Raw genomic sequence first — 121,896 nt, forward strand, 5'->3', positions numbered from 1 at the left:
TGAATATTTTTAATGTTAAAATGTACGTGAAAACGTGTATTTCAGAATCTAAACAAAATCCATATTTGAGAGAACACTATAATGAGCATAATGACAGCAAGATGTTGTCTGAATCATGTACGGTTCACAGGTCATAGGGTCTTACAGGAGGCATACAAAGGGTCTAAAATTGCAAATTTCATCACGATTTTCCATCATGTTTGTGATACAAATGTAAAAAGCATGTTAAACATCCTTCCTCCCAGTGAAGTTCCTATGTAAGAATTGCCAGAAAAATCTGAGATACCAAATATTTTTCGCTCCCACTAATGTGTAATCACCCGGTAATGGTGATGGCAGAGTGCAGCAACTTAGCGGTTTTTGCCAGAATCAGGGAAGCCAGTCTGGTCTGGTATGTGTTTGGTTTAATGGAGGTGGAGAAGTAGGGGATGGAGTGAGTATGGTGTGGAGAGCTAGTGAGTAATGGGGCTCTCCTTGGGGAGACCAACTTCCAGGCCTACGACTACAGTCCGGGGAGCCCCACCTGGCACAGCTACCATAAATGCCCCTGTTTTTATGCCATGAATCGAACAAACACTTTTGGTTTCATATTGGTTGTGGGAACAAAGCCATACATTTCCATACCGGTAAAACTGATAATTTTTTACAATTAAAATGTTGCCTGTTCTGGGAACATACATTTTAGGTTGCAGGGAGGTTCTGAGAACATTTTCCTCTGGTTCCTTTAAAGTGTTTCTGGTAGGTTTTATAAATGCTCTGAGAATGGAAAGTAAAGGTCATTTTGAGATTTTTTTTAAAGTTCTTAAAACCTTCACTGCATGTTTCAAAAACACTTTCAATAACACTGCTAGCTTATTTTGGGTTAACTTTTTTTCCGCTCCTAGCACAGATAGGACACATGGAAATTAATTTCATTAGGCATTAATCAAGCAAACACCATTTTGTTTTGCTGTGACACGATCAATGAGATTGAAACCTGTGATCGATATTCTGATCTCAATCCTTGGAATTAATCTACTGCGCCACCAGGATGTAGCATGCCATGTTTTTTCTACCCATACGAAACTGTTCATTTTCGTCTATTCAATTTCAAAGAAAACAAGCACTCAACCTCTTAGAGCCTCCTCCCTACTTTTTTTCAATTTCCGCCTGAATACATACCCAAATCTAACTGCCTGTAGCTCTGGCCCAGAAGCAAGGATATGCATATTCTTGGTACCATTTGAAAGAAAACAGTCATCATGCCAGGTAGTCCTGACGCATGGTCCTAGGGCTCAGGTCCTCCGAGAGAGAGAAAGAGAGAATTAGAGAGAGCATACTTAAATTCACACAGGACACCGGATAAGACAGAAGTACTCCAGATATAACAAACTGACCCTAGCCCCCCGACACATAAACTACTGCAGCATAAATACTAGAGGCTGAGACAAGAGGGGTCAGGAGACACTATGGCCCCATCCGATGAGACACCCGGACAGGGCCAAACAGGAAGGATATAACCCCACTCACTTTGCCAAAGCTCTACACATTGTTGTGCTGCTGATACCATAGCAGTCTCTTTCTGCTGTAAAGCAGAGGGTCACCAAGCATAAACTCAGCCCAATCTGCCTGACCCAGCTCCAGTTGCCGGAAGAGGACGACAGCGGAGAGTCCTTGGGAAGCAGAAATTACTCATATTAGCTAAATGTAGTAATGAATAAATTGGCTAAATGTATTTAAATTGACGATTCTGTGAACTTTCTTGTGCAAGTTTTAGATTGACACAATACCTGTTAGCAAAGGTGTCAGCTAATGTGATAACGTGTCAGATAACGTGCAGGAGCTGGCAGGGATTTGTTGTCTTGCATGATGTCTACATTGATAATAGTTAGCATTATTTATTTAGAGTAAATAGAGGTGAATATATTGATAAAGGTCACCTTGTCCGAGAGAGATTTACATGGTTATCAAAACATCAAGACAAGGTAAGCCTACACGAAACACAGCCCTTATTTTAAGTGTTTCAGAAATTGATTGCTGGAAAAACCCTTGGAACCATTTCCTTCTTTGACCGCTAGGTTTTATGGGTATTATGACATCTATATCTATAATGTGGGGCTCTACAGAACCATGGCTGGTGCATCTTCCTCCTGACAGAGCCCCCGCTCCCCGTCTCACCCCAAAAACTAAGTTTCCCCACAAATGTAAGTTGTGCACTAAAGGTATTTGTACAGATGCTGGTGTTTAACATGTTTTTCTGTATTGCTTGTTTTTTCTCTTATTGACAAGTTATGTTTGTGGGTAATTTACCGGGGGTATTTTGCATGTTTTTTGGGGAGGGGGCATTGGCTTATTTTATCATTCATTCATGTTAAGGTAGTGGGTAATTTATTGCTTTGCCCTTGTGGATTTTGTCTTATTCCCCCTTCTCTTATTTCCCCTTTGCACAATATTCTTAATACACCTTTTGGTTGACACACAGGTGTTCTTATTTGCACCCTGTGTTTTATATTGCTTGATTTTTTTTCTTGGTACATTTCTTTTCATTTACATAAGTACATTTTGTACTCGTGGCAGAAAAATACTTTTGGAGGATGGCCTGGTGTCATGAAGGGAATCGAAGAAGCCACTTTTCTCCAGGAAAAACATCAGAGACAGACTGATATTCTGCAAAAGTTACGGGATTTGGATCGCTGAGTACTGGGGTAAAATCATTTTCTCTGATGAATCCCGTTTCCCATTGTTTGGGGCATCCGGGAAAAATGATTGTCTGGAGAAGACAAAGTGAGCGTTACCATCAGTCCTGTGTCATGCCAACAATAAAGAATGCTGAGACCATTCATGTGTGGGGTTGCTTCTCAGCTAAGGGCTCACTCACAATTTTGCCTAAGAACACAGCCATGAATAAAGAATGGTACCAACACATCCTCCGAGAGCAACTTCTCCCAACCATCCAGGAACAGTTTGGTGACAGACAATGCCTTTTCCAGCATGATGGAGCACCTTGCCATAATGCAAAAGTGGCTCAGGGAACAATACATTGATATTTTGGGTCCATGGCCAGGAAACTCCCCAGACCTTAATCCCATTGAGAACTTGTGGTCAATCCTTAACTTTTTATTAAATCAATTTCTGTAGAACTGAATATTCAAAAGGTCTAGGGTTCTTGCAGATCCACGGATTATGTGACGTTCAGAATGAGACTGATGAGGTAATATTGAATAATTGACTGTTGATGTTAGAGATATCTGCATATCTTTAGAGTTTAAGTTGGGAGATAGTAACTCGTTAAAACAACTTTTCCCATGGTGCCCCAAATTCCTAATGAGTTAATTGTTACATGATTCATTTAATCGAGCAACAACTAAAGATAGTTAGTTGATGAAATAAATAACAGTGATCAGATCAATTATAGTCAGGTCATGACAGTGCACACACATGTTCTTTTCATCTGGGTGATGACCGTGTCATTGTAGGATACCTGCTAAAAATAACTTGTAAGCAAACCAAGTTTTGAAAATATATATATTTTTTTGGTTTTGCTATTTGGATTTTTCTGTTTTTCTTATTTACAATGAACAAATAACAATAAGGCACTTTCATCCTTGTGTTGATTTTGTTTGTCACATATTTTTTACGTGGCACCCCCCTTCCCCCAACAAAATGATGTTTCCAACGTCTTTAGTCTGAGAGAGGCCTAACAGTGGAAGTATTCAGACAATGAGAGAAATGTTGGTTCCTATCCATTTACAAATCACAATAAAGACTACTATATAAAGACAGACTTCATTCATGTTTTTGTTTGTCATATATTTTTAATGCTAGTACAGACTACAGGGTTTAGCATGGTTCTGTTACATGTAACAACAGAATGACTGTCCGACACTAAGGACAGACCGCCAAGACATCTACAGTCTTCGCCAAACATTTTGAGAATGACACAAATATTAATTTCCACAAAGTTTGCTGCTTCACTGTCTTTAGATATTTTTTGTCAGATGTTACTATGGAATACTGAAGTCTAATTACAAACATTTCATAAGTATTAAAGGCTTTAATTGACAATTACATGAAGTTGATGCAAAGAGTCAATATTTGCAGTGTTGACCCTTCATTTTCAAGTCCTCTGCAATCCGCCCTGGCATGCTTCAATTAAATTCTGGGCCACATCCTGACTGATGGCAGCCCATTCTTGCATAATAAATGCTTGAAGTTTGTCAGAATTTGTGGGGTTTTGTTTGTCCACCCACCTCTTAAGGCTGCATCCCTTCTTCTCAATTTCCACCTGAAGACATACCCTAATCTAACTGCCTGTAGCTCAGGCCCAGAGGCAAGGATATGCATATTCTTGGTATCATTTGAATGGGAACATTCTAAAGTTTGTGGAAATGTTAATTGAATGTAGGAGAATATAACACAATAGATCTGGTACAAGAAAAGAGAAATAAACAGCATACGTTTTCTGTTTTTTTATTGTTGTAGCATCATCTTTCACATGTACTAGAATAGCCATACAGTCAATAGGATGCTGGAGATAATTTCGATGGATAACGAAAGAGGGCAACTGTAGTTGTGCAGTTTCAGACTGATAACTTCAGGAATGGGTGAGCTACATGACATTTAGCCGAATTGGTGAAATTATATATAACTATATACAACAGTGCAAATAACTATGTACAACATATCAAAAAGCAATTATAACACACAAAAACAATTATAAAATGTTTTTAAAAATATTTGAATTAAAAAAAAAAAAATCAGGTGTAGACCCTTTGGAAGACCTTCGGTCCTCTACACAATATTTTGCTGCTGGTGCCATGTCCCATAGTAGTCTCTATCTGCTGTAAAGCAGAGGCAAACTGAACAAGTGGTGCAGGTGATGGGGGACTTCATGTGACACAGAACACAACGACGCCTCCATGCTGTGCCCTTTTGGCCCTGAGGCACATTCATGCCTGCAGTTATGAGTTTTGGCATATGAACACCACTGGAGGCAGGAGTAGAGGGGGTAGAGGGGCCAGAGGTAGAGGGGCAGAGGTAGAGGGGGCAGAATGTGATGCAGTGAACTTCCTGCTATAGCCAGCAAGCTCCCGGATGAGCAGCTCCCTGAAGGCTAGCTGTGAGAAGAGGGGCTGTCCACAGCTCTTCGCCATTTCCTTCTGCAGGATGAAGGAATTCACCACAGAAATGTCAATGAAATGGTAAAACAATGTCCTGTACTATTTCTTTGTCTTATGGAGAATATTGTAGTACCCTATCAGTACGTCTGATAGGTCTACACCTCCCATGCCCTTGTTGTAGTCCTTGATAGCTGCAGGAATGGGGACATTTTCGGTGGTCCATGCCCCAGTAGCGTCCTTCACACGCCTGATGACGTGATCGCCACTGAAGGACTTGTGGAGCACATCACCGCCTCTCTGGTATCCATCCACTTCACAAACAGCAGGCCATCTTCACGGATCCATCGCATGGTACCCCGCTCAGCCCGCTTAAGCATGTTGTTCACCTTTGTCTTCAGAAAGCCCTGTTAGTTCGAATGGTGCCACAAGCCCACATCTTCCTCAGGCCTGCAAACAGGGTAGGGCTTGTGTAAAAGTTGTCCACAAAAAGTTTGTAGCCCTTTAACAGCAGTTGAAAATCCAATATCTCCATGACGGAATCGTAACTGAGTCCCTTACCTGTTGGAAAACTGCTTTTCCCCTCATAACCAAAACAAGTGCATGTGTATGCACACACAGAATCATCCAAAACAAACAGTTTGTAACCCCATTTTGTTGGTTTGTTACGCATGTATTGTTTTAGGCCCATTCTGGCCTTTGAGGCTACCATCCTCTCATCTATGGACAAGTTCTGGGCGGGCTGAAAATGAGTCTTGCAGGACCCCGCCATGCTGGGGTAGAGAGGTTTGACTTTGCAGAGCCTGTCAAACCTTGTGATGCCTCTCCTCCTGTCATTCTCCTCATCAACTTCTGGGTCACTGATGTGAAGCGCCCGTGAGATATTTAGAAACCTTGTAGAGGACATGACAGTGGGGGGGAAAGGTAGTTGATAGAGTGGGGATGTTTTCCAGTAAACCTTTAGGGTTTTTAACTTCACCTGCCCCATGTAAATGACCAGTGAAAGGTAGCAGAAAAGGTCTGACATGGAAATGGGCTTCCATGCCTCTTTCTTTCCTGTTGCTTCCTAGCCCTATACTTGTTTGTATTACACACCAGGGAATCAACAACTGACGGGGTGAAAAACAGTTGAAAAAGTTGCATGGGGCTGTATTTCGAGGTCATGTCCTGCTGAGGTCCTGGTGGCCTTTTTGGGCCGAATATTGAAGGACGTGTCTCCTCATCCTCCTCCAGCACAGAGTGCCATTGTCCCTCTACCTCTCTGACAGCAGGTTCCACACTTCCCTTCCTCCGGTTCTTTGTTTGTGTCTTCACACCTCTAGATGGCCAGGCGGGGGTAGGTGTGGAGCAGGAGACAGCGGGGTCCGGCTGGATGAACCCGCTTCAGTGGGGGATGGGCACCTTGGCACCGGGGGCTCCCAGTCGGAGTCGCTATCACTGTGAAAGAAAACATTACAAAAATATATTTGTTATGTATGAGCCTTTAATCATCACGTAAAATAAAAAGATATGTATTGTATAGAGCAGAGGGAACAGTCACTAACGTGAAGTGCTGTTCCATTCAACTCCGGTTGTGGGCCTGCCCTCCCCATAACAGCACCCAATGGCTATTTCATATGGAAATGGAGTGGAGCAGCAGGCGCAGTGGCCATGTGTGTTTTTGCTGTTTTACTCCATTCCATTTTAATAAAACATTTAAAATATATATATCTGACATGGAATATATATATATACACATACATACACACACACACACACACACACACACACACACACACACACACACACACACACACACACACACACACACACACACACACACACACACACACACACACACAAACAAACAAACAAAAACAAACAAACAAACAAACAAACACAAACAAACACAAACAAACAAACAAACAAACAAACAAACAAACAAACAAACAAACAAACAAACAAACAACACACACACACACACAGGTTATGGGTCATACATATACGCTCACTCAAAGATTCTTCAAACAACAAATCTGTCTCACTTTCTCGATCAATTTCTTCTATAATCTGGTGCAAATCTGTATACTTAGACTTGGACTTCGCTTTGGCTGATTTATACGCCATTATGTCTTCAATGAAATCGTTGAAAAAACACTTTCCAAAATACTGCTGTGCGTAACGCGCCTGACTGCAACAAGTCTGATGGTCAATGGCGAATGAAGTTTGTTACGTGTGCGTTTACAAACAAGGGATGATGGTCCAACCCATAACCATCACATACAGGCGTTTACCTCAGCTCATTGGCTATTTACCAAGCTAGATTTCAAGAAGATCAGTGGTCATTGGGCAGAAATACAGTCAATCAACGAAACTTCGCTAATATTATTGGTGCGCAATGAGGTCATTGCTCGTTGTCTTCAAATCAGTTATTTTCGGTCAATACGCCCCGCACAAAGAACAATCAACTATGGCTGTGTTACAAACATCAAGAGGATTGCAATGAAACCAACCATGACTAGCAAAACGATTGTTTAGTGTGTGTAATTATGTCGAATTCTTCATCAAAAGTTGATAGAGATGGAATTTACGACACAAGCGGTTTACAAAATGTTTCGTGTTAGGCTATAAAAATGGATTTTATCAAAGACAACGGCACTTCATTTGATCACTGGGACCCTCAGGAGGAGAAATAAGAGCAAGATCATAAATCATAATTTTACCTTCATATGTGAACGTATCAAAACTGTCATGGAGGAAAAAGTTTGTTGTTGTTGATCGCTCTTCTCAAACAAAAGCATGGTATTTGTTCTCTGTAATAGCTATTGTAAATCGGAAAACGCAGTTTGATTACCAAGATTCAAATCTTTTGAAAGATGTAAGACACTTGAAATTTCAAGAATGTTTAATATTACGACGTTGTATTTTTAATTTGTCGCTCTGAAATTTCCCCGGATGTTGATCCCGTTAACGGGATCACAGCCATAAGACGTTAACCTCTCTAGGGTAGGGGGTAGCATTTGGAATTTTAGATGAAAAGCATTCCCAAATTAAACGGCCTGTTACTCGGGCCAAACAAAACTGAGGTTTTTAGATATAAAGACACTTTATCGAACAAAAGGAACCTTTATTGAGTAAAGGAATGTCTTCTGAGTGCCACCATAGGAAGATCATCAAAGGTAAGGGATTCATTTTATCTCTTTATCTGAGTTTTGTAACGCTTCAGCTTGGCTGGTTACTGTTTGTAATAATTTGTCACCTGGGCTATGTTCTGGGCTAGGTATGTTCTGGGCTAGGTATGCTTTCGCCGAAAGCATTTTATAAATCTGACACCGTGGTTGGATTAACAAAAATGTAAGCTTTAACCTCTTCAACCTATGGGGGCGCTATGTCATTATTGGATAAAAAAACGTGCCCGTTTTAAGCGCAATATTTTGTCATGAAAAGATGCTCGACTATGCATATAATTGGCAGCTTTGGAAAGAAAACACTCTGACGTTTCCAAAACTGCAAAGATATTATCTGTGAGTGCCCCAGAACTGATGCAACAGGTGAAACCAAGATGAAACTTCAAACAGGAAATGAGCAGGATTTTTGAAGTTCTGTTTTTCATTGTCTCCTTATATGGCTGTGAAAGCGCCACGAATTAGCCTGCCCTTTCTATCGTTTCTCCAAGTTGTCTGCAGCATTGTGACGTATTTGTAGGCATATCATTGGAAGAATGGCCATAAGAGACTACATTTACCAGGGGTCCGCCCGGTGTCCTTTGTTGAAATTGTTGCGTAATCTCCAAGCTGCTCGCATTCATCCATGTGATTGAGACAGAGAGGAGACTTCCAGGAATGATATATCATGAAGAGATATGTGAAAAACACCTTGGGGATTGATTCTAAACAACGTTTACCATGTTTCAGTCGATATTATGGAGTTAATGTGGAAGAAAGATTGGCGTTTGGATGAATGAATTTTCTTTTTTTTTTTTGGTAGCCAAACATGACGCAGAAAACGGACCGATTTCTCCTGCGCAACTAATCTTTCAGGAAAACTGAACATTTGCTAACTGAGAGTCTCCTCATTGAAAACATCCGAAGTTCTTCAAAGGTAAATGATTTCTTGAATGTTTTTGCTGGTTTTTGTGAAAATGTTGCCTGCTAATGAGTAAGTTAACAGAAGAAAGGAAGACAAAATAAGGACAAAAGAAGGACAGAAGAAAAAGGAAAAGAAAGAGGACAACAAAGTGAAACAGTCAGCACTTCTATTGCAACTTCGTATTTCGTCGTCCTAACGTAGTCTACACTGCTATCTGCCCAGCAGCTAGCCAGCTAGCAAACGTCCACCGTCTACCGAATAGCAGCACTGTAGAAACTATTACACTCAACTGAACGACTTGATTAGTGTAGTGTTAGCTAGCTACATAGTTGTCTTTGCTGTCTTCGTATCCAAGATAATTGTGTAGTTTAGAGCGTGTAGTCTTAGAGTGATTATCTTAATTTACCGAGGTTAGCTAGCCAGCTATTTGTCGTCCTTAACGTAGGAGACACTGCTAGCTAGCCAACAGCTAGCCAACGTCTACTGAATAGAACTTCCTCACTAAACAACCCGGTCGCATTCCGCTTCGCTCCACAGGTAGTATCACATTTTTCATTTCATTTCATTACAGCACAACGGTTTGATTTGTTTGATCGTAGCTAGCTACATAGCTAGCTACATAGCCGTCTGTGTATCAAAGATAATTGTGTAGTCTAGAGCGATTTTCTAGGTTAGCTAGCCAGCTATTGTCGTTCTTTTAACGCAACGTAACGTAATCAACACTGCTAGCTAGCCAGCTAGCCCCCGAATAGCAGCACTGTAGAAACTACTACACTCAACGGAACGACTTGATTAGTGTAGTGTCAACAACGCAGCCACTGTCAGCTAGCCTACAAAGTCAACAACGCAGCCACTGCCAGCTAGCCTACTTCAGCAGTACTGTATCATTTTTAATAATTTTAGTCAATAAGATTTTTGCTACGTAAGCTTAACTTTCTGAACATTCGAGACGTGTAGTCCACTTGTCATTCCAATCTCCTTGCATTAGCGTAGCCTCTTCTGTAGCCTGTCAACTATGTGTCTGTCTATCCCTGTTCTCTCCTCTCTGCACAGACCATACAAACGCTCCACACCGCGTGGCCGCTGCCACCCTAATCTGGTGGTCCCAGCGTGCACGACCCACGTGGAGTTCCAGGTCTCCGGTAGCCTCTGGAACTGCCGATCTGCAGCCAACAAGGCAGAGTTCATCTCAGCCTATGCCTCCCTCCAGTCCCTCGACTTCTTGGCACTGACAGAAACATGGATCACCACAGATAACACTGCTACTCCTACTGCTCTCTCTTCGTCCGCCCACGTGTTCTCGCACACCCCGAGAGCTTCTGGTCAGCGGGGTGGTGGCATAGGGATCCTTATCTCTCCCATGTGGTCATTCTCTCTTTCTCCCCTTACCCATCTGTCTATCGCCTCCTTTGAATTTCATGCTGTCACAGTTACCAGCCCTTTCAAGCTTAACATCCTTATCATTTATCGCCCTCCAGGTCCCCTCGGAGAGTTCATCAATGAGCTTGATGCCTTGATAAGCTCCTTTCCTGAGGACGGCTCACCTCTCACAGTTCTGGGCGACTTTAACCTCCCCACGTCTACCTTTGACTCATTCCTCTCTGCCTCCTTCTTTCCACTCCTCTCCTCTTTTGACCTCACCCTCTCACCTTCCCCCTACTCACAAGGCAGGCAATGCGCTCGACCTCATCTTTACTAGATGCTGTTCTTCCACTAACCTCATTGCAACTCCCCTCCAAGTCTCCGACCACTACCTTGTATCCTTTTCCCTCTCGCTCTCATCCAACACTTCCCACACTGCCCCTACTCGGATGGTATCGCGCCGTCCCAACCTTCGCTCTCTCTCCCCCGCTACTCTCTCCTCTTCCATCCTATCATCTCTTCCCTCTGCTCAAACCTTCTCCAACCTATCTCCTGATTCTGCCTCCTCAACCCTCCTCTCCTCCCTTTCTGCATCCTTTGACTCTCTATGTCCCCTATCTTTCAGGCCGGCTCGGTCCTCCCTCCTCCCGCTCCGTGGCTTGACGACTCAATGCGAGCTCACAGAACAGGGCTCCGGAAGGCCGAGCGGAAATGGAGGAAAACTCGCCTCCCTGCGGACCTGGCATCCTTTCACTCCCTCCTCTCTACATTTTCCTCCTCTGTCTCTGCTGCTAAAGCCACTTTCTACCACTCTAAATTCCAAGCATCTGCCTCTAACCCTAGGAAGCTCTTTGCCACATTCTCCTCCCTCCTGAATCCTCCTCCCCCTCCCCCCTCCTCCCTCTCTGCAGATGACTTCGTCAACCATTTTGAAAAGAAGATCGACGACATCCGATCCTTGTTTGCTAAGTCAAACAACACCGCTGGTTCTGCTCACACTGCCCTACCCTGTGCTCTGACCTCTTTCTCCCCTCTCTCTCCAGATGAAATCTCGCGTCTTGTGACGGCCGGCCGCCCAACAACCTGCCCGCTCGACCCTATCCCCTCCTCTCTTCTCCAGACCATTTCCGGAGACCTTCTCCCTTACCTCACCTCGCTCATCAACTTATCCCTGACCGCTGGCTACGTCCCTTCCGTCTTCAAGAGAGCGAGAGTTGCACCCCTTCTGAAAAAACCTACACTCGATCCCTCCGATGTCAACAACTACAGACCAGTATCCCTTCTTTCTTTTCTCTCCAAAACTCTTGAACGTGCCGTCCTTGGTCAGCTCTCCCGCTATCTCTCTCAGAATGACCTTCTTGATCCAAATCAGTCAGGTTTCAAGACTAGTCATTCAACTGAGACTGCTCTTCTCTGTATCACGGAGGCGCTCCGCACCGCTAAAGCTAACTCTCTCTCCTCTGCTCTCATCCTTCTAGACCTATCGGCTGCCTTTGATACTGTGAACCATCAGATCCTCCTCTCCACCCTCTCCGAGTTGGGCATCTCCGGCGCGGCCCACGCTTGGATTGCGTCCTACCTGACAGGTCGCTCCTACCAGGTGGCGTGGCGAGAATCTGTCTCCTCACCACGCGCTCTCACCACTGGTGTCCCCCAGGTCTCTGTTCTAGGCCCTCTCCTATTCTCGCTATACACCAAGTCACTTGGCTCTGTCATAACCTCACATGGTCTCTCCTATCATTGCTATGCAGACGACACACATTTAATCTTCTCCTTTCCCCCTTCTGATGACCAGGTGGCGAATCGCATCTCTGCATGTCTGGCAGACATATCAGTGTGGATGACGGATCACCACCTCAAGCTGAACTTCGGCAAGACGGAGCTGCTCTTCCTCCCGGGAAGGACTGCCCGTTCCATGATCTCGCCATCACGGTTGACAACTCCATTGTGTCCTCCTCCCAGAGCGCTAAGAACCTTGGCGTGATCCTGGACAACAAACTGTCGTTCTCAACTAACATCAAGGCGGTGGCCCGTTCCTGTAGGTTCATGCTCTACAACATCCGCAGAGTACGACCCTGCCTCACACAGGAAGCGGCGCAGGTCCTAATCCAGGCACTTGTCATCTCCCGTCTGGATTACTGCAACTCGCTGTTGGCTGGGCTCCCTGCCTGTGCCATTAAACCCCTACAACTCATCCAGAACGCCGCAGCCCGTCTAGTGTTCAACCTTCCCAAGTTCTCTCACGTCACCCCGCTCCTCCGCTCTCTCCACTGGCTTCCAGTTGAAGCTCGCATCCGCTACAAGACCATGGTGCTTGCCTACGGAGCTGTGAGGGGAACGGCACCTCAGTACCTCCAGGCTCTGATCAGGCCCTACACCCAAATAAGGGCACTGCGTTCATCCACCTCTGGCCTGCTCGCCTCCCTACCACTGAGGAAGTACAGTTCCCGCTCAGCCCAGTCAAAACTGTTCGCTGCTCTGGCTCCCCAATGGTGGAACAAACTCCCTCACGACGCCAGGATAGCGGAGTCAATCACCACCTTCCGGAGACACCTGAAACCCCACCTCTTTAAGGAATACCTAGGATAGGATAAAGTAATCCTTCTCACCCCCCCCCCCCCTTAAAATATTAGATGCACTATTGTAAAGTGGTTGTTCCACTGGATGTCATAAGGTGAATGCACCAATTTGTAAGTCGCTCTGGATAAGAGCGTCTGCTAAATGACTTAAATGTAAATGTAAATGTCTAATGCTAACGCAAAATGCTAATGCTAATGCTAAATGCTAACGCTAAATGCTAAATGCTAGTTTGTATGGTTGAGAAGCATATTTTTGAAAATCTGAGATGACAGTGTTGTTAACAAAAGGCTAAGCTTGAGAGCTAGAATATTGATTTCATTTCATTTGCTATTTTCATGAATAGTTAACGTTGCATTATGGTAATGGACTTGAGGCTGTAGTCATGATCCCGGATCCGGGTTGGCTCGACGCAAGAAGTTAAACCTATTTAAAATATGTTTTTTTTCTGAATTTTTATAATGAACATTTCTTTATTTGAATTTGGCGCTCTGCAATCTCACTGGATGTTGTCCAGATGGGACGCTAGCGTTACACATACCCTAGAGAGTTTAAACATTTATTTATTAACTAACTAAATAGCCCGCTTGACCCTATCCCCTCCCCTCTTCTCCAGACCATTTCCGGAGACCTTCTCCCTTACCTCACCTCGCTCATCAACTCATCCCTGACCGCTGGCTACGTCCCTTCCGTCTTCAAGAGAGCGAGAGTTGCACCCCTTCTGAAAAAACCTACACTCGATCCCTCCGATGTCAACAATTACAGACCAGTATCCCTTCTTTCTTTTCTCTCCAAAACTCTTGAACGTGCCGTCCTTGGCCAGCTCTCCCGCTATCTTTATATGCCATTTATCTCTCTGAATGACCTTCTTGATCCAAATCAGTCAGGTTTCAAGACTAGTCATTCAACTGAGACTGCTCTCCTCTGTATCAAAGAGGCGCTCCGCACTGCTAAAGCTAACTCTCTCTCCTCTGCTCTCATCCTTCTAGATCTATCGGCTGCCTTCGATACTGTGAACCATCAGATCCTCCTCTCCACCCTCTCCGAGTTGGGCATCTCCGGCGCGGCCCACGCTTGGATTGCTTCCTACCTGACAGGTCGCTCCTACCAGGTGGCGTGGCGAGAATCTGTCTCCTCACCACGCGCTCTCACCACTGGTGTCCCCAGGGCTCTGTTCTAGGCCCTCTCCTATTCTCGCTATACACCAAGTCACTTGGCTCTGTCATAACCTCACATGGTCTCTCCTATCATTGCTATGCAGACGACACACAACTAATCTTCTCCTTTCCCCCTTCTGATGACCAGGTGGCGAATCGCATCTCTGCATGTCTGGCAGACATATCAGTGTGGATGACGGATCACCACCTCAAGCTGAACCTCGGCAAGACGGAGCTGCTCTTCCTCCCGGGGAAGGACTGCCCGTTCCATGATCTCGCCATCACGGTTGACAACTCCATTGTGTCCTCCTCCCAGAGCGCTAAGAACCTTGGTGTGATCCTGGACAACACCCTGTCGTTCTCAACCAACATCAAGGCGGTGGCCCGTTCCTGTAGGTTCATGCTCTACAACATCCACAGAGTACGACCCTGCCTCACACAGGAAGCGGCGCAGGTCCTAATCCAGGCACTTGTCATCTCCCGTCTGGATTACTGCAACTCGCTGTTGGCTGGGCTCCCTGCCTGTGCCATTAAACCCCTTCAACTCATCCAGAACGCCGCAGCTCGTCTGGTGTTCAACCTTCCCAAGTTCTCTCACGTCACCCCACTCCTCCGTTCTCTCCACTGGCTTCCAGTTGAAGCTCGCATCCGCTACAAGACCATGGTGCTTGCCTACGGAGCTGTGAGGGGAACGGCACCTCAGTACCTCCAGGCTCTGATCAGGCCCTACACCCAAACAAGGGCACTGTGTTCATCCACCTCTGGCCTGCTCGCCTCCCTACCACTGAGGAAGTACAGCTCCCGCTCAGCCCAGTCAAAACTGTCCGCTGCTCTGGCCCCCCAATGGTGGAACAAACTCCCTCACGACGCCAGGACAGCGGAGTCAATCACCACCTTCCGGAGACACCTGAAACCCCACCTCTTTAAGGAATACCTAGGATAGGATAAGTATTCCCTCTCACCCCCCCTTTAAGATTTAGATGCACTATTGTAAAGTGACTGTTCCACTGGATGTCATAAGGTGAATGCACCAATTTGTAAGTCGCTCTGGATAAGAGCGTCTGCTAAATGACTTAAATGTAAATGTAAATGTATAACACGGAATACCATACACACTCACATGAAATAAAAGTCACTAGTTGACTGACTTGATTTGACAGCTGGAAAGGGAGCTGGGGAAAGATTCAGAGTGGGAGAGACAAAGAGAGTCAACTTATCGTACATACATTTGGAAACTACGCTCACGGAAATACGAATACTTAGCACCCTAACCACTGCTCATTCGGATTAGAAATTAAAAATATATTTACGAGTAGATGAATTTCTCTGTCACCTCTCTGTTGAAACCAATCGATACGTCTATTGGTAGTGGCTCGATGTAAGGCTCTGGTTGTCCACCAGAGGTCACAATGTCCTTCTTAGTTGTAGAACTTCTCTGGTCTTGGAGTTAATCTAGATACTTCAGATGCACCAGTGATAGTCTAAGATGGGGTTTCTTCCTTCCAACCCCATGTCTTGAGACAAAGTTCTAGGACCACTTGTGTAATTATTTAGTTAGTTAATCACTGGTGCATCTGAAATATCAGAGTGCTTAAAAGCGAGTCATTTTACTCACTCTGGCCGAAGGGGGCCTTCCATCATGCTGGCATGAACTCTGAGCTCACTGGGGCGTGGCTACTGACTGGGCACAAGTTTAGATTTCTAAAAATATAATTGAGAAGGCTAAGATCACATTGCTATGTGAACCTAATACATAGGACACAAACACTTTCAGAGTTACTATTACCTTGATATACCATCCCTAATGACATCACAAAATAATAAACAATGTGACAGGATTATTCTTTAGAACCCCCCCCCGACCATTATTAACATTTGGACGTCTAAAATTAATGTTCCAATGTTCACTCTTTTGATGTTAGAGTTTTTATGCGGGCCACACTCTCTGTAGACAAAGTATTCCTTTGGTGGATACTGAAAGGCAGAGAGGAAGTGTTAAGGTGTCAAGACCGGCACAGCCCACCTACCCCTCTTCTGTGGGAGAGAGGAGGTCTTCAAACATTTGTCTAGCTGATGGGGCTTTTGATCCACTGTCAGTGTAACAGTACTATTCTTGCGTTGTGTACAATCAGTCATCGACACGGAACTCCAACATGTAGCCCCAGTCATGTAGATTTATTCTGATAGGAACGACACAAAATTGCACGTCATGCAATGCTCGTCTCACCATCCAACTCTGCACTCACGCACGCTGGTTTGGTGCTTGTTCACTGGGCTAGTTACCAAAATAATACAATTACAATATATAATATCTTTAACAATGTACCTGATAGGAACGACACAAAATTGCACGTCATGCAATGCTCGTCTCACCATCCAACTCTGCACTCACGCACTGTACAAAAACCGTTGCATCTTATGTGTGATGTTCGAATAACATTTACAAACAATTTGATATAAATTGTACATTTAAATCATCACTTAAAAATATAAAAATCACTTTTGATGTACAGTGCTTTGCAACCAACAACTTACCGCTGGTTTGGTGCTTGTTCACTGGGACGATTCTAACTGGAACATCCCCCCTCGTAAGCAAGCTACGCAAACCAGCCAATAAGATGCCATGTTGAGTATGTGAAGGCAAGACAAACTCAAACCAAAAATCCATTGGCTTAACAATAAAGTGGCAACGGGAATCACCAATATAACCCTGTTACATCAGGAGAGTCATGACAGTGCACATGTTTTCTAAACCACACTCCAACATTTACTGCAGGGTGCCGTGCGTGACAGCAGCATCCTGGAAAGACACCCGACCAGCTGGTGTGAGGAAGTAGTCCTTGAGGTTGTTGCACATGTCTATAGCAACTCTAGTTGCACTGTCTACTGACATTTTTATTGTATTTTAAGAAGCCGGTGTCCTCTTGTACCACCTGTTTCCACGACGCAGGTCCTCAGTGGGTGCGGAGTAGTCAACAAATGTGTGGTGGGTGTACAAAGTTGATGACTGTTGTAAGTGTCTGTGGTGCATAGGTAGTTGTCGAGGGCTACGCAGGCCTTCACAATGGTCTCAGCTTTCTCTGGGGCAATCTCAAGGTCTCGTCCCAGGATCCTCCATCGCACAGCAAGGATGCCAAAGCAGTTAGTTCTCTGAAATTCTTCTGGCTCTTGAGTGACATTAGTTGTAAATCTTCTTGGCATCAAAGGCCAGAAGAAGCTTTGAAAATTAACATTTCATTAGTATTGAACAGGAACATGAAGGCTATCAAATGTGTACTGTAATAACATGTGTAGTCTATATTTTCTCCTCCTACTGGGATGCCAGAGCACTTTTTTGTGAGACATATCATTACAACTGCTATTCACATTGGTATACTTTTCACATACGATTACAAGTCACATGCATTTACAGTATCTTATGGTCGCATCATGTTGACCTTCAGAGGGAACTTGCTTCACAAGAAAATTCCCTCATCTCCCACCCTCCCAAATGCGCCCATGTCGACCATGGTCATCAAGTCATTAAATCTGCCAGCTGACATCCAAAATTATTGAAAATGTATTTCATCATCAATGCTTTGATTAGGTTGGACAAGAGACATGTATTCTCCATCATCCCAACTTGTAGTGTTAAGTAGACAAACATGCCATTTTCTCCCTCATTTGTTTTTCAAGTTCAAGCTCTTCCAATTTGGAGACAGACATGTTTGCTTTGGCTTCTGTAGCTAGTTAAATCCTTAAAGTAGTGTTAAAGACACAGAATACCAGAATGTAGCTAGCTAGCTAGTATTTGCAAACAGGCAAGAACAAACCGGATCCAGATTTTCAAAAGTGTCGACCCCTCTTGTTTGGTAAGCTACTCTAGCACCCCAAGCCCCCTAGTGGATATATACACTCCACAAGGTGGACTTCCTCTCTGGGTGAAACGGAAGGAAAAGTATCCACTGACCCAAAAACTCCACTACGAACATGCACATCCATAAATCTATGCATGCAAACAGTGTAGCAGCCTTAACCCTAATTGTAACCTTAACCCTAAACCTAAAATAGCCTTTTCCCTTGTGGGGACCAACGAAATGTACCCAAAAATACACACAATTTATTCACAGTTAGAGTTAGGCTGAAGGGCTCCCGAGTGGCACAGCGGTCTAAGGCACTGCATCCTCAGTGCTAGAGGCATCACTACAGACCCTGGTTTGATTCCAGGCTGTATCACAAACATCTGTGTTTTTGTGTCCCATAGGGCGGTGCACAATTGGCCCAGTGTCGTCCGTATTAACACTTGGCCGGGGTAGACTGTCATTTTATTTAATAGTTTGTTTTTAACTCACTTGCCTAGTTAAATAAAGGTTAAATAAATGGGCAGTCCTGTAAGAGAGGGGGTGTGCGTGCATATCTGTGTCTGTGTGAGGCCCCGACTTGATCCACTCCTTATCTTTATACTGCATCTGAACTTCTGACTGTCTGGCCGAGAGCTCACTGAACTGACCTTTAGCAGCTCTCTACTATATGGTCTGGTCTCTACTATATGTCATAAACGAAGGGAATTTTCCTTTTAAATTTAATGACAGCTTATCACCAGGGGATCAGTTAAGATCAGATGCAGATGGTTGTGCTGGAGGTGGCAGGCAGGGGTATGACTGGATGGTATTGTAAGACACTTGAGAAAACACCAATGTCAGGCTTAATGTGGGAGAGAGGTTAATGGGAGAGAAAGTGAGAGAAGGGAGAGAAAGCGAGAGGCACTCCACATTGTTTGGTTCTTATGGTTAGTGGACTTGTGGTCGGCTGATGACAGTAGCCTGGCTTTCGCAACTACTACAGAAATATGGAAAACGATCTGGCCCACTCAGAGGGGGGTCTCGGCTCCCTAGATTGCGCCGTTAGCCTGGCTCTGCTAATTATGTATGTCGTTCCTAGTTGCGGTGACCAAGGCTGGGGACCAGAAACTGTCAGGATCTTACCTGGGACGGCAGCTTTCCCTTGCCCACCAGCACTCTCCCTGGCTCGCCCCCAACCGGCCCACACGGCTTGCCTGACCGCTGTTTTGACAAGTGCTTCAGACATTGCCCGAATGTCACCGAGAACCCCACCGGCCTGCCAAAAATGCTAACTAAACATAACAATAATTAAGAAGAGAATGGGGAGAAAGGAGAGGCTGAAACGCAAACAGAAGCAGAGTTGGAGGCAGCAGTGGTGGTGGTCATTGTGGGGAGGCTTAGAAGCAGGCCTGATTGACTGAGGGGAAAGTGAGACCAAGGGGGGGACGGGGCCAGATTGGAATTTCAGGGGGATGCCATGGAGCTGTGCTGGGAATGGTGGGAATGGTGGGACATTTAATGGTTTCATTGCCTGGGTCTCCAAGACATTCTGTATAATGACTAAAATTCTCTCTCTCGTTACCCACAGGTTTAATATTCCTTAAAGATAGATCTTTTTTAAGTCACAGCTAATGCAAATTCCTAAGCCTTATTGAGGAACACATTTACAATTGCTCAATAAGACCCACAATTGATATATAGATTTTTTTTTAAATAATCCTTTGTGAAGCCAATTCTGCTCATTTAGTGCAATGCATACAAAATCAGCGCTTTGCTTCTGAAGTCCTCCAGCTGGATACATAACACAGGAGATGTCTTGGGTCATCTTTTAATTTACAACAGCCTTAATTTTCTTGGAGCTTGCTGAATTTTGCAAATCCAAGGAGGGAGTTATCACATTTAGATTTAGTTTGTTTTCTTATATCTAAAACATGTGGGGAGAGGAAGAGTCAACAAGGGTGTCTGGGGCCGCGTTGGAACGGTAAACATGTGTAGTCACCAGATAATGACAAGCTGATTGTGCACTTTCGCACATGAGGAATACACTATGGAGCACGACAACATATCCAACTGTCGACTGTAACATTGTGGCAATAACAAGGAAGCCAAGGTTGGCTTAAAGTATGTAGATTAATTGACTGCTAACCTACAAAGCATTGCATGGGCTTGCTCCTACCTTTCTTTCTGATTTGGTCCTGCCGTACATACCTACACGTACGCTATGGTCACAAGACGCAGGCCTCCTTACTGTCCCTAGAATTTCTAAGCAAACAGATGGAGGCTTTCTCCATTTTTATGGAATGGTCTGCCTACCCATGTGAGACACAGACTCAGTCTCAACCTTTAAATCTTTATTGAAGACTCATTTCTTCAGTAGGTCCTATGATTGAGTGTAGTCTGGCCCAGAAGTGTGAAGATGAACGCAAAGGCACTGGAGCAACGAACCACCCTTGCTGTTTCTGCCTGGCTGGTTCTCCTCTCTCCACTGGGATTCTCTGCCTCTAACCCTATTACAGGGGCTGAGCCACTGGCTTACTGGTGCTCTTCCTTGCCGCCCTAGGAGGGGTGCGTCACTTGAGTGGGTTGAGTCACTTACGTGATCTTCCTGTCCGGGTTGGCGGCCCCCCTTGGGTTGTGCCGTGGCGGAGGTCTTTGTGGGCTAAACTCTGCCTTGTCTTAGGATGGTAAGTTGGTGGTTGAAGATATCCCTCTAGTGGTGTGGGGGCTGTGCTTTGGCAAAGTGGGTGGGGTTATATCCTACCTGTTTGGCCCTGTCAGGGGGTATCGTAGGATGGGGCCACAGTGTCTTCTGACCCCTCATGTCTCAGCCTCCAGTATATATGACATAGTAGTTTATGTATCGGGGGCTAGGGTCAGTCTGTTATATCTGGAGTGTTTCTCCTGTCTTATCCGGTGTCCTGTGTGAATTTAAGTATGCTCCCTCTAATTCTCTCTCTTTCTTTATTTCTTTCTTTATTTTTTTCTTTCTCTCTCTCGGAGGACCTGAGCCCTAGGACCATGCCTCAGGACTACCTGGCCTGATGACTCCGTGCTATCCCCAGTCCACCTGGCTGTGCTGCTGCTCCAGTTTCAACTGTTCTGCCTGCGGCTATGGAACCTGTTCACCGGACATCCTACCTGTCCCAGACCTGCTGTTTTCAACTCTCTAGAGACAACAGGAGCGGTATAGATACTCTGAATGATCAGCTATGAAAAGCCAACTGACATTTACTCCTGAGGTGCTGACCTGTTGCACCCTCAACAACCACTGTGATTATTATTATTTGACCCTGCTGGTCATCTATGAACATTTGAACATCTTTGCCTTGTTCTGTTATAATCTCCACCCGGCACAGCCAGAAGAGGACTGGCCATCCCTCATAGCCTGGTTCCTCTCTAGGTTTCTTCCTAGGTTCTGGCCTTTCTAGGGAGTTTTTTCTAGCCACCATGCTTCTACACCTGCATTGCTTGCTGTTTGGGGTTTTAGGCTGGGTTTCTTTACAGCACTTTGTGACATCAGCTGATGTAGGAAGGATTGTGAAGATAGGAGAGGATTGTGTTTGAAAAAATACAAAGATATTTTTCAAAGAACAATTTAATAACTACTGACTTTCAGCATGCATTTGTGACCGCTTTTAGGAAACTAGGCGTATGTCGCAAGTCGCTTCTTCACAGGAGAGCCATTTGAACAAAACTTTTTTGAGGTTGATCAAAATGCATTTTTGGGCAGAAATGCCTTCTCAAACATGTGAACTTTCATGTGCTTTAATAACAAACTTGTATGCCATCTGTAAATACAAATAAATTGTTAAATTACGAGCCTAGTTGGTTTAACCAAAGAAAAAGCAGCAACCTTCCCGCTAGCCGTGATTGACTGAGATAATGAGTGGGCTGGACATGCTGAGAGATGAGTTTGGATTGGTCTGCCATATAGCATGCCTCTGTCTATTTGAGCTGGTCAGTATGTCTATGTAATCCTGCCTAACGTGGCTTTTTTTAAATGTATCGTGTATTAAAACTGCACAAGTGCTGTTCTCCACTTTCTGGAGGACTGAGTTTGGAAATCAGTGGAATTCCAGTATGATAGCTTCCGGATAACATCTTCAAACTGAACTAGCTAGATAACATTGAACCTGGTTGGTTAGCCACCTGCAGATACAATCAGGGTAGTAAAGTAATGAGTTGTGATTACGGTTCGTTGTTTACCAAGCTAGCTGTCTGGCTCACTAGTTAACATTACATGTATGACATTATGTGTAACAGACAATCTTACAACACAGTTGCAGCCACCAATGGCAGCCACCATAACAGCCTAACCAGCTCCACTAGGGTGAGTAATGTTCAGTGAGCTGTTCCCTTGTCACGTTCTGACCTTAGTTCTTTTGTTATGTCTTTGTTTTAGTATGGTCAGGGCGTGAGTTGGGTGGGTTGTCTATGTTCCTTTTTCTATGATTTGGGATTTCTGTGTTTGGCCTGGTATGGTTCTCAATCAGAGGCAGCTGTCATTCGTTGTCCCTGATTGAGAACCATACTTAGGTAGCCTGGTTTCACTTTTGAGTTTGGGTTATTGTTTCCTGTGTCTGTGTTTGTACCACACGGAACTGTTTCGATATTTATTTTGTAGTGTTCAGTTTTCTATATTAAAATGGACACCTACCACGCTGCACATTGGTCTGACCTCTCTTACTCCTCGTCAGAAGAAGAGGACCATTGTTACATCTCTCTCACTTCTGAGCTTTACTGCTGTCATTCGGATCAACCCTTAAAGACATGGGTAGTAGAGCGCCTTGCAAAAGTATTCATACCCTTTGGTGTTTTTCCTACCTGTAATTTAAAAAAATGTGTTATTTCATGTAATGGACATACACAAAATGGTCCAAATTGGTAAAGTGAAATGGAAAAAAAATACCTTGTTTCAAAAAAATCAATAATAATACAACCGGAAAATTGGAGCATGCATATGTATTCACCCCATTTGCTACGAAAGGCCCTAAATACGATCTGGTGCAACCAATTACCTTCAGAAGTCACATAATTAGTTAAATAAAGTCTACCTGTGTGTAATCTAAGTGTCACACCTGTTCTGAAAGGCCCCAGAGTCTGCAACACCACCAAGCAAGCGGCACCATGAAGATCAGGCTCTCCAAACAGGTCAGCGACAAAGTTGTGGAGAAGTACAGATCAGGGTTGGGTTATAAAAAAATATCAGAAACTTGAATATCCCACGGAGCACCATTAAATCCGTTATTAAAAAATGGAAGGAATATGGCACCACAACAAACCTGCCAAGAGAGGGCCGCCCACCAAAACTCACGAACCAGGCAAGGAGAGCATTAATCTAAGAGGCAACAAAGACACCAAAGATAACCCTGAAGGATCCGCAAAGCTCCAAAGCGGAAATTGGAGTATCTGTTCATAGGACCACTTTAAGCCGTACACTCCACAGAGCAGGGCTTTACGGAAGAGTGACCAGTAAAAAGCCATTGCTTAAAGAACAAAATAAGCAAATATGTTTGGTGTACGCCAAAAAGCATGTGGGAGACTCCCAAAACATATGGAAGAAGGTACTCTGGTCAGATGAGACTAAAATTGAGCTTTTTGGCCAGCAAGGAAAACGCTACGTTTGGTGCAAACCCAACACCTCTCATTACACCGAGAGCACCATCCCCACAGTGAAGCATGGTGGTGGCAGCATCTTGCTGTGGGGATGTTTTTCATCGGCAAGGACTGGGAAACTGGTCATATTTGAAGGAATGATGGATGGAGCTAAATACAGGGAAATTCTTGAGGGAAACCTGTTTCAGTCTTCCAGAGATTTGAGACTGGGACGGAGGTTCACCTTCCAGCAGGACAATGACCCTAAGCATACTGCTAAAGCAACACTCGAGTGGTTTAAGGGGAAACATTTACATGTCTTGGAATGGCCTAGTCAAAGCCCAGACCTCAATCCAATTGACAATCTGTGGTATGACTTAAATATTGCTGTATACCAGCGTAACCCATCCGACTTGAAGGAGCAGTTTTGCTTTGAAGAATGGGCACGCTTATAGAGACATACACTGAGAGACTTGCGGTAATTGCTGTAATTGCGACTTTACAAATTATTGGCTTTGGGGGGTGAATAGTTATGCACGTTCAAGTCTTCCGTTTTTTTTGTCTTATTTCTTGGTTGTGTCACAATTAAAAAATATTTTGCACCTTCAAAGTGTTAGCCATGTTATGAGAGCTCCCCCCTACTTTGTGCATTTCGCCTGAAGACATACCCAAATCTAACAGCCTGTAGCTCAGGCACAGAACCAAGGATATGCATATATCCATTTGAAAGAAAACACTCTGAAGTTTGTGTAAATGTGAATTGAATATTGGAGAATATAACACAATAGATCTGGTTTAGATAAAACAATGGAAAAAAACATGTTTTTATTTTTATTTCATCATTAAAATGAACAAGATAAAACAAACATTCAGATAGGATGATGGGGACAATTTCAGTGACAAATATAAGAGGGCAACAGTACTTATGCAAAGTTTCAGAATGATAACTTCCAAAATGAGTGTGCTACATGACATGAAGTCACCCAGGTGTCCCACACAAGTAGCCAAAATGTACCCAATTTGTACCCACATTGGTGAGGGTATACATTTTGAAAGAAATAACTATATACAAAATACCAAAATGGTATTCTAACACACCCCCCCCCAAATAAAAAATTGAGAAAAATAAATTAACCAAAAAAAAATTGTGAAAAAAATAATTATTGATAAAAAAAATTTATATGTACACATTTACAAAATAACATGGGTAACTATTTACACACTTTCAATATTTGGAAGACCCTCAGTCCTCTATCAAATCAAATCTATTTATATAGCCCCAGTCTAAAATCCCAAACAGCAAGCAATGCAGGTGTAGAAGCATGGTGGCTAGGAAAAACTCCCTAGAAAGGAAAAAACCTAGGAAGAAACCTAGAGAGGAACCAGGCTATGAGGGGTGGCCAGTCCTCTTCTGGCTGTGCCGGTTGGAGATCACAGTGGTTGTAGAGGGTGCAACAGGACAGCACCTCAAGAGTAAAAATGAACAGTTTAGGGTTCCATCGCCGCAGGCAGAACAGTTTAAACTGGAACAGCAGCAAGGCTGGGTGGACTGGGGACAGCAAGGAGTCAACATGGCAGGTAGTCCTGAAGCATGGTCCAAGGGCTCAGGTCCTCCGAGAGAAAGAAGGTGAGAAAGAGAGAGCAGACTTAAATTCACACAAGACACCGGATAAGACAGGAAAAGTACTCCAGATATAACATACTGACCCTAGCCCCCACCCACTTTATTATGTCCATAATATCGACAGAAACATGGTAAACGTTTTTTATAAACAACCCTCAAGGTGTTTTTCAAATATCTATTTAATATATCAACCGAGCGAGAGGAAAAATGACTACCTCTGTCTTTTACGCTAGAATCACTCTGAGAGCCCTGAGCTGGGCACTTACGCAATGTAGTCGTTCACGGTCATTCTTCAACATAAAGGTGTGAAACTACAAAATGCTTTAGACACCGTAGGGAATACGTAGAACAGGAAATTTGTTGATATCCCTTTCAATGGCCAATAGGGGTGCATAGGAACATAACGGTTTCAAAATAAGAGGCACTTCCTGATTGGATTTTCCTCAGGGTTTCGCCTGCAATATCAGTTCTGTTATACTCACAGACAATATTTTGACAGTTTTGGAAACTTTCGGGTGTTTTCTATCCTAAGCTGTCAATTATATTCATATTCTAGCATCTGGTCCTGAGAAATAGGCGGTTTACTTTGGGAATGTAATTTTTCCAAAAATAAAAATAGTGCCCCCTAGTTTCAAGAGGTTAAACGAAGTACCAATGTACAAACACACACATCACTGATTACATTATCAATGGTAGTTATGATAGGTGAATTGCAGGAGAGACACGTGATAGTACCTTGAGCAACCTGATTCAAGTGTCCTCCACTACTCTGAAACGGGACTGGCTCAGCCTTATTTTGCTGTTGGCATGTTGTTTTGGTTTATCTAACGCTATCGAATGCTAGTTAGCTAGCAGTGATCTTAGCTAGCCAGTTTGAGTTGAAACATTATTGAAACCAAGCTAGCTACATTCTATCTAATCTGAAATGCCAATGAATAGGCTACAGTTGCCATGATCTGGCATGATAGCCAATCGAGATCCCTCCACCATGCAGTTGAAGAAGCTGTTGTTAGCAAGATAGCTAATATTCCTCTGACATTACATCACACATTCGGGAGAAGCTTTGTATTTAGCTATTCACAGTATCATGGCTAGCCTGGCTAGCTAGCATTATTAAATAATACACTGCACAAAAATGTAAACACAGCATGTGAAGTGTTGGTCCGATGTTTCATTAGCTGAAATACAATATCCCAGTAATGTTCCATCAAACAAGAAAATGTATATCTGTCAAATGTTGTGCACATATTTGTTTACATCCCTGTTAGTGAGCATTTATCCTTTGCCAATATAATCCATCCACCTGACAGGTGTGGCATAATTAAGAAACTGATTAAACAGCATGATCATTACACAGGTGAACCTTGTGCTAGGGACAATAAAAGGCCACTATAAAATGTGCAGTTTTGTCACACAACACAATGCCACAGATGTATCAAGTTTTGAGGGAGGGTGCAATTGGTATGCTGACTGCAGGAATGTCCACCAGAGCGGTTGCCAGATAATTTAATGTTAATTTCTCTACACTACGCTGCCTCCAACATCATTTTAGAGAAGTTGTCAGTACGTCTAACCGGCCTCACAACTGCAGACCACGTGTAACCACGCCAGCCCAGGACCTCCACATCCGGCTTTTTCACCTGCGGGATCGTCTGGGACCAGCCACCCGGACAGCTGATGAAACTGTGGGTTTCCACAACCGAAGAATTTCTTAACAAACTGTCCGAAACAGTTCTTTCAATGTCCTGCATACTCACCAGACATGCAACCCATTGACCATGTTTGGGATGCTCTGGATCGATGTGTACGACAGCGTGTTCCAGTTCCTGTCAATATCCTGTCAATAACTTCACACAACCATTGAAGAGGAGTGGGACAACATTCCACAGGCCATAATAAACAGCCTGTTCAACTCTATGTGAAGGAGATGTGTCATGCTGCATGAGGCAAATCGTGGTCACACCATATACTGACTGGTTTTCTGATCCATGCCCCTAATTTTCTTTAATGTATCTGTGACCAACAGATACATATCTGTATTCCACGTCATGTGAAATTAATACCATGTGTTAATGGAAAAAGGGGGACATGTATGTTGACATAATTGCGATCCCAACCTCTCATGTAAATTCAGACGAACTCACTTCCAAAACTCAGTTTCATATTTACACTATTGTAGTCAAATTTGACAGTAGAATAAATGTTTCTGAATCAAATCGATGTCACATAGGTCGTTTTCAAATAGAGAAGGTACTTTTTAGATTCAGTCGCCCTTTAACAGCAATCATTATGAGAGAATATATGATTGATAAAAACATCACAGTTGGAAATGGGCTGAGGGGAAATCTGCAAAGGCTGACTGGAGATCTGCAGAATTATTGAAATTACACTTTAAATAAAAATGTATTGAATTGAAACAGAAGGGTTCAGAAAAAAAGTGTAATGTTGGCAACATCCTTGAGCAGGCTTAACTACTTGAACCATCCTTTCAAATTCAAATTTCTCATTTGAGTAAAAATGGTTTCTTTCCCTCCACTCTCTTCATTTTTGGGACTTTTCTTTTAATGGATCTCACTTGTCTAGCCAGAAGAGATACATACTTTTGGCTGTGGCCTTCATAGAAAAATATATTGTTTTTTTCTCACTAAAAAACAACCCTTCTAGATGAGTGTTATTACTCCTTTGTCTGTTCCTATTCAATGATTCCTAAATCCCCCCTCTGTTCCAACTCCTGCAGTCCCAGTTCACTTTGGCAGGAGAGAACAGGCATCTGTCCAAAACGTCAACCCGTCCGTCTGACCTCACCATGCCCCCCCACTTAATACACACACACGCAATCAACTCATACTCACATTAGGGATATTGTAATGATCTTGGCCTGACTAGTGGAAGCTGGCTTAGTGTGGAATGGCCCCATTTGATAGTCTATGAACGTTCCAATAAATCACAGACACCAAGGACCAAGTACTCTTGCTTACCCACATATGAAAAGCATCGCCACGTTGCTCCAGTACCTCTCCAACTCTCTCTATCTTGCTTTCTCTCTCTCTATCCTTCCTCTCTCTATCCCCCCCCCTCTTTCTACCGCACCCTACCTCCCTCTATTTTCTCTCTCTAATTGGAGACAGTGTCCGGTCTGGAGAGCTTCACTCTATTTCATCTCTTTCTCCTGTCTGACAGAAAATCTACCAACACATCTGTCTCATTCAAGAGTCAGCAACTTTAGACGGTTCACCAGGGGGGAAATTCCAACATCAAGCTTTTTCTGATGATGTTCTTGCTTTTATTTGTTTTTATCAGGTTACAAAGAAGTGTTACCTAAACAGCCCTTAAACACTCTGTGGCCTATATACCAGAAAAGGAGGTTGAAATTACTATTTCTTTCTGAAAGATCGTATCTTATCCAGGCCATATTTGAGAACAGAGTGGCTCCGCTGGCTAGTTTGAGAGGTTGGGTGATGTTAACCTGTTGCGACTCTAGGGGCAGTATTTTCATTTTTGGATAAAAAAGTTCCCCTTTTTAAACAAGATATTTTGTAACGAAAAGATGCTCGACTATGCATACAATTGACAGCTGAAGAATAGCCGTAAGGGAATAGCCGTAAGGGACCACATTGAGCAAGTGGTCACATGACGGCTCCAGCAGAAAATCTTGCGTAAAGTACACAAGTAGCCATTTTTCCAATCGCTTCTTATGAGAAACCAATTGTCCCGACGGATATTTTATCGAATAGATATGTGAAAAACATCTTGAGGTTTGATTCTAAACAACGTTTGCCATGTTTCTGTCGATATTAAGGAGCTAATTTGGAAAAAAGTTTGGCGTTGTAGTGACTGCATTTTCCGGTCGATTTCTCAGCCAAACGTGAAGAACATATTTCGCCTACAAAAATAATATTTTGGAAAAAAAGGAACATTTGCTATCTAACTGAGTGAAAACATCCAAAGTTCTTCAAAGGTAAATGATTTAATTTGATTGCTTTACTTATTTTCGTGAAAATGTTGCCTGCTGGTAGCAGAGCCTAGCATAGCATTATGCCATGATAAACGTACACAAATGCTTGTCTAGCGTTGGCTGTAAAGCATATTTTGAAAATCTGAGATGACAGTGTGATTAACAAAAGGCTAAGCTGTGTCTCAATATATTTAATTTGTGATTTTCATGAATAGGAAGATTTTCTAGGAAGATTTATGTCCGCTGCGTTATGCTAATTCGTTTGAGGTTATGATTACGCTCCCGGATCCGGGTTTGAGAGTAACAAGAAGTTATTAACATCCCAATCTCATTTAGTAACACAAGCAGGTGATCTGTGTGCCATGCTTAATTAATGAGCCTGTTTGTGTGGTAACAATGAGTAGGTGAAGAAAGGAGGCCTTATTTTCCCTCACGCCACAATGAGCAGAAAACTGAGAAAATTATACTTTAAGGCTCAAGTGCATCACACCTTTACAATATGTGGTACCGAGAATTGAACTATTGACTCTTTCATGAACCCTGGCACGTTGATATCCATTTAGCTGAAAGGGTCAATCTTTTGAACAAAGAGCTAGTTCTAATTCTACTTAATAAGATAGCTCAAAGAAACTGGGTGGCAAACTTTGATCTGTGGTATCCTGGAAGGTCTACCCCGGGGGTTTGTGATAGAGGGAGGGTACGTGCCATGATGTTGGCTCCCTCTGCTGGGAGAATACGGGCTCGGCACCCCAACGCTGATGCCCCAAGTAGAGGTAATGAGTGGAGAGTGCCAACCAGCAGTGCAGGCCACATAAAGTGAGCACCTCGAGGGAAGACAGAGAGACAGACATGGAGCCGAATCTGAGAAGAAGGACTGAGCTAAGTTATATTGTTGTTATGTTTATTTTGTTGGAGGTGGAGGCACCAGACGGACCAGCTGACACAGGAATCCTCAAGGGCCAGCTCGGGATGGTCCAGTTAGAAGACCCCAACCTCCAGAATGTGAGAGGCCAGGTTATCGTGGTGGAGGGCACACTATTACCCGGGGTAAGTGAGTGGCGCTACCCCCTCATCGCCATCAAGCATAATTGATTGTATCAGGTAGTAAAGCACAATGGGGAGACAAAGACTTACTTCTCATACCCACCCAGTATGTTAGGACTGTCTTGCAGCTCGCCCACACCCACCTGCTCGGGACACACCTGGGATGGAGAAAACCATGGAGCGGATTAGGAATCGGTTCCACTGGCCCGGAGTCAAGCGCGCCATGGAGGACTACTGTCGTACCTGCCCAGAGTGCCAGATCACAGCTCAGAGGACACATTATAGGAACCATTTGGTTCCCTTGCCGATTATAGGGGTGCCGTTTGAGCGGATGGCAATGGATCTGGTGGGTCCGTTGGTGAAGACCGCGAGGGGGCACCAATACATCCTGGTAATCGTGGATTATTCCACCTGGTATCTGGAGGAGATCCCATTACACATGGCGGCAGCGAAAGGTATCACACGGGAGCCAATTATTCAGCCGGGAGGGTATTCCTTGGGAAATCGTGATGGACTAGGGCACCGCATTCATGTCTCGTGTAATAAAAGATGTCTGCAATCTTTTACGAATCAAACAGGTGAGGACCAGTGTGTACCATCCACAAAAGGATGGGCTAGTCGAACACTTCAAGAAGACCCTAAAGCAGATGCCATCAGAAGAAGGGCATCGGGAGAGATAGGAGGAACTGGGACCAGTTGCTGCCCCACCTGATGTTCTCGGTGCACAAGGTACCCCAAGTGTCTACTGGGTTCTCCCCCTTTGAGCTCCTGTATTACTGTTGGCCCCACAGACTGCTGGACCTAGTCAAGGAGATCTGGAAGGAGCAACTGACCTCCCTTCGCAGCATGTTCAAACCCGTGGAGGAGATGAGGGAGATGATGACAGCTATTTGGCCAGTGGTACGGAGCACATGGCCCAGGTGCAAGACGCCCTGGGGCGCGTATACAACCGGTGGGCCCAACCTTGAGAGTTCCACCCAGGTAAGAAGATCTTAGTGTTGATCCCCACTACAGAGAGCAAATTCCTGGCTATGTGGTATGGGCCCTAAGACATTGTCGAGCGCAAGGCAATGTTAATTATAAGGTCCGCTAACTTGGGCAGAGAAAACATCTCCAGCTTTATCATGTGACCCTACTAAAGAAGAGAGGTGCTTTGCGCAACGTGGACCTGGCCACAGCAGAACCCACCCTCTGTTGAAGTTTCCATGGGGATATACCTCAGTGCAACCCAACGACAAGCGCTCCGAGAGTTGGCCCAGCCGAATACAGCCATGTTCTCGGGGAGCACGGATCTCGTGGAACATCATATCCACAGACGTCTGGGAGAAAAAGTGCGTAAACAGCCATACCAGATACCAGAAGCCCGGAGGTCGAAGGTCCAGAGGGAAATTATGACAATGCTAGAGATGGGGGTACTGGAGGAGTCCCATAGTTAGTGGTCTAGCCCAATAGTGCTGGCACTGAAACCGGACAAACCCGTCCGCTTCTGCAACGACTTCCAGGGCCTGAATGAGGTCAGTGAATTCGATGCCTACCCCATGCCCCCAGGTGGACCGCTTGGGGAAGGCAAGATACATCAGCACCCTGGACCTGACAAAGGGGTACTGGCAGGTGCCGCTGGCAGCGGCCTCCTGGGAGAAGACGGCCTTCTCCACCCCAGAGGGGCTGTACCACTACCGGGTTCTTCCTTTTGGGCTGCACGGGGCCCCAGCAACCTTTCAGCGACTCATGGACTGTGTCCCGTGCTCGCGCTGTGATCACGCTGCTTATTTGGATGACATAATCGTACATGGTGACAGTTGGGAGTCTCATCTCTGTAGGTTACAGGCGCTAAGGGATACGGGGCTGACCGCAAACCCCCACAAGTGCAAGCTGGGCTATACCGAGGAGGACTACCTGGGCAATTGAAACGGGCGGGGAAATTTGAAACCCCAAGAACCAAGAGGTAGGTGAAGTTGTTCCTGGGGTTAGCAGACTACTACAGTCGATTTGTACCTAACTTTTCCGCAATAGCTTCTCCCCTCAAATACATAATGAAGGCATGCCTACCCCAGATGGTGCGAAGGACAGAGTACACAGAGGCGGCATTCCAGGCCCTGAAGGACTCATTATGTTCGCACCCAGTACTCGTCTCCCCAGACTTCTTAAAAAAACCTCCTGGTCCAGACAGACGTGTCCGACACGGGTAGGGGCCATCTTGTTCCAAGAGCAGGAAGGCGAGGAACACCCCATCATGTATGTCAGCAGGAAGCTCCTCCCGAGGGAGAAGAAATATCGAATTGTTGAGTTGCCTCGCCATGAATTATTACCTCCTCGGGAGGAAGTTCACCCTGATCACTGACCATGCCCCTCTTGTGTGAATGGCAAGAGGTAAGGACACAAATTACCACTGGTTCCGATTTTCTTTCTCTGTCATCCACAGGTCAGGGGCCCAGCACGGCAATGCGGACGCCCTCTACGGGAGGGATGCAAACCTAGTCCTGACCGCGCCTCCCTCTCGGTTGCTTAGAAAAGTTGTGTTTTCTGACTAGAACCTCCCTGTCTCTGTGTTCATCTCTGCAACCCAACACAACCCAACACATCTCTCAACCAACACAGCACAGTTTACCACAGATCTTATATCACATCAAGGTGTGTATACTTCCATCGCTGCCCTGCCCAGCCACCTCTTTTAGGGGACGGTTAAGTGCATTGCTACCTGAGACCTTAAAAGTACAGCCGCCCCATTTCCAGAAGGTCAGGGGTATTGATAGTACTTCTTGAGTATGTTGTGTTAGGGTGGGAAGGGTTGCGGCTTTGTGCTCCAATTAATGGGGAATTTACACTTGGTTACATCTGGAACATACACTTTCTTTTAGGTAACTTGCAGTCACTGAAAGGTTGATAGGGCCAGAATATGTATTCCTCTGTTTGCCGTTACCTGATTAATTTAGCTGTCGTGGTCATACAATGAGATTGTGGAACATGCAGAACTGTCAAAAATTCCTCTGTCCTTGACACTCGAGTTCCCGTGAGGCTCTGTGATACAATGAATCCAGGGCTGTCCAATCGATGAGCGACTACTTTCTAAGCACCTTGCAGAGTTTATTAAAAGCTTGCTTCGCCTTCACCCGTTCAGAACAGATAGAGAAAAGGTGTCATGGTTCTCTAACATGCAGAGTGGAGGAGAAGGAGCTGCCTCGTTTATGTTAAATTTCAATTAATTAATGTTGTCTTGGCTACCTCCCTCAATAAGCATGCAGTTCAGACGGGAGGTTTGGGATACATTACATTTAAGTCATTTACCAGACGCTCTTATCCAGAGCGACTTACAAATTGGATACTTTTGTTCCAGATATAAAACTGTGCACAGCCCTGGCCAATGAAGTCCAGGCTCTCTGAAACCAACTGATAATAGCTAGAGGAAGATGCTAGACTGCATCAACTGCCTGCTAATGTAGGTCATCTTGTTGTTTTCATACTTATTAACACCCCCTTGAGTTGCAAAGAGCATCCTCTTGTAGAGTATATTGTTGAGTGGTGGGCAAACAGCTAAACCAGTTTAATCAAATCAAATCAAATCAACTTTATTTATATAGCCCTTCGTACATCAGCTGATATCTCTAAGTGCTTTACAGAAACCCAGCTTAAAACCCCAAACAGCAAGCAATGCAGGTGTAGAAGCACGGTGGCTAGGAAAAACTCCCTAGAAAGGCCAAAACCTAGGAAGAAACCAAGAGAGGAACCAGGCTATGTGGGGTGACCAGTCCTCTTCTGGCTGTGCCGGGTGGAGATTATAACAGAACATGGCCAAGATTTTCAAATGTTCATAAATGACCAGCATGGTCCAATAATAATAAGGCAGAACAGTTGAAACTGGAGCAGCAGTACGGTCAGGTGGACTGGGGACAGCAAGGAGTCATCATGTCAGGTAGTCCTGGGGCATGGTCCTAGGGCTCAGGTCCTCCAAGAGAGAGAAAGAAAGAGAGAATTAGAGAGAGCATATGTGGGGTGGCCAGTCCTCTTCTGGCTGTGCAGGGTGGAGATTATAACAGAACATGGCCAAGATGTTCAAATATGACCAGCATGATCGAATAATAATAAGGCAGAACAGTTGAAACTGGAGCAGCAGCACGGCCAGGTGGACTGGGGACCGCAAGGAGTCATCATGTCAGGTAGTCCTGGGGCATGGTCCTAGGTCCTCCGAGAGAGAGAAAGAAAGAGAGAAGGAGAGAATTAGAGAACGCACACTTAGATTCACACAGGACACAGAATAGGAGAAGTACTCCAGATATAACAAACTGACCCTAGCCCTCCGACACATAAACTACTGCAGCACAAATACTGGAGGCTGAGACAGGAGGGGTCAGGAGACACTGTGGCCTCATCCGAGGACACCCCCGGACAGGGCCAAACAGGAAGGATATAACCACACCCACTGTGCCAAAGCACAGACCCCACACCACTAGAGGGATATCTTCAACTACCAACTTACCATCCTGAGACAAGGCTGAGTATAACCCACAAAGATCTCCGCCATGGCACAACCCAAGGGGGGCGCCAACCCAGACAGGATGACCACATCAGTGACACACCCCTTCCAGGGATGGCATGAGAGAGCCCCAGCAAGCCAGTGACTCAGCCCCTGTAATAGGGTTAGAGGCAGAGAATCCCAGTGGAAAGAGGGGAACCGGCAGACAGCAAGGGCGGTTCGTTGCTCCAGAGCCTTTCCATTCACCTTCCCACTCCTGGGCCAGACTACACTCAATCATATGACCCACTGAAGAGTTGAGTCTTCAGTAAAGACTTAAAGGTTGAGACCGAGTTTGCGTCTCTGACATGGGCAGACCGTTCCATAAAAATGGAGCTCTATTGGGGAAAGCCCTTCCTCCAGCTGTTTGCTTAGAAATTCTAGGGACAATTAGGAGGCCTGCGTCTTGTGACCGTAGCGTACGTGTAGGTATGTACGGCAGGACCAAATCAGAGAGATAGGTAGGAGCAAGCCCATGTAATGCTTTGTAGGTTAGCAGTAAAACCTTGAAATCAGCCCTTGCTTTGACAGGAAGCCAGTGTAGAGAGGCTAGCACTGGAGTAATATGATCAAATATTTTGGTTCTAGTCAGGATTCCAACAGCCGTATTTAGCATTAACTGAGGTTTAATTAGTGCTTTATACAGGTAGCCGGAATGTGCTCCAGTTTCAACTGAAATAGCTGTATTTCCAAGATGGCGTAGCAGTCGAACGTGTGTTTAGTCTTGTCCCGTCCTGTCTAGTGTAAATATAGTTTTATTCGTTTTTCGTTCTGTATATATTTCGTACATATTTTAATCTCACTTTCCAACTAGAGCTGAATATACTCTCCTGCAACCCGCATCACCCAATGTGGTACGGATCTGCTTTTTCTATACTTTACTTTAGAACCGGAACCCCCATCAGAAGCTAGCCAGCTAACTAGCTACTAGCTAGTACTCAGTTAGCCATTGCTAGCGGTCTTCAAAGCTAACTAGGACACCAGCGCGACATCAACCCAGAGCACATCAGACTGCTTTTCTCCGGATTCCTACCGCAAGCTCTGAACCTTTACACCGGATCATCGCAACTAGCTAGCTGCAATCCGAGTGGCTACTCCTGGCTAACGTCTCTGTCCCAAAACAAGCACCAATTAGCCTTGAGCTAGCCTCGAGCTAAGCCCATCTCCCGACTAGCCGAAGAGGCCCAACAATACCTCTTTTGCCAATTGGCCTGGACCCTTTACTGCCGACACGGAGCCCCGCCGATCCATCACGACTGGTCCGCCGACATAATCGTCCGAGGTGGTTTCAACAGGCTTTTCCGTTGCGACATCGCCAAAGATCCATCTGCCGGCCAAGGCCCGCAAGCTTTCTGAAACGCTGTGTCTCCAGCTCACCTAGCGCACTAGAGCACCTGTAGCATACTCCTGGGCTACAATTACCCGGGCCCACGACCGGTCTGTCGATGTCACCGCATGAAGAGGAATAAACAGACTCACCCCATCGCGACGTCCCCCCAAAGGTTAACTCTCTAGCCCTCGCTATCTCCCTGCTTGCTAATTCGGCCTGCTAACGGCTAGCTTGTCTAGCCCGGGCCTACGAACTGTTAGCTTGTTAGCACAGGCCTGCTAACCATCTGAATCACTGCATCCCAAACTCTCTGAACCCATTTACTTTCTATCTCTTTTTGATTTTGATTTTGTTTATACCTTCCGGAAACTTGCCTCACCCACTGTGGTACGGAATCGCTGTTACTTTTAATTTTAATTTTATTTTTATGACACACTCAAGAACCTCCAGACGCTAACCAGCTAACTAGCTACAAGCTATTTAGTCATTGTTAGTTTAAAAAAATTAAAAAATAAAAAAAAACCTGGATAACACTCGCCAGCCCAGCCCCCCCTGCCCCATCCACCGCTGCCCCCTGGACACTGATTTCTTGGCTACATAGCTGACGCACACTGGACTGCCCATTAATCACGGTACTCCACTCTGCTTGTTTGTTTTATCTGTCGGCCCTGTTGCCTAGTCAACGCCATTTTACCTGCTGTTTGTTGTGCTAGCTGATTAGCCTTGCCCACTGTTTTTAGCTAGCTTTCTCAATTCAACACCTGTGACTACTGTATGCCTCGCTGTATGTCTCTCCCAAATGTCAATATGCCTTGTATACTGTTGTTCAGGTTAGTTATCATTGTTTTAGTTCACAATGGAGCCCCTAGATCCACTCTGCATACCCCTGTTACCTCCCTTATCCCACCCCCCACACATGCGGTGACCTCACCCATTACAACCAGCATTTCCAGAGATACAACCTCTCTCATCATCACCCAGTGCCTGGGCTTACCTCCGCTGTACCCGCACCCCACCATACCCCTGTCTGCGCATTATGCCCTGAATATATTCTACCATGCCCAGAAACCTGCTCCTCTTATCCTCTGCCCCCAACGCTCTAGGCGACCAGTTTTGATAGCCTTTAGCCGTACCCTCATACTACTCCTTCTCTGTTCCGCGGGTGATGTGGAGGTAAACCCAGGCCCCGCATGTCCCCAGGTACCCTCATTTGTTGACTTCTGTGATCGAAAAAGTCTTGGTTTTATGCATGTCAACATCAGAAGCCTCCTCCCTAAGTTTGTTTTACTCACTGCATTAGCACACTCTGCTAACCCTGATGTCCTTGCCGTGTCTGAATCCTGGCTCAGGAAGGCCACCAAAAATTCAGAGATTTCCATACCCAACTATAACATCTTCTGTCAAGATAGAACTGCTAAAGGGGGAGGAGTTGTAGTCTACTGCAGAGATAGCCTGCAAAGTAATGTCATACTTTCCAGGTCCATACCCAAACAGTTTGAACTACTAATTTTGAAAATTACTCTCTCCAGAAACAAGTCTCTCACTGTTGCCGCCTGCTACCGACCCCCCTCAGCTCCCAGCTGTGCCCTGGACACCATTTGTGAATTGATCGCCCCCCATCTAGCTTCAGAGTTCGTTCTGTTAGGTGACCTAAACTGGGATATGCTTAACACCCCGACAGTCCTACAATCTAAGCTAGATGCCCTCAATCTCACTCAAATCATCAAGGAACCCACCAGGTACAACCCTAACTCTGTAAACAAGGGCACCCTCATAGACGTCATCCTGACCAACTGGCCCTCCAAATATACCTCTGCTGTCTTCAACCAGGATCTCAGCGATCACTGCCTCATCGCCTGTATCCGCCACGGAGCCGCAGTCAAACGACCACCCCTCATCACTGTCAAACGCTCCCTAAAACACTTCTGTGAGCAGGCCTTTCTAATCGACATGGCCCGGGTATCCTGGAAGGACATTGACCTCATCCCGTCAGTTGAGGATGCATGGTCATTCTTTAAAAGTAACTTCCTCACCATTTTAGATAAGCATGCTCCGTTCAAAAAATGCAGAACCAAGAACAGATACAGCCCTTGGTTCACTCCAGACCTGACTGCCCTCGACCAGCACAAAAACATCCTGTGGCGGACTGCAATAGCATCGAATAGCCCCCGTGATATGCAACTGTTCAGGGAAGTCAGGAACCAATATACGCAGTCAGTCAGGAAAGCTAAGGCCAGCTTCTTCAGGCAGAAGTTTGCATCCTGTAGCTCCAACTCCAAAAAGTTCTGGGACACTGCGAAGTCCATGGAGAACAAGAGCACCTCCTCCCAGCTGCCCACTGCTCTGAGGCTAGGAAACACGGTCTCCACCGATAAATCCATGATTATCGAAAACTTCAATAAACACTTCTCAACGGCTGGCCATGCCTTCCGCCTGGCTACTCCAACCTCGGCCAACAGCTCCGCCCCCGTAGCTCCTCACCCAAGCCTCTCCAGGTTCTCCTTTACCCAAATCCAGATAGTAGATGTTCTGAAAGAGCTGCAAAACCTGGACCCGTACAAATCAGCTGGGCTTGACAATCTGGACCCGCTATTTCTGAAACTATCTGCCGCCATTGTCGCAACCCCTATTACCAGCCTGTTCAACCTCTCTTTCATATCGTCTGAGATCCCCAAGGATTGGAAAGCTGCCGCAGTCATCCCCCTCTTCAAAGGGGGAGACACCCTGGACCCAAACTGTTACAGACCTATATCCATCCTGCCCTGCCTATCTAAGGTCTTCGAAAGCCAAGTCAACAAACAGGTCACTGACCATCTCGAATCCCACCGTACCTTCTCCGCTGTGCAATCTGGTTTCCGAGCCGGTCACGGGTGCACCTCAGCCACACTCAAGGTACTAAACGATATCATAACCGCCATCGATAAAAGACAGTACTGTGCAGCCGTCTTCATCGACCTCGCCAAGGCTTTCGACTCTGTCAATCACCATATTCTTATCGGCAGACTCTACAGCCTCGGTTTTTCGGATGACTGCCTTGCCTGGTTCACCAATTACTTTGCAGACAGAGTTCAGTGTGTCAAATCGGAGGGCATGCTGTCCGGTCCTCTGGCAGTCTCTATGGGGGTGCCACAGGGTTCAATTCTCGGGCCGACTCTTTTCTCTGTGTATATCAATGATGTTGCTCTTGCTGCGGGCGATTCCCCGATCCACCTCTACGCAGACGACACCATTCTATATACTTTCGGCCCGTCATTGGACACTGTGCTATCTAACCTCCAAACGAGCGTCAATGCCATACAGCACTCCTTCCGTGGCCTCCAACTGCTCTTAAATGTGAGTAAAACCAAATGCATGCTTTTCAACCGATCGCTGCCTGCACCCGCATGCCCGACTAGCATCACCACCCTGGATGGTTCCGACCTTGAATATGTGGACATCTATAAGTACCTAGGTGTCTGGCTAGACTGCAAACTCTCCTTCCAGACCCACATCAAACATCTCCAATCGAAAATCAAATCAAGAGTCGGCTTTCTATTCCGCAACAAAGCCTCCTTCACTCACGCTGCCAAGCTTACCCTAGTTAAACTGACTATCCTACCGATCCTCGACTTCGGCGATGTCATCTACAAAATGGCTTCCAACACTCTACTCAGCAAACTGGATGCAGTCTATCACAGTGCCATCCGTTTTGTCACTAAAGCACCTTATACCACCCACCACTGCGACTTGTATGCTCTAGTCGGCTGGCCCTCACTACATATTCGTCGCCAGACCCACTGACTCCAGGTCATCTACAAGTCCATGCTAGGTAAAGCTCCGCCTTATCTCAGTTCACTGGTCACGATGGCAACACCCATCCGTAGCACGCGCTCCAGCAGGTGTATCTCACTGATCATCCCTAAAGCCAACACATCATTTGGCCGCCTTTCGTTCCAGTACTCTGCTGCCTGTGACTGGAACGAATTGCAAAAATCGCTGAAGTTGGAGACTTTTATCTCCCTCACCAACTTCAAACATCAGCTATCCGAGCAGCTAACCGATCGCTGCAGCTGTACATAGTCTATAGGAAAATAGCCCACCCATTTTCACCTACCTCATTCCCATACTGTTTTTTATACTGTTTTTATTTATTTATTTTTCTGCTCTTTTGCACACCAATATCTCTACCTGTACATGACCTGATCATTTATCACTCCAGTGTTAATCTGCAAAACTGTATTATTCGCCTACCTCCTCATGCCTTTTGCACACATTGTATATAGACTGCCCATTTTTTTCTACTGTGTTATTGACTTGTTAATTGTTTATTCCATGTGTAACTCTGTGTTGTCTGTTCACACTGCTATGCTTTTATCTTGGCCAGGTCGCAGTTGCAAATGAGAACTTGTTCTCAACTAGCCTACCTGGTTAAATAAAGGTGAAATAAAAAAAATAAAAAAATGTAGAGCATTGCAGTAGTCTAACCTAGAAGTGACAAAAGCATGGATTAATTTTTCTGCATCATTTTTGGACAAAAAGTTTCTGATTTTTGCAATGTTACGTTGATGGAAAAAAGCTGTCCTTGAAATGGTATTGATATGTTCTTCAAAAGAGAGATCAGGGTCCAGAGTAACGCCGAGGTCCTTCACAGTTTTATTTGAGAAGACTGTACAACCATTAAGATTAATTGTCAGATTCAATAAAAGATCTCTTTGTTTCTTGGGACCTAGAACAAGCATCTCTGTTTTAAAAGTAGAAAGTTTGCAGCCATCCACTTCCTTTTGTCTGAAACACATGTTTCTAGCAAGGGCAATTTTGGGGCTTCATCATGTTTCATTGAAATGTACAGCTGTGTGTCATCCGCATAGCAGTGAAAGTTAACATTATGTTTTCGAATAACATCCCCAAGAGGTAAAATATGTAGTGAAAACAATAGTGATCCTAAAATGGAACCTTGAGGAACACCGAAATTTACAGTTGATTTGTCAGAGGATAAACCATTCACAGAGACAAACTGATATCTTTCCGACAGATAAGATCTAAACCAGGCCAGAACTTGTCCGTGTAGACCAATTTGGGTTTCCAATCTCTCCAAAAGAATGTGGTGATCGATGGTATCAAAAGCAGCACTAAGGTCTAGGAGCACGAGGACAGATGCCATTCAAATGTCATTTACCACCTTCACAAGTGCCGTCTCAGTGCTATGATGGGGTCTAAAACCAGACTGAAGCATTTTGTGTACATTGTTTTTCTTCAGGAAGGCAGTGAGTTGCTGCGCAACAGCCTTTTCTAACATTTTTGAGCGGAATGGAAGATTTGATATAGGCCGATAGTTTTTTTATATTTTCTGGGTCAAGGTTTGGCTTTTTCAAGAGAGGCTTTATTACTGCCACTTTTAGTGAGTTTGGTACACATCCGGTGGATAGAGAGCCGTTTATTATGTTCAACATATCTGGGCCAAGTGTGGAAGCTGTAGGCAACGTGTGGAAGCTGTAGGCACTGCAACCTCGGCCTCATTTAATTCGATTCACTTTGAACAATTCCTTGAAGTCGCGGATGGATATTTATTTCCTTTTTCAGTGATCAGATATACATGCACTTTTCGATGAAACGCACGTTCTGTTATAGTCACAGCCGTGATTTAACCAGTTTTATAAACGTCTGAGTGTTTTCTATCCACACATACTAATCATATGCATATACTATATTCCTGGCCTGAGTAGCAGGGCGCTGAAATGTTGCGCGATTTTTAACAGAATGTTCGAAAAAGTAGAGGGTCGACTTAACAGGTTAACTGACTTTTGTCCTCTGGCGTCCTTGGGTAGATAGAGGGAATCTGGAAGGACATCAAGGAATCTTTGTGTTGTCTGTGAATTTATAGCACGACTTTTGATGTTCCTTGGTTGGGGTCTGAGCAGATTATTTGTTGCAATTGCAAACGTAATAAAATGGTGGTCCGATAGTCCAGGATTATGAGGAAAAACATTAAGATCCACAACATTTATTCCATGGGACAAAACTAGGTCCAGGGTATGACTGTGACAGTGAGTGGGTCCAGAGACATGTTGGACAAAACCCACTGAGTCGATGATGGCTCCGAAAGCCTTTTGGAGTGGGTGTGTGGACTTTTCCATGTGAATATTAAAGTCACCAAAGATTAGAATATTATCTGCTATGACTACAAGGTCCGATAGGAATTCAGGGAACTCAGTGAGGAACACTGTATATGGCCCAGGAGGCCTGTAAACAGTAGCTATAAAAAGTGATTGAGTAGGCTGCATAGATTTCATGACTAGAAGCTCAAAAGACGAAAACGTCATTTTTTCTTTTGTAAATTTAAATTTGCTATCGTAAATGTTAGCAACACCTCCGCCTTTGCGGGATGCACGGGGGAAATGGTCACTAGTGTAGCCAGGAGGTGAGGCCTCATTTAACACAGTAAATTCATCAGGCTTAAGCCATGTTTCTTTCAGGCCAATCACATCAAGATTATGATCAGTGATTAGTTCATTGACTATAATTGCCTTTGAAGTAAGGGATCTAACATTAAGTAGCCCTATTTTGAGATGTGAGGTATCATGATCTCTTTCAATAATGACAGGAATGGAGGTGGTCTTTATCCTAGTGAGATTGCTAAGGCGAACACCGCCATGTTTAGTTTTGCCCAACCTAGGTCGAGGCACAGACACGGTCTCAATGGTGATCGCTGAGCTGACTACACTGACTGTGCTAGTGGCAGACTCCACTATGCTGGCAGGCTGGCTAACAGCCTGCTCCCTGGCCTGCACCCTCACTCAGCTTACTCATTTCTTTACTTAAATTTGAAACGATATAACAATTATAACAATTATGTTCTGTTGGATGGTGTCAAACAATCATTTAAGGTTACCCAATTTGACTGAGTGGTATATTTTTCATCACAGAACCACAATTTCCGCCTAAAATGACATACCCAAATCTAACTGCCTGTAGCTCAGGACCTGAAGCAAGGATATGCATATTCTTGATTCCATTTGAAAGGAAACACTTGTGGATATGTAAAATTGATGTAGGAGAATATAACACATTCGGTCCAGTAAAAGATCATACGAAGAAATAAACATGTGTTTTAATTTACAATTTTCACCGTTGAAATGCAAGAGAAAGGCCATAGTATCATATAGGAGTTCAGTTGTAATTTAGATTTTGGCCAGCATATGGCAGCAGTGTGTGTGCAAAGTTTCAGACTGATCCAATAAACGTTACAATACTACACTATATTTTGTATCAAGTCTGCCAGGAGAATGCCCAAATGTGCCAAATTGGTCAGTTGATACGTTTTCCAGTACATAACTATAGAGAACATATACATGTAAGAATACATTTAAGATGTACTTTTAGTTACATCCAGGAATGTCGTACATGATAGATAAGTACCTTCCCTGCAGAAAAAAACACTAACACACATCTAGATGGCCGGGCAGGGTGAGTGTGGGGCCAGAGACATCAGGGGCTCAAACTGTAGAACCCAGTTCAGACATTTGAATATAAAAATGTATTTTATCAAACAAAACTATGCTGCATTTTATCTCTGGGACCATCAGGATGACAAATCAGAGCAAGGTTACTGAATGTAAGTACATTATTTACCTTCAGAGGTGAATGTATCAGACCAGTTGCCATGATTAAAGTGTTTGGTTGTTATGCACTCTCCTCAAACAATAGCATGGTATTTTTACACTGTAATAGCGACTATGAATTGGACACTGCAGTTAGGTTACGCAGATTTAAGCTTTCTGCCCATATAACACATGTCTATGTCCTGGAAAGTTGGCTGTTACTTACAACATCGTCTAATCGTATTAGCGCACGTTAGCATCCACCATCCCGGTTTAGGGACACTGATTGTTATGCTGGTGAATGAGGACCCAAAAGCGACTTAACGGAAACAGAGTCTTTATTCACGTCTTAAACAAAAGCGATAATCCTAATGCAAAAACAGAAAAACTGAAATCCACTCGTCAGTAGAGAGGAATGACTGGAGACGCGACCACAGACTGCAAGTCGCTTCGGGAAGGCACCGGCCGTAGCTGACTTTGACACCTGCTCACACGCAGCATCTGAAGAAGGTAAAACACGACAGGGTGGAACAAGGACACAGAACAGCGAACATCAAGCAAGGATCTGACAAGGACAGAAGCGGAAAACAGAGGGAGAAATAGGGACTCTAATCAGAGGGCAAAATAGGGGACAGGTGTGAAAAGAGTAAATGAGGTAGTTAGGAGAATGAGGAACAGCTGGGAGCAGGAACGGAACGATAGAGAGAGAGAGAGAGAGAGGGAGAGAGGGAGGGGGAGAGAGAGGAATAGAAAGAGGGAAAGAACCTAATAAGACCAGCAGAGGGAAACGAATAGAAGGGAAGCACAGAGACAAGACATGATAATAAATGACAAAACATGACAGTACCCCCCCACTCACCGAGCGCCTCCTGGCGCACTCAAGGAGGAACCCTGGCGGCAACGGAGGAAATCATCAATCAATGACCGGTCCAGCACGTCCCGAGATGGAACCCAACTCCTCTCCTCAGGACCGTAACCCTCCCAATCCACTAAGTACTGGTGACCACGTCCCCGAGAACGCATGTCCATGATCTTCCGTACCTTGTAAATAGGTGCGCCCTCGACAAGGACGGGGGGGAGGGAAGACGAACGGGGGCGCGAAGAAAAGGCTTGACACAGGAGACATGGAAGACAGGGTGGACGCGACGAAGATGTCGCGGAAGAAGCAGTCGCACAGCGACAGGATTGATGACCTGAGAGACACGGAACGGACCAATGAACCGCGGAGTCAACTTGCGAGAAGCTGTCGTAAGGGGAAGGTTACGAGTGGAAAGCCACACTCTCTGACCGCGACAATACCTAGGACTCTTAATCCTACGTTTATTGGCGGCTCTCACAGTCTGCGCCCTGTAACGGCAAAGTGCAGACCTGACCCTCCTCCAGGTGCGCTCACAACGTTGGACAAAAGCCTGAGCGGAGGGAACGCTGGACTCGGCGAGCTGGGACGAGAACAGAGGAGGTTGGTACCCAAGACTACTCTGAAACGGAGATAGCCCGGTAGCAGACGAAGGAAGCGAGTTGTGAGCGTATTCTGCCCAGGGGAGCTGTTCTGCCCAAGACGCAGGGTTTCTAAAAGAAAGGCTGCGTAATATGCGACCAATCGTCTGATTGGCCCTTTCTGCTTGACCGTTAGACTGGAGATGAAAACCGGAAGAGAGACTGACGGAAGCACCAATCAAACGACAGAACTCCCTCCAAAACTGTGACGTGAATTGCGGACCTCTATCTGAAACGGCGTCTAACGGGAGGCCATGAATTCTGAACACATTCTCAATGATGATTTGTGCCGTCTCCTTAGCGGAAGGAAGCTTAGCGAGGGGAATAAAATGTGCCGCCTTAGAGAACCTATCGACAACCGTAAGAATCACAGTCTTCCCCGCAGACGAAGGCAGACCGGTAATAAAGTCTAAGGCGATGTGAGACCATGGTCGAGAAGGAATGGGAAGCGGTCTGAGACGACCGGCAGGAGGAGAGTTACCTGACTTAGTCTGCGCGCAGTCCGAACAAGCAGCCACGAAACGGCGCGTGTCACGCTCCTGAGTAGGCCACCAAAACCGCTGGCGAATAGAAGCAAGCGTGCCCCGAACGCCGGGGTGGCCAGCTAACTTGGCAGAGTGAGCCCACTGAAGAACAGCCAGACGAGTAGAGACAGGAACGAAAAGAAGGTTACTAGGACAAGCGCGCGGCGACGCAGTGTGAGTGAGTGCTTGCTTTACCTGTCTCTCAATTCCCCAGACAGTCAACCCGACAACACGCCCTTCAGGGAGAATCCCCTCGGGGTCGGTAGAAGCCACAGAAGAACTAAAGAGACGGGATAAGGCATCAGGCTTGGTGTTCTTATTACCCGGGCGATAAGAAATCACGAACTCGAAACGAGCGAAAAACAACGCCCAACGAGCTTGACGTGCATTAAGTCGTTTAGCAGAACGGATGTACTCAAGGTTCTTATGGTCAGTCCAAACGACAAAAGGAACGGTCGCCCCCTCCAACCACTGTCGCCATTCGCCTAGGGCTAAGCGGATGGCGAGCAGTTCGCGGTTACCCACATCATAGTTGCGTTCCGATGGCGACAGGCGATGAGAAAAATAAGCGCAAGGATGGACCTTATCGTCAGAATGGAAGCGCTGGGATAGAATGGCTCCCACGCCCACCTCTGAAGCGTCAACCTCGACAATGAATTGTTTAGTGACGTCAGGAGTAACAAGGATAGGAGCGGATGTAAAACGCTTCTTGAGGAGATCAAAAGCTCCCTGGGCAGAACCGGACCACTTAAAGCACGTCTTGACAGAAGTAAGAGCTGTGAGAGGGGCAGCAACTTGACCGAAATTACGAATGAAACGCCGATAGAAATTAGAGAAACCTAGAAAGCGCTGCAACTCGACACGTGACTTTGGAACGGGCCAATCACTGACAGCCTGGACCTTAGCGGGATCCATCTGAATGCCTTCAGCGGAAATAACAGAACCGAGAAATGTGACAGAGGAGACATGAAAGGCGCACTTCTCAGCCTTCACATAGAGACAATTCTCTAAAAGGCGCTGGAGTACACGTCGAACGTGCTGAACATGAATCTCGAGTGACGGTGAAAAAATCAGGATATCGTCAAGGTAGACGAAAACAAAGATGTTCAGCATGTCTCTCAGTACATCATTAACTAATGCCTGAAAGACAGCTGGAGCATTAGCGAGACCGAACGGCAGAACCCGGTATTCAAAATGCCCTAACGGAGTGTTAAACGCCGTTTTCCACTCGTCCCCCTCTCTGATGCGCACGAGATGGTAAGCGTTACGAAGGTCCAACTTAGTAAAGAACCTGGCTCCCTGCAGAATTTCGAAGGCTGACGACATAAGGGGAAGCGGATAACGATTCTTAACCGTAATGTCATTTAGCCCTCGATAATCCACGCAGGGGCGCAGAGTACCGTCCTTCTTCTTAACAAAAAAAACCCCGCTCCGGCGGGAGAGGAAGAAGGCACCACGGTACCGGCGTCGAGAGAAACAGACAAATAATCCTCGAGAGCCTTACGTTCGGGAGCCGACAGAGAGTATAGTCTACCCCGAGGGGGAGTGGTCCCCGGAAGGAGATCAATACAACAATCATACGACCGGTGAGGAGGAAGGGAGTTGGCTCTGGACCGACTGAAGACCGTGCGCAGATCATGATATTCCTCCGGCACTCCTGTCAAATCACCAGGTTCCTCCTGAGAAGAGGGGACAGAAGAAACAGGAGGGATAGCAGACATTAAACACTTCACATGACAAGAAACGTTCCAGGATAGGATAGAATTACTAGACCAATTAATAGAAGGATTATGACATACTAGCCAGGGATGACCCAAAACAACAGGTGTAAAAGGTGAACGAAAAATCAAAAAGGAAATGGTCTCACTGTGGTTACCAGATACTGTGAGGGTTAAAGGTAGTGTCTCACATCTGATACTGGGGAGAAGACTACCATCTAAGGCGAACATGGGCGTGGGCTTCCCTAACTGTCTGAGAGGAATGTCATGTTTCCGAGCCCATGCTTCGTCCATAAAACAACCCTCAGCCCCCGAGTCTATCAAGGCACTGCAGGAAGCAGCCGAACCGGTCCAGCGTAGATGGACCGACAAGGTAGTACAGGATCTTGATGGAGAGACCTGAGTAGTAGCGCTCACCAGTAGCCCTCCGCTTACTGATGAGCTCTGGCTTTTACTGGACATGAAATGACAAAATGTCCAGCAGAACCGCAATAGAGGCAAAGGTTGGTGATCCTCCGTTCCCTCTCCTTAGTCGAGATGCGAATACCTCCCAGCTGCATGGGCTCAGTCTCTGAGCCGGAGGGAGGAGATGGTTGAGATGCGGAGAGGGGGAACACCGTTAACGCGAGCTCTCTTCCACGAGCTCGGTGACGAAGATCTACCCGTCGTTCTATGCGGATGGCCAGTGCAATCAAAGAGTCCACGCTGGAAGGAACCTCCCGGGAGAGAATCTCATCTTTAACCTCAGCGTGGAGTCCCTCCAGAAAACGAGCGAGCAACGCCGGCTCGTTCCAGTCACTGGAGGCAGCAAGAGTGCGAAACTCTATAGAGTAATCCGTTATGGATCGATCACATTGACAAAGGGAAGCCAGGGCCCTAGAAGCCTCCTTACCAAAAACTGAACGATCAAAAACCCGTATCATCTCCTCTTTAAAGTTCAGATAATTGTTAGAACACTCAGCTCTTGCCTCCCAGATAGCTGTGCCCCACTCCCGAGCCCGACCAGTAAGGAGTGAAATGACGTAAGCAATCCGAGCTCTCTCTCTTGAGTATGTGTTGGGTTGGAGAGAGAACACAATATCACACTGGGTGAGAAAGGAGCGGCACTCAGTGGGCTGCCCAGAGTAACATGGTGGGTTATTAACCCTAGGTTCCGAAGACTCTGAAGACCAGGAAGTAGCTGGTGGCACGAGACGAAGACTCTGAAACTGTCCTGAGAGGTCGGAAACCTGAGCGGCCAGGGTCTCAACGGCATGACGAGCAGCAGACAATTTCTGCTCGTGTCTGCCGAGCATTGCTCCCTGGATCTCGACGGCAGTGTTGCGAGAATCCGTAGTCGCTGGGTCCATTCTTGGTCGGATCCTTCTGTTATGCTGGTGAATGAGGACCCAAAAGCGACTTAACGGAAACAGAGTCTGAAAGATTAGTGAAATCTGTGTGGGTAGCTGGACAGGTAGGATGACTGACAGTGAAGGTGAACAGGTGGTCACGTGTCAGGTGACAGAGGAATGTATGAGACTGAGGCAGGAATTCCTTTAACCATAAAGTGGTATATTTACTGGTAGTCTGTGCTGCATCACAAAGGAAACAAATAACATGTATACAATCAAATTCATAATCAAAGATCAAATCATAGCAGTCATTATTAACAATTCACATTACACAATATGTTTCAAGCGTGCGCTCCAAGCCGCGCTCCGCGGTGATAACTATAAACAATAACTGAATGGCCCACTCTCCCGATCACCACAGATCATTCTGATGAAAGGTAAGAGTCGGTGGACTTACGTGGATTCATGGACGCACAGAACTTCTGGATCAGATGGATTTAGGGAAGAGAAAGCAGCGAGACCAGGCGATGGCAATTTCCTCCTTTTATAGAGTTGAGATCTGTAGGACATTTCCACCTGACCTAATTAAAGCGCCCCTGGCCCAGCTGAGTAAATGGCAATTAAGTAAAGGAGTATTCCACCAACTCCATGGGCCTTTTCTACAGCCACCCCGGAAATTTGTTAATTTCCACATTCCTCAAAAAGGCTCATTGCTCCCCACCCTCTGTCATCTCAGGGAGAGGAATCAGTCGGGCAACTGGCCGGATATATGTCCGGTTCTTCACCTGGATTTCCACTGATCTAACACGACCATCGGTCCCAGGCATGGTCTTAGTTATACGGCCCACCGGCCAGGAGGCTCGAGGCAGCTGAGGGTCCACCATCATTACTACTTGGCCAGTTTCCAGGCTGGCCATTTCTCTCCGCCATTTCCCTCTGTGCTGTAGACTTGGTAGGTAATCCCGAATGAATCGGGCCCAAAAATGGTCAGCTAAGATTTGGCTGTGTCGCCACCGGCGTCTGCCTACGAGGTTGGTATCAGCATACATGGCTTGAGGAAGTGACGCATCTCGACGTCCCATCAAGAGCATATTCGGTGTAACCGGATCGGGGTCAGCGATGTCTGCAGAGAGATATCCCAAGGGTTTGGAGTTCAGAATCCCTTCCACCTCTATCAGGACAGTCCTCAAGACCGTTTCAGTGACAGTTTGGTCCCCTAGTACGACTCGTAAGGCCGTCTTTACAGATTTGATCTCTCGCTCCCATGTTCCTCCAAAATGAGGAGCGCCTGGAGGGTTAAATTTGAATGAGATTTGTTGGTCCATCAGCTGATCCTGGAGGCTGGGTTCCATGGCTTGGAAGGCTTCCTCCAACCTGGCTTCTCCTGCCTTGAAGTTCGTACCTCTGTCAGCCAGGATCTCGTAGGGTTTCCCCGTCGGGAGATAAACCGCCGTAGGGCCATGAGGAAGGCTTCCGTATCCAAACTCTCCAGTAGGTCCAGGTGGACACATCTGGTTGTCATACACTTGAATAGAATGCCCCAGCGCTTTTCCACACGACGACCTAACTTGATCATCAAGGAGCCGAAGCAATCTACTCCTGTTGACCAGAAGGGTGGTTTAAGGAGGCGCAAGCGAGCAGGGGGTAAATCTGCCATTTTGGGCACCGTAGCTCCGGCCCGCCATCTCTGACATTCTACGCAGGCGTATTGGTGCTTACGAATGGCTCCTCGTCCTCCAATTATCCAGTACTTCCGCCTCATCTCCCCATAGACCCTCTCTGGCCCTGGGTGGAGTAGCCGCTCATCATAACTCTTGATGAGGAGCCTGGTAAGAGGGTGTCTGGAGTCAAGGATAATTGGGTGGATAGCATCTGGGTCCAAAACCTCCGCTTGGCGCAGCCTCCCTCCGACTCTGATCACTCCAAGGATTGGATCATATTCTGGGGCAAGAGAGAGAAGACGGCTGTCCTTAGCCACTTCCCTACCGGCTTTCAGAGCTTTTAACTCCTCAGGGAAGCTAACTGCTTGTGCTTGCTGGAGGAGTAGTGTCTCTGCCGCGAGGGAGGTAGGTATAGAAGCCACCCCATCTGAGGTCTGGTTTGTGGCGGTGATCAGATCCGGCAGTGTTTGGGATTGTGTTAGGTCAGGGAGAGCAGTTGTTGGTTCCGTAGAAATGCTGTAGCATTGGGCAGACTTCCTTAACTCATGAGCTTCAGTCGGTCGCGGAGGGGCCGCACGCCTGGGGGCTGTCGGCCACTCGTTCTCTGGTTGGGACAAGAATGGTGGTCCCAAGCTCCAGCGATGGGGTTTAGCCAATTCCTTAAGGGTTTTACCTCTAGTAATGTCATCAGCAGGATTGTTTATGCTATCAACATACCTCCAGTCCTGGACTTCTGTTAGGTCTTGGATTTCCGCAATGCGAGTCCCGACAAACACCTTATACCTGCAGGACTCCGACTTGAGCCATGTCAATACAGTGGTCGAATCACTCCAGTAGATGATCCTTTGGATTGGCAAGGTGAGCTCGGCTCGCAAGGTAGAGGCCAACTGGGCTCCGGAAAGGGCAGCACTGAGTTCCAGCCTAGGCATTGACAACTGCTTCTTGGGTGCGACCCTGGACCTGGCCATGACAAAGGAGACATGGGTGTAGCCTGCCTCCATAAGGTTATGAATCTCTCGGTTATGAACTTCTGCAAGCTCAGGATTCTTCACCAGGCGTCGCTCTGTTCCACGCAGTAGTGGGAGTACAGCCCGTGTCGTGGTTGCCAGAGGAGGATGGTTGGGCACCCGTAGCAGTGGGGTTGCATACCTGCGAACGCCATCCATTTCAGTGGTGGTGGTGCTCTTCTCCAGGAGGTCTAATGCATAGGAGTCATTTTTCGAGCGAGTGACCTCCTGTAGCTTCCGGTTGGAGAAGGTGTCCATCTTCCTTAGCATCTCAACATTCCGAAGGAGGTCAGTGGCTGCATCTGGATTGCTTCTGGTGAAGAGGACTTGCTGTGACTGTACAGCTTGGGTGGAGAGAAGTAGATGGGATGGACCTTGCACAGCCCAACCCAAGGATGTATGGACAGCAATGGGTCCTCCTTCTGGTCCAGCTCGTATAGGCTCAGTCGGGGTGACGAGATGTGGGTGATCTGACCCAATTAGGATAAGTGGTGCTACTCTGGCCAGGTTAGGAAGAGGCAATCCTCGTAGATGAGGATATTGTTTCTGTAGAACACTTACCGGGCAGCAGTGCTCTGCGAGATTCAAGCCATCTGCCGTGAAGGCATTGGTGATGTTATAGGCCACGTCCCTGTTTCCTGAAGGTGAAATGCTAAAGGTTACAGCAGAGCCTTTCATTTGGATAACATCATGTCGCACCGTTCTGAGATTAAGGGTCTCGGGGGTCCCTTCCAGGTTAAGCTGACGGGTGGCCGCTGTGAGAATGATTGTTCTTTCTGACCCATCGTCTAGAACGGCGAATGTATCAATGCTTCTCCCTTCACTTTGCAGAGTGACCTTGACCACCTTCAACATGACCCTTGGAGACCGGTTCTGCTGGTCGAGATACAGCTCCTTTGCAGCTCCTACCATGAGCATACTCTGCTCCTTCTTTGCTTGGGGAAATAGATCATGCAACACGGTGAGATGGATTTCTTCACAGCGGTTGCAGGGTTTCCTCAATGTGCAGGTCTCCACCTTATGGCTACGGGCACACTTGTAGCATCGCTCGCCTGAAGTGATCCAGGCCTTCAATTGAGTTTGAGTGAGCTTTTTTACTCTGGGGCATGAGCCAAGGAAGTGCCCCTTACTATTGCAATATGGGCAGTAAGGCTGGAATTTGATGTTCTTGCTCTTGAGAGGGGTCTTCTTCCCGGGTTCCTCCCTGGCCTCACTATTTAAGTACATGGTAGTGGGATTTGGTCTTTTCTGTCCCTGCTGGCGTTCAAACTCCTTCCTTCCCCCTGTGGCTATGGCGGAGATTGTGGCCTGGTGAGCGATGCTCTTCGCCTTTGCCTTCACCTCCAACCATGTGGCCAGGTCTCTGAGAGCATAGGTGCTTCTCGAGCCCTCTTTCAGGATGCCCTTATTCAAACAATGTTCAATGAAACTGTCTCTGAGGTACACTGGAACTTTGCTGAGAAGCCTGTCCACGTGGGAGCCACATTTAAGCTCGTTCCCGTCTTCTCCTTCAACGGATTGGAGCATCGAGGTCAGGGATTGGACAGCCAGGGAGAATTCTTGGAAGGCAGCATGGTCTCCCATTTTAATTGGAGACGTGTTCAGGATGTTGTTTAGTTCATTCTGGACTAGCTGACGTGGCTCACCATATCTCGCCTTCAGGGCCTGGAGAGCTGTCGTGTATGGTGTTGCGGAGTGCATATAGGATTGGGCCAGCCTGTATGCACTTGGAAACCGCAAATGATCCATTAGTACTTGGTATTTGTAGCATTCTGACAGATGACCGTGAATACCCAGTAGACTCTCCAATGCCATTTCCAAAAGGACAAATTCACTCTCCTTTCCGTTTTCAAAGTATGGCAGTTTGGGTCTGGGAATTCCATAGGCTGAGGCTACTAGAAGTTTCATAATGTTGGCTCCCTCTTCTGGTTGCGTGAAGGATAAACCCGGGACTTCGGATGAGCCCACTGTGGCCTCATTGGGCCGGTCACCTACTGTCCGAGACCCACCATTTGTGGCAGCCGGAATTGGGCGAGAGCCCTCCGACCTGTTGTTTGAGGACTGGCCTGGCCCCGGATGAAAGGAACGATTTGCCTTGGTTGGTAATTGGCGGAAAGGCGAAGGAGTGATGCTTTGTCCAGATGGAGGAATGCTAACTTGTGTCACTGGCATAGAGGGCGTTGGCGGAGCGGCCCGTCTCCCGTGCTCCATGTTGGCTGTTGACCCCGGAGCCTCCGAGGACTGTGTGCCATGCTGTACCAGAGGGGCAGATTGGGAAAGAAAGGCAGACAGTTCAGGTCCATGTGGAGGGGTGGTCAGGTCAACTCCCTGTTCGTTCCTCTCCAGGAAGGATGAGACCATCCGTGCCTCTTCTAATTCCCTTCTGGCTTGACGGTGCCGTCGCTACTGTGCCAGGTCCTTGGCAATGGATTCCCTTTCCTGTAGAGCTCTACGGGCCTGCACATCCAATTGGTGACATCGTTCGTCAGCCTGTCGTTCCTCCTCAATCTGACGCTCAATTTCCTCCAAAGCTAATAGTTTCATCCTCTCTTGTAGGACAGCGTTCTGTGAATTGCTGAGGGCTAGTGAATGGCGGCTGCCATGGCCACTTCCAAAGGGGTATCCACTGGTTGAACTCCCACTCCGTCTAGAGTGCTTCGACGATTTCCCATTAGTTAAGGGGTGAGCGGAGCCTGCCTCTGGAAGCTGGTCGACCTGTGCAGTGGGAGTTACCTCTTCCATAGGTTCCTCACGTAGACCACTTTCCTGCTCCAAAGCAGTTTCCGGTCCTTGGCTCAGAGGGGATGGTTGATGGCTGAAACATACAGTTGATCCATCAACTCTTTGAGCTCTGGTGGGCTTGCCCTTTGATGTCGGAACCTCGACCACATAGTCCTTAAGATAACCAGGTGCTTGCCTGGTTCTTCTGGTGCTCCTGGTAGTTGAGGATGAAGCCTTTGTTGCTTTAGGCTTAGCTCCTGGATATTTCCTTTGTTCCAAGACCTTTCCCTCAGCTGCTCTCTCCTCCTCTCTTCTTCCTTCCAGTGGAGACAATTCTTCCCTCTCTGCCTCCATTTCCTTTTCACCTGTCTTTGGTTCAGTCATCATCCGGCTCAAAGGACCATTGAAAGATTAGTGAAATCTGTGTGGGTAGCTGGACAGGTAGGATGACTGACAGTGAAGGTGAACAGGTGGTCACGTGTCAGGTGACAGAGGAATGTATGAGACTGAGGCAGGAATTCCTTTAACCATAAAGTGGTATATTTACTGGTAGTCTGTGCTGCATCACAAAGGAAACAAATAACATGTATACAATCAAATTCATAATCAAAGATCAAATCATAGCAGTCATTATTAACAATTCACATTACACAATATGTTTCAAGCGTGCGCTCCAAGCCGCGCTCCGCGGTGATAACTATAAACAATAACTGAATGGCCCACTCTCCCGATCACCACAGATCATTCTGATGAAAGGTAAGAGTCGGTGGACTTACGTGGATTCATGGACGCACAGAACTTCTGGATCAGATGGATTTAGGGAAGAGAAAGCAGCGAGACCAGGCGATGGCAATTTCCTCCTTTTATAGAGTTGAGATCTGTAGGACATTTCCACCTGACCTAATTAAAGCGCCCCTGGCCCAGCTGAGTAAATGGCAATTAAGTAAAGGAGTATTCCACCAACTCCATGGGCCTTTTCTACAGAGTCTTTATTCACGTCTTAAGCAAAAGCGATAATCCTAATGCAAAAATAGAAAAACTGAAATCCACTCGTCAGTAGAGAGGAATGACTGGAGACGCGACCACAGACTGCAGGTCGCTTCGGGAAGGCACCGGCCGTAGCTGACTTTGACACCTGCTCACACGCAGCATCTGAAGAAGGTAAAACACGACAGGGCGGAACAAGGACACAGAACAGCGAACATCAAGCAAGGATCCGACAAGGACAGAAGCGGAAAACAGAGGGAGAAATAGGGACTCTAATCAGAGGGCAAAATAGGGAACAGGTGTGAAAAGAGTAAATGAGGTAGTTAGGAGAATGAGGAACAGCTGGGAGCAGGAACGGAACGATAGAGAGAGAGAGCGAGAGAGGGAGAGAGGGAGGGGGAGAGAGAGGAATAGAAAGAGGGAAAGAACCTAATAAGACCAGCAGAGGGAAACGAATAGAAGGGAAGCACAGAGACAAGACATGATAATAAATGACAAAACATGACACTGATCCTGTAGAGGATAAACACAAGGAAAAATAAAGAATGAAAATAATGTTTTCAACAAGCCTAAATGAAGATAGTGGTTCTCTGGTATTATAAAAACAATGGAGGTTTTGTATAGTATCAGAAATCTCAGCTTCACTGTAGATTAGCTCAAGCACTTGGAAATGATCATGTCAATGTAAATTAAAATTATACAACTTTAGTCATCTGGAAATAATGAGTACAGTAACAATACCTGCCCATGAAGCCAAGTCAGTCAACATTTACTGCTGCCATACTTCAAGGCTGTACATTCTCAAATAAGGGTACATAGAGATTTTGTCTTCAGTGCACGAATCTAATGTCTAGGCTGGATTCTTTTTAAACAGGTTGAACATCGGTAGGGACACCATTTTGACATGTCAAGGGGATTAATGGCCAATGATCAGTGGGATGGTGTATTAACTACTTTGAGTGTTGCCATTTCCATTTCAGGCATAATTTGTGGGATAATGGGAATTACAGTAGATCTAAAGTAGTAGGGTAGAAGGACTTTCAGTGAGGGACACAGATCCAAAAAACGTGCCAGTTTAGCTGAGCCAGACTATCAACAGCAAAACAGACGGCATACAAACATGCTCACAGACAGACACTCAAACATCTGCACGTTCACACACACACAAACACACACTATAACAGCTTTTGTATATGGCAGCATGAGCACTATGAGCCGAGGGTGTCTTCGTGGTGGGAGGGTGAAATGTAGGCAAGTTGGGAGTCTCTGTGTTTGCGCATGTGCACGGCTCACATATGTGCATGTATGTGTTGCAATGTTAGCATAAGCCAAGGCAGGACCCTCTGAAGTTCAGTGGTTTGGGGTGTTAATTATCTGATCAGCTTTTTTCTGATAATGTAAGTGAAAATGGCAGAGCCAACTCAGGATGCAAAACCCAGGTTCAAAGTAAAACCATTGACCATACGTATCAAACCTCTCAGAGTATGAGTGCTGCTCTAAGATCAGGTCTTGCCCGTCTATGTAGTCTTACTAATTGCAATCTAAAATGCAGAACTGATCCTAAATCAGCCCTCCTACTCTGAGACATTTGATAGATAAGGTTCCAGATCTTTTCACACGAGTGCATTTCTAACCTTGAGAGTAGACACACTTCTCAGAACCGTTCCCTTGTGAAGAATGCATACAGAAATGCCCAAATATAAAAGCCCAATTCGATGAACTGTCTTCATTCAGCTCGTTCGCCAGGTTTAACATTCTCCTAAACAGGCAGCCAGGAGAGCAAGACTTCAGGAAAGCACAAGGTAGCCTGTTTCCAGTAGTCGGCAGTATCGACTAACAGATACTGTATCATGCCTTGTCGAGCCAGTGTCCAACCAGAAAATGGGAATTACAGAGTAGCATGGCCTTGAAAGCATGCTATGCAGAGCCCTTCACAAGCATGAATTTTGATCCTGAGCCCTACCCATGCCCACGACATTCAGGCCCTACCATACCCAGGCTCGATTGCTTCTGTCAAATTTAAAGCCTGACCTTGCAGGGAATGACCTCAGCTTCAATATGTTTGTGATCAATTTTGTGATGCCCGAGCTCTAACCATACCCTAGTTATTGATGAAAAAACAGGCCCTACCCGGTCCTAACCCAATGTATAATGTCGGGGCCTGTTGGGCTCGGGGCAGGTAACAGAGCTCTAACACCACGCATTTAAGAGTGCCTTCTTTCCCGCACCTGTGTGAGTTCAAATAAATCCTGGAGGCTCTTGTAGTTACGCAAATGAAAATGCATCAATTTATACTGTAACTATATCAGAAAATAGAAAATTGTCTAGAAAGTGATGCAGAGCTGGGCCTGGGCATGCTGATTGGGGCTTGGCCTGGGTCATTTTAATGGAGCAAGAGGGACATCTAATGGTTGGATTTAGACAGTGTGCTCTTTTTCCACATTGTGTTCTCACTAGTATCTCAAGTTTCCCTTTGTCTATGGCTGTGAGTATAATTTGAGCCCATGTGCTACAGTATATTTATTCATATGCATCTTAAATGGCACCCTATCCCCTATGTAGTGTACTACTTTTGATCAGGGCCCACAAGGGTAGTATGTGAAGTTGTGCACTACATAGGGAATAAGGTGCCATTTGGGACTCAAACATGGTTATATGCTTAGGCTTAACTACATGTGTAGTGTAATGGTTTTGACTTGACTTGAGGTGATTGTTTGTTAGGGGTGCAAGCTAGGTCATCCCTACCAGAGAAACATTGGATTTCTCCTTTGTCTCATCTGTCAGTCATGTCTACACCAATACAAAGGATTCATGTAAAAGTCAGTATTGTGAAATACACTTTGCATAAACCCTTAAAACATTGGAAGCTGTAAGTAACTTCAAAACAAAGGTGTTCATTTCCTTTTCTTATAATATTCAAATGAAAATATCCCACAAACATAACAGAGTCTCAAAATAATAATAACTTAGGTTCCTTAGGAAAGGCACATTCCTCCGGCCTAAATGGTGTCTGGCTCAGTAAATGACTACAGTGAACCTATTTGACCTGTCTAGCAATGTTCATCAATACATAAGGGAGGATTCTGAGTCACAAGGTGAACAAGGTGATTAGCTCACGAAAGAACTCTTAAGCCAAATTTGGGTTTGGGCTGGACTCTACAAAGAGTCACCCACTAGCCCCACTACTAAGGTCACCAACACATTCATTGGTGGCGTTACCAATAGTCTGGAATAATGCAGATCTTTGTGAGGAACTACAGGCCCATTAGTATACTACCTGTGCTGTTGAAGGTTGGTGAAAAGTGTGTAGGAGAGCAACTGATTGCCCACTTCAACAACAGCTCCTTCACAGAAATTGCCAAATGCTTTCTTTGGAAAATGTGAAGTCCAAGATGGACAAAGGGGGCATTGTTGGGGATGTGTTTCTAGACCTAAGGAAAGTCTGTCACACTGTTAACCATGAGGTTCTCATCACAAAACTGTCCAAATTAAACTTTCCCCCCAATGTCTTTGCCACCCCACATAGCCTGGTTCCTCTCTAGGTTTCTTCCTAGGTTTTGGCCTTTCTAGTGATGGATGAAATCATACCTTGAAAGCAGAACCCAGTGTCAGAGTGAGCAATGAGATGTCGCCCACTCTCAGCTTTGATGTAGCCATGCCCCAAGGGTCAATCCTGGGGTCACTGCTGTTCAGCCTGTACATTAATGATCTGCCTGCCTGTTTGCACTGGGTCTGAAGTTCAAATGTATGCAGATGATACAGTGATTTATGTGCATGCAAAGAGCAAACAACAAGTTGCACAATAAGTCACTACTACAATGGTCCATGTTACCAAGTGGCTGTGTGAAAAACGGTCTGCATGTTAGTCACAAATAGGGCAACTTATGCTACTAAGCCAGATGTCTATGTGTCAGGGGAGAAGATCCAGTTGGTATCACATTTAAGTACCTTGGCATCATACTTGATTCCAACGTCTCTTATAAAAAGAAAGTGAAAAGGGAATCTCAAATAACCAAAATCAACCTGGCTAATTTCCGACACATACAGAATTGTTTGACTACAGAGGCAGCAAAACTGTACTTCAATGCTATGATACTCCCCTGATTGGAACAGCCGTAGCACTCAAAGAGAAATGCGCCACAACAAAATGGCATTCTCTTGCGACAACGACTATTTCCCCTCCCATTAGGTCAAAGTTCACAGCAAATGCTCGATTACACTTTCTACTGAATGAGGACATCTAGTGGAAGACGTGGAAAGTATTTCCAGATCCATAACTTGTTGGGTAGGGAGGGGGCGATGACGTCAAATTTGCCCCAACTTTCAGGATTTCAAAACTTGTTTGGAAAATTGCCTGTTCTGTTATACTCACAGACATAATTCAAATGGTTTTAGAAACTTCAGAGTGTTTTCTATCCAATATTAATAATAATATGCATATATTAGCAATTTAGGACAGATTTTGATGCAGTTCACTATGGGCACGCAATTCATCCAAAGTGGAAATACTGCCCCCTATCTCTAACAGGTTCATACTGCTTGACTACAAGCTTGCTGTACACCATTAAAACCTATTCAGTCTGTCTACAAACAGGCTCTCAAAGTGCTTGATAGAAAGACAAATCGCCATCATTACTGTTACATCCTCAGAAAGCATGAGTTCCTGAGTTGGGAAAATCTTGTGCAATACACAGAGGCATGTCTTGTATTCAAGATCCTAAATGGCCTGGCTCCACATCCACTTAGTACTTTAGTCAAACATAAACCAAAACCCATGGCAGCAGATCCACAAGGTCTGCCATGAGAGGTGACTGTATAGTTCCCTAAAGGAAAAGCAGCTTCAGTCAAACTGCTTTATCTTTGAGAGCATCCATGTCTGGAACACACTGTCATCCGACACACATACAGTACATACAGTGGCTTGCGAAAGCATTTTCCTTATTTTGTTGCCTTACAATCGGGAGGGGTTTGTATAATTTAATTTACAATTGAAGTCAGAAATGTACATGCATATACACATTTTGTTGCATTTTTTAAACATTGAATAAATTACATGTTACATTTACCACATTGGTAACACAACATTAAGTGTCCTTCAAATAATAATACTAAATAGTAATACATGTATTTATAGCACAGTAGTTACATGTAATTACTATATACATAATTTAAATTGAAGTGTGCTCTCTCTAACTCTTTCTTTCTCTCCCTCGGGGGACCTGAGCCCTAGGACCATGCCTCAGGACTACCTGACATGATCACTCGTTGCTGTCCCCAGTCCACCTGGCCGTGCTGCTGCTCCAGTTTCAACTGTTCTGCCTTATTATTATTGGACCATGCTGGTCATTTATGAACATTTGAACATCTTGGCCACGTTCTGTTATAATCTCCACCCGGCACAGCCAGAAGAGGACTGGCCACCCCACATAGCCTGGTTCCTCTCTAGGTTTCTTCCTAGGTTTTGGCCTTTCTAGTGAGTTTTTCCTAGCCACCGTGCTTCTACACCTGCATTGCTTGCTGTTTGGGGTTTTAGGCTAGGTTTCTGTACAGCACTTTGAAATATCAGCTGATGTACGAAGGGCTATATAAATAAATTTGATTTGATTTGATTCGACATACTATGTGATTACACTGTAATAGCGGTTTAGTGCTATAGGTTATTACACAAGTGGATATGTAATTACAAATCAGCTTGATGGCAGTCATTCGAACTCCCGAGCCCTACAATGGTAATCTTGGCACTTGCAGAGCCTTTCTTGTGCAATGCTCACTAGTATTTGAGCAACAGCCCTACACTGTGCTAGTGAACGAGCCAAGATTCAGTCACCTATCTGCTTCTTCTACGGTAGATTCACGGAGGAGATGAGGAAGGCCTTCGACCACACGGTCTGTGGGAAGGATGCCGATAAACGACTTCTGTCCCTTCGTCAAGGCTCCCAGAGTATAGCTGAAATAGCACCCTCGACGCAGAGAGAAGCTGGAATGAGGAGGCCCTTCAAGGAGCATTCCAAAACGCACTCACTGAGACCCCCAAAGACGATTTGGTGTCCAGAGAGGAGCCTAATGGACTTGATGAACTCATTTCTCTCACTATCCGCATTGACAACCATCTCTGTGAGTGTCGGAGGGAGAGGGGAGGTAGGGTTGCATGCCCCATAACATCTGCTTCAGTGCCTTGTTCTCCTTCTCCGACTGCATCACATCTCCAGGCATGTTCTAATCCTGAACACATGCAGCTCAGCCAGACCCGTCTATCTCCAGAGGAGAGGCAGCGGTGTATTAGTACTACGAGCTGTTTATATTGTGGCCAGGTTGGTCACCTGGTCTCCACTTGTTCCCTGTGTCCAGCAAAGAGGGGGCTCAGCAGTAGTGGGGGGATATACTGTTGAACCAAATGGTCTGTTCATCTCCCAGACCCCTGCTTGAGGCCAACCTTGTCTACTCTCCTCGATTCAGGTGCCGACGAGAGCGTCCTGGACCGAGGGGTCATTAACCAGTTAGGTCTGGATACTGTTTCTTTCGATTTATCTCTCGATGCCAACACTATCAATGGAAAGCTACTCTTCCGTGTTTTTGAGAGAACTGTTCTTGTTATCCTGCATCTCTCTGGAAATCACCAGGAAAAGTTCTGTTTCCACATAATCGACTGTCCTTACTCTCCCCTAGTTCTGTGTTATCCATGGTTAAAGCTACACAACCCACAGATTGACTGGTCCACCGGGAGGGTAACTACTTGAAGTACATTTTGTCATTCCAATCATCTACATTCTGCACTTCCACCTGCCTTGCACCCCAGTCCATTCCAGAACCCCCAGACCTGTCTTTTGTTCCTCCAGATTATCACGGTGTAGCTCCTATATTCAGTAAGCACCACACCCACCTCTGCCGTATGACTGCGCTATCAAGCTGCAGCCTGGAGCTCTTCTCTCTAGTAGTAGGTTGTATAACCTCGCTTGCCCCGAGCAAGAGGCTATGGAGGAATACATCCAGGATTTCCTGGCTGTCGGACATATCAGGCCTTCTTCCTCTCCAGTGGGAGATGGTTTTTCTTTGTCAAGAAAAAGGATGGGTCACTGAGGCCATGCATAGACTTCCGTGGGTTGAATAGTATCACTGTCAGGAACAAGTATCCCTTGCCACTCATCAGTGCTGCTTTTGCCTCCCTCCATGGTGCCACAGTGTTTACTAATCCTCCAGAATGCCTACCACCTTGTCCGCATCAGAGGGGGACGAGTGGAAAATGGCGTTCAACACATTTGGTCAAGCCTTTTGGTCTCACTAATGCCACTGCTGTTTTTCAGAGCCTGGTTAATGATGTCCTGAGGGATGTCATTGGGTGTTTGGTTTTTGTCTATGGATGACATTCTTATTTTTTCGAAGGACCTTGAGACTCACAAGCAACACGTTCTCCAAAGGCTGTCGGAGAATAAGCTGTTTGATAAGGCTGAGAAATGTGAGTTTCATGCTTCCTGTGTCCTTCTTGGGTTACATCACTGCTCAAGGACAGCTACAGATGGACCCTGCCAAGTTTAGAGCAGTCACAGAGTGGCCTGGAATGGCAAATCTGAAGCAGCAACAGCGTTTCCTGGGGTTTGCCCATTTTTATAGATGTTTCATCTGTGACTACAGTCGTTTGGCAGCTCCCCTCACCACTCACCTAACTCCATTTCACATGTCCCCCGAGGCAGAGGCAGAGTTCCCGGGAACTCAAGCACAGCTTCACTTCCGCTCCAATCCTTACCCATCCAGATCCAGAATTTCAGTTCGTTCTTGAGGTGGACGCTTCCGAGACTGGTGCAGATGAAACCTGTCTCAACGTCCTCCCTCGGATCAGAAGCTCCATCCTTGTGCCTTGTCCCGCAAGCTCTCACCTGCAGAGAGACATTTTGACATAGGAAACCGGGAACTCCTGGTTGTTAAGCTGGCTCTTGAGGAGTGTCGTCACTGGTTAGAGGGTTCGGTCCTTCCCTTCATTGTGTGGACGGATCACAAAAAATCTAGCCTACAGCCAGACCGCCAAATGTCTGAACTCTCGGCAGGCCAGGTGGGCATTGTTTTGAGGAAGATTCAACTTCACCCTCACATATCGCCCCGGATCTAAGAATGCCAAGCCTGACGCTCTCTCTCGTCAGTTCACCACAGAAAACACAGGTTCCGAGCCAGAAACCATTATGCCATCCTCCTGCATCGTTACTGCTGTCACCTGGGATATTGAGTCCTGTGTTCGTCAGACTCCGCTGAACCAACCTGATCCAAGACACGTACCTTGTAAGGCTCTGTTTGTGTCAGATTCAGTTTGTTCTGAAGTTCTTCAGTGAGCCCATTCTACCCACCTCACCTGTCACCCTGGCATGAACCAGACAGTTGCCTTCCTGCGTCAGTGATTTTGGTCACCCACCATGGGGAAAGACACTCGGGAATGAATCTCATTCTGCTCGTTCTGTGCCCGGAACAAAACCTCCACAAACCTACATCCGGTCTGCTTCGCCCTCTTCCCATACCCAGTCGCCCCTGGTCATACATAGCTCTGGACTTTGTCCCTGGCCTTCCCCCATCTAAGGGTAACTCAGTCATCCTCACTCATTTTTTATTATTATTATTTTTTTCTTCAAAGCGGCTCACTTCATTCCCCTCTCCATGCTTCCTTCCTCCTGGGAGACTGTGGACCTGCTGGTATCCCATGTGTTGCGGCTGCATGGCATCCCTATTGACATAATTTCTGACGGAGGACCCCAGTTTACATCCCAGGTATGGAGAGCCTTCTGCACAGCACTTGGTATAAATGTTAGCCAGACCAATGGAAAGACCAAGCTGTGTGACTTCGGCTAACCCTTCCACCTCGAGAGCCCAGCTACCCTGGGTGGAATATGCCCACAACACCCTCATCAATGCCTCATCAGGTATGTCACCCTTTGAGTGTGTTCTAGGTTACCAACATCCCTTGTTCCCTGCCCAAGAGGTTGAGGTAGCAGTGCCCTCAGTTCAAGACCACATGAACTGTTGGCATCGCACCTGGAGGAGGGCCCAGGCTGCTCTTCGTGCCTCCGCCAGGACCCAATTCCAGGCTAACCGCCAATGTGCATACACCCCAGTCTACACTCCAGGCCACAAGGTATGGCTTTCATCTAAGGACTTGCACTTGAAAGTGGTTTCCAGAAAACTAGCGTCCCAATCCATTGGTCCCTTTGAGATTAATTGTGTCATAAACCCCTCTGCGGTACATCTGAAACTCCCAGACTCTCTCAAAATCCACCCCACCTTCCATGTGTCCTTAATTAAACCAGTCTGCTCCAGTCCCCTGTCCCCTCCTGCAGCTGCTCATTGACGACCATCCTGCCTACACCATCTAGCGGCTTTTGGATGTGCGCCGTCATGGTTGGCAGTATCTGGTGGACTCGGAGGGATATGGATCTGAGGAGCGCTGCTGGGTTCCCCGTGATCACATTCTGGATCCCTCCCTCTTACAGGATTTTCATACCTCACACCCAGACAAGCTGGGTCGTGCGCCAGGTGGCAACCGTAGAGGGGGGTGTACTGTCACATCTGCTCCTGCTATGCCCTCTTGTGCTCATCCGGTTTCTGCTTGATCTGCGGTGTACTCCCCCAGTACACACACACTCTCTCTCTCTCTCTCTCTCTCTCTCTCTCTCTCTCTCTCTCCCTCTCTCTCTCTCTCTCTCTCTCTGTGTGTGTGTGATTGGAGACAGGTGTGCTGGAGTCAAAGCAGATCCCTACCAGCTGCAACTCATTCCATAATCAAGACTTCTACAAATACTCAGTCCTGCCAGATCATAATGTCTGCTCAGTCAGTTCATGCTTCTAGCTATTTATGATTATTCAATATCCTATTATGCTGCTGTGCCTGTTTCCCTGTCTGATGCTGTTTATCCTCTCATTGCAGTTTTACCGCTCTGTCTCTGGCGCCTGTCTCCGGTACCACAACACCCTACTACCCTGTTCTGGATTTAGCTCACCACCACTACTTTGGATTCCCCTCCGGACCTGTTTACCCAGTTCTACCCAGCTCACTCCAACCATGTGTTACAATAAATATCTTGGTTCATTCATCCCTGTTTCCTCATCTGAGTCTGCTCTTGGATTCCCCTGTGCCGCTCCGCCTAACAGATTACAACTGTGAGTCTTTCTGGGTAAGTCTCTAAAAGCTTTGCACACCTGGAGTGTACAATATTTGCACAATATTGTTTTTTTACAATATTTACACAATATTTGCACAATATTGTAAATTCTTAAATCTCAAGTTGGTCGGTCATTTTCAAGTCTTGCCATAGATTTAAGCCAATTTAAGTCAAAACTGTAACGAGGCCACTCAGGAACATTCAATGTCAACTTGGTATGCAACTCGAGTGTATTTAGCTTATTGTCCTGCTGAAAGGTGACTTCATCTCCCAGTGTCTGATGTAAAGCCGACAACCAGGTTGTTCACTAGGATTTTTCCCGTGCTTAGCCCCATTCCATTTATTTGTTATCCTGGAAAAAGTTCCCAGTCCTTAACAACCTCTTTCAGCTAGGGGGCAGTATTTTCACATATGGATGATGCTCGCAGGCCCAAAGTAAAGTGCCAGCTACTCAGGCCCAGAAGCTAACACTGAAGTCTCTAAACTGTTTGAATAATGTCTGAGTATAACATAACTGATATGGCAGCCAAAAACCTGAGAAAAATCCATCCAGGCAAAAAAATTGAGGTCACTCTCTGTTCAATGAGATTTCTATGGGAATCTAGATTTCTGTGAGACTTACTTGAGGTTCCTATCACTTCCACTGGATGTCAACAGTCTTTAGAAATTGGTTGATGTTTTTCCTTTGCGAAATGAAGAAGTAGGGAAGTTCAGAATGAAGGTCGAGTGAAGTTGTAATGGTTTTCGTCATCGGATGAGGAAGGGAAGTCAGACCAAAATGCAGCATGGTATGTGTTCATGTTTTTTTTATTGAACTGAACACTAATACAAAATAACAAGAGAATAAATTAAACCGAAACAGTACCGTAAGGTGCAAACACTAAACAGAAAATAACCACCCACAAAACCCCTGTGGGGAAAAAGCTACCTAAGTATGTCTACAGCTGTCCCTGATTGAGAACTATACCCGGCCAAAACAAAGAAATACAAAACAAACCAAAATAGTGACATAAAAAGGTGCGGACTCCGGCCGCAAAACCTGAACCTATAGGGGGTGGTCTGGGTGGGCATTTGTCCGCAGGTGGCGGGTCTGGTGAGGGACGTAGACCCCGCTCCACCTCTGGCTCGGCCCACTTAGGTGGCGCCTCTTGAGCGTGGACTCACGCCGCTGACGCCAGACTGGAGACCCTTATAGAGATCCCAGGACTGGAGGACGCTGCTGGAAGCTCCGGATCAAAGGGCGCCTCTGGACTGAAGGGTGCCTCTGCACACTCCGGACTGAAGGGCGCCTCTGCACGCTCCGGACTGAAGGGCGCCTCTGGACGCTCCGGACTGACGGACGACACTGGCGTCTCCGGACTGGAGGGCGACTCTGGAGGGTGGAGACGCAGAGACAGCCTGGTGTGTGGGGCTGCCACAGGCCATCGGACGAACCGGGCTGTGGGGGAGCACTGGAGCTCTGGTGCGCAGCCTTGGCACCACTCCTCCAGGCTGAATGCCCACTTTAGCCCGGCCCCTCCAAAGTGCAGGCATAGGTCGAACCGGGCTGTGGGGGAGCACTGGAGATCTGGTACTTACCACTCACACCTCTCCATATGGTTCAATGCCCACTTTCGCCCGGCACATGCTAAGCACAGGCATAGGGCGAACTGAACCCTCCCAGCGCCCCGGAGACACAGTATGCAGAGCCGGCGCAGGATACCCTGAGCCGAAACGGCGCACCGGAGACCAAACCGCCTGAGCTAGCACAATCTGCCCTGTCTGGATGGCCACTCTCGCATGGCACTTGCGGGGGACTGGCATGTAGCGCTCCGGGCTATGAGCGCGCACTTGAGACACCGTGCTCTTCACTGCATAACACGGTGCCTGACCAGTACCACGCTGCTTCTGGAAAGCACGGGGATTTGGCTCAGGTCTCTCGCCTGACTCCGCCAATATCCCCGTGTGCTCCCCCCAAAACATTTTTTGGGGCTGCCTCTCATGCCTGCTGCGCTGCCTTTCCTCATATCGCCTCATACCGCCTCTCAGCTTTAGCTGCCTCCAGTTCTTCTTGCGGCGGCGATATTCCCCAGCCTGTCTCCAGGGTCCCTGTCCGTCCAATATCTCCTTCCATGTCCAGTAGTCATGAACCCTCTGCCCCCTGTTACCATGCTGCTTGGTCCGTTTGTGGTGGGTGGTTCTCTAACGGTTTTCGTGGTCGGATGAGGAAGAGTAGTTGGACCAAAGCGCAGCGTGGTAAGTGTTCATGTTTTTTTATTGAACTGAACACTAATACAAAATAACAAGAGAATACATGAAACTGAAACAGTTCTGCAAGGTGCAACCAACACTAAACAGAAAATAACCACCCACAAAACCACTGTGGGACAAAGCTACCTAAGTATGGTTCCCAATCAGAGACAACGACAGACAGCTGTCCCTGATTGAGAACCATACCCGGCCAAAACAAAGAAATACAAAACATAGAAAAAGGAAATAGAATGCCCAAACAAATCACACCCTACCAAACCAAAATAGAGACATGAAAAGCTCTCTACAGTCAGGGAGTGACAGAAGTGTACTGTTTGTTAGAGGCACGTGACCTGAAAGCTCGCTCCACTTTTTTTATCCACTATTGAACGCAGTTTATCCAGTCTTAAATTTGTATGATTATTTACGTAAAAGAATACCTAAAATTGTTTGGACAAAGATTACAGGTATTTTATTAGATATTTTCTAGTCATGTTACGCGAGTTGGAACCACTGTTTTTCTGGGTCAAACGTGCCAAATAAATGGACATTTTGGAGATATAACGATGGAATTAATCGAACAAAAGGACCATTTGTGATGTGTATGGGACATATTGGAGTGCCAACAAAAGAAGATCTTCAAAGGTAAGGCATTATATCATTATTTCTGTGTTTTGTGTTGCGCCCGGCGGATTAAAATATGAATGTCATGTGTTTGTTTGGTGGGGTGCTATCCTTAGATAATCGCATGGTTTGCTTTCGCCGTAAAGCCCTTTTGAAATCTGACACATTGGCTGGATTAACAACAAGTGTAGCTTTAAATTGGTGTTTTGCATGTGTGATTTCATGAAAGTTTATCATTTATATTAATTTGAATTTGGCGCTCTGTCATTTCACCGGATGTTGTCAAGTTGTTAAGCTAGCGGAACGTCTAGTTGTAACAAGTTAACAATTACAAGCATACCCATAACATGATGCAGCCACCGCTATACTTGGAAATATGGAGATTGGTACTCAGTAATGTATTGAATTTGCCCCAAACATAACAATTTGTATTCAGGACAAAGTATATTGCTTTGCCACATTTGTTGCAGTATTACTTTAGTGCCTTGTTGCAACCAGGATGCAAGTTTGAAATATTTTTCTTCTGTACAGTTTTCCCATATCACAGCCATTAAACATTAAATCCCTGAGCAATTTCCTTCCTCTCCGGCAACTGAGTTAGGAAAGACGCCTGTATCTTTGTAGTGACTGGGTGTATTATTACACTGTCACACCCTGATCTGTTTCACCTGTTCCTGTGATTGTCTCCACCCCCTCTAGGTGTCGCTTATTTTCCCCAGTATCTTTATCCCTGTGTTTCCTGTCTCTCTGTGCCAGTTTGTCTTGTATTTCAAGTCAACCAGCTTGCTTTTCCCTTACTCCTTTTGCTCTTCTACTCCTGGTTTTTACCCTTGCCTCTTTCTGGACTCTGTACCCACCTGCCTGTCTGCTACTCTGTACCTCCTGGCCTCTGATTTGGTTTTGACCTTTTTGCCTGTCTACGACCATTCTCTTGCCTACCCCTTTGGATTATTAAACATTGTAAGACTCCAACCTTGTGCCTCCTGTGTCTGCATCTTGGTCTCACCTTGTGACTTGATACCATCCAAAGTGTAATGAATAACTTCACCATGCTGAAATGGATATTCAATGTCATCTACCGATAAATGCCCTTTGTGAGGCATTAGAAAACCTCCCTGGTCTTCGGGGTTGAATATGTTTTAAATTCACTGCCCCACTGAGGGACCTTACAGGTAATTAATGTTTGAGGTAGTCATTAAAAAAATGTTAAAGACTATTATTCCACTGAGTGTCACGCCTTGGTCTTAGTATTTTGTGTTTTCGTTATATATTTGGTCAGGCCAGGGTGTGACATGGGTTTATTTTGTTGTGTTTCGTATTGGGGTTTTGTAGGCATTGGGATTGCGGATGAGTAGGGGTGTCTAGAGTAGGCTTGGCTGCCTGAGGCGGTTCTCAATCAGAGTCAGGTGATTCTCGTTGTCTCTGATTGGGAACCATATTTAGGTAGCCTGGGTTTCACTGTGTAGTTTGTGGGTGATTGTTCCTGTCTCGGTGTTAGTTGTCACCAGACAGGCTGTATAGGTTTTCACGTTCCGTTTGTTGTTTTGTATATATATAGTTATTTCATGTATCGTCGATTCTTCATTAAAGAACATGAGTAACCACCACGCTGCATTTTGGTCCGCTTCTCCTTCAACAGACGAATGCCGTTACAGAATCACCCACCACACCCGGACCGAGCGGCGTGGTAACAGGCAGCGACAGCAGGAGCAGCGAAAAGAGGAACGGACATAGGAGGATGAATTGTTCGGAGAAGGACCCTGGGATCAGCCCGGAGAATATCGCCGCCCCAAAGAAGAACTGGAGGCGGAGAGGGCTGAGAGACGCTGGTATGAGGAGAAACAACAGCGGCAGCAGGAACTACAATAACAGGACTACACTACTTGGGAGGAAATAGACAGGTTGGCGGTCGACCCAGGGAGAGTACCGGAGCCCACCTGGGATTCGCTAGAGCAGTGCGAAGAGGGTTATAGGAGAATGGAGTTGGAGAGACAAGCACGACGGCGCAAAAGGAAACCCAAGAGTCAGCCTCAAAAATGTATTGGGGGTGGGCTCATGGAGAGTGTGGCAGAGTCAGGAGTCAGACCTGAGCCAACTCCCTGTTTATTGTGAGGAGCCAAGGAGGAGACCAGAACCAGAGCCGGTGTTAGAGGTGAGCAAAGCAGAGACTGTGAAGGAGTTATTGGGGAAAGTGGAGGAGAGAGTAATGAGGGAGTTGCTAGTATGGTGCTTTAGGTACGATATTCGTCCGACGGAGCGTATCGGGGATTTAATGGCACCTGGGTCAGCGCTCCATACTCGTCCTGAGGTGCGTGTTAGTTGGCTGGTGATAATTGTGCCAGCCTCACGCACTAGGCCTCCTGTGTACCTACCTAGCCTCGCACGTCCTGTGCCAGCCCTGCTCTCAGGCTCTCCAGTACACCGTCACGGTCCGGTCCATCCTGTGCCACCTTCACACACCAGTCCTCCGGTGGCAGCTCCCCACACCAGGCTTCCTGTGCATGTCCTCGGTCCAGTACCACCAGTTCCAGCACCACGCACCAGGCCTTCAGTGCGCCCCGCCTGTTCAGCGCAGCCATCGTTTTCCTCCTCTCCTGCGCTGCCGGAGTCTCCCGCCTGTTCAGCGCTTCCAGAGCCTTTCTCCTCTACAGCGCTGCCGGAGCCTCCTGCCTGTTCAGCGCAGCCTGAGCTGCCAGTCTGCATGGAGCAGCCTGAGCTGTCAGACTGCATTGGAGCAGCCAGAGCTGCCAGTCTGCATGGAGCAGCCAGAGCTGCCAGTCTGCATGGAGCAGCCTGAGCTGTCAGACTGCATTGGAGCAGCCAGAGCTGCCAGTCTGCATGGAGCAGCCAGAACTGCCAGTCTGCATGGAGCAGCCAGACCTGCCAGTCTGCATGGAGCAGCCAGAGCAGCTAGATCCGCCAGTCAGCCATGATCTTCCAGATCTGCCAGTCAACCAGATTCTTCCAGATCTGCCAGTCAACCAGACTCTTCCAGATCCGCCAGCCAGCCAGGATCTGCCGGAGCCAACTACCTGCCCGAGCTCCCCCTCAGTCCCGAGCTCCCCCTCAGTCCCGAGCTCCCCCTCAGTCCCGAGCTCCCCCTCAGTCCCGAGCTTCCCCTCAGTCCCGAGCTTCCACCTCAGTCCCGAGCTGCCCCTCAGTCCAGTGGGGTCCTTGGTGAGGGTTATTAGGCCAAGGTTGGCGGCGAGGGTCGCCAATCAAAGGACTCGTTACAGAGGGACTAAGACTTGGTTAGAGTGGGGTCCACGTCCCGAGCCGGAGCCGCCACCGTGGACAGACGCCCATCCAGACCCTCCCCTATGGGTTTAGGTGTGCGGCCGGGAGTCCGCACCTTGGGGGGGGGGTTCTGTCACGCCTTGGTCTTAGTATTTTGTGTTTTCGTTATATATTTGGTCAGGCCAGGGTGTGACATGGGTTTATTTTGTTGTGTTTCGTATTGGGTTTTGTAGGCATTGGGTTTGCGGCTGAATAGCCGGTTCTCAATCAGAGTCAGGTGATTCTCGTTGTCTCTGATTGGGAACCATATTTAGGTAGCCTGGGTTTCACTGTGTAGTTTGTGGGTGATTGTTCCTGTCTCTGTGTTAGTTGTCACCAGACAGGCTGTATAGGTTTTCACGTTCCGTTTGTTGTTTTGTGTATATATATAGTTATTTCATGTATCGTCGATTCGTCATTAAATTAAAGAACATGAGTAACCACCACGCTGCATTTTGGTCCGCTTCTCCTTCAACAGACGAACGCCGTTACACTGAGTGACTCCATGCAACTTATTATGTTTCTTGTTTGGCACATTTTTACTCCTGAACTTATTTTGGCTTACCATGAGAAAGGGATTGACTACATTTCATCTTTTCATTTTTAGTTAATTTATACAAATCTCTAATATAATTCCATTTTGACATGATGGGGTATTGTGTGTTGGCTATTGACACAATCTAAATTTAATCAAGTTTAAATTCAGGCTGTAACACTACAATGTGGAAAAAGTCAAGTTGTCGTGAATACTTTCTGAAGGCATTGTACATATTCACATGTCTAGGCCTACATCATTGGTTTTAACTAATATAAAGCTGTGGCTTCTCATATGTTGGGAATATTTGTTTCTAAATTTCTCTGTTCTTAATGTTTGCAGATGCTAGAGAAGTCATCAGAAGAGCAAAATACTTCATCCAGTTCAGGGCAGTATGTTGCAACTTTTGGGTTGCCTGTACAAGAGACTGAGCCAATGTAGCTAGCAGTGTGTAGCTAGCACTAGACAGTGTTTTTGTTATTGTAAGCAGAGCAAAATATATAGGTAATTTGTCTATCGGCACGGGATGAGAGGAAATCCATGCGTTTTGAGATATTAGACAGAGCAAATAATAAAATCTAACTTTATTTGTCAAACGGACTGAAATTGCCGTGAAATGCTTAATTACAAGCCCATAACTAACAGTGCAGTTCAAGAAGAGTTTATTCATTTATTTACTTATTTTATTTATTTCACCTTTATTTAATTAATCAGGTAGGCAAGTTGAGAACAAGTTCTCATTTACAATTGCGACCTGGCCAAGATAAAGCAACGCAGTTCAACACATCACAACAACACAGTTACACATGGAGTAAAACAAACATACAGTCAATAATACAGTATGTATAATATACAATATACAATTATACAATATACAATGTGAGCAAGTGAGTTGAGATAAGGGAGGTAAAGGCAAAAAAAGGTCATGGTGGCGAAGTAAATACAATATAGCAAGTAAAACACTGGAATGGTTGATTTGCAGTGGACGAATGTGCAAAGTGGAGATAGAAATAATGGGGTGCAAAGGAGCTAAAAAAAGAAATACAGTAGGGAAAGAGGTAGTTGTTTGGGCTAAATTATAGATAAGATAAATTATAGATAATTATAGTTAAGAAAATATTTACCAAGTAAAGTAATTATAAAAGTAGCGCAATAAGAATAACAGTAATGAGGTTATGTACAGGGGGCACCGGTACCGAGTCAATGTACAGGTTATTTGAGATCATTTGTACATGTAGGTGGGGGTGACTATGCATAGATAATAAACAGCGAGTAGCAGCAATGTACAACAGAGGGGGGGTCAATGTAAATTGTCCGGTGGCGATTTTGTAAATTTTTCAGCAGTCTTATGGCTTGGGGGTAGAAACTGTTGAGGAGCCTCTTGGTCCTAGACTTGGAACTCTGGTACCTCTTGCCATGTGGTAGTAGAGAAAACGGTCTATAACTTGAGTTACTGGAGTCTCTGACAATTTAATGGGCTTTCCTCTGATACAGCCTATTATATGTTTGCCCCGCCTTTCCCTGTAGTCCATGATCAGTTCCTTAGTCTTGCTCACATTGAGGGAGAGGTTGTTGTCCTGGCACCACACTGCCAGTTCTCTGACCTCCTTCCTATAGGCCGTCTCATCATTGTCGGTGATCAGGCCTACCACTGTCTAGCCAGCAAGCTTAATGATGGTGTTGGATTCGTGTTTGGCCAGGCAGTCGTGGGTGAACACGGCATACAGGAGTGGTCTAGGTACACACCCCTGATGGGCCCCAGTGTTATGGCTCAGCGTGGCAGACGTGTTGCCTACTCTTACCACCTGGGGGCGGCCGTCAGGAAGTCCAGGATCGTGTTACATTCAAAATCCTAATGTAACAAATCATCTCAATTATTTCTACTGCTGAAAGGAAATCATTATTTGACATTAAAATATTTTCTTTTTCTTCATGTTACATTCAAAATCATGATTTATTTCATGATTGGCTGTTAAAGGTTGGCTTATCAACGCTCTTTGTCCTGTATTTCGAACATTTGCGGATAACTGTGCCACCAATCGAGTGTTTTTTTAAAAACGTAACTTTATTTAACCCTTTACCGTGTATCTGTTTTTCCTCTGCATGCCTTGGTTTGTTTGGTGAAATCCATACTTTTTTATAAAATGTTAATCAAATACAACTACCGACTGTTTCCTTGTTGAGATTGAATTGGCCCATGACCATTCGCTGATTTGCCAATCTTATAACACCAATGAGTGAGTCATTGGTATGTGATTAACTCTAGTCTGCGCTCAACTCTGTGGAGGAGTTGAGGTACTTGGCAAATCACAGTACAATACACTACAGTATCAACAAGCTGAATTCAACTTTGGATTGGATATCTGATGCCTGTGTGTAGTCCACCAGCCACGATTCCTGTGAGTGACACACATTATAACTTCTATTATGCTGCTCTGTGATATGATAATTAACAAATCAAACATATCTTATCATTATGGAATTGTTAGTCCAGTATCATGACGGGAGTGAGTCAGTTGGGCCACTTGGGTGAGTAGTTTTTACAAGAAGTTGTCAAATATTATTTTTGAACTTTTCATAATGAGTTGAGACATTCAGGAACTCTCAAAATCAATAAGCCTAACATGATGTTGGTAGAAAATGTCATTCAACTTAAGTGCAGTGAATGTATGTCTTAGCTGTAAAATGACACTGTACAACTACAAAACAATATGCTGAAATGACTTACAAAACACCTCACGTTGTCACAACGAAAGCTTCATACTAGTCAACACTAGTGCAAATATTTTCAGTGCAGTGAGTTAACCTTGGACTTTTCCCCACATGAATGCAGTCACTGGTCATTACAAGGAGTGTTCAGTACAGGGAGTGCTACATATAGTACATTTATTTGTGCATTTATGGAAGGAGTCTGGTGGAAAATAGCCTTTTTTCTAAACTGACTGAAATTGCCTATTCAAACTGTTACTTCTCTTTCAATTTGAACTCCTGTGTCCGTCCCATTTGAAAAGGGGAAAACACGGCTATTGGGAAACACTTAAAGGAACTTGTCAAAAGAGATTATATGTTTTATCTTGTATTCCTGTAAGTACTTTTATTGGCCAAAAGATGTCATATAGCTCAATCATATTATTTGAATTCAAGTTGATAGTTTTTACCTCAAGTTGTTCCCAATCATTTTAGTTGCTATAATAATATGTCATACCTATTTAGCCTAATAACAATGAGTATTGGGTTGTTTCTTTTAGTTCCACAATGAGCCAAGGCATAATCAAGGAGGAAATTCTTCGCGATGATCTAAAATACTACTTCATGAGCCCTTGTGAGAAATACAGGGCCAGACGCCAGTTACCATGGAAACTGGGGGTGCAGATCCTGAAAATCGTCATGATCACATCACAGGTATAGTCTGAGAAGTGTATCATGAGAACTGTTTCTCTCTTTTTAGGAATTATCGAAGGTAATTGCTAAGAATGGCTATTCTGGCTGTCAGTCTGTTTCTGCTCGCTGTCTTGTCAACTCCTCATGGAATTGGTTTGGCATGGCATAAGGAGTTGGCGGTAGAGCATAAAATAACAGACTGGCACCAAGGCTTAAGAATGCGATCAACCCTTATGTTTTTTTTTACTCTCACAAATCATTAGGTGAATTTACACTGATTTGGTGACATAACAATTTGATATGGTTGTGATATGAAAGGCAAATACCCAAATAAGGCAGTTTTATTATTTTGTTCATCATTTCATTGTTGATACGATTCCCAAAAATTGTGCATGTCAACAATCAAGTTTTCATGATGAAGCACATTTCAGTACAGAGCAAAAAAACGGATGTGTTTTGCATCACACTATCCCTTTAAATTGTGTATTTCTTCTCCCACCAAGCTTATCTTGTTTGGACTGAACAACCAGCTTGTGGTTTCCTACAAGGAGGAGAATGCTATGACCTTCAAGAACCTGTTCCTCAAGGACTATAGTGGAGTTGATGAGGACGATTACAGTGTAGCTCTTTACTCCCAACAAGCCGTCTATGACAGTCTGTTCTATGTGCTGGATCAGGCAAGTCTCCAAGGCCCATATTCATAATAAAGCATCTCAGAGTAGGAGTACAGATCTAGTATCTAAACAAGTCTCCTGACTGTCCTTCTCTTTTACTCTAACCCAAATCTCTTTCTGACTGTCGCTTTCTCCCTTGCCTATTAGCGGTTTCATAATCATTCCTGTATTTTTGCCGAGTAAATTGGTTTCTGCCACTCATCAGGCAATTTTCCCCTGGGTTATCAATATTGCAGAGTCATGGTTATAGCCTAATGCTGCACACATAAGCATTTCACTCTTAAAACAAATATTTTATTTTAGAGATATAGGGTGACAGTGGGGAAAAACAGAGGTTGTGTCAAAGGGCAGCAGCTCAGATTTTCTCTTCGCCGATACCGTAGACGTGTGCTGCAGGCTGCGACATTACTGCTAGACCAGCCAGGCCACCTTCTACTGTTTTTTGAGTCTGATTGTCCTTTTTTGTTTAAGGTGTAGGTGCAACATTTCATTAGTAGTTATGACTCATACACATAGCATTACACACAGTAGCTGGTAATGAGCAGAATACACTTGTGTTTGAATGGTGTTCTGTTCCCTGCAGTACCGCCAGTTGGGGCGCCTCTCTGTGGGGCCTATCAGTTACGCTGAGGAGGATGGGAAACTGTTACCTCTGGTCATCTGTAAGGAGTACTACAAGAGAGGCAATGTGGAACCCTCGGACGATGCCTACGACATTGATGCTCAGTTAGAAAAAGGTCAGTGGACTCCATGTGCGAAATTGTGGTGTAGATATTTGGGAGGATGAACAGGAGACAGGGAGGGTGCACTGACAATTTCATTGACATTTTAAAGAGTATTTTCTGCAATTCTACATAGTTTGACATGACTTATTATACCTATTGTCAGGGGTATATGGAGGGGTATTTTGAAAAAACATGAAACGGGTAACTTCTTGCATTTTGCCATGGGGAAGAGAAACATTTTCAGTTTAAAATTATATTCTATGAGATAATATGTTGCTGTTTTTAAAGCTAATTTTCTGCTACTAAAAATGTTGCAGTTTTAAAGTAACTGTCCAGTGAAAATCTTACTTTTGAAAGTTAATATTCTGTTAATTCATACCTAAATAATGTTGTTGACTCAGCCTATACTCGTATTTGTGGCCAAAGTATAAATTGGAGAAAAAGCACTTCAAACCCTCACCTCAAACATCAAACAGACTGTTTAAATATGCTTGCTATTTCCTCATAGAGGATGATGTCATCCTCCATAGGATGATGTCATCCTTCAGAGAAGGAACAACTTCAATTGGCCTACATATGGTTTAATTAGTTCTTCCAATCTTTTCATCTTTTGCAGTTTGTATGACACATGATCCAACAAACGTGAGCCAGTGGAAAGCAGAAAATGTGTCTTTTTTCAATCTGGAATTTTACAGGTACAGTTACTGATCCAGGTGGCAACTGGGTCAAACAACTAGGTTGTGTTCATTAGGCCATGCAACACAAAAAAAACATGTTTCTTATTGGACATGTGAGTGTTTCTTAAGCCTAATGAACACAACTCTGATCATTGGAAAAGCTCCTCGCCACGGCACATGGAACCGGTTGGGGTCGGCCCGCCCTCCATTTTTTTTCATTTGCGGAGGCTTTCCTAACTGTTCATACCTCAGTTTTCCAGATAGACAGGAAATGGGCAGAGCGGGGCTCATATAGCTCAGTGGGTTCACGTAGGCAAGTTCAGTACAAAAAAACATTTCATAACGTTGCAAATAGGAAGGCCTTGAATAGACATGCCTCCTTAGAATAGCAGCAGTCATCAAAATAGTTAAGGCTTTATATATATACAGTGAGGGAAAAAAGTATTTGATTCCCTGCTGAGTTTGTATGTTTGCCCACTGACAAAGAAATGATCTGTCTATAATTATAATGGTAGGTTTATTTGAACAGTGAGAGACAGAATAACACACAAAAAATCCAGAAGAGCGCATGTCAAAAATGTTATAAATTGATTAGCATTTTAATGAGTGAAATAAGGATTTGACCCCTCTCAATCAGAAAGATTTCTGGCTTCCAGGTGCCTTTTATATAGGTAACGAGCTGAGATTAGAAGCACACTCTTAAAGGGAGTGCTCGTAATCTCAGTGTGTTACCTGTATAAAAGACATCTGTCCACAGAAGCAATCAATCAATCAGATTCCAAACTCTCCACCATGGCCAAGACCAAAGATCTCTCCAATGATGTCAGGGACAAGATTGTAGACCTACACAAGGCTGGAATGGGCTACAAGACCATCGCCAAGCAGCTTGTTGAGAAGGTGACAACAGTTGGTGTGATTATTCACAAATGGAAGGAATACAAAGAACTGTCAATCTCCCTCAGCCTGGGGCTCCATGCAAGATCTCACCTCGTGGAGTTGCAATGATCATGAGAACGGCGAGGTATCAGTCCAGAACTACACAGGAGGATCTTGTCAATGATCTCAAGGCAGCTGGGACCATAGTCACCAAGAAAACAATTGATAACACACTACGCCGTGAAGGACTGAAATCCTGCAGCGCACGCAAGGTCCCCCTGCTCAAGAAAGCATATATACATGCCCGTCTGAAGTTTGCCTATGAACATCTGAATGATTCAGAGGACAACTGGGTGAAAGTGTTGTGGTCAGATGAGATCAAAATGGAGCTCTTTGGCATCAACTCAACTCACCGTGTTTGGAGGAGAAGGAATGCTGCCTATGACCCCAAGAACACCATCCCCACCGTCAAACATGGCAGTGGAAACATTAGGCGGGGTGTTTTTCTGCTAAGGGGACAGGATAACTTTAACACATAAAAGGGACAACGGACGGGGCCATGTACCATCAAATCTTTGGTGAGAACCTCCTTCCCTCAGCCAGGGCATTGAAAATGGGTCGTGGATGGGTATTCCAAAATGACAATGACCCAAAACACACGGCCAGGGCAACAAAGGAGTGGCTCAAGAAGAAGCACATTAAGGTTCTGGAGTGGCTTAGCCAGTCTCCAGACCTTAATCCGATAGACAATCTGTGGAGGGAGCTGAAGGTTCAGTTTGCCAAACACCAGCCTCGAAACCTTAATGACTTGGAGAAGATCTGCAAAGAGGAGTGGGACAAAATCCCTCCTGAGATGTGTGCAAACTACAAGAAACGTCTGACCTCTGATTGCCAACAAATCAAATGTATTTACATAGCCCTTCGTACATCAGCTGATATCTCAAAGTGCTGTACAGAAACCCAGCCTAAAACCCCAAACAGCAAGCAATGCAGTTGTAGAAGCACGGTGGCTAGGAAAAACTCCCTAGAAAGGCCAAAACCTAGGAAGAAACCTAGAGAGGAACTAGGCTGTGGGGTGGCCAGTCCTCTTCTGGCTGTGCCGGGTGGAGATTATAACTGAACATGGCCAAGATGTTCAAATGTTCATAAATGACCAGCATGGTCCAATAATAATAAGGCAGAATAGTTGCAACTGGAGCAGCAGCACGGCCAGGTGGACTCGGGACAGCAAGGAGTCATCATGTCAGGTAGTCCTGAGGCATTGTCCTAGGGCTCAGGTCCTCCGAGAGAGAGAAAGAAAGAGAGAAAGAGAGAATTAGAGAGAGCACACTTAAATTCACACAGGATACCAAATAGGACAGGAGAAGTACTCCAGATATAACAAACTGACCCTAGCCCGCCGACACATAAAGTACTGCAGCATAAATACTGGAGGCCGGAGACAGGAGGGGTCAGGAGACACTGTGGCCCCATCCAAGGACACCCCCGGACAGGGCCAAACAGGAAGGATAGAACCCCACCACTTTGCCAAAGCACAGCCCCCACACCACTAGAGGGATATCTTCAACCACCAACTTACCATGCTGAGACAAGGCTGAGTATAGCCCACAATGATCTCCGCCACGGCACAACCCAATTATGAAGGAACCTACCAGGTCCAACCCCAAATTTGGGACACTGTGAAACGCTAGTAAAATTAAATGCATGCTCTTCAACTGATCGCTGCCCGCACCCGCCCGCCCGACTAGCATCACTACTCTGGAAGGATCTGACTTAGAATATGTGGACAACTACAAATACCTAGGTGTCTGGCTAGACTGTAAACTCTCCTTCCAGACTCATATTAAGCATCTCCAATCCAATGTTAAATCTAGAATCGGCTTCCTATTTCGCAATAAAGCCTCCTTTACTCATGCTGCCAAACATACCCTCGTAAAACTGACTATCCTACTGATACTCGACTTTGGCGATGCCATTTACAAAATAGCCTCCAACACTCTACTCAGCAAATTTGATGCAGTCTATCACAGTGCCATCCGTTTTGTCACCAAAGCCCCATATACTGCCCACCACTGTGACCTATATGCTCTCGTTGGCTGGCCCTCACTGCAAAACCCACTGGCTCCAGGTCATCTAAGTCTTTGCTAGGTAAAGCTCCACCTTATCTCAGCTTACTGGTCGCCATAGCAACACTCACCCGTAGCACACGCTCCAGCAGGTATACTTCACTGGTCACCCCCAAAGCCAACACCACCTTTGGCCGCATTTCCTTCCAGTTCTCTGCTGTCAATGACTGGAACAAATTGCAAAAATCACTGAAGCTAGGGACTTATATCTCCCTCACTAACTTTTAGCATCAGCTGTCAGAGCAGCTTAATGATCGCTGTAGCTGTACACAGCCCATCCAACCAACTACCTACCTAATCCCCATATTTGTTTTAGTTTTTCTGCTCTTTTGCACACCAGTATTTCGACTCGCACATCCTCATCAGCACATATATCAATTTAGCATGCTTTATCTTGGCCAGGTCACAGTTGTAAATGAGAACTTGTTTTAAACTGGCCTACCTAGTTAAATAAAGTGAAATAAATACAAATTCCAATGTTACATCCATAAATAGAACATTATCATGCTCTGATCACATATCTCCACGTAGTTTTGCAAACAGGCGTGCGCACAGTTAATGTGGTTTGATGTAGTTTACAATCGAAGTTACCTGCTGCAGTATATCACCTGAGTTCTGTGCTTAGATCTTTTGCCACCAGTTGCTCTCGGAGATAGATGGAGCCCCATCTGTGTGAAAGCCCACCATCCAATACCTTGTAGAATCTGTTTTTTTGCACATCCCCGGTGCCGTTTCAATCTCGGGAATCGTGAGACAGAACTGTGTGGGTGTGGGGGTGTCGGTGTGTGTGTTGGCCCTCACAGCTAACGTCCCTTTGGAGAACATAAACTGGGGAGTTTGAGTTCAGTCAGTTTCCTCTTGATTACTAGCAATGGCATAACTTCTTTGTTTAACAGTATTATATGACAAAGATAATGATGTGAGTTTCTATGCCTCTGTCCCCCCACACATTGTTTTCACCATATCAATTGTGGACGGTAATATCAAAGTCTGCAATAGTGTGTGGTTTCATGGCATAGTGGGCCTAGACAATCAGCATGGGAATTATTTTTCCATGATTTAAGGGCACTCTCTGGTTTCTTTTATATTTTAATCATTTAGATTTTTAAAGTTAACCACATTACAATGATGGGGGGGGGTTGCTGAAGAGTATTTCTGTCTTTAATAAAGCGTGGGGAAAAACTCATTCTGATAGGCTGGGCCTAGCTCCCCAGTGGGTGGGCCTAGCTTCCAAGTGGGTGGGCTTATGGCTGCACCCATGTTTGTGAAATCCATAGATTAGGGCCTAATAAATGTATTTCAACATGATTAACTCTCCAGCAACCCCATTTTCAAATTCGGCAACCCCATATCGGGTCACAATCCATAGTTTGAGAAACGCTGGCTTATGGGTAATGTGAATGAGGTTTTACATGTACCTGCTGATGTCTCACCATGCAGGCTACGTTGTGTCGAACGTGGTGGAATGAAAATGCATCTCAACCAAGGAAAACGTGTGGTGGGCAGACCCCGCCAACTTTGCCCCGTTCCTTGTGGCGCAACGAGGGGTACTTGAATCATTTGGGGATTGATTTCTTATTAATGTTGGCATGTTTTCCTTTCAGGCTTGTCGATATCAAGATCACTTTTCAACTTAAAGGAATCAACCTGCAAACAGTGCGCTCACATGAGTTACCGGACTGTTATGTATTTTTTGTTACGGTAAAGTTCCTTTGTTGTGTTTAAACATGTAACCCCATCATCATGCCCATGGAGCGCTGTTGGTACTGTTAGACCATTTTTAATCCGTTTTCAGTTGTCTCTTTCTCTAGATCACATTTGATAACCAGTGTCACAGCGGAAAGATAAAAATCTTCCTTGACATTGATGCACTGAGCAGTGCGTGCAAAAACTGGACGATTTCAGGGACTGGTAAGTATAGTTAAGTTTGAGTTATTAAGAAACCAATTTGTTCATCAGGATTAATTGTTCTGGGTAATTAATGTTCAAATACTTGAGGTGCTGTTAAGTAGGTGTGCATGCAAAGCAATGCACATCTCCAGATTTCTTACTCATATTATTATAATTATTTGATTTATTTTCCGCTCCTTCCAGCATTTAAATTACTTAAGCTATTAACATGAAACCAACTTCCAAATGTGCAGACCGACCCAACTTATTTTTGATATTGTATACTTTTGTACTACAGCAATATTTAAATGAAGTCACAATACATTTCAATGGAAATAAAAGTGCCATAGACTTACACCATATATACAAAAGTAAGTGGACACCCCTTCAAATGAGTAGATTTGTATATTTCAGCCACACTCGTTGCTCGCAGGTGTATAAAATCGAGCACCCAGCCATGCAATCTCCATATACAAACATTGGCAATACAATGGCTTTATTGAAGTCCTGAGTGACTTTCTGCCCTGCTAGAGCAGCCCTGGTCAACTGTAAGTGCTGTTATTGTGAAGTAGAAACATCTAGGAGCAACAACAGCTCAGCCGCGAAGTGGTAGGCCACACAAGCTCACAGATTTGGACCGCAGAGTCCTGATTACATAGTGCAGAAAAAACATCTGTCCTCGGTTTCAACACTCACAACCTCTGGAAGCAACGTCAGCAAAATAAATGTTAATTGGGAGCTTCATTAAATGGGTTTCCAAGATCACCATACGCAATGCCAACAAGCGTCGGCTGGAGATGTGTAAAGCTAACCCCCATTGGACTGTGGACTGTTGAAATTGGGGCAGCAGCACGACCAGGTGGACCCGGGACAGCTGAGAATACTTGCCCGTATTCATAGTGCCAACGGTAAAGTTTGGTGGAGGAGGAATAATGGTCTAGGGGTGGTTTTTCATGGCTCGGGCTGGGCCCCTTAGTTCCAGTGAAGGGACATCACGCTACAGCATACAATGGCATTCTAGATTATTCTGCGCTTCCAACTTTGTGGAAACAATTTTGGGAAGGCCCTTTCCTGTTTCAGCATGACAATACCCCCGTGCACAAAGCGAGGTCCATACAGAAATGGTTTGCTGAGATCGGTGTGTAAGAACTTGACTGGCCTGCACAGAGCTCTGACCTTAACCTCATTGAACGCCTTTGGGATGAATTTGTGAACACCAACTTCCGTGCCAGGCCTAATCACCAGTGCCCGACCTCACTAATGCTCTTGTGGCTGAATGGAAGAAAGTCCTCTCGGCAAGATTCCTTCAGTTAGTGGAAAGCCTTCCCAGAAGAGTGGAGGCTGTTATAACTACACTGAACAAAAATGTTAAAGCAACATGTAAAGTGTTGGTCCCATGGCCCACCCATGGCTGCACTCCTGCCCAGTCAAATGATAAATCATAGATTAGGGCATAATGAGTTAATTTAAATCCACTGATTTCCTTATATGAACTGTAACTCAGTAAAATCTTAGAAATTTCTGAATGTTGCGTTTATATTTTTGGTGAGTATACATATGTTGGCATAACATAACTCGCTAACAGTAACTATTGAACCGTTTAGCTCGATACACCAAACCAACTTTCTCATTTTCAGGCTATCCTAATTTCAAGTTATTTAACTTTTATCAACTATAATTATACATTTTTCTTAAAATACGTCACCAACCGTAAATCTTAAACCATTCAAGCTAGAGATAGTAAACCAACTTCCTCATGTTCAGGCTATCCTGACATCAGATTCTTAAACTTTTATCAACTATAACTATATGAAATTGCATGAATTTGCATGAAGAAACTACAAACAATAATTATTGAAAAGTTCAAGCCACAGTATAGGCACCAAACAAAATTCCACATGTTCAGACTATCCTAACTTCAAATACTTAAATGTTTACAGAAACAAAAAACACAAATGTTCATGCATTTGCATAAATAACTCATCAATAGGAACTCGGACTGTTTAAGCTACTGTAGAGCCAAAACCCAACCGTCACATATTCAGGCTATCCTAAATTCAAATTCTTATATAATTTTATCAACTATAACTATGCAATTTGCGTAAATCAGCATACCATTTTTAACCAACAGTAATTGTTGAACCATTCAAGCTAGATCACATGTTCAGGCTATCCTAACTTCAAAATCGTAACTGTAACAACTATACAAATGTAACTAAATTAACATAAAATGACTCGCCAACAGTAACTATTGATCTGTTCAAGCTAGATACACCAAACCAATTTTACATGTTCAGGCTATCATAAATTCTAAATCTTCAAAAGATTTCAACAACTATACAAATTGTAATACTTTGATTCAGTTATTTTATGCAAGCGTAACTTGTCTTCCGTTCAAGCTAGAGACACCAAACCATCTTTCACATGTTCATTGCATAAATTAGCATACAATTTCCCACCAACAGTAAGTATTGATCCTTTCAAGCTGGAGATCCTAAACCAATTTCCTCATGTTTAGGCTATCCTAACATCCGATTCTTAGACTTTTATCTTCTATAACTACATGAAATGGCATACATTTGAATGAAAAAACTACAAATAGTCATTATTGAACCGTTCCAGCTGTTCCACATGTTCATACTCCACATGTTCATACATGTTCATACTATCCTAACTTCAAATTCGTAAAAACTATACTATACAAATTTGCATACGTTAACATAATATAACTCACCAACAGTATCTCTTAAACCATTCAAGCTAGAGATACTAAACCAACTTCCTCATGTTCAGAGTATCCTAACTTCAAATTTAACCTACTTTAAATAAAAAATGTAAATACATTTGCACCAACAGTAAATCCTGATCCGTTCATGTTTTTGCCACCAAACCAACCTTTACATGTTCAGACTGTCCTAACCTCAAATTCCTACTTTGAACAAGTTCAACTGTACACATTTGCATAAATTATAATAAATGTATAACCCACCAACAGTAACTCTTGTTCAAGCTAGAGACATCAGCCTATCCTAACTTCAAATTCTCAAAAAACGAATCAACTGTAATTATATACATTTGCATAAAATTACCAACCCATAGTAACTCTTGAACCGTTCAAGCTAGAGAAACCAAACCAAATTTCTCATGTTCAAGCTATCCTAACTTTAAACTCTTAACTTTTATTAACTATAATTGCATAAATTAATCAAATGTATACCTAAAGGTGTCCTAAAAGTCTAAATCAAATAGTCATACGATGGATCATTTAACTATCTTAAAACAATTCTATATGTTACCTTGTTAACCCCCCACCCAACAGCTTAGACTTTTAGAGGCTAATAGCATACACTTACCCACTGACAGTAACTCTTGAACTGTTCAAGATTGAGACACCAAACCAACTTTCACAAGTTCATGCTATTCTAACTTCACACTTTTTGTAAAACCTTTGTCAACTATAACACCAAACCAACTTCCACATTTTAAGACTATTCAATCAATCAATCCATCACAAGCTAGCATGCACACCATATTTTCTTCAGGGAATGTACTTTTCTTGTTTAGCCTGCCTTACTAGCTTTTGCTAGTAGAGGACAGTTGGTAAGTTGCTCTAGAGTGTTTGCTAAATTACTGTAAAATGTACTTTTGAGTAAAATTAGACTTTTATACTCTATTTGAACTAGGTCTCGTATAAGTCCAAATCCAACCATAATGTTTCTTCTCTATACAACCGATACTGAAGACTTCCACTGTTGACACTGTGACACTGTCAAAAGCCTCAAAGCCTTGGAAGCATGGGAAGAGTTTTGTAACCCAATTATGTAACCCATGTGTCTTTATCTGTTTCAGCTCAGAAGAACACACACTACCTTCTGGTGTTTGATGGCTTTGTCATACTGGTTTGCCTGACCTCGGCCGTGCTATGCACACGCTCCATCGTTCTGGCAGTCAAATTACTGCAGGTCAGTTAATGATACATTATGGAAGTTTAGTTGCTAATTATATACATCACATTTCGGCTTGAAAGGTCAATGTTGGCTGTATGGTTAATACACATGTATGATGTGAATTTCTTGTCTCATAAAACCCAACTCGTGTTTTAGCTAAAACAATATACGCTTTGCTCATGGGTGCGATGTCATTTCTGGACAACATTTATCTCCATTTAGAGGGATCCCTTTTGCCTCAAAAGCCAAGTTGTAGGTGTTCTGGAGCTTGACCCCTCACTGGCCAATAAGAATGTGCTCCATGGCTAAATGTGTGGTTGCTTCAAGTTGAGTACTTACAGTCTTTTATGTATTGTGTTGTAATCAACTCCAATTACAATATTCCATCATGGCCTAGTTTGTTAAATAGACTACAGAAACAAAATAACAAAATATAATAAGGCTTTAAGATTGAATAATTCTGCTCAAAATGAAACAAGACTTGTTTTAAATGGGCTATGTCTAAATACAGTTACATGCCCCATAAACAACCTTCATTGAAGGGAACGGAGGCTATGCAATTATATCTTATTTTTTATTTTTTTTATTGAATATCCCTAACTTACAATATACTTGCAATGAAGCCGCTCAACAACTACATCACACCAGTCATCCAACAGACTCCCATTCAGAGAAACACACAGAAGCATCCAGGGTCAATGCCCTGCTCAAGGGCACGTTGACATATCTCCCACCAGGCCAAAAAACGTGAACCCGAACCCTCTAAGATCCCCCCACGGTCTCCCTATAGCTGTTCCTCAACCATCCCAGACCACTCCCACAGTCCCCCCCCACCAAAACATTCCCCACCCCTGAGAACATATATATTTTTTAGAACCCCTCAATGCACCAACAACCAAGAAAATGAACTAAAGAGAAAAAAGAAAAAGACAAGAAACAGCAAACAACAGCGCAAAAAAAAACAAAGGACATCAATGACAACTAAAATCATAACAGCAATGCCAACTGTATATGTTGGAGTGCATGTCTGGCACTATTACGTGTGTGTGTGTGTCCGTGTATGCGTGTTTTTGAGTGTGTGTGTATATGCATGTGTACAAAGACCTGCACGGCATCAGCCTCATCTTTGACCAGCATCTCCCACACAGGATTTCCACTCCCACTTATCTCCAATTACACATCCCAACCCTCAGCTTCCCTCGGCCCATCCCACCCATCTCTGCTGGTCACCCTCTATGGATTTCTATGCAACATATATCTTTCATCTATACTGTGATGTTTAACGTGCAATTCCAATCTATCTAATCGAATAGAATCCACAGATTGCGAGTTGAAGATAAATACTTTTACTAAGAGTATTAGTAATTGACTGACCTGGTCTCTCCAGATCTCCCAACAGTACTATTTCTAGGGTCAATTTTAGAGGGTCAATTTTAGGGTCATTTTCAGCCATTCCAGAACCTGAGACCAGAAACAGGCTACCTGAGGGCAATACCAAAATAAATAATCTGTTGATTCTGTATCCTCACAAGAAAATCTGCAGAGCTTTGATGATAATAATCATCAAAAATAATTTTAGCTGAAAAGCACTTGAATCGTGCGTAGTTTTATATATCAACTCATACCATGGAATCGGTACATCAAAAATCTCTTAAACTATTTTGCAACCTGTATGGCACAGTTGTCAACATGCTGGTCCTCAAATGAAACTGGTATACTTTCCTATTTATGCCATTTTTATTATTCCGCCAGTTTTGATCCTTTATATTGGGCAGACAGACGAATTCCCTACCTCTTCCCGCTGCCACCTGCCGCCTCCATTTTTGGGGTAATGCTGTAATCAATTCGTTGTACTCTAGGATTGAGCAGACCTTCCCATACAATTCTGATAACTCCATGAGGGACATAAATATAACTATTAACTCTACTATTCCAATTTGCAATATAATTTAAGAACAAAATACCCTTTCAAACATCTTTCCCATAAATACAGGTTTTTTATCAACCAGCACATTTGAGTTCAGCCATAATATTTGTTTTAATATTTGTTCTATATTTTCTCTTGCCTTTAACATCATTGAAAAACACATCCCAGCATTTCCATAGCAATTGACGTTTCACATGATCATGAAAGAGACCTTGCATTACTACAGAGACGGCTTCACGACATTACAAATGTATTCCGTACAATATTATTATTCCCTAATGGCCCTATTCTGATATCTTCCCCTTGTCACACCTTGGTCATTGTATTTTGTGTTTTTGGTATATGTTTGGGTAGGCCAGGGTGTGACATGGGTTTATATGTTGTGTTTCGTATTGGGGTTTGTATTAATTGGGATTGTGTATGATTAGGCGTGTGTCTAGTTAGGCTTGGCTGCCTGAGGCGATTCTCAATTGGAGTCAGGTGATTCTCGTTGTCTCGGATTGGGAACCGTATTTAGGTAGCCTGAGTTCGCGTTGTATTTTGTGGGTGTTTGTTCCTGTCTCTGTGTAGTGTTCACCAGATAGGCTGTAATAGGTTTCTCGTTCCGTTTGTTGTTTTTGTATTTATTCAGTTATTTCATGTACCGCGATTATCTCCATTAAAGTCATGAGTAACCTACACGCTGCATTTCGGTCTGACTCTATTCTTACAACAGATGAACACCGTTACAGAAACACCCACCACTCACAGACCGAGCAGCGTGTGAACTGGCAGGAGCTAAAGGACAACGTTATGGACAGCAGAAGCATGGAGTATACTACGTGGGAAGAAATCGACAGGTGGGCGGCCGACCCAGAGCGAGTGCAGGAGCCCGCCTGGGATTCGCTTCAGCAGTGCGAAGAGGGTTACAGGCTAATGGAGTCTAAGAGGAAAACACGGCGACGCAGAGCGAAAACCGAAAGTAACGGGGGAGAGCGCAGAGAGAGAGTGGCTGAGTCAGGAGTCAGACCTGAGCCTACTCTCCCTGTTAATTGTGAGGAGCAGCAATATGAGGACTTCTGGTCTTGGGAGATGATCTTAGGCGGTAAAGGACCCTGGGCGCAGCCGGGAGAATATCGCCGACCCAATGATGAAATAGACGTGGGTAATCGGAGAGGCGCAGGTATGAGGAGGCAGCACGGCGACGCGGTTGGAAACCGGAAAAACAGCCTAAAAAAATTATTGGGGGGGCTAGAAGGGAGAATAGTTATGCCAGGTAGGAGACCTGCGCATACTCCCTGTGCTCACCGTTGAGCTAGAGAGACCGGGCAGGCACCGTGTTATGCTATGGAACGCATAGTGTTTCCAGTGCGGGTGCAGAGCCAGCTGCGGCACATACCAGCCCTTCCTATTGGCCGGGCTAGAGTGGGCATCGTGCCAGGTAAGCTGGGGCAGGCTCAGTGCTCAAGAGCTCCAGTGCGCCTGCACGGTCCGGTCTATCCAGAGCCACCTCTACACACCAGTCCTCCGGTAGCAGCTCCCCGCACCAGGCTTCCTGTGCGTGTCCTCGAGCCAGTACCACCAGTTCCAGCACCACGCACCAGGCCTCCAGTGCGCCTCGCCTGTTCAGCGCAGCCAGCGCTTTTCTCCTCTCCTGCGCTGTTGGAGTCTCCAGTCTGCCCAGCGCCGCCAGTGCTCCCAGTCGGCCCAGCACGGCCAGTGCTCCCAGTCGGCCCAGCGCGGCCAGTGCTCCCAGTCTGCCCAGCGCGGCCAGTGCTCCCAGTCTGCCCAGCGCGGCCCGTGCTCCCAGTCTGCCCAGCGCGGCCAGTGCTCCCAGTCTGCCCAGCGCGGCCAGTGCTCCCAGTCTGCCCAGCGCGGCCAGTGCTCCCAGTCTGCCCTGTGCTCCCAGTCTGCCCAGCGCCGCCAGTGCTCCCAGTCTGCCCAGTGCTCCCAGTCTGCCCAACGCCGCCAGTCTGCCCAGTGCCGCCAGCGCCGCCAGTCGGTCCAGCGTTGCCAGTCTGCCAGGATCCGGCAGAAGTGCCAGTCTGCCAAGATCTTCTAGATCGGCCAGACAACCTGAATCATTCAGTTCCACCAGCCAGCCAGGATTTACCGGAGCCTACTACCTGCCTGAGCTTCCTCTCAGTACTGAGCTTCCTCTCAGTACTGGGCTTCCTCTCTGCCCCTCTGTCCCAAGCTGCCCCTCTGTCCCGAGCTGCCCCTCTGTCACGAGCTGCTCTTCAGTTATGTGGGGATCTGGGTGAGGACTATTAGGCCATGGTCGGTGGAGAAGGTGGATGATCCCAGGACGCGAAGGGGAGGAACTAGGACATTTATGGAGTGGGGTCCACGTCCCGAGCCAGAACCGCCACCATGGACAGACACCCACCCGGACCCTCCCTATGCTCTTGAGGTGCGTCCGGGAGTCCGCACCTTAGGGGGGGGGGGTTCTGTCACGCCTTGGTCATTGTATTTTGTGTTTTTGGTATATGTTTGGGTAGGTCAGGGTGTGACATGGGTTTATATGTTGTGTTTCGTATTGGGGTTTGTATTAATTTGGATTGTGTATGATTAGGGATGTGTCTAGTTAGGCTTGGCTGCCTGAGGCAATTCTCAATTGGAGTCAGGTGATTCTCGTTGTCTCGGATTGGGAACCGTATTTAGGTAGCCTGAGTTCGCGTTGTATTTTGTGGGTGTTTGTTCCTGTCTCTGTGTAGTGTTCACCAGATAGGCTGTAATAAGTTCTCGTTCCGTTTCTCGTTCCGTTTGTTGTTTTTGTATTTATTCAGTTATTTCATGTACCACGATTATCTCCATTAAAGTCATGAGTAACCTACACGCTGCATTTCGGTCTGACTCTCTTCTTACAACAGACGAACGACGTTACACCCCTTGCTTGTTGTAAACATATATAAACATGTAGACAAAGACATCAAAAAGATAGACAAATGAGAAACATATTAAATTACAAAACCGTTCTCGACAATTGAGAGATATGAGAGAGGAGAGAAGGGAAAGAGAAGAGAGTGAGATCAGGTGTGTATGTATATGTAAACAAGCATGTAAGCAAGCATGCATATCCACTTCATAGTGTTTAGATATTTTTACAGCTCCCATACTTTATTTATTTTGTAACCTGAAGTCCCTGTAGAATTTAGTACAGCTATGGTGTTATGGAGCTGTCTCGGAATAGCTGTCCATCTATAAAGAGTTTGTCCACAATGAGAAAGGCACGCTTACCCTTCTCCCTTTGTACCAGATACAGTCTCTTACGACGTTCGTTTATCTCCCTTGGAAATTGGTCATTGAGACCGAATTTGGTCCCATTATGCTACCTTCCCCTGCTTTTGATCAGCTCTTTTTGTTGGTAGTGTTCACTTTTTGTGAATTGGTCGGGGACCCTTGGTCTTGCTGCTCCAAGTTTGTGTGCTCGGTGGAAAGCCACCTTGTTTACAGTCTCTCTAGGAAGTTAAGGCGGATTGCATGAATTCTCTGATCGCGCCCTCTGGATTATTGGATGCGTCCTCAGGAATCCCAGACCAGAAAAAATATGATTTTCACGCATGCTACGACTTTGTCTAGTAGCGACTCCTTCATCACCCTGTTTTCCCTGAGTAGACAATCCATGTTGGAATCGTGGATTTTTACCTTGGCTGTAAGTACATTGTTCTCTCCTTGGAGCATGAGAATTTCACTCTGGTTAAACACCAAACTCCCCCTCAGCCCTGCTACCTTCTCACACAACTTTTCAAGTGTTGCATGAATTCCAGCCAGAGCACCGTCCTGTACTTCTACGGTAAGTAAATCGTCCGTGTCTGTAGATGAATCTGTTTTTCTTTTTTAGGGGGGTTAAAGTTATTTTGTGAGGTAGTCAGATCTTTCCATGATGGAGTATGTTGTTCCTCCATAGCGTAAAGCTATTGGTACTCGTCAATTTCCCTCAGGATCTCCTTAGTATCCAGGTTGGCTCTTTACTGCAACCAGTTATTTTATGAAAAGATAACAATGAGTCTTTCCCACGACGACGACAGGTGTCTGTAGTACCGCCAGCTAGCACTCACGGAATCCACTCAAAAACACGTTTGGTATTCATATTTAATTAATAGCGGTTTCGTTTTAATCAAAACTAACAAACCAAGTGTTTTCCAGCATAGTGTTCAGCTGTGTACTCTTGGTTTTTAATCAAATGAAATGAAAAACAATCAATATTCTTTTAAAGAAACAATAATTATGAACAGGATGGGGTCAAAAACATTATATGATAAATCATATCTCTGGTTCAATGACATTTGCACGTCTATACAAAATACTAAGATCCTGACAATTGTATCATTGCCTATAGTACCAGTCAAAAGTTTGGACAACTTATTTATTTTTATTTTTTATTTATTCTACACATGGAATGCTTCTCCGGCCATCTTGAAGGTGTTCCCACATATGCTGTGCACTTGGCTGCTTTTCCTTCACTCTGCAGTCCAACTCATCCCAAACCATCTCAATTGGGTTGAGGTCAGGTGATTGTGGAGGTCAGGTCATCTGATGCAGCACACCATCACTCTCCTTGTTTAAATAGCCCTTACACAGCCTGAAGGGGTGTTGGGTCATTGTCCTGTTGAAAACCAAATGATTGTCCCACTAAGAGCAAACCAGATGGGATGGCTAATCTCTGCAGAATGCTATAGTTGCCATGCTGGTTAAGTATGCCTTGAAATCTCAAATTTGGACTCATCAGACCAAAGGACAGATTTCACTGGTCTAACGTCCATTGCTCATGTTTCTTGGCGCAAGCAAGTCTCTTCTTCGTATAGGTGTCCTTTAGTAGAGGTTGCTTTGCAGCAACTCGACCATGAAGGCGTGATTCTTCTGAACAGTTGATGTTGAGAAGTGTCTGTTACTTGAACTCTGTGAAACATGTATTTGGATTGCAATCTGAGGTGCAGTTAACTCCTTCATGTATTAAGTAATGATGGACTGTAATGTATCTTTGCTTATTTGAGCTGTTATTGCCACAATATGGACATGGTCTTTTACCATATAGGGTAAAAGAATAATTTTGCACGCCCAATTTTTCAGTTTTTGATCTGTTAAAAAAGTTTGAAATATCCAATAAATGTCGTTTCACTTCATGATTGTGTTTTCACAAAAAAATACAGTTTTCTATCTTTATGTTTGAAGCCTGAAATGTGGCAAAAGGTCGCAAAGTTCAAGGGGGTCGAATACTTTCGCAAGGCACTGTACCTAGACAACTAAACTGAACACAACCCCATTAATCTAATAAAACCCCTAGACAAAATAATAAAGAAAACAAAGATAACTAAGGCATGACAGTACCCCCCCCCCCCCCCCCAAAGGTGCGGACTCCCGGCCGCACACCTAAACCCATAGGGGAGGGTCTGGGTGGCGTCTGTCCATGGTGGCGGCTCTGGCGCGGGTCCGTTTTAGTAGTATCCTAGGAACGGTGACCCTCGTTGCCAACCTAGGCAGCTTCTGGCTGAATGGCGGCTCTGGCAGCTTCTGGCTGAATGGCGGATCCTGGCTGACTGGCGGCTCTGGCGGATCCTGGCTGACTGGCGGCTCTGGCGGATCCTGGCTGACTGGCGGCTTTGGAAGATCCTGGCTAACTGGTGGCTCTGGAAGATCCTGGCAGACTGGCGGCTCTGGAATATCCTGGCAGACTGGCGGCTCTGGAAGATCCTGGCAGACTGGCAGCTCTGGCGGCTTCTTGCAGACTGGAGGCTCTGGCGGCTCTGGACAGACGGGAGACTCTAGCAGCTCTGGACAGACGGGAGACTCTAGCAGCTCTGGACAGACGGGAGACTCTAGCAGCTCTGGACAGACGGGACGCACTGTAGGCCTGGTGTGTGGTGCCAGCGCTGGTGGTACTGGGCTGAGGACACGCACCTCAGGGCGAGTGCGGGGAGGATGAACAGGGAGTACTGGGCTCTGGACAGACACAGGAAGCCTGGTGCGGCGGGCTGCCACCAGAGTGTTGGTGCATGTAGGTGGCACTGGATAGACTGGACCGTGCAAGCGCACTGGAGCTCTTGAGCACTGAGCCTGCCCAACCTTACCTGATTGAATTCTCCCAGTCGCCCTGCCAGTGCGGCGAGGTGGAATAGCCCGCACTGGGCTATGCAGGCGAACAGGGGACACCATGCGTAAGGCTGGTACGCCGACCCAAGGAGACGCACTGGAGACCAGATGCGTAGAGCCGGCTTCATGGCACTTGGCTCGAAGCCCACTCTAGCCCGGCCGATGCTAGGAGCTGGTATGCACTGCACCGGGCTATGCAGCCGCACTAGGGACACCACACCGTGCGCTCCACAGCATAACACGGTGCCTGCCCGGCCTCTCTCGCTCTCCGGTAAGCACAGGAAGTTGCCGCAGGTCTCCTACCTGGCTTCGCCATACTTCCTGTGTGCCACCCCCCAATACATTTTTTGGGGCTGACACTCGGGTTTCCAGCCCTGGTTCCATGCTGCCTCTTCAAACCGCCGCCTCTCCGCTTTGGCTGCCTCCAGCTCTGCCTTGGGGCGGTGATATTCCCCTGGCTGTGTCCATGGTCCATCACCGTCCAACTCATCCTCCCATGTCCATTCCTCCTTGCGCTGCGCCTGCTGCCGCTTCTCCCGCTGCACCTTGGGGTGGCAACACACCCCTGGCTTTGCCCAGGGTCCTCTCCCGTCAAGGATTTCCTCCCACGTCCAGAAGTCCTGATTGTGCTGCTCCTACTGGCGCTGCCTGTCACCACGCCGCTTGGTCCTGTTGTGGTGGGTGATTCTGTCATGGTTTTTTTCCTCCTCTTCCTCTAAAGAGGTGAAACAGGGATCGGACCCATACACAGCGTGGTAAGTGTCCATGGTTTTAATAGGAAAACTCAAACATGAACACAACTACAAAACAAGAAACGTGAAAACCGAAAAACAGTCCTGTGTGGCACAAACACTGACACAGGAAACAATCACCCACAAAATACCCAAAGAATATGGCTGCCTAAATATGGTTCCCAATCAGAGACAACGATAAACACCTGCCTCTGATTAAGAACCACTCTAGGCAACCATAGACTTACCTAGACAACTAAACTGAACACAACGCCATTAATCTAATAAAACCCATAGACAAGACAAAACACTATAAATCACCCATGTCACACCCTGGCCTAACCAAAATAATAAAGAAAACAATGATAACTAAGGCCAGGGCGTGACAACAGGTGTAGACTTTACTGTAAAATGCTTCCTTACAAGCCCTTAAACAACAATGCAGTTCAAGAAATAGAGTTAAGAAAAATATTTACTAAATAAACTAAAGTAAAAAAATTCTATAAAAAGTAACACAAAATAACAAGGTTATATACAGGGGGTACCGGTAGAGAGTCAATGATTAGAGATTAGAGGTTAGTCGAGGTAATTTGTACATGTAGATGGGGGTAAAGTAACTATGCATAGATAATAAACAGTGAGTAGCAGCAGTGTACTCAGTACTTTGTTGAAGCACCTTTGGCAGCAGTTACAACCTCGAGTCTACTTACCCTCCATATTTGTTATCTGCCCTCTTGGTCCTGGTGTCATCTCTAGCCTATCTTTTAGCTAAATCGAACTCTTTGTTTCGAATCCTCTTCGCTATATTCTGGATGAAACATCTACGGTTGAATGTCACCATGTAGTTAAAAAAAATACTCCATTGTCAAATTCATGTTGATGACTGGAATCCCTTGAAGCCATTATGGTCTGGTCAGTTCTTTCAATTTTGCCCAAAGGATTGTGTTAGTGTCCGCTTCCCTTTTTAAAAAAGGCCGCCTTGGGGGAGGGAGAGGGCCAGAGCATGAGGCTCCGCTCCCCAGGAGATAAAATGTGTCAGCTTGTATATTTATCAATGCATCTGCTGATAGGAACATCACTGAAATATGTTTAATGGCTCTATCAAACGAGGACAGCCATATACATGCCCAAAAACATATAGTGCGATAAGTATCACATTGAGCCTTCGTGAAATACCACAAAGCAGGACTACATTTATTTTCAGATCTCCCCCATCAATACACCGGAAACCGTCATAGGGTGTATCATGGCTTTTATAACCATGTGTGTGGTATACAATTACAGTATACAATGATCTTTCAATTCCTGGCCTCATGAATGTATCCCCTTTATTCCAGAGATTTTCCAGGTTCTTCCGTGAGAATTATAATCACAAGGTGTGTGAGACTGACAAAAAGGAGTTTTTAAATGGCTGGTATGTTTTGGTGATCGTCAGTGACGCTATGGCCATAGTAGGATCCATATTGAAGATGGAAATACAAGCAAAGGTAATTCTCAACTCAAATGTTCAAACTCCTTGAAGGAGTTTAAGCTGACATTCATTTACCAGACATTTCTTTCTTTCCTAAATTTAATATGAACATGTTAATTTTACAAACACTTGGTTTTGGAAATGTATTTGAATTATCCTGCTTACTGCAAGATGTTACATGTTTAATAACGGCAATAAATGATTGATGTCTAAATCATAGGATGATAATCTATCATATTAGTTTTGAACATGTGGAAGAAGTGGGTGTTTCCATTTATAGCTAATCAATTACTATTTTATAATACAGAAATTAAGAAATAAAAAAAACTCTAGAAGAGAGGTTGAGAAATAAAAAAGAACTCCCCGTTGCCTGGGCACAGAATCACTGGGCTTGGACTTTGTAACAATATGGTTGAATCAAGACATTGTAAAACTCCCAAGGACTATTTATTCTAACCTGAGTGACTTTCGAGTCAGATTTTTATGACTTGCATGTTAACCATTTACCCCCAGTTGGCATAAGGAAAATGAACTCCTCTCTCCCTTCTAGAGTCTTACCAGCTACGATGTGTGCAGCATCTTTCTGGGAACTTCTACGCTGATGGTGTGGGTGGGAGTGATCAGGTACCTGGGTTACTTCCAAAAGTACAATGTAAGTTTGATCAAAGACATATTTATTTAGTTTATTCAAAGATAATTATCCAGTAGGAATAGACTAGTCCTGTTTGGCCACATGCAAACTCAGACTTACATAAATAATACATTGGAAAATACAATTTGAAAATCTATACATAATGAAAGTGGTTAAAAACAAGGATGTTGCAATAAGAATTATTCATCAACTAAAGGAACACTATCTTAAACACTTATTCAACCCAGGTTTTACAGTGTGTGTGTGTGTACATGCCTGTGCACATACGTGTGTGTTCCAGGTGCTCATCCTGACTATGAAGACTGCCTTCCCCAAGGTGATCCGCTTCTGTTGCTGTGCTGGCATGATCTACCTGGGGTACACATTTTGTGGCTGGATTGTACTTGGCCCTTACCATGAAAAGGTACTGACTGGGAATGGCAATGCCGACACTCATTTTAATTCTACACAATAGGGACACCCGAGTGGCGCAGCGGTCTAAGGCACTGCATCGCAGTAATAGAGCTGTCACTACAGACCCTGGTTCGAGCCTGGGCTGTATCACAACCGGCCATGATCGGGAGTCCCATAGGGCAGAGTACAATCGGCCCAGCATCGTCTGGGTTAGGTGAAGGTTTGGCTGGTTGTAAATAAGAATGTGTTCTTAACTGACTTGCCTAAATAAAAATACAAGGCTTCATATTTTAGAACCATTTCCTTAACTGTACACAGCTTAAAGTGTAAGTCCTCTGTGCTTACCGGCCCAATTCAAGCACTGGTGATATAAATAGGCTTCATGTGGCCTGGTGTGGTTTTGCAATAGCCTGAAACTGAACTTGTTTACACTGTTGCCTAACAATTTGATGTATTGTTATCCATTTACAACCACAAGATGGCAGTATGTATACATGTTGCTGCTTGTTGTTGCTTGTCTAGTCAGTGTTGCACCATTATGAGGCACACACATGCCTTAATCATTAATGCTAGCAACGAAGGGCACAAGTGTCTTAAGTGATCGTTGGGTTGTAAGAAAAATAATTTACGGAAGTTGAGAAACATTGCAGTTGTAAACAAGAGCTCACATGGTGGACTGCATAATCCTCAAGCAAACTTTAACCTGTGTCAAACTACACAGCCCCACTTTATTTGGACTGTCTCTTATAGTTGGTCTACAAACTATCAAAAGCAATTTTACATGCAAAACTTTGCTGGGATTAGGGTTAGGTTCAGGGGATTAGGTTTAGGTTTAGGGTTGGGGTAAATTGACACAGTAGTTAGTATAATGAACAAAAATATAAATGCAAAAGAACCATACATTTATATATATGTATGTTTTTATTTTTACATTTTTCCCCGTTTTTCTCCCCGATTTCGTGATATCCAATTCGTAGTTACAGTCTTGTCCCATCGCTGCATCTCCCGTACGGACTCGGGAGAGGCGAAGGTCGAGAGCCATGCGTCTTCCGAAACACGACCCTGCCAAGCTACATTGCTTCTTGACACACTGCTTGCTTAACCCGAAAGCCAGCCGCACTAATGTGTTGAAGGAAACACTGTACAACTGGCGACCATGTCAGTGTGCATGCGCCCGTTCCGCCTCAAGAGTTGCTAGAGCGCGACTGGACAAGAGCATCCTGGCCGGCCAGACCCTCCCCTAACCCGGACGACGCTGGGCCAATTGTGTGCCGCATCATGGGTCTCCTGATCGCGGCCGGCTGCAACACACCCGGGATCGAACCGACATGCAACAATTGCAACGATTTTACTGAGCTACAGATCTTACAAGGAAATCAGTCAATTGAAATAAATGTATTAGACCCAAATCTATGGATTTCACATGAATTGGCAAGGGTGCAGCCATGAGTGGGCCTGGGAGGCCTACCCACTTGGGGGCCAGGCTCACCCACTGGTGAGTCAGGCCCAGCCATTCAGAATGAGTTTCTCAGTTTCAGACAGTCCGAATACTCCTCAGTTTCATCAGCTGTCCGGGAGGCTGGTCTCAGACAATCCCACATGTGAAGAAAGCGGATGTGGAGGTCCTGGGCTGCCGTGGTTACATGTGGTCTGTGGTTAGGAGGCTGGTTGGACCTACTGCCAAATTGTCTAAAACGAAGTTGGAGGTGGCTTATGGATGAGAAATTAACATAAAATTCTCTGGCAACAGCTCTGGTGGACATTCCTGCAGTCAGCATGCCAATTGCACGCTCCCTCAACTTGAGACATCTGTGGCATTGTGTTGTGTGACAAAATTGCACATTTTAGAGTGACCTTTTATTGTCCCCCAGCACAAGGTGCACCTCTGTAATGACCACACTGTTTAATCAGATTTTTTTATATGCCAACCTGTCAGATTGATGGATTATCTTGGCCAATCATAAATGCTCACTAATAAGGATGTAAACACATTTGTACTCAAAATTTCAGATAAATAAGCTTGGACAATTTCTGGGATCTTTTATTTCAGCTTATGAAAACATGGGATCAACTCTTTACATGTTGCATTTATATTTCTGTTTAGTATAGTTTGGGGACTATCCAAATACAGTGTTACCCTTACAGGTTTACTATCTTAATTTGATCACTCTGTTGTCGCAGAGAATTTTCCTGCAAAGCAGGAAATGCAAATTGTAGGATTTAAAAAGGCTTCGAACGTTTGTAATTTCCACTTTAAAATGACAGACTTGATTTATCCTATCAAAAAATGTATCAAACCGCTACAAAAGTTTTCATTTAATTATAATCCACATAATAGTTCACATTTCCTGTTGCTGCAGATGTAGAAAATGGTCAAATTAAGAGAACATCTGTGTACTTGTACGCAGTCCAAATAAGGTGTGACCCTATTTTGTCTTCATTAGTTTGACATTTTCCTCTCATACTCTAAGAGTTTTCTGAATGATGGCATGAGTGAAATTATAATATTTATTGTAACTTTTCTGTATGGAGGAGGTTTGTTTTAAACAGAGCTTTAGCATACATGTTGTACACGCAATGCAATCAAGAGCTGCAGTATCAGATCTCCCATTATTTAAAATGGGGTGGTGCGTTTACTTATAGTGCGTTCGTGTTTGAAAGAGGAAAATGTTGCCCAATATGTGTAAAAATGGCACCAAACTGTCCTCACTGCACAGGTACATTGCAGAGAGGGTGTTCAGACCACATAGATAGATATCGTTAGTAGATATTGTTTTATCTCTATGATTCAGACTATCCATGACCACCTCAGTATTCATCTCTGGTGTCTGTTGCAACAAGATGTTCACTCATACTTACAACAGGGTATGTGTCCCAAATGGTATCCTATTCCCTATATAGTGCACTCCTTTTGACTCCCTATGGGCCCTGGTCAAAAGTAGTGCATTACGTAGGAAATGGGGTGCCTTTCAGGATGCAACCATACACTGAGGCCAGGAAAGTTACCATAACATCAACTAATTTAGACATTGTTTACCATCTGCAATAAACAAGGAATGTTACAGAGCTGCCCTCCCACAAGTCCCTTACCCTACCTAGGATGTATACCGTCTGAGTGGGCTGTGCTTAGATGCTATCGCTCTTTGTTTGTGGTGATGTCTCCCCCTGAATCTGACTGTGTTTTGGGATCTGTGCACTCTTTCCTCTCTCTCCCTCGCTCACTCCTTCTCTCTCTCTCCTCTCTCTTTTTGCAATCGCTCTCCCCTGTTTCTCTCTGTCCATCTCTCTGCTCCTCTCGCTCATTGTCTATGCCTGTCTCTCTCCCCTCTCTCACTCTGTACTCGGTCCCCTTCCCTCTCTCATATCTTGCTTTCTTTCTCCTCCCCCTTCACCCTTCTCTTTTTCTCATTCCATCACAGTTTGAGGGCCTGAGTCGGGTGGCCGAGAGCCTGTTCTCGCTGGTCAATGGCGACGACATGTACACCACCTTTGCACAGCTGAAGGACAAAAACAGCCTGGTGTGGCTGTTCAGCCGCGTCTACCTTTACTCCTTCATCTCCCTCTTCATCTATATGGTGCTCTCGCTCTTCATCGCCCTCATCACAGACGCCTACGACACCATCAAGGTACTCACTCATACCTTTGCTGGTTTGTGTTCAGTTGGCACAAAACGTAAGAAAATGATCTGAAATGGAGTGAAATGGGGAGGGACTATCTGAACTTGCCCATTTAGGAACGCTCGCTTTGTTATCTGTTGCAAAACATTCTGAAACATTTTTCTAAGGTGTGGCCTGATGATCATGACCCACTGACCCAGGTATCAGGTCTAAATCCCAGACCATACAACCCCAAATCCATAACTATTGTCCAAAAACAGCTTATTGAGATTTGAGGATGGTTACATATGTAAACGGTCCATATCAGATATGTTTTAATGTCTAGTGAAAATGCCCAGGCACATTATTACACATAATTCATTCAAAGATATTGAATTTAGCCATCAGTGCCCCTTCAAAACAAAACAGTACATGAACAAACATTATACATTATGTGTGATGAGAGAAACAACAATATACGTTGAACGATTAATCAACTGAGGACCCTTTCATGTGTTAATGAGCAATGGAATTGGAATTTTTATTTTATTTATTTTTATTTTTATTTTACCTTTATTTTACTAGGCAAGTCAGGAATCGGAATTGGAATTAGAGATTTTGTCCAGTATGGCATTATTTATTATTAATCATTTAATGTTTTTTCTATGGGCCCAATTCAGACATAGTAAATGTACGCCTTGCCTACGCACGTCTTTCCTATGCACTTTTCAGTAGTTGGTATTCAGACTTACCTTATGCATATGCATAACGGGCTTTACAGGCGTGTTTCCCTTGCCCGCGAAGGACACATTTTATTAAACAGCTGAAAACCCTCCCACTTGCTGGCCAACAGATTTTCTTGTGGAGTTTTCATTCAATAGGCATTTCCGTACATTCATCTAAACCACCCCTTTAAATTTTGCATTCCTATTAATTCTCATTAGAATATACGAAGAGAATGATTCAGAATATTAGGGATCAATGAAAGATAGCCATGTAAATAGACACATTTGTCTCCTATCCAGCAATAATTGGTAGATAAATAAAATAAATCTGATCTTGTATATTATTTAGGGTTAGGAAAGTATTTCTGAAAAAAATAAAAGGGTTTGGAGAACATTTATGTTCAAAATATATTGATGAATCAAAAATGGTGGTTTGATTAATCCTGAAAGTTGCCGTATCATTGAAATATTGGAAGGTGAGAAGTGTACAATATGGGTTGAACAGTAGTCCTATAAATCTACCCTAATAATCCTCACTAATCACGGAACTGTGACAAGGGCCCAGTCGTCGTGAACCGTGCGCCAGCATCCAGATTTAAACTACTACGTACACTGTGTACGAAAAATTAGGAACACCTTCTTAATAGCGACACCAATTTCTCTAAATGCAGTGAAAAGTCTGGGCATATAACTGAAAGATTCTAGCAATCATAAATCAACTCAGTAGGTTTGGGGCTATACTGTCATTTGCACACAGACTACAGACGCCTATAGTTTGAGTCTCCAAATTTCAGGGCCAGCATTTCATAAACTTGGTGATATGTTGACAGGCTTCAGTTCGCTGCCATATGACTGGTTTTACATTTGTCTCTGGCGATCTTAATGTAAAATAGATCTAAACAATTGTCATTTATATTTACAATCCCCTCATCCAAATGACTTACTCATTTACGTAGCTCTTTTGAGTTGTAAATTGCAGTGTTGTCAATCGCAGGGAAAAAAATTAAGTAGATGTAGTTCCATTGGAACCACAGGTTGCTCGATCTTATCGTTTCATTGTGCATGAAGGTGGTCGAATTATGAGGGAATTAAGTCAAGGTCAGAATACAACGTATCTGTAGACACACCTACGCAACACCTACATTTCTTTGATTTTCACCACAAATGAATAGAGGGTGAATAGCATGCTTGCTTTAAGTTCAAGGTCAGAATACACGTAAACAAAAAAGTTTATTAAGAGTAATTAGTGCCTTCAGAAAGTATTCACATCTCTTGATTTCTTCCACATTTTGTGTTACAAAGTGGGATTAAAGTGGATTTAATTGTCATTCTTCTCAACGATCTACAAAAAACATTCTAACGTCAAAGTGGAAGAAAAAATGTGATTTTTTTTTTTAATCCTTCAAGCTCTCCCAAGTTGGTTTTTAATTATTGCTAGACAACCATTTTCATGGCTTAATATAGATTTTCAAGGAAATTTAAGTCAAATCTAGGCCACTCTGGAAATTTCAATGTTGTCTTGGTAAGCAAATCCAGTAATATATTTGGCATTGTGTTTTAGGTAATTGTCCTGCTGAAAGGTGAATTAATCTCCCACTGTCTTGTGGAAAGCAGACTGAACCAGGTTTCCCTCTAGGATTTTGCTTGCGCTTAGCTCCATTCCATTTATTTTTATCCTGAAAAACTACAGTCATTAACGATAACAAAAAAAACTATAACATGATGCAGCCGCCACTATGCTTGGAAATATGGAGAGTAGTATTCAGTATTGTGTTGTTTTGGATTTGACTGAGAGACCATACAGATAATTAATTGTATGTGTGGGGTACAGAAATAAGGTAGTCATAAAAAATGTATGTTAAACACTATTATTGCACACAGAGTGAGTCCATGCAACGTATTATGTGACTTGTTTACCTTGCCATAACAAAGGGGTTGAATACTTATTGACTCAAGACATTTCAGCTTTTCATTTTGAATTAACTTGTAAACATTAAAAATATATATAATTCCACTTTGACATTATGGGCCATTATGTGTAAACCAGTAATAAAGACAAATCTGAATTTAATCTATTTTAAATTCAGGCTGTAACACAACAAAATGTGGAAAAAGTCAAGGGGTGTGAATACCTTCTGAAGGCTCTTTCCATTTAATTCGGGTCAGAATTCCCCCCCTATGTGAATTCAGTTGTCTCATAGTACTTTTATTATACTCTACCGACAGAACTACCAGAAGAATGGTTTCCCCATGACAGACCTGCAGAGGTTCCTGAGAGAGCAGAATGATTTCCCCCCTAGTGAGGAGGGCAGCGAGATGGACACAGAGACTGGAATGGGACACCCAGCACTGTGCTGTTGCAGACGGTAAAGTAACTTTAAAATAACATTACCACATATAATTCAAATTAGTATAACAGACAATCTATTTTTAAGCAAAGTTCGATTTTATGATGATGGTAGTATAGTGTGTTAAGGTATATGACACATTATTATGACATGTCATATAGTATGGCTATGTAATATTTTTACTTAATCCCCTAGTCGATGTTCGGGCCCCCTCAGAAATCTAATTAGAATAATAAAAACATCCCCATCAAAATTTGTCAGTTTAATCTACAGATATATGTTTCCACATCATCTGTGCTGAAAGGTGGCAGAGCTAGAGCAGTGTGTGTCAGACCATGAGACATCCCGAAAACTTCTGTTGTCCGAACGGTTTAGCTTACAAAATATTATGACCCCTCTATGGAAAGATGAGATTCTCACGAATATGAAAAAAATAAAGAATATGGCAATTTTATAAATGGTAAAATTGTGTGACACGATTGCATTTTAGAACCCCGCTACCCCCATTTTAGGCAAATTCGTTCTGCATAGCCGGGTTTGCTCATTTTCAACCAATCCATTGATCCTAATGAGGAAATCTCCACCCACCCGGGGCAGGTTTTGCTGATATTTCCCTGCTACACGTGGAAATCACCACAACGTTCCCACCTCCAATTGCCAAATAAGTATTAGCAGCCTGCGTCAGTCTTTGAGTTGGGCCTTTAACCATTTAGCCAGTTAGTCAAAAAAATCAATAATAACCTGGTTGGGATTGGGAAGACTAAATTCTACACATTTTTCAGTGTTAGTGTTCCATCCAAATGCAACAACTTCAATCACCATTGTCTCTCCACATAACTGCTCTTACGTGAAAATCATGTGTAATTTCCCTTCAAAACAGTTTCTATCAATCTCTGTCATCTAGGGCAGAGCGCAGCCGAGTGGAGTTTCCTCCTCACTGAAGTTTAGCCTAGCCCTTTGTGGCCTGAGAAATGAAATTAGTGGTGGGAGAAATGTGGACACACCCAGCGATGTGCTGATTACAGAGGAACCAAGGGTTATATGCTGGGAAGAGACTTCACCCTTTGGCTGCTCTGTGCACTGACATAAACAACAGCATTGAGTGTGAGTCTCAAATGGTACCCTTTTCCATATATAGTGCACTACTTTTGACCAGGGCCCATAGGCCTCTGGTCAAAACTAGTGTACTATGTAGGGAATAGGTCAAATTAACCAGTGCCATACTGGCTATGTGTTAGCCTGGTCCCAGATCTGTGTGTGCGGTCTTGCCAAACACTGGCGTGACAATGACCTTAGGAATTTTCTAAACACAGATCAGGGACCAGGCTAGATATGTGTGCCACTATATGATGAACTGATGATGTCTGGAAAGCAACAGCTCGTGCTGGTCAACAAATTATGACCATTTCAAGGTCTCTATGTCTTCTGTTTATTTGCAGTATAGCATGTGTTTGAATCTGTGGACAGTATGTACGTGTGAAGGAGTGGCCTTCTCGAAATAAATTCATTTAAAAGTGGATTTATTCTAAATATTTACAGAGCAAGTTGTGTTCGTATTTCCTTATTTTATTTAATAATTTACCAAACATTCCAGCTTCTAGATATTGTATTTCCCATCATTTTAAACTAATTGCAGTCATGTGTTCATTATTAAGTGTTACTTGATTCCTATTGGTCCAGTTGATGGAAGTGGTTATTTGACACAGGTGTTTCAGCTCAGTAATTGGGTCACCTGCCATGTTAAAAATAGGTGTGTCTTGAATATTGGATTCCATAAAAATGTGATGCCTAGTGTTGGGATGAGTAACTACTGGAAGTGTTGTTGAATCCAATGGGTTACTTTAACATTAGCTAGCCTGCTGATGAAAACGGCAGTTTAATTAAAAACTAGCATGATTTCAATCTTCTCTATATATTATTTTCACAATGGGATAATTAGGTGTACAGTGCCCTCTCCCATCCCTGGATTGAGCTATGTTTTCTGAGCCATATCACTCGCTGGCTAAATGGCATCCTGATCATGGCAGCCTGCCGTTAAGACATTACAGAGAAGATGAAATTACAGTGACCGTAAGGTCTAATTGTTTTCATTTAACTCGTTTTTGTATAAGCAGCTGGGTGTAATGATATCACACCCCCCCCCCCCCCCGAAAAAGAAAATAGTACAGTACAATTGACTGATAATAAAAACATACTGCCATGGTGGAACTTGCACTCATGTAGTTGTGAAATTGCCAGCCAACCAAAACTAAGGCTCAGGAATTCTTGAAGGTCAGGACAATCCTTGTTCTGCAAAGAAACATTATCTTCAAAAGTATTCGCCAAAAAAAAAAAGTTTACAAAGGAAGTTAGACACTTGTCGAACGGCTACAATTACACGCCTCTTTTTTTTCACATCGCTTTTGTTGAATAAACCTGGGTCAATGGAAACCTTAATATGACACTCCAGCAGCATATCTGTGACTCTTGGAATGGAACAGCTAGTTTTGGTCAACAAATGGCCATTTCAAGGTCTCTGTTTTGCAGTATAGCATGTTTGACTCTTTAGGAGGCTTGTATCTGCCACTCTCAGCACTTGATTCACTGTTGATGCTTGGAAACCAACAGTTAGTGCTGGTTAACAGGTGGCCAGTTCAAGGTCTGTCTGTGTTGCATATAGAGGGGTTAGCTAAGAACATCCTGAATGATGTGCGTTATGATTCTAGATGGTCAGATAGCTAGCAACAATGACAAGAAGCTTCCATGTGGGGAATCATAGGTGGCTCATTTTTAGCTCATGTCTTGTTATTGATACTATGTGGGGCCTTGCAATACTCGTTAGTATTGTGGCAAGGAAACAAACTGCCTTAATGTTAGAAACTAACAATGCTGTCATCCAGCGTCACATTTATTTTCCAAGCTATAGTGCACAATATTTTACATGCAGCAGGTTAAGGATGAAAGAGTTTCGTCTGATTCGTGTTGTCATTTTTGCCATGGAAAAAAATATCCCGATGCAACGATCATCCCGGCCTTAAATACCGTGTCTTGTTTTGACAAGTGCTTATTATGTATGTTTTCAATGAAGGTTTTGAGGAAATATAGTTTACATGCCAACAATCCTTTGAAATTTGGAAGGATTACAAGCTCTTTGATGAGGAGAGAGTTATGTTGGTTCTCTTATGCATTGACAGTTTATTCTCCATCCTGAATGACTGTGGATTTAGGTTTTTGTGATTTCTCAATTGCTCTGAGATTTACCAAGTGTTTTTTTACAGATGCTTTTTAAATCTTGTTTGCTCCCTTTTTAAACACTTGTTTATTCATGTGAACACTTTATTGTGCTGAAGTATTTTTAAACAACACTATAACCGCGTGGCCTTTCAGCCTATAAATACCTGCTACACAATATTGCCGAGCGTTCACTTTAGCATATGCATATCAACCCGCAAACATAAGTACCAACGCTTGATAAATGGTGCATAAAGGATTAATTAAGAAATATTGTGGAACTGTATCATGAAGTCACATGCACCATTATCAATTTATATTGCACATTCATCCACTGATGACAGAATAGCATATTTTAATTGTATGATACTAGTTTATGCTTTGATTTCTATATACCTTATCAAACAACTCCGAGTAGGAGTGCTGATTTAGGATACATTTTGCCTTTTAGATCCTTGATCAGCACTCTGAAATGCTTGATACATATAGCCACTTGGGTAAATCCACTGAGCTGTGTGTCACATGAACAACAAGCATTATCTATGAGATATGGAGTGTGGGAGCTTACGCAGTATCCTCATGTCATGCCAACTGTTATTAGTGGACTTATAAGTGTCACGACTTTGGTTGAGGTCGGCTCCTCTCCTTGTTCTGGCGGCGTTCGGAGGTCGAAGTCACTGGCTTTCTAGTCATCACTGATCCATGTTTCCTTTTTCCTTTTGTTTTGTCTTAATTACGCACACCTGATTTCTATTCCCTTATTATGTTCCTTATTTAACCTCTCTGTTTTGTCCGTGATTGTTTTGTGTTACCGTGTGTGTTGGAAGGTTTTCTCATTATGTGATGTTTCCTTGTTGGAGATATTCCGTTTTTTGTATCAATATTTTGGGTAAAGACTTTTGTGTTTTTCCTCAAACCTGTGTCCTGCGCCTCCCTCAGACAACGAACCCAGCATATTGTTACAGAATCACGGACCATATTCATGGAGTCAGCAGGCGCAGCCAGTCCTCCTCTCCCGGTAGAGGAGGACCATGCTACAAAGTCTAGGGAAAGCCATGGATCGCGTGCTGCAGACTATGGACAGATGGGAGAGAGGAGGATTTCCAATTAATCAAGCCACACCATCTTCTCCCGCACCTCAGCCTGCACCAATACCCACCCATCCTTCATCAGGGTTCAGTGGGATTCGGCTCTCGCTCCCCCCGTGTGCGTATGACGGAACAGCTCCCGGGCCCTCTTCAACCTCAGGAGGCTGAAGAAATTCAGCTTGTCACCAAAACCACAACTTTTACAGATGCACAATCGAGAGCATCCTGTCGGGATGTATCACCACCTGGTACGGCAACTGCTCCGCCCGCAACTGTAAGGTTCTCCAGAGGGTGGTGAGGTCTGCACAACGCATCACCGGGGGCAGACTACCTGCCCTCCAGGACACCTACACCACCCGACGTCACAGGAAGGCCAAAAAGATAATCAAGGACAACAACCACCCGGGCCACTGCCAGAAGGCGAGGTCAGTACAGGTGCATCAAAGTGGGGACAGAGAGACTGAAAACCAGCTTCTATCTCAAGGCCATCAGACTGTTAAACAGCCATCGCTAACATTGAGTTGCTGCTGCCAACATACTGACTCATCTCTAGCCACTTTAATAATGAAAAATTGGATGTAATAAATATATCACTAGCCACTTTAAACAATGCCACTATATATAATGTTTACATGCCCTACATTACTCTTCTCATATGTATATACTGTACTCTATACTGTCTACTGCATCTTGTCCAAGCCGTTCGGCCATCGCATATATTTTTATTCATGCATCGCAGTGCTACCTGTGCCAATAGAGATCCTGGTTCGAATAAGTCTGTCGCAGCTGGCAATTACCGGGCACTATTGGCCCAGCGTGGTCAGGGGAGGGTTTGATTGGCAGGGATGTTCCTGTCCCGTCGCGCAGATGACTCTTGCGGCTGGATGGGCGCAATGCACTCTGATACGGTCACCAGGTGTACAGTGTTTCTTTTGACACATTGGTGCAGCTGGCTTCTGGGTTAGCGGGCATTGTGTCAAGAAGCAGTGTGGCTTGGCTGAGTTGTATTTTGGAGGATGCACAGCTCTTCATACAGGAGTTGCGGCGATGGGACAAGACCGTATCTACAAATTGGGTACCTTATTTTGTAAATTACTTCAGTGCCATTGACTGTTTTGCGGGTACTGTTTAATTTAAGCTGCCAGTTTAGGACTTGTGGTGTCTTTCTCAAACTAAACTATTGTACTTGTCCTCTTGCTCAGTTGTGCGCCGGGGCCTCCCACTCTTTCTATTATGTTCATAAAGAAAGATTGAGGGGACAACAATTAGACTATGGTCACTTATTAAGGTGCTATGGTATTTTGAACTAAGCACATTAGTTTGGAAACTATTAGTAAGTAGTCAATTCTAGAATAAGACTTGTGAACATGAGAGTAGAATGACTGAGTAGTCTGTCTGTGGGATGTGGCATTCTCCAGAGGCCCTCTAGATTCCTGAATTTGATTAGATTAATCAGAACCTGGACAGATGTGATATTTGATGGCGTACGTGTAGACAGTCTGTCAAATTGCCTCCAATTATTAGATTAGTGGTACTAAGATCTGGGAGCAAATCAAAAACATTAAGAAAGAATTGTGGCTTGTCAATGCTGGGGCCATAGAGGGTGACAAGGGGTGTTTTTACGAAAGAGACACGTGACAATTTTAAACTTGAAATCCAGTTGGAGCTCAGATGTCGCTGCACCATGGTTTGTACGTGTGTTTCTTACAGTAAGTGTAAGCACCTTTTGCGAGCCTGCTTGAGACACCTTTAAAACTTCTTATGGCTAGGCTCGACAACATTCCGATGAAAAGGCAGAGCGCGAAATTCAAAAATATGTTTTGAAATATGTAACTTTCATACATTCACAAGTGCAATACACCAAATTACATCTTAACTTGATAATCTACCCATCGTGTCCGATTTCAAAAAGGCTTTACAGCGAATGCACACCATATGATTTTTAGGTCAGAGCCTAGTCACAAGAACACATATAGCCATTTTCCAGCCAAAGAGGAGATCCAGCACAAAAAGCAGAAAGAGAAAATGAATCACTAACCTTTGATCTTCATCAGATGGCACTCATAGGACTTCAGGTTACATAATACATGTATGTTTTGTTCGGTAAAGTTCATATTTATATCCAAAAATCTCAGTTGACATTGGCGCTTTATGGATCTAATGTTGTGCCTCAAACATCCGGCGAATTGTCAGAGCGCCACAATTTACAAAAATACTCATAATAAACTTTGATAAAAGATACAAGTGTCATACACAGAATTATAGATATACTTCTCCTTAATGCAACTGCTGTGTCAGATTTCAAAAAAGCTTTACGGAAAAAGCAAACCATGCAATAATCTGAGTACGGCCCTCAGACACAAAAACAAGCCATGCAGATACCCGCCATGTTGTGGAGTCAGTAAAAGTCAGAAATAGTGTTATAAAAAATCACTTACCTTTGATCTTCATGAGAATGCACTCCCAGGAATCCCAGTTCCACAATAAATGTTTGTTTTGTTCAATAAAGTCCATCATTTATGTCCAAATCGCCTTTTGTCCAGGCGACTGTTCAGACAAAGTGATCAGCTCAGATGAGCGTGATCTGCTCATGCCACTCTGCCAGACCTCTGGTTGAAACAGCTCTCATTCACCCCCACTTCAAAGTAGAAGCTTCAAACAAGGTTCTAAAGACTGTTGACATCTAGTGGAAGCCTTAGGAAGTGCAATATGACCCCATAGAAACTGTATATTTGATAGGCAATGAGTTGAAAAACTACAAACCTCCGATTTCACACTTCCTGGTTGGATTTTTTCCCGGGTTTTCGCCTGCCATTTGAGTTCTGTTGTATTCAAACATCATTCAAACAGTTTTAGAAAGTTCAGAGTGTTTTCTATCCAATACTACTAATAATATGCATATTATCTTCTGGGCCTGAGTAGCAGGAAGTTTACTCTGGGCAAGCTTTTCATCCGAACGTGAAAATACTGCCCCTATCCCAAACAGGTTTTAACATCTGACTGATTCCTGAGATCGTTTCCTGACATTCATATCCAAGATGATTTCAAATTTAACATCTTAATTATGTACAAATTAAAATAAAACTTCTGGCTGCAGAAAACAACCAAACACCGTAACAGAGACCAGAGAACCCTACCCCTCGCCACTGCTTCCCCAAATTAAGCACTGTTCTCCATCTCTCGTAAATGAGGACCGCCAGGCATGATGGCTAGAATAGACAAATTAATACGTTACTGCTTATGAATCAATGTATAATCCACTGTTTGCTCAGTCAACATCCCAGTAATTTGTCGCGAGTGATTTCAGCTTTGCAGAGGGTTTGCTGTAGTTTTGATAAGTAGGTTGCAGCCTCTTCGGGCTTGGTGAAAACTCTTGTCATGCCGTTGTGATGAATATGCAGCTTTGCTGGGAAACGCAGTGTCACAGGCGTCGTAAGACGTTGACCAAAGTGCAATGTGGTGAGCATACATATTCCTTTTATTTATAGAAAATGTAGCCAACAAAACAAGGAAATGACCGTGAGGCTTAACTTCGGCTATAATGCCTCAAACAAAGTCAACTTCCCACAAATAACAAAGGGGAAAAGGCTGCCTTAGTATTATTCCCAATCAGAGACAACGATAGACAGCTGTCCCTGATTGAGAACCATAACCGACCAAAACATAGAACTAAAGAACATAGAATACCCACCCAAATCACACCCTGACCAAACCAAAATAGAGACACGAAGGCTGTATTTCACCTCCACCTCTCTCATGGTCTGCATGACATCTTGGATTGCGTGCCGTTGTGCCTTCAACTCCATGGTGTAGTCGGAGAAAATGAGAACCATTTGACCTTTGTTTTCCTTAGCTCGCTGATGAGCTCCTTTTCCTGAAATTGATTTACCCTTGCTATTATGGTGCACGGCTTGGCACCTAGTGACGGCTTCACCTGCAGAGAGTGGTGTGCACGGTCAATGAAGTGCTTTGGGAAGTTGACATTGCCCAGCAGCTTGGGAATGAGCTTGGACACAAACTCTGTGGGTTAACTTGTTCTTCGTCCTCCCAAATCCCCAAAAGTTTGCTGTTCAGCCTGCAACTCCTGCCTTCAAAGTCGAGAACCTTGATTTTTTAAAAGCTGCTAGCAGGTGGTTTCCAGGCCTCCGATCCGGGTGTCATTGTCAGACTGCCTCATCGGCTGTGTCCATGCGGCTCTTCAGTTCGACCTGTGCTGTCTTTAGGGACTAAAACTTTGTTTCGAGCCTGTCAAAATGATTGTTGAATGTTTTTATTACAACCTTTTTCATTTGTTCAATACCATGGAGGAATCTTGTTGGTGGGTGTCTGAAGTGTTGTCAGTACTCAAAGTGGCGCTAGCTGCTGCTTGTTGGGACTGAGCCTTTGTAGATTTTCCGTTAGCGGTTCTGTTGGTTTTCGTCACCATTCTTCACTTCATCGCTGCTAGTTAAAACTTCTTATGGGCAGGTGGGACGATAACCTTCATAAAATGACAAGTGTAATATATCAAAATAAAGCTTAGCTTCTTGTTAATCCAGCTGCTGTCATATTTCAAAAAGGCTTTACGACGAAAGCACACCATGCGATTATCTGAAGACAGCGCCCCGCATGAAAAACATATTTCAACCAGGCAGGTGCGACACGAAAGTCAGAAATAGCTAAATAAAAAATGCCTTGGCACTCCACAAGATCCCAGATACATCACAAATGCTCATTTTGTTCGATAATGTCCTTCTTTATATCCATAACTCAGTTTAGCTGGCCGCTTCAGTCAATAATCCACCTAGTTTCCTTCCATCAAAATGCAAAACAAAATTAATCCCAAAGATTACCAATCAACTTTTCCAAACAAGTCAAACAAGGTTTATAATCAAACCGTAGGTACCCTAATACGTAAATTTGCACAGGATCGGTACATACGAACATCACACCTGCCGGACAGGTACAGGATGGCAACAACAACTTCCCGAGTTACCCCAGGAACGCACAATCCTTCCATCAGTGCTCAGACTGTCCACAATAGGCTGAGTGAGGCTGGACTGAGGGCTTGCAGGCCTGTTGTAAGGCGGGTCCTCAACAGACATCACCGGCAACCATTTCGCCTATGTGGGCTGTTGCCGGTGATGTCTGGTGAGGACCTGCCTTACAACAGGCCTACAAGCCCTCAGTCCAGCCTCTCTCAGCCAAGTGAGGACAGTCTGAGCACTGATGGAGGGATTGTGTATTCCTGTTGTAACTTGGGAAGTTGAGGCAACTCAAATCGGAACACAAATGGCTCCCGATGGAAAAAAGACATCTCTCTGTAGGCTACCAAAATATTGTCAACTTCTCAATGGGCCTATTTTATTTTTTATTTAAACTATATTTAAAACAGGGAGTCACAGATAAAAAATATTTTACAAGAGCCCTGTATGCATTACAATAACAGAATAATAAAACATATACGTGTTTTTTAAAACAATATACTGTAATTCAGCACACAAGAACAAAGTAAACACATTTAATAAAAGCAATCACATTCAACTACAGAGGTCCTCAATCAATTTCAACAGCCCGTGTGACACCAGCACATGTAACTGCTGTGAACTCTGTTCCACACATTCGGGGCAACAAAAAAAATGCACATTTTTCCAAATCTGTGGAGACCGAAGGGATCTCTAGTGTTATCCATTCCTGAGAACGGGTTTGGTAACTTATGATTCTTAACTTAATTAAGGAAGTTACATATAGAGGCAGTTTGTATAAGATTGCTTTGTAAATAAGAGAATGCAGCTCTCTTACAGACAGTGGTCCATCCTACATTTTTATACAGACTACAATGATGAGTCCTAAAATTGTCACCTGTGATAAAACGTATTGCGGAATGGTAGACTGCATCCAAGGGTTTGAAAAGAGCCTGCTTCATGCATGTAAACAATATCACCAAAATCCAATAGAGGGAGAAGCATTGTTTCAATCTTTTTCCTACTTTTAATGCTTAGGCATGATTCATTTTGATATGTAAAAAAAACTGTAATCAGATTGGGCGATTTTCGATCAGTACAAAAATCCTTTAAACAGTCAGCATCCTGCGTTCCCCATGCAAGATTAAAATCTCAGGCGATCAACACCTCTGGGGTAGTAAAAATTTTAATTAAATCAATGAGTTCGTTTAGTACACACTTCTTGGCGGAGGGTGGACGATCACTTCATGTAACTTTTATTTTTGAGTTTGGACCCAACCATTAAAATTTAGGACTGAAGGTAACCTTTAACAGAGACACAGAAATAATATTATTTGTGTAAATAGCAACACCACCTATTGAGCAATCAATCGGCCATCACTGGTGAGTGAGCTGTGCATCATTGGATATGTCAGTAAAATTGGAAAGTTTTCTTTGTATTTTTTAAAGAATTTCCTCATTGTACAATGTCTCCACACGTTTAAGATATTGGTGGAGTCAAGTCGTTTTTATTATCAGATTGTTTGTCAGTTTCAAAGTATCCTATCATTTGTGCAGTTTAAAAAGATTCAGCCATGTCAAATGATGTAGAATTGCATGAAATACATTTTATTTTCATCCTGGACCCTAGGCAACAAAGAAATTCCATGTGCAACTTCTTCACGCACCTCTACTCAACTTCTCTATGCAAAAGCGATATTGCATGCAGTGCTTAATAAGAAAATACAAATAAAATATATACGTATATATATTAATTTTTTTGGTATCATGGGGGTGACCTGGAAGGCTCTATCACACTCACTTTTTGATCGCACTTCCCAATTTTACAAATTTAAGGACTGATTTACTCCACAATTCTAACCTAATTGACAGAGTGAAAAGGAAGATTGTACATAATAATAAAAACTTGCAACACGGCATTAAAGTAATACTGCAAGAAATGTGCCAAAGAAATGTCCTTTGTTCTGAATACAAAGTTTTATGTTTGATGCAAATACAAAACATGTACCACTCTCTCCAGATTTTAAAGCATCGTGGTGGCTGCATAATGTTAAATCATAGCAGAAAACCTGCCTCGGTCTGCTTTCCACCAGACATTGGGAGATGAATACACCTTTTCAGCAGGACAACCTGACACACAAGGCTACATCTACACTGGAGTTGCTTATCAAGTAGATGGCGACTGTTCCTGCATGGCTGAGTTCCAGTTTGACTTTGACCTCTACTTGAAAAGCTATGGCAATACATAAATGGTTGTCTATGTCATGTTTTGTCATTGATTATCATGTCTTGTCTCTGTGCTTCCCTTCTATTCGTTTCCCTCTGCTGGTCTTATTAGGTTCTTTCCCTCTTTCTATCCCTCTCTCTCCCCCTCCCTCTCTCGCTCTCTCTCTCTATCGTTCGTTCCTGCTCCCAGCTGTTCCTCATTCTCCTAACTACCTCATTTACTCTTTTCACACCTGTCCCCTATTTTGCCCTCTGATTAGAGTCCCTATTTCTCCCTCTGTTTTCCGCTTCTGTCCTTGTCGGATCCTTGTTTGATGTTCGCTGTTCTGTGTCCTTGTTCCGCCCTGTCGTGTTTTACCTTCTTCAGATGCTGCGTGTGAGCAGGTGTCAATGTCAGCTACGGCCGGTGCCTTCCCGAAGCGACCTGCAGTCTGTGGTCGAGTCTCCAATCATTCCTTTCTACTGATGAGTGGATTTCAGTTTTCCTGTTTTTGCATTTACCTAGATAATATCCAGGATTATCGCTTTTGTTTAAGACTGGAATAAAGACTCTGTTTCCGTTAAGTCGCTTTTGGGTCCTCATTCACCTGCATAACAGTCTAGCAGTGGTGATTTTAGCATGTAAATCTTGGTGGGGCAAACTCAGATTTATTTTTTTATTTTTTTATATTATTTTTTAGATGCATGCCAGACGAATCAATACATGAATTGCACTACAACTGTGAGTAACAGTGCCCACAAACTGTTAGGGCCTATAAAAAGCTGTCCCGACAGCAGAGCTTTCTTTTATCACCATGAAGTGAATTCTTAGCCAGGTGTAGCGGCGGTGTCAGCAGAAACTTTTCTGGCAGCGAAACTGTACATTCAGCCTACATTTTTACTGCCTTTTTAAAAAATATGGCTGACCTTGATAAAACAAATGTTTCTACTGACAATTTGAGATGTACAATCTATGGCAAAGGGAATGATGAGTGGATAAGAGGCAATCCGTAATTTTGATTAAGACATTAATGAGTGAGCTAGGACGGACTTAGTCAACTATTTGTTCAGCACTTTAAGTGTACAGCAACCGAATTCAGAACAGTACTCTCCCTGTACACCAAGTCAGAACCATAGGATAAATAAAGGGGACATAAGCAGAGAATGAAATCTCTCCCAATATTTGATTACATTTCTCTAAGACAGGTTACATGCTCTAACCGTAAGGCGCTGCAGAGGGTAGTGCGTACGGCCCAGTACATCACTAGGTCCAAGCTTCCTGCCATCCAGGACCTATATACTAGGCGGTGTCAGAGGAAGTCCCTAAAAAATTGTCAGACTCCAGCCACCCAAGTCATAGACTGTTCTCTCTACTACCGCACGGCAAGCAGTACCGGAGCGCCAAGTCTAGTTTCAAAAGGTTTCTTAACCGCTTTTACCCCCGAGCCATAAGACTCCTGAACAGCTAATCAAATGGCCACCTGGACTATTTACATTGACACCCACCCCCTTTGATTTTTACACTGCTGTTGCTTGCTGTTTATATATGCATAGTCACTTTACCCCTACTGTACAAATGTTCAAATTACCTCGACTAACCTGTACCCCCGCACATTGACTCTGTGCCGATACCCCCTGTTTATAGCCTCTTTATTGTTATTTTTTAAAACTTAACTTCTTTGGGACAGGGGACAGTATTTTCACGTCCAGATGAAAACCGTGTCCAAAGTAAATGGCCTGCTACTCAGACCCAGAAGCTAAGATATGCATACTATTAGTAGATCTGGATAGAAAACACTGAAGTTTCTAAAACTGTTTGAATCATGTCTGTGAGTATAACAGAACTTATTTGGCAGGTGAAAACCCGAGGACAAACCATTCAGATATTTTTTATTTATTTCGAGGTCACTCTCTTTTCAATGAGATTTCATTGGGAATCCAGATTTCAGATAGACTTTCCTGCAGTTCCTATCGCTTCCACTGGATGTCAACAGTCTTTAGAAATTGGTTGAGGTTTTTCCTTTGAGAAATTAAGAAGTAACACTTTTCAGAATGAGGATCGAGTCTAGTGTACTCTTTGTTAGAGGCGCGTCAAAGGTAAGGCATGAATTATATTTTTATTTCTGCATTTTGTGTCGCGCCTGCAGGGTTGAAATATGCTTTCCTCTCTTTGTTTACTGGGGTGCTATCATCAGATAATAGCATCGTTGGTTTCGCCGTAAAGCATTTTTTAAATCTGACACGTTAGCTGGATTCACAACAAGTGTAGCTTTAATTTGGTATATTGAATGTGTGATTTCATCCAAGTTACATTTTTATAGTCATTTATTTGAATTTGGCGCTCTGCATTTTCACTGGATATTGGCCAGGTGGAACGCTACCATCCCACATATCCCAGAGAGGTTTTAACCAATAATACGGTTCAAGAAATAGAGTTAAGGGCTTCTAAGTAAGCATTTCATGGTAAGGTTTACTTTTGTATTCAGTGCATTTAACAAATAAAAAATGTATTTTATTTTTATGTGCACCACCAAGTCAGAAAAGTAGACTAAGTTATGAAGGGGAAAGGGACCAACTTATTAGGATGAGGCACATGGGCTACTAACAGCTTACTACACAACATACACTTAGTATTACTTTCTTAGCTACTCTATACATATCTCCCTGGCATATTATTACATAGTTTATGTAGCAGCATACAATACATTTTTGGACCTCTATGTTCCCGACTTGGAATTCCGAGTTGGATGACCATTCAAAACTTATTTTCCAGTTGTCTTGAATTTACTGAACTCCTGAGATTTCTGCGTTTCCAGTTGTTTTGAACAGCATGGCCAATGCATTCAACCTTTTCTGGCCCATGGTGTGTTGCGAGTGAATGTTTTATCATTTTAAGCTTATCAAAGACCCTTAAACCTTGACTTGGACTATACCCTTTCCACTGAAATAGCAAGCTAGTGATTGTTGTGCAAAGCTTGCAGTTGGCAACTGATTCCTTCCAAACCACTAATTGTTGAATGGCACCCTGGAATACCATCGGGGCCAGTGGCCTTGCCGGCGTTGACCTGATTTTAAAGACCCTTCTCTCATTGGCCTCGGCGAGCGAGATCACCCAATCCTCTGGGTTGGTGACGGCTCTCACACCCGGCTCAATGTTGTCAAAGCATGCATTAAGTTAATTGAGTACGTATGGTAGAGGCATTGTCAGGCAGATCACGGTTGGGTTTTCCTTTGTAATCCATAATGAACTGTAGCCCCTGCCACATCCAGCACGGGTCAGAGCCCATCAATGGTCTCTGACTTGGGGTCAGACCCGCTCAGGAGGAACTAACTTTTATCAATGCTGAATTGAACGTCATTGTTTTCTCAAAGGTGATAATGTATTTTTTTGCAAAACTCTTCACTGAATTTAAAAGTAATTAAAGTAATCTAGTTTTCCCAAATATTTGTCCTGATAGCGTAAGTGATTACAAAACACTAATCGGGTTACATTTAACTCCCGAGTTAAATTTTCTTGGGCTCCCGAGTGGCGCAGTGGTCTAAGGCACTGCATCTCCATGCTTGAGGCGTCACTACAGACTTCCTGGTTTGATCCGACTTTATCACAACCGGCTGTGATTGGGAGTCCCATATGGCGGTGCACAATTGGCACAGCGTTGTCCAGGTTTTGCCGGTGTAGGCTGTCATTGTAAAAAATGTGTTCTTAACTGACTTGTCTTGTTAAAGGTAAATATTAACTGATCACATGTAATCTGTTACTCCCCAACCTTGAATATGACCCAGGTCTACATGAGTCATTAGATGTATAATATACTGCAGCACTTTACATGGATTAACCCTGATCCCTTGGACATTTTCTTTGGATGATAAAGGAAAGGAGACTGTAGTTGGGGATTTGGAACAGTAAAGGGAACAACATTATGTACTTATAAGGAGGGCTCATCCTCCACTGGACAACTTTGCCAACAACTACTCATCATGTTGGGCATTGCAAATGAATGGCAACTACTTCGGTGTTTCCTTTACATTGTATTAACAAGAAATATAAGCCTTTTCAAAATGTTCTACATTCTAACTTTCAGGGACTACATCCAAATGCCACACTATTCCCGACATAGCACAACAAATGGAATAGCGTGGCATTTGGAATGCAAACACAAAGCTTTAAGTTTTACCAGACAACCTAGGGTCCATACTTGTGAACATTAGAATAATTTTAACCTGGACCTACATTGTAGTTGGTCTCATCCGATAACCTGCCACATGTTAGCCCTATGCTAACCTCACCAGGTGACAATGATTATTTCCTGTCAGAACAAATTCTGCATCAGCTTATCAAAGATCTAAAACTTTATATCCACCAACAAATGGCATTTCTTAAAATAGGCCCTTGGCCACCAGAGGGATATTTGACCTCAAAATTCAAGGTTGACTTTTGTTCCTCTTGGTCTGTATCAAGTAGAGTGCCAAAATTGCATGATGATGATGATGCATCCTTGACTAGGCTACTAATGTTAGACACAATTCAAAAGGCACATTTTCTCATATGTCAAAATCCTACACTTTTGCTCATCTGTTTTGCACACATCCATGTGCTTTTACAGAAAAGAGGTCAATGCAACAAGTTTATTGTACATTGTAATAAAACAAAAAAGCTGAAGAGCCATATGGACTTGTCATATAGCTTTCAAGACATACCATCAACATAATTGCTTCCTGGTGGCAAACTTAGCTAAAGCAGTTGCCTCACATGACAGTGCTCATTAACCATGGGTTCGAGCTCCCCTTATGTCAAGCAAGTTTGCTAAGAGAAACACTGCTTGTCCTCTGTTCAATGAGACAGTCGATAATTATAAAACATTGTACATGTAAGGGTAGCCTGCTTTACGCGTTCACATGTAAAATAATGTGGTTTTTCCCTATGGGTGATTGAAGCTAGTAAAAGATTTTCTGGAATGACAGTCAACTTTCTTTTGTTTGGGATTATGACTGGATTGTTCTGTTTCAGGGCTCCAAGCAATGATGACATCATACTCATCAGCTGACAGCAGCCACACCTGGGAATGTTGGGAGCAGAGGATGATTCTGGAAATTGGGAACCCGGAACTCTGAAATACAGGAAAGAACCCTGATGGAAATACTGTTCAATAATATTTGGGATCATGCAGGTTTTAATAGGCAGAATATGTATATTTTCCCTGGAAACAAATGTGGAATATAAGTGCCAAATAATTCTTTATATTGCCTTTTAAACATTAAACTAAAAGCCATGTATGATATCTGCTGGTTCAGAGCCAGTGGCTCTGTATTAGCAAAGAGAAGGAAGATATTGAAAACAATAAGTGTCCACTCCACCTCTGAGGAATGTGCCTGGATAAATGTAGCCACTCTCAAATTCATAGGCGGGGCTATGGATGCAAGGACTAACCATCATGACATCAAAATTATAGTTAACTATGTTTTGTTGCTATACAGTGTTTTACTTTGTTTACAAACATTGGCGGGAAAAAAAAGTTTATATTTTGGGTTCTAATGGTGTACGACTGTTGAACTAAGCTCATGAGGCATTTTCACAGGGACATTCTTCAGAGGTTTACAGGACCAGAAAGTCACTTCAGGCAAGCACAGGGAGAGCATGTCTGCTATGTGATTCTGATGCCCTTCGTATGTATGCAACATTAATGTGAAACACATGTAATTTATTTTTCGGTGTTTCATAGATTTGTATGTTCAAAATAAATCTGTGAATGCACTACTAAAAATAATTTTTCTTTATCATTTGTCTATTATTTTGTCCATATCGGTATTTTGTCCATTTTGGAAATACCATTGTGTCTAAGACCACCATTAATTTTCAGTAAATAGAAAAGGTAATGCAGTCACTTGCAAAAGGAAGAAGGTAAATCACATAATCCACTCATGCTATGTACTTAGTAATTGAACTTGGTAATTGAACTTTGGAATAAAGAGCTCATGACACCTGTAATCTGCAAAGTCAATATTATTGAAAGATGAACTGCCTCTACACACAGGCATGCATGTCTTCCCTGTATCATAAAGATAATAAAATGTGAGTCTGCCTTTCCCAGGTTTAAGACGGCAGGGAAAAGACTATTTGCAGAAACTGAACCTTGAGTGCGTGACAGAATAGGAGACAATGATAAAGTGGCATGTATTATTCTGTTACATGCATTATTTGGTCATTTACTTTGACTACATAGCTGTGTAATAAATCCGTTGTGGCTAAGTATTTCATGCATGTGTTGTAACGGGTCCC

The 121,896-nt window shown here is 44.3% G+C and overlaps 1 protein-coding gene across 3 annotated transcripts; it reads left to right on the forward strand.

Annotated features, from left to right (window-relative positions):
* Positions 1-74,204: 74,204 nt before the first annotated feature.
* Positions 74,205-121,605, forward strand: mcoln2 (mucolipin TRP cation channel 2). 3 transcript variants are annotated; one of them, XM_046298102.1, is made up of 14 exons: positions 74,205-74,361; positions 75,211-75,364; positions 75,847-76,020; positions 76,601-76,754; positions 77,359-77,437; positions 82,026-82,122; positions 82,233-82,332; positions 86,161-86,273; positions 96,326-96,475; positions 97,010-97,111; positions 97,392-97,514; positions 100,924-101,130; positions 104,052-104,191; positions 120,628-121,605. In XM_046298102.1, exons 2-14 carry the CDS (start codon positions 75,218-75,220, stop codon positions 120,662-120,664), a joined length of 1,623 nt encoding a protein of 540 aa, XP_046154058.1. In that variant the 5' UTR covers positions 74,205-74,361; positions 75,211-75,217; the 3' UTR covers positions 120,665-121,605. The 3 variants fall into 3 exon arrangements, with proteins under 3 accessions (XP_046154058.1, XP_046154056.1, XP_046154057.1); XM_046298100.1 differs by having other exon boundaries at positions 74,352-74,491; XM_046298101.1 differs by lacking the exon at positions 74,205-74,361 and adding an exon at positions 74,825-75,046.
* Positions 121,606-121,896: the final 291 nt, after the last annotated feature.

This window comes from Oncorhynchus gorbuscha, linkage group LG14, assembly GCF_021184085.1.
Source record: "Oncorhynchus gorbuscha isolate QuinsamMale2020 ecotype Even-year linkage group LG14, OgorEven_v1.0, whole genome shotgun sequence".
NCBI classification, from domain to species: domain Eukaryota; kingdom Metazoa; phylum Chordata; class Actinopteri; order Salmoniformes; family Salmonidae; genus Oncorhynchus; species Oncorhynchus gorbuscha.

Excerpts from the sequence above, each read along its gene's own strand:
- mcoln2 (XM_046298100.1), top strand. The coding sequence starts at position 74,439 with ATGGAATTGTTAGTCCAGTATCATGACGGGAGTGAGTCAGTTGGGCCA. Across the intron at positions 75,365-75,846 it reads TCGTCATGATCACATCACAG|CTTATCTTGTTTGGACTGAA; the intron begins GTATAGTCTGAG and ends TCTCCCACCAAG. Across the intron at positions 76,755-77,358 it reads TGATGCTCAGTTAGAAAAAG|TTTGTATGACACATGATCCA; the intron begins GTCAGTGGACTC and ends CATCTTTTGCAG.